The sequence below is a fragment of the Beta vulgaris genome, chromosome 9 (genome assembly GCF_026745355.1).
Source record: "Beta vulgaris subsp. vulgaris cultivar EL10 chromosome 9, EL10.2, whole genome shotgun sequence".
In the NCBI taxonomy this organism is placed as follows: Eukaryota; Viridiplantae; Streptophyta; class Magnoliopsida; order Caryophyllales; family Amaranthaceae; genus Beta; species Beta vulgaris.
In genome coordinates this window covers 37,761,938-37,906,116 of record NC_079210.1, presented here as the reverse complement: position 1 = coordinate 37,906,116, position 144,179 = coordinate 37,761,938, and the positions used below count along the sequence as shown (strand labels likewise).

At 35.7% G+C, this 144,179-nt stretch overlaps 8 protein-coding genes across 10 annotated transcripts; 1 reads left to right on the top strand and 7 right to left on the bottom strand.

The window, feature by feature from the left end:
- Positions 1-8,567: 8,567 nt before the first annotated feature.
- Positions 8,568-14,919, bottom strand: LOC104903681 (geranylgeranyl transferase type-2 subunit beta 1). Of its 3 annotated transcripts, none has more exons than XM_048636246.2 (10): positions 14,763-14,919; positions 12,550-12,646; positions 12,280-12,427; positions 11,536-11,652; positions 11,146-11,212; positions 10,912-11,060; positions 9,825-9,958; positions 9,460-9,558; positions 9,277-9,352; positions 8,568-8,969 (listed from the first exon to the last, which is right to left on the bottom strand). In XM_048636246.2, exons 2-10 carry the CDS (start codon positions 12,601-12,603, stop codon positions 8,875-8,877), a joined length of 939 nt encoding a protein of 312 aa, XP_048492203.1. In that variant the 5' UTR covers positions 12,604-12,646; positions 14,763-14,919; the 3' UTR covers positions 8,568-8,874. The 3 variants fall into 3 exon arrangements, with proteins under 3 accessions (XP_048492203.1, XP_048492204.1, XP_057247829.1); XM_048636247.2 differs by having other exon boundaries at positions 12,550-12,658; positions 14,763-14,898; XM_057391846.1 differs by lacking the exons at positions 8,568-8,969; positions 9,277-9,352 and having other exon boundaries at positions 9,478-9,618.
- Positions 14,920-30,503: 15,584 nt separating this feature from the next.
- On the bottom strand, positions 30,504-31,052 carry LOC125493645 (uncharacterized). Its single transcript, XM_048637122.1, has one exon. It carries the CDS (start codon positions 31,050-31,052, stop codon positions 30,504-30,506), a length of 549 nt encoding a protein of 182 aa, XP_048493079.1.
- A 31,373-nt stretch (positions 31,053-62,425) lies between these two features.
- LOC104896240 (uncharacterized) lies at positions 62,426-63,877 on the bottom strand. The gene has a single exon (XM_010682958.2). The coding sequence runs from the start codon at positions 63,875-63,877 to the stop codon at positions 62,426-62,428; it is 1,452 nt and encodes a 483-aa protein (XP_010681260.2).
- Positions 63,878-79,513: 15,636 nt separating this feature from the next.
- Positions 79,514-80,586, bottom strand: LOC130590075 (protein FAR1-RELATED SEQUENCE 9-like). The gene is made up of 2 exons (XM_057391975.1): positions 80,034-80,586; positions 79,514-79,671 (listed from the first exon to the last, which is right to left on the bottom strand). Exons 1-2 carry the CDS (start codon positions 80,580-80,582, stop codon positions 79,618-79,620), a joined length of 603 nt encoding a protein of 200 aa, XP_057247958.1. The 5' UTR covers positions 80,583-80,586; the 3' UTR covers positions 79,514-79,617.
- An 8,706-nt stretch (positions 80,587-89,292) lies between these two features.
- Positions 89,293-90,671, top strand: LOC125493643 (protein FAR1-RELATED SEQUENCE 5-like). The gene is made up of 2 exons (XM_057392251.1): positions 89,293-89,658; positions 90,033-90,671. The coding sequence occupies exons 1-2, from the start codon at positions 89,293-89,295 to the stop codon at positions 90,669-90,671; spliced, it is 1,005 nt and encodes a 334-aa protein (XP_057248234.1).
- A 2,884-nt stretch (positions 90,672-93,555) lies between these two features.
- On the bottom strand, positions 93,556-94,150 carry LOC125493451 (uncharacterized). The gene is made up of 3 exons (XM_048636833.2): positions 94,053-94,150; positions 93,802-93,973; positions 93,556-93,711 (listed from the first exon to the last, which is right to left on the bottom strand). The coding sequence occupies exons 1-3, from the start codon at positions 94,148-94,150 to the stop codon at positions 93,556-93,558; spliced, it is 426 nt and encodes a 141-aa protein (XP_048492790.2).
- An 8,509-nt stretch (positions 94,151-102,659) lies between these two features.
- On the bottom strand, positions 102,660-103,948 carry LOC130590215 (uncharacterized). The gene is made up of 3 exons (XM_057392250.1): positions 103,539-103,948; positions 103,150-103,496; positions 102,660-103,075 (listed from the first exon to the last, which is right to left on the bottom strand). Exons 1-3 carry the CDS (start codon positions 103,946-103,948, stop codon positions 102,660-102,662), a joined length of 1,173 nt encoding a protein of 390 aa, XP_057248233.1.
- Positions 103,949-104,808: 860 nt separating this feature from the next.
- On the bottom strand, positions 104,809-143,520 carry LOC104903680 (brefeldin A-inhibited guanine nucleotide-exchange protein 5). The gene is made up of 33 exons (XM_048635801.2): positions 143,089-143,520; positions 142,789-142,870; positions 140,661-140,907; positions 140,421-140,542; positions 140,280-140,338; positions 139,311-139,368; positions 138,037-138,121; positions 137,710-137,943; positions 137,485-137,543; positions 137,317-137,386; positions 137,173-137,241; positions 121,645-121,767; positions 121,496-121,549; positions 121,330-121,418; positions 121,129-121,225; positions 120,933-121,031; positions 119,551-119,733; positions 119,067-119,177; positions 118,797-118,981; positions 117,174-117,800; positions 115,623-116,040; positions 115,200-115,439; positions 114,958-115,081; positions 114,727-114,875; positions 112,563-112,913; positions 111,350-111,516; positions 111,071-111,282; positions 110,820-110,986; positions 109,770-109,886; positions 108,771-108,907; positions 107,441-107,774; positions 106,427-106,522; positions 104,809-105,339 (listed from the first exon to the last, which is right to left on the bottom strand). The coding sequence occupies exons 1-33, from the start codon at positions 143,195-143,197 to the stop codon at positions 105,274-105,276; spliced, it is 5,340 nt and encodes a 1,779-aa protein (XP_048491758.1). The 5' UTR covers positions 143,198-143,520; the 3' UTR covers positions 104,809-105,273.
- Positions 143,521-144,179: the final 659 nt, after the last annotated feature.

Sequence of the window (144,179 nt, the reverse complement as noted above, 5' to 3'; positions counted from 1 at the left end):
CATTTATCAAACCAAGAAGCAATGAATCGACGCGGGCGCGGCCTCCCAAGATCTCTTTAAGGGAAGTTATGAGTTTTTTGTTGACAAGGTTTTTTAAGGATATATGCCCTCCTAATCGCATTACGTTGATTTGAAGATAATTCATTATGTTTATTCTTTTTCCCAAGTCATGAGGAAGAAGTTCAACATCATAAACCGACTCTTCATTCTCTAATGGGCCAATGGCACACTATCGATATTTAAACCACCCAAATTCATATCATTTTCGTTAATTTGAGGAGAATCATAAGATGAAGATGCACTAGCATTAAATGATGGAGTACCACTATCTACTGGTGGCGTTGAAAAACATGAATTATCTTGAACATAAATTGTCGAAGATCGGGTTGTTTTTCCATTGCCGTAGATTTTTTTGATCTAGGTGTATCACTCATAGTTTCCTATATTAATTATTTAATACTACCTCCGTTCCTTTTTAATAATTACACTTTCACTTTTGACACTAATCACAAATTTCTCTTTGACTATTATTTGTGATTTATGGTTATGATAAAATATAGTCATGTGGGGGTCTTGTTTTATTCGTCTTGATATGTATTTTTAGAATATCGACATTTTATATTTTTGCAAATACAAAATTAGTTATATAAAGGCTCAAAGTGTGCATCGGCATGTGTGAAAAGTGTAAGTGTAACTATTAAAAAGGAACGGAGGTAGTACAAATCAACACATATGAACTAACTATTAAACTATATGAAAATTATAAATTAATTACCACTACCTAATATATACAAATTCACACATTCATAAAAAACCTCAACAACAAATTGACAAAGTGCATCAATCACAATTCACAGATTCGAAATTTCAAGCGTGTACGTAAATATCATAATTAATATCAACCAAATAAGATTTTAAATGTACAATATAGAAATCATGAAATAATAATGTAAAAGAATTAAAATTTAAACTCTTTTAATACCTGATAGCTGATGCGAAGGTCGGAGGAGAATTACAGAAGTGAGAATAGCGGTGCGAGCGTGCGACAGGGTGGTCGCTTGGTCGACGTGCGGGCGTGCGGCGCTGTGGTCGACGGACTCTGGCATCATCAACTCATGAAGCCTGAACTGGACTGCACTTTTGAATAGCATGCGATGTCTTAGATGAGTATTGGGAAAGGAAGGAGAGAGAAAGTGATAAGTTTTAAAAATTAAAAGATTTTTAATTTTTTAGGTTGATTTAATTAAAAATCTGATGGGAATTTGGAGTTGGGACACACTCTCATTAATAAAGTTAAAACTAAGTTTGCAAGTGGCAGACAATAATACATGAGTACATGACCCAAAGTTTCCTCCTCTTTTCTAGCGCTGAACGTTGCTTGCTTGCATCTAGTGCTGAATTTTTGTTTTTTTTTTTTTTACGAAAACTCTTAATTTGGCACGTGACTCCTCGTGCCCCATATTAGCTCCACCACTATATAGTTGTCTAAAGCTTGTTGCTTTGTACTGGTCTTAGAGTTAGGGGGTCAAACCTAGTTAGTTTGCATCCCCTTTAATTTGATAGGTTTTAGTTGTAAAATAGTGGTTTCATATATCAAATTAATCACTTGCTTAGCAAAAAAAAAAAAAAAACCATCATCACTCCCTCCAAAACAACACAACCTTTTAAAAGTCCACCAACAATACTTGAAAATTCATAAGCCTAAAAATTTGGGAAAAAAATCAAGAGTAAGATGGATGAATATTTCTTATTATCCATAATTATGGCTTTAAAGGTCACATCCGACCATAAAAACTTCAGATCTGAAACTTTTATGTATGAATTTGAGCTTTGAATTCTGAAATTTCATCTTCAATTGTGGTAGAGAAGAAAAGAACAGAGGGCAGCAGTGACTTGGTAGTGGTGATGGGCAGCAATTATGGAAGCAAGTGGGGTGGGAGTGGTGAGGAAAGGGGCAATGTGAAATGGCGATGGTTCCTGGGAGAGAGAGGAGGGAGAACATGGTAGAGGAATGGTGAGAAGAGGAAGATGAATGTTCTTTCCAAACAACATTTTTAATCAAAAGGTATACCTGATCAAAGTGACCCATCCCGAAAAATGTCCGGCCTTGGACAGGTTTTTGGGGCCTGATTTTTTTGGTTTCAGACGGATTCTGGGTAACTAAGAAAATGACTTGTGTGTCCAAAATTTGAACCGGTCCAATTTAGGCTCGAAAAAGCAAGCTTTGGGCGCAAAAATTTGGCCCAGTCCGACTAATTGATAAATTTTTTTTGGACGCAGCTCAGCCATTTTATCACCTCTATCAAAAGGTTTTCCTTTCCATTCTACTCGTTTCTCTTTATTAAACATTTTTCCCTACCTAAACTAAACGTCCATTATATAATAACCCACCTTAAAGTTTCTTTCTTCCATCTTTAGTCTCTCTCGCTCTCTTTCTCACACACTCAGCACACAATACATACACACTCTTGGACTTACTCCTTAATTCTATCTCAAAGTGAAATGAGTAAAAAAACCGAGGAATTAATACACAAGAAAATGAAAGGTGTTTGTTATACATTAAAAGAGTGGATGTAGCCCGTGGATTAAAAAATTATACTACAATTTGGAAGACAAGAAAAAAGAAAGAAAAAGGAAACGACTTTATCTAGTTTGTAATGTCACTCAAACTATACGATATTATTTTGACGTGGATAACTTTACCCCTCATTTATTCTAACACTCTCTTCTCCCTTCTCTCACTCCTCTCATCTCTCCCATAGGCAAATGCCAACTATCAAGCACCAATATATTGTGGTTGATCCATGTAATTTTTGAAATATCTGTCAAATATCCTAAAAAGTCATTATTAGTTCATTTAAAAATCATATGTCAAATCGAGGCAACTTTTGACCTTAAGTGGGTTTTTTTTTATTGGGGAAGAAAACTTAGAGAGACCTCCTTTAATTTGGGGGCCAACCTAAAACATCCTTTCAGATGATAAGAGAAAAATCAATATCATAAGGAGGGAAGGAGCACAAGAGAGTAGAACACGAATGACCTTTTTACGAGCCATGAAATCCGCGGCTTTATTAGCCTCCCCAAAGACATGATCACAATGGGAAGAAGAAAAACAAGCTATATCAATACCTGCATCAGAAATAATATTATTAATTTCCCACGGAGTACTCCACAAATCCTTGAGTGAATTGATAACTGCAAGGTTATCACCCTCAATAATAATGTTTCTAATATTCAAAGAAAGAGCCCCCTAATGCCTACACGAAGACCCCACACTTCAGTTTGCAGAATAGAGGTTAAGTGGGTTTCTTTTAGTTATATAGAAGCGTCTCTATAAAAGTAATAAATCACCCTTTGTTTAAAAGTAACCTATCTATCTATACTAATGTTCTAAAAGGCGTGTCTAACAACGTAATACACGCAACGTGACACCTCTCGTATTGTCCAATGTGTACATATCTCATATCAACTAAAAAAAATAAATTGGCTTGCAACAAGACTTAAACACGTGACATCTTGCTATTATACATGACACGATAACCATCTCAACCAACTTTTAATCATGCTTTAAACGTCCATATTATTATATTTGTACCTTATAAATGTTGAGTTTTATGTATTGCTTACTCCGTTCCACAATAAGTTAAACATAGAAAAAGGACACACATACCAAGGGGGATAGAGAAAAAAGTTGGGATCACCTTTTATGTATTACATAAAGTACTCGGTTTGTTTGCTCCCCATAAAAGAGGGAAATTCAACTTTTGCACCAAAATTTGAATTTTGGCATACTTTTTCAAACTTTTTCACTTTTTTATCTAAAGGAGACTTGTGGTCATTTCCCACCAATTCAAGTGTACAACTCTATATAAACAACTTTTAAGGATAAAAAATCTCTCATTTCCACATTTGTTCATACACCAGCACACACTTACACTTGATAATTTGTTTTTTCTCACGAGTGAACACACTCACTTGCACACAAAGGTCTTTTTTCAGAAAATTATACAGAAGCACACACAACACTGTAATTAAATTACTGCCACGAATTATGGTAGTCTAGAGCAGTTAGTTTTATCAAATGGAGTAGGGGAATTTTTTGACATTTGTGAAGAGGAGCTACTGCAACTTCAAGAAGAACATGAACACAATCTGGAAGGTGACATTGATGTTGATGAGCTTTTGTTTATGGAGTCCTACATGCATGAAGATGGTGATCCTGAGGATGATGGTGAGGTATGGTATTTTTCTGAATATGATGACATAGAAACTGAAATAGAAGATGGAAATACAGTTAATGAAACTAATTGCAACTTAGGCGAAAAAACATAATGTAGCAAACAATATCAGAAGAGAGGTCATTATTGACTTATTCATACAAGCAGGGTATGACCTTTCTTTACCAAGAGACTGTATAAAAGAGTATTGCATTTAAGTATGCAATTAGTAGAATAACAATGTTCAATATTTGAAGAATAGCTAAGCAACATAAATTAAGTAGGGTTGAGGTCAATGGTGCAAGCAAAAATGCTGACAACTGTGGGAGGAAGTTTATCATCAAGGAGGATGAAGAACTTAGACAAATTCCACTGAATCAAAGGACCACAATCAAAATCGGGTCCTTTGCTACAACTTTGGGAGTTAGCCCATCGAGTTAGCCCATCAACAGTTTATAGGTTTATAAAGAAGGGTATTTTGAGATGCCATACAAATTCCATCAAATCCAAACTGACTGATAAACACAAAACAACTAGATAAAAGTTTGTTCTCTCACACATAATCCCAAGAACAGCAAGAGAAAAACCAAGATTTGACATGCTTTACAATATGATACACATAGATTAAAAATGATTTTTCATGAGTAGGGTAACACAAGGGTTCTATTTGTTGTTAGAAGAGGAAGATCCATACAGAGCATGTCAGTCAAAGCACTTCACAACAAAGATTATGTTTATGGGGAGGGGGGTATTTCAAGACCAATTTTTGATGACAATGGCCTGTGTATTTATGATGGTAAAATAGGAATATACCCATTTATTGATGAAGTGACAGTACAAAGAAGAAGCCACACTAGAGAAAGGGAAACTTTAGAATTAAAAGCAAAGCAAAACATCACCAAGGAAACCATCAAGGACATGTTAATCAACACATTGTTGCCAACAATAAGGGCTAAGTGGCTAGCGTTTGGTTCCAAAACAATATGGATACAACAGGACAATGCAAGACCACACATAGCACCAACTAATCCACTATGGTTAGAAGCATCAAAATAGGATGGGTTTGACATACACCTAATCCAACAGCCAGCTCAGTCCCCATATCTTAAGATGCTAGACTTAGGGTTTTTTATTTTCCATTCAATCATACAACACCAAGCATTCCCAGAAATAGTTGTTGAATTGGTTCAAAGTGTGGTGGATGCGTATAACATGTATGATCCCAAGTTGATAAACTACACTTGGTTGCATCTAATGTATGTCATGGCTGAAATATTAAAGGTCAAGGGTGGGAACAATTACCAAAAACCCCACAAAGGCAAGAGAAAGATGTATAGACTTGGTCATTTTACCAACTTATGTGGAAGTTGTTGATGAGTTGTTAAATGACACAATGGCTTTCCTCAATCAAGACATAGTAGATGGGGCAAACCCTATGTGGGATGGATTGTTCCTTGGACCAGAGGAACAGTAGAAGGAAGGCACACCATATATGACTGAACACAGAACCAACCAAGTAACAAGATGGCATGAGGAATAGTAGAGTTTGTTGAGGGAATTTTTTGTAAAGAAAAAGCATTTTGTAAAAGGAACATATTTTGTATATGTAAATATGAATGGAATACTTTTTGAAAACAACGCAATCATTTGGTTTCTTTTGGTGATACATTGAAAAGGAACTATTTAAAAACAACATCATCAACAAGGTTGTCCTTAGGAAGTCCCAATCACCCATACAAAGAACGTAAATGACAAATCAAGTAGGCTCCAAAATCGAATAACAATTTCATATATGAGTGGCAATAGGGAGGTTAACAAGTAAGGTCTTGTACAAAATAAATGTCAAAAATGACCTAATTCATCATTGACGATATTAAACCTTTCAGGTCAGTGTTATCAATCATACAACAAGAATCTTCACACAATGTTAATTCCCCCCTAATGTTGCCTCTACAAATGTAATCAACTGGTATTCTGGGTGGCATACAAACTAAGCCAAAAATATGAAATTTGTGTTAAGAATGCACTGATTTTCACATCATTGAGGACCAACCCTTACAAAAACATGCATCACACCGTAAAAATGCATATACCATGATCTAAACATAGAACAACCCCCACATTAACAACATTACAACCTAAACATACATAGACCATGATCTAAACACAGAACATCCCCCACATTAACATCATCACAACCCAAACATGCATTTACCATGATCTAAACACATAACATCCACCACATTTACATCATCACAACCTAAACATGCATTTACCATGATCTAAACATAGAACAACCCCCACATTAACATCATCAAACCCTAATCATGCTTATACATTGATTTACAACAGAACAACCCCCACATTAACATCATCACAACCTAAACAAGATATATCATCACACATGATTATCACACTATGACAGATTCGTTTGACCCAAAATGCTTCCTATCCTGCTCAACGAGTCCTCACCCATCTAACCGCATCTGATGATGTACCTGTCTCAGATGGACAGTAACATGAAATCACAAGCAAACACACACATGTCTCAAACCATTATCACCTAACATCAAACCAACACCTAAACAATGAATTGAACTAATCCAATTAAACCCCATCATATTTGCAACCATGACAAACCCTAAACAATAGAAGCCATAACAATTTCCCAACATATAACAACACCCCACATGCTACATTCATCAATAAACACTATCAAAGGCAACAAATTTCCAACCCTATTCAACCCTAAACAATCTACCAACATATCAGCTAATCCATAATGAAAGTCAACATATTTTTACAACTAAAATACTTAAGCATAAAATGAAACCCTAATCAATTGATCCACATTCAAAATTCATACACAAGCATAATTAAAGCCAACATTTTTACAACCATAAAACACTAAAAAAAACCGAATAATCTACCAGCAATCGTAACCCACAGACACAAATCATCACAATTCATCATAAATATCAACATATCACATAGATTAAACATAATAAATTAAAATTAGACAAGAGTTTAGGAACATTTCACCAGAAATGGACAACATCATTTTTTTGGGGAACCCTTTTTTTTAGGGTTTCCCGTTGAAGAACTAGGTAGATTAGCTTCTTGGAAGACTGATCTATAGCAGCAACATCTCCCGAATCTACAACAACATCATCACTATCACCATCATCAACGTCTTTGAGGGGACTTTGAATCATCAAAGATGATTTTCTCCCTCACAAAAAACCCAGATCCAAAGGCTTCATCTTCAGAACTGATCGAAGCAAGTGAAGCTCTAGCGTTCTCAGCTTCGAAGTCGGTGCTTCAGACTTCCGTCGTACATAAGTCAAGTTCAAAGAAGAATTATAAGAAGAATCATTATGGTACCGACCCAATCCCATTTCAGATTCACCGAAAAGCAACTCGCATGTATCATCAAAGGCCATCTCATATCTATAAACCAGTGGTGGAAAAAAACCCAAATGCTACCAAAAATAGAGGCCCAAAAAATTAGGGTTTATATAAACAATTGAGAGTGAGTCGCAAAGTTCTTGAGAGAGAAAGAGAGAAATAAAGGAACTAGATCACTTGAGGAAGAATCGAGAAAGTGAGAGAGAATTAGAAATTGGGGTTCTTCAATTTCAGAGGGGAGAGAGAGAGGGGAAAAAGATCAGTTGAGAAAGAGGTGAAAATGTGAAAGGTCAATAAATATTAGGATTCCTTAGTAATTGAGGAGAGAGAGAGTGAGGAATAAGAACATGTGAAGAGAATCGAGAAAGTGATAGAAGATTTTTAAAAAAATCTGATAGGGGTTGGTGGAGTTGGGTTAAAAAGGGAGGGAAAGATTAGGGGAATTAATTGTTGTTAGGTGAGTAATTAATGAATGTTATGTGGATTGATGGGATAATTACATAATGGCACTATTATAATAGGAACTTCTTGTTTAGAACATATAGAAAAAGACATAAGGATCCTCAGGAATCAGTCATATGATAAAGACAACATTAGTCTTCCCTGATATGTCACCAAATAATTCAGGCAACTAGAAAGCAAGAGTATCCATCTGACACCTTCATCAGAGCTTCAAAGACACCAAGTGTCAGATCAGAACATCTTGTGATACTATGCAAGGCTATATAAGCCCATCCCAAAGGAAACAAATACAAGCATAGCAACTATGTCAAGAATAGATGAACTTTCACAATCAGATCATATCTGGAAAAAGAACAAAATCTCGAAGTCGTCAAAACGGAAATTGTTGTCGATGTACAGAAAGGAGGGCAGTATAGAAGAGGCAGACAAAAATTCATGGTAGAAGTTAGTAATATGATTCATGTCATAGAAAATCATAACTAATAAAAAAAGGTAAGAGTATTTATTTATGCAATAGGTCATATCTCATAAATGAAATTCGCCATCAAATTTCATTAGCTATAAATTAAATTCTTGTAGATCTATATCATGGCAGACATGTTTGAGCAACAAGGGGAACATCAGATATGGTGAGCATTGAGAAGCGAGCGTAGGGTTTCCTTACTACCCTTGCTGAACAGAGTATCTCTCTACACATTTCTCTCTTTTGCCTTCAATTATCATGGTTTACCATTATGATTCTAAGCTATATGATAATAAATGGAGCTCCAACATTATGAAGAATGGTTTACGAGCCGATTAGAATCCTGTTCACCACATCAACTGGCAATGCATAGGCAGGATCTACAGGTTTCACTCCCGGATACTGGAGAAGTGACAAACCTACATCAACGTCGACAAGTAAAGATCAGCCAAGGACAGATAAACAGCAAGAGAGCAATCCAGTCTTCCTTACAGCTAGTCTATTACTAAGTTCTATTCCCGGAGTTCTCTCACATTAAAAAAAGAAATCGCATGCTATGCAAACTCTCAAGTGTCCCCAGAAACACTGCCTCATGCTATGCTCATGATTTTTTAGCTTTATTATGAAAAGAGGGAACATGTGTTCTGAAAATAACTACAAATTTGCATCTTCCCTACAGTTTGTGAGGGGAAGGGGAAGAACTATGGCTCTAAACCAGCATGTTACCTGCAACTCCAAAGTACGTGTGAAAAACATCAACAGCATCATCTGGCCTATCTGAGATTCCTCCTGTCTCCAAGTCCTGCATGATACTCAGATATGAGCACAAAAAGTCATGAACAAGCAACAAAAACAAATATCGCAGAAACTGATATTTTTAGAAGGTGCAAAATCTAAATAAATAAAGACCTGGCAATTTAAGATGAATTGAACAAGCTTTTCTTTGTCAATCCAGTGAACTCTGTCGATCATAATCAAGCTAGATAGTACCCACCATGAGTAGCAAACCTAATGTCATAGGACAATGACATAGATCATTCAGAAGCATAGGTGCACCAAGTTAATCTCCTACATAAATTTAATAACACATCATACGTATAAGGATCTTAAGGTTGGGGGCACATATGTTTTTTTCTTAAAATAAATACAAGGATGATAAGCTATCCCAAATCTGGGACCTTATGTTTAAAGATACTGGGACCTGAAGACATATTTTGATTTTTCTAAAAGTTAAAAGAAAATTTGGAAATAATAAAATGACGAAGCTATCTCACATCTGGAAGCTTCTCCGGTCGACCATTTAGACCTCCTGATTTCACCTGGCGCTCAAACAGCCACCAACCAAGAAGGTCCTTGTCAACATGATGCATAGAACCCATTATAGCAAGAGCACCAACACAGCAAAAAACTGCAGCGATGTAAAAGAGAGCAAGAAAAAAGCATTAAAACCAGAAACTCGCAAAGCTCACAGAATGTCCGTTTATGGGGGTGATAGTATCACAAAAAGCAATATCTTTCATGCTTCTTTGATACCCAAACATCTTTAATATCAGTTCATGCTTTTTAAAATATTGATGTATATGATGAAAAGTAAATCATAAAACTCCCCTATCTGAGTGCTTTTCACCTCCCTCTAAAGCAGTTGTTAGTATGACGCTTGATTCATAGATGTCTATTACATACAACTAAAACTCCACGACTCCCTAGGATAAACAAAACCAGTAAGTCTTAGGTCATAACAAAATGATAAAACTATACTAATCGTGACTTCAGCCTGCTTATAATAAACCATCCTCAACTCAGTCAGAATAAAGATTATACAAAACCAAATAGCAGCAGCATGAACCATTCAACAACCCAGCGTTAATCACAGTGAGGTAGGGTATGAAAAGTCCTTGTATGCAACCTTACACTTACTGTCCAAAGACTATGAGAGGCTGTGCTCAAAAGACCCACAGAAAAACTCTTCTATTTTGGGGGTACAAACGAAAGTGTAATTTGTATAAGTGCAAGCTCACAAATTGGTGAGTTTCAAAAGTCTCGTGATTAACAATTAATCACTTAGTATGGAGTTACTGTGATTGATTCTGGGATAAGTAGATCGAGGTGAATGAAAGAAACAAAAGACACGACAACACCATTGGGATGCACTTATTCCCTGGGCCAAAATTTTGACATTGCACTTACCAGTGACGGACCAATGAAATAACAACAACTCTATATATGTATCCATAAGAATAGTTCAAGGCATGAACAATAGACATGATGAACGACAAAAGACCAACTTTATCTATGTAAGCAACATCAATAATATCATGTAACCTACTATCAATTTTAGTGTATCAAAGTGCACCAACATACTTTGTCCTGCATGCGATTCGCCACCAGGTGTGCATCCAAATCCACCATCTAGGTTTTTGCATCTTACAACGTAGTTCACAGCCTTCTCCACATCAATTTTGCCCAATTGATGTAACAATGACAGACAACACACTGCAATATATGAAAACCTAGGAAAATAAATAAGCCTGGGTAAGTTTCTCTTCGGTCAAAGAAAAAAGAAGTCTGCTACAAGCACAGGACATGCAAATACACCTGGTATCAACTTCTCCCCACATGTCTCCAGAAAAGGATCCATCCTCATTCTGCAGCCCCACAACATCTGAGTTACAAGGTTAAGGTCTCATGAACCAACAGGGGTGTTATTTTCTGCAAAATTGAGTTACATGACAAAAGAAATGAGGCAATTAATCTTAATAATGCCATCAAGATCAAATTAATCGCATACTTTAAAGAGAAGATACAACTATGAAAATGATCACAACAGTCAATACCTAGTCTCCTCCAAAATGTAAATAATAGGGTATGTAAGTCGTACATACAATTAGTATACCAGAACACACAGCAGATTCGTGGCTCACAACTTCTTCATATAGATTTAGCAAACATGAAACCTTTATCATAAGTACAAGTTGGAAAGGATACAATTTGTCACCTTAGTGACATCAAGAATATGTAGCTTATCAAATAGAGCTAAAACTTGAACAGCACTGAGCGTATAGAGTATATGTGGATCATGTCCAATATTACCGCCAAATCCACCTGCAAAAGCCAGTCATGGCAAAGCATATGTTACTATGTTAGTATGTTAGTATAAGCATTTGAGTGGACACGATAACTTTCTAGGAGCTTAGCAACGTACTACTAAACATGTTCTACAACAAGAGAACACTTCCTTCCAATCACCAAGATTTTGGCCATGGGGTTGGAGTAGAGGACGTAGTATGGAAACAAGGTAGCCAGAACAACAGTAACGATTGGGTTTCAACAAGACTGGAAAAAAAAAAAGGATCCCAGGATGCCCTGCTTTCTATTTATATCTATAAAAATGGTGTCTGCTTTGAGTCTAAACAACAATGAAGGACACTTTAAACTATCAACCTATCCAGGATAATGAAATCAGCTTAAAAACAACAGGAGTGAGTGTTGTCCTGCCTCTGTTGAGAAGTCCAAGAAGCATAAAGTCATGCTTCTTACTTGTGGACCAAAAGAGGCTTGCACTTCAAAATCTAATTTTCGTAACACTTCTAGATCAAGCAACTTTATTGAAGAAATATTCACCAACAATTTTCCATAATAGGAGCATATATAACAGATAAAGAAGAAATGGGATGAATTGAAAATCTTGGATCGCATAATTTCTAATACTCAGGAAAAAGTTCTACAAACCCGATTCATGTTGACACTGCATAACCCATGAAATAACTTCATCTTGATCCACGACGTGAAGTTTTCCCAAAAGATCCAGCGTCGTCAGTCCCCAGTAAGCACCATTCATCCTAAGGTGTTCCATGACCACTGATTCAAATGAGTCCTTCTGAAGACACATGAAGCAAAAGTGCACTCCAAAAATCAAACACAGGTCCCAAGACATATTAGAAAAGGCATAAAGGAAGATTTTAAAGTGTCAAACAATTAAAAAGACCATAGAGAACTAACCTTCTCGACAGATATGATATATCGAACGTGCTTCTCAGCTGCCAGCTCCACCATTTTGGCTGTAATTTCTTTCACCTCTTAACAGGCGAGAAGAAAGCTGAGACAAATTCTACAAAATATAAGGTGATGTAGTAAAATGGATAATGAATACCTAACTATAATTAATTAAATCATAACCAACTGCTTCTGTTAAACAAAAATGCAAGTTAAAGCTTGGCTATATGCACCAAGATTTCCTTTTTCCTTTTCTTTATTTTGGTTTCCTCCCTATAACAAGTTGGAAATCAAGCAACTTCAATGCCCTTTGTCACAACAATGCAAAAAAGCAATATCTGAAGGTGAGACCGATACCCATTATCAGGTCACTTTTCAACCTTAATTTCATTTCATTTTTTAAGTGAACATCTATCTCATAGAGGGAAACAAACAAGTTCAATTTTTGAAGCATCATAGTTACAATATTGGAACACAGTTCAGTTCTCCTTAGAGATCTAAATATACTCTTCTATCTTCAATTCTCCTTAGCAATTAAACAGTACACATCCCAAGTAATCAAGTACTAAAAAATCATTGGTGATGCTCAGTCACCTTCGCCTTATAACAATACTTCAAATTCAAGGAATTGCTGACATTGGAGAATTACGTATACACCTAATAACAAGCAAAGAGTTGATACAATCATAGATTAAGCTCACAACCCTTCTCCAAAGCACATATATATTGTAGTACTTGGTAAACTAAATTAAATAGATAGTCTCTGCATCAGAAACATAAACTACTTTCTGTCTTCAGAAAGTCCACCTTTCTTGAAATAATGATGTAACATTAAATTTCCCAAGATACTTCAACGAAACACTCAAACAAATACAATACTCAATTTTTTCACAATATCGATTCACTCGTTAAGTGGTGGATTCAATATTTTATGCTTGGTACTTGGTAGGCAGTGGCATATTCAAGAATTATGAGGTGGGGGTATGGATAAGATAAAATCAAATAAAATAAAGTACAAGCTAGAGTTAATTCACGACTAAAAATTCAACTCAAAATACAATGCCAATGTCAATTAATAATTCAAAATACAACTAATTCAAAGCAACGAAAATACATAAGTATCAATTGAATAAAAATAACAAGTGCATCTAACGACCTTTCACCGATTGAAAGCGATTAATTACATCATCATCACTAACTTGAAAAAAAAGATCCCTCTCACGGTAAGTGACTAAACAATCATTCAAAAGTTGATCCCCCATACTATTTGGCAATTTGCTTTTCACTATCATCAAAGAAAATACTCTTTCCACCTCTCTTTTAAAAAAGATTCTAAACTTTGGTTTTTCATCTTCCAAATCTAGTACTCCCTCCGTTTCATTTTAATCTACACACTTAAATTTTTTACGCATGCCAATGCAAAACTTTGATGACATATATTTTTAGTTTTGTATTTGTAAAAATTATAAAAAGTACATATTAATAAAATACATAATATGATGAATCTAACAAGATCCCACATGACTATAATTTCATCCGCGTACAAATCACAAATGATGGTCAAAGTGAAATTTGTGAATAGTGTAAAATGTCAAAGTGTGTAGATTAATATGAAACGGGGGAAGTATAAAGTAAACACATTATTAGATATTAATTCCAAAGTCCCTTATTTCAAATTACATTTCACAACATCTCATTCTGAATTCAAGTAATTTCGATTCACAACCTCTGTTTCAAGTTCACAATTTTTCTAATCTCTTCGAGTATTCTGAATTTACATATTTCACAACTGCCAGGCCCGTCCCTGAGCCAGGGCAAGAGGGGCGGCCGCCCTGGGCCCGGGGAAGACAGGTCATTCATTACTGATTTCCAGCCACAACACTTGAAAAATTAATCTCATGAAATTAAACAAGAACAAGTGAACACAAATGTGCGCATCTACAAATTGTAACATAAATTTTCTTATCATATACTTCCATGAAACAAAGATGATATGAGAAGTTAAACCAGAAACTCGAGTCATAAGTTTATAACATGTAAATTATCACTAAAAACATGAGATAGCATGTATGAGAAAGAAAAAATAAGTTGAATTCATGAAACAAATAGCATAAAACCAATCGCATGAATAATCACATGAAGTAGATCTCAAAAATCGCAATTCCACACCAAAATCCGCAACAAAACAAGTAGATTCATCTAAGGAACAAAACAAGAACCTGGAACGAGCTTCTGCAATTCGAGCTTTGCGTATCACATATGAGAGGTTCCAGATTCCAGAGGTTCTAAAGGAATTCTATTTAATTATGAGTTGGGCACGGGCACCGGCACCGTGAGCGTTTTTGGAGTGTTACTCGCATATAGGCTATATACCTATGTAGTTTAAGACTATATGCGAGTAAGGAACAGAAAAGGTAATGTATTAAATACCGTATAAAAATACAATGTATTTAGGGCGTTAGTAAAAAATTTAGGGCGTCAAATAGCAAAACTCCTTTTTTTTTATGCACAACATCCGAAAATGTAACATAAATTGACGAGTTTATCTCTATTATATAAGCAAAGTGATGAGCTACGGCGTCGTCTTGTAAAATTACTGTTCTACCCTTCACTTATTAAAAAATGTTAACCATAAATTATTCAATTCTTTCTTGATCTATATTTATGTGTAATAACTAATAAGGAAACTTAAGATTGTTTAATTTATAATAAGATATAATGTACACATAAAATATTTTCCAAAATAATATGCTTAAAAGAGATATTTTTGATTGAAAATGAAACTAATCTAACTAAAGCAATTTCAAATAATTAAAAAGTAAGAACTTATACATTAACATAAATTTATGCATATGAGACTAGTAATAGCGTATTGTACATCGATGATCTGTTAGAATTCTAAATATTATCATATAAATAGGATTATTATTCCTAGCCTGTTCTCTCCATCTTATTTTCAATTCAGTTACAATCAGTTGGATTCATGCTCCGTTTGGTAGTGTGTAAAATATTTTCCATGAAAATTAGTTTTCCTTTTCCTCTCATTTTCCGTTGTTTGCTAAACTAAGGGGTGCAATTCATGTAGGTGGTTATCTAATCCTTGAGGTTTTTTTGAAAAATTGTGAAGGAAAACCCATTGTGACGGGCTCCATGAGTTGGTTTGTTACTGAGTTTGGTGAATGAGGGTATTATAGAAAGACATCCCAATGATTCCCATTTGCTCCAGGTGAAGGTCAAATGGTTAGAGTCAAAAAGAGAGGCAGTATAAATCAGATTGATGCATAAAAGGATAATTTTGGTTCTAGAAATAGTTTTATGACTCTTATCTTATTTTTTACCTTACTTATCTAATCTTAGGCGGATATATAGAGTTGGTAGATGCAATCCTTAGGCGCGTATGCCTTTTAACATTGATGATAGTTATTAATTTGCAAACTTCTAAATTTTTGTCAATTTATTTTATCTGATTCTATTTTCCTCTACTGTTCTTATTAGTTTTTGTTTAGACTAGTGATAATCACTAGTGGAAAAAAGAAGAAGGGCTGCGTTGAAAAAGGCCTGTAGAGCTGTGCTTTTTGACAGCAGCCCTTTCAGTATCAGCCCTTCGCTTTTTAAGTAGGGCTGCGCTAGAAAAACGCAGCCCTTAAGCTAGAAGGGCTGCGCTAGTTAGGAAAAAGCGCAGCCCTTCTCGCTTAGAAGGGCTGCTATAGTTAGAAAAAATGGTTAGTCAATTTTTAACAATGTTAGAAAAATGGTTAGTAGATAATAGTAATAGTCAACAATGCTACTTCCTGTAACAATGTCAAACAAGTCAATTTTTATGTGCTTATGCTTATATTATAATTTAATCATATAATCTACAATATTTCAATTAATGATGTAAAGCAATATGATTAATTAGTAAGATTATCAATCACAAAAATAGGTAAATATGGCTAAAAAAAATAGTTTCTTGAATAAACAAAAAATTGTAATCATTTGTTGCTATCAGTTTAGAAGTGGATTTGGTCCTTTAAAGAATATGTGAGTTTGACTCGTTGGCTCGTTCCGCTTCCGAAAAGGTATCACAATAGGCAATCGGACTCCGTCGGCATGATTCGTGCAAATCATTTCAGCGTTTTTGTCGCAACATTTCTGGGAGTTTTTGAGAGGATTAGAGAGAAAGAGGAGAGGGAGGAGGGATGTGAGAGAAGGAGGAAAAGGAATAATGAGGGACGTGAGAGAGGAGAGAGAATGAGGGATAATATATATGAATCCCCGCTCAATATTTCAAAGCCCGCGGTTTCGAAATTTCAAAATTTTTCAGTAAAAGCGCAGCCCTACAGTGAGAAGGGCTGCGCTAGTTTTGAAAAAGCGCAGCCCTACAGTGAGAAGGGCTGCGCTAGTTAAAAAGCGCAGCTGACAGGCTAAAGTCGTATCACCTTATCAAAAGTAATCCTAAGTCCTCTAACAAATAGTAGTCAGGGAAGTAGGGTCGAATCCACAGAGAAACAGTGTTCTTTTCCTAATTGTCAGTCAAATCTAGAGTATAGGAACGAGTGTTTGTGAGTAATTATACTAAACTGGACTATAACTATATCAAGAATTATCAAAAATAAAAAGGTCTAGGGCCTACGTTCAACAATGATCAATATTTCGGGATGAAACACTAAAATCAACAATTAATAATGCAGTTAAACAGATTGATTCGCTTTCTCAAGTCTAAATCAAGCATAGAACGATATTAACAGGCTCTCGCAATTTATTAACACCAATTCTACCTATTGAAACTAGCCTTAATATCAAGTTTATACCTCTCGGCGCATAACCTAATATTGCAACACTATAACAATCAAATCTGGCCAAATTGGATTGAATAGACATAAAAACATTCAATAGGAATCAACATGCATTAACAAAAATCAATACTTTAATAAACATCCCTTCCTAATTGATCATGGATCCCCCTAAACCCTAGAAATAAACTATTCTCTCTCTAATTCTTCAATGTGGGACAATTATTTCTAACTCACATGTGGGTTTTACTCTTAACACTCCCCCTCACATGTGAGTGACCTTTAATCTTGCAATTTGGATAGGTCACAACATCCTCGTTGGGTTCTCTCCGGACTTCCAACATGAGGTCAACTGGGCCCCTTCTTGGGGCCATTACAATTCTGTTGGGCTTATTTTGCTCCAAACAGATCTTCAACACCTTCCATCTTGCATTTCATAACGGGCCAAGATCATCCGCTCTGATACCATGATAAACTTCATTGGGCCCACACACAAGCCCATGTTGGAGGAGAGAGTGACCACATACAAGGTTGATATTAAATAAGCAAACATGAATTAATACTAAAGGATTGAATAGGAATAAGAAGAGAAAAGAAATAATACCAATTGTAGAACCAATCTTGCAAAAATCAAAGCTTCTATTGAAAATTCAATGTAATTGGGGAAAAAGCAAAATTAGGGTTCTTCAATAATTGAGAGAAAAAGGAGTTCAAATCTTTAATGAATTAACGATGGAAAAAACAAAATAGAAAATAAGGTAGGAAATAATAATATTCCCTTGAGTCTTTATACCTTTCTATTTCCTAAAACAACTAGAAAAATAGAGTCTAATTCGTCAAAAGATAAAGCCTTATTCGACTAGGAAACCCAGAATAACCCGCGGCCGCGGGTTATCGGGCTGCAAAACAGCGTTAACTTGCAAAGACCATATCTCCCAAACTAGAAGTTGTATCGGGGCATGTAATATACCGTTGGAAAGCTCTTCAAGTCTAGTTTCCAACCCCACTGGAATCACTGAATTCCGATCTCTGGATAATAAGTTATGATCAAAAGAGTGCACATGACTCAATTTTCATACTTCTTTTAATACGTTTCCGCTATGTTTGAGTTGCAATCCGACTTGAAGATGCCCTTTGGACTTCTCATTTGAGTTAGCTCCTTCCTAGATGCTTCTCATGCTTAAGCTTGTCAATACTCCAATTGTGTTCTCAATACCTGAAAACTATCAAAAACACCGAAAACACAAACAAGAGTAATATCTTCTCAACTTAAGTAACTATATGCAATTATGGACTAAGAATGCAACTGAATCATCCTAAAATGCAACCTAAATGCATCATGAAATGCCTATATTAATATGACTCATCAGCAGCCCTTCACCATGGGAAGGGCTGCGCTTTTTTGAAAAAGCGCAGCCCTTCTTATTTGTAGGGCTGCGCTTTTTGTAAAAAGGCGCAGCCCTTCAACCATAGGGCTGCGCTTTTGATAAAAGCGCAGCCCTTATGTTTTTTTCCCCTAGTGAATACCTCCATACTCAAATGTGTTGTTTAAGTCTTTCTTATGTTGCAGATGTTATCACTTTATTTCGGTCCAGGTTAAATTTTTCCGCCTTTAGTCTTTCGATGGTTGTAACTTTTTTGAAATTTCTTTATTAATCATTTAATTGTGCATCTTTTCAATTTTTTTTTGGGTTTTCTGATTGACATAATAACTGATCAAGTACTTACCTCCTTATCTTAACGTCTCTTTCAAAAATTTCGGACCAAAAAATTGTTTATTTTTTGGTCTAGACCGAAAAATAAAACGTTCAAAAAACTTGAACTTAATCAGGGCCCTAATATGTAGGCTTGCCCTTGGGCCTCCAAAATCTCAGAAACGGGGCTGGCGACAGGTAGCGTACCGCGTCTGGAAAGCTCCGACTGGAGCTGGGCTGGCGACGCACGTCCGGCGGCTCGTTCGTCCTTCGTCGTTCCTCACTTTCCTTCGTTTGGCTGGGTACTGGGTAGTGGGTTCCTTCTCCTCCTTCGTAGTTCGTTCCTCACAGCGGGCGTCGGGTTAGGGTCTTCTCGTCGACTCCGCGGACAGCAGCTCGTGGCAGGGAGTTAGGGTTCCTCAAATTCTCTCCCTTCGTTTCTAGGCGTTATTAATATCTACTACCTCGTGTAGTATTAGTTTACTCGTGTTTTTTTTAATTTATCTATTCTTTTTTTATTTTGAAATTGGATCATTAACCCAAAACTAAAAAGAGAATAAGCCCAATAACGACTAGGTTAATTTCTTTCGATGACTAGTTTAATTCATTTAGTGACTATGTCTATTTTTATATTAAAATTAGACCGTCTCTTTTTAATAATTTTTTAACTTTCTATCACATAGACACTCAACTTTAACATAAAATAATAGTTTCTCTTTCCTTTGATGTCCCGCAATATTATTTCTGCTAAACTTTATGTAAAAAAATGGGTAAATTAATAGAGACCAGAGGGAGTAATGTTATATACTTCCATCTTCTTCCCTATCTCCGAGATATCGATTATGAGAATTATATTTTTAATTGATTATATAATATGCATCAGTTTTATTATGCTAAATAGTTAAATTGCATAGGTTAGAATAAAATTAATAGATCGTATGATCAATAAAAATTTGAATTAAACTAAGAATTATTTGTCTCTACATTAATAAAATAAATGACTATGGATAAACATACAATTAAATGAAGTATTGGATAATCATCTAATAAAAGTGATCATTATTTTAAAATTTAATTTAATTAGTTATGTGATACAAATATTGATAAATTATATATATGTGATATGAATAATTATTTATTACGGAGAGATATATAGATTTGAAATCAGTTGCTAACAAAATATTTAAATCACAAATTCTACCAATTATGTACATTATAATAATTCGTTAAAAAAATTATTAGACATGTATTTGTTTATTATATATAAAATTTACTCAGTAAAGAAAAATTAACAGATCATGGAATTGAGATTGATTACTTGCCGAATTTAAAATAAATCACATCATATTGCGGAAAAATTGATCATGGAGAAATATATCTATTTGAAATCAGTTCCCAAAAAGAATTTGTAAATCACAAATCTTGTCAACCTTGTATTCTATAATTAGGCTTTTTTTTTTTGAAGGGTAATTTGGCTAGTTTTTAATTTATTGAGAAAGATGAAATAAAGACATGTTGGAACTTTTTAACAATGTTAGAAAAATGGTTAGTAGATAATAGTAATAATCAACAATGCTACTTCCAGTAACAATGTCAAACAAGTCAATTTTTATGTGCTTATGCTTATATTATAATTTAATCATATAATCTACAATATTTCAATCAATAATGTAAAGCAATATGATTAATTAGTAAGATTATCAATCACAAAAATAGGTAAATATGGCTAAAAAAAATAGTTTCTTGAATAAACAAAAAATTGTAATCATTTGTTGCTATCAGTTTAGAAGTGGATTCGGTCCTTTAAAGAATATGTGAGTTTGACTCGTTGGCTCGTTCCGCTTCCGAAAAGGTATCACAATAGGCAATCGGACTCTGCGGCATGATTCGTGCAAATCATTTCAGCGTTTTTGTCGCAACATTTCTGAGAGTTTTTGAGAGGATTAGAGAGAAGGAGGAGAGAGAGGAGGGATGTGAGAGAGAAGGAGGAAAAGAATAATGAGGGACGTGAGAGAGGAGAGAGAATGGGATAATATATATGAATCCCCGCTCAATATTTCAAAGCCCGCGGTTTCGAAATTTCAAAATTTTTCAGGAAGGGCTGCGCTAGTTTTAAAAAAGCGCATCCCTACAGTGAGAAGGGCTGCGCTAGTTTTGAAAAAGCGCAGCCCTACAGTGAGAAGGGCTGCGCTAGTTAAAAAGCGCAGCCCTTCACCATGGGAAGGGCTGCGCTTTTTAAAAAAGCGCAACCCTTCTCAAGGTGAAGGGCTGCGCTTTTTTAACAAGCGCAGCCCTTCCAATTGAAGGGCTGCGCTTTTTTGAAAAAGCGCAGCCCTTCTTATTTGTAGGGCTGCGCTTTTTCAAAAAGGCGCAGCCCTTCAACCATAGGGCTGCGCTTTTGATAAAAGCGCAGCCCTTCAAGCGCAGCCTTTCTGTTTTTCTCCCCTAGTGAATACCTCCATACTCAAATGTGTTGTTTAAGTCTTTCTTATGTTGCAGATGTTATCACTTTATTTCGGTCCAGGTTAAATTTTTCCGCCTTTAGTCTTTCGATGGTTGTAACTTTATTTGAAATTTCTTTATTAATCATTTAATTGTGCATCTTTTCAATTTTTTTTTTTTGGTTTTTCTGATTGACATATTAACTGATCAAGTACTTACCTCCTTATCTTAACGTCTCTTTCAAAAATTTCGGACCAAAAAATTGTTTATTTTTTATTCTAGACCGAAAAATAAAACGTTCAAAAAAATTGAACTTAATCAGGGCCCTAATATGTAGGCTTGCCCTTGGGCCTCCAAAATCTCAGAAACGGGGCTGACAACTGCACAACATCAATTCCACTTCCACAATTTCTAATTTCAGTTCAAAATCTCAATTCACATCTAACTTTTTATTTCACGGAAGCGGGTGTTCTCAGGTCGGCTGAACTTGAGGCGGTAAGCCTTGCTCGCGAGAGATCTGATAGAGGTTAGAGACGACTTCCACAATTTCTAATCTCAATTCAATTTCACGACATCTCATTTCACTTTCACAATTTCTAATTTCAATTCAAAATCTCAATTCACATCGAACTTTAATTTCACCAACTTCTAATCATGTTCCAAACTCCATTCCAAAAAAAAAAAAAAAAAAAATTGAGTTATTAATTGATACTTGTGCTAGAATACTGAATACATACCTCCAACTGAAGAACTTCCGCGCGTGACCTGGCGACTGGCAACTGGCAACGTGAGAATTGAGTTTTTGGGCTTTCGGAATCGGGGTTTTTTTTCCAAAAGTGAAGGGGAGTGATGGAGGGACTAGGGAGGTGAAAAGAAGAATGTCAGATGTAGAACGGTTATGCATGAAAATTATACATATCACTAGAGTTGTCAATTTGGTTAATGAACTGATGGTTGAACTGAAACAACTTAAATTTCAATTGAATTAAATTGAATTGGGAGTAATTGTAACTGACATCAACTGAAAAATGATTAATTAAAATAGACTGGATCAACTGAACTGAATTGAATATGTAACTGAATTAACTGAATTGATTTAGACTGAAACTGAAACCCTGTACTCGAACCGAATTCACATGTTACACCAATTCACATACAAATTTGATCATGATAATTTTTTTTATTAATACTTGAATTTATTAATAACTGTAATCATTTGTTGCTATCAGTTTAGAAGTGGATTTGGTCCTTTAAAGAATATGTGAGTTTGATTCGTTGGCTCGTTCCGCTTCCGAAAAGGTATCACAATAGGCAATCGGACTCCGTCGGCATGATTCGTGCAAATCATTTCAGCGTTTTTGTCGCAACATTTCTGGGAGTTTGTGAGAGGATTAGAGAGAAGGAGGAGAGGGAGGAGGGATGTGAGAGAAGGGGGAAAAGGAATAATGAGGGACGTGAGAGAGGAGAGAGAATGAGGGATAATATATCTGAATCCCCGCTAAATATTTCAAAGCCCGCGGTATCGAAATTTCAAAATTTTTCAGGAAGGGCTGTGCTAGTTTTAAAAAAACCAGCCCTACAGTGAGAAGGGCTGCGCTAGTTTTGAAAAAGTGCAGCCCTACAGTGAGAAGGGCTGCGCTAGTTAAAAAGCGCAGCCCTTCACCATGGGAAGGGCTGCGCTTTTTAATTGAAGGGCTGCGCTTTTTAATTGAAGGGCTGCGCTTTTTTGAAAAAGCGCAACCCTTCTTATTTGTAGGGCTGCGCTTTTTCAAAAAGGCGCAGCCCTTCAACCATGGGGCTGCGCTTTTGATAAAAGCGCAGCCCTTCTGTTTTTTTCCCCTAGTGAATACCTCTATACTCAAATGTGTTGTTTAAGTCTTTCTTATGTTGCAGATGTTATCACTTTATTTCGGTCCAGGTTAAATTTTTCCGCCTTTAGTCTTTCGATGGTTGTAACTTTATTTGAAATTTCTTTATTAATCATTTAATTGTGCATCTTTTCAATTTTTTTTTTGGTTTTTCTGATTGACATATTAACTGATCATGTACTTACCTCCTTATCTTAACGTCTCTTTCAAAAATTTCGGACCAAAAAATTGTTTATTTTTTGGTCTAGACCGAAAAATAAAACGTTCAAAAAAATTGAACTTAATCAGGGCCCTAATATGTAGGCTCGCCCTTAGGGCTCCAAAATCTCATAAACGGGGCTGACAATTGCACAACATCAATTCCACTTCCACAATTTCTAATTTCAGTTCAAAATCTCAATTCACATCTAACTTTTTATTTCACGGAAGAGGGTGTTCTCAGGTCGGCTGAACTTGAGGCGGTAAGCCTTGCTCGCGAGAGATCTGATAGAGGTTAGAGACGACTTCCACAATTTCTAATCTCAATTCAATTTCACGACATCTCATTTCACTTTCACAATTTCTAATTTCAATTCAAAATCTCAATTCACATCTAACTTTAATTTCACCAACTTCTAATCATGCTCCAAACTCCATTCCCATAAAAAATAAAAAATTGAGTTATTAATTGATACTTGTGCTAGAATACTGAATACATACCTCCAACTGAAGAACTTCCGCGCGTGACCTGGCAACTGGCAACGTGAGAATTGAGTTTTTGGGCTTTCGGTATCGGGGTTTTTTTTCCAAACATGAAGGGGAGTGATGGAGGGACTAGGGAGGTGAAGAGAAGAATGTCAGATGTAGAACGGTTATGCATGAAAATTATACATATCACTAGAGTTGTCAATTTGGTTAATGAACTGATGGTTGAACTGAAACAACTTAAATTTCAATTGAATTAAATTGAATTGGGAGTAATTGTAACTGAAATCAACTGAAAAATGATTAATTAAAATAGACTGGATCAACTGAACTGAATTGAATATGTAACTGAATTAACTGAATTGATTTAGACTGAAACTGACACCCTGTACTCGAATCGAATTCACATGTTACACCAATTCACATACAAATTTGATCATGATAATTTTTTTATTAATACTTGAATTTATTAATAACTGTAATCATTTGTTGCTATCAGTATAACATTTCGTAATATGTGAGTAGGAAGTAATAAAAATCCAATGAGCTAGCTAGGCTCACTAGACAAGGTAAACACCAAAGTCCCTAGTATGCATACCCCTAACTTGATAACGTACCAATAAGGAAGACAAATGGCAAGAGTATTGATCAACATACTCCCAACTACTAAAATATATTGTTGAGACATTGTTAACTCAACATACATCCAAACTCGGAGAATACCGCTTACCGGCAACCCGACAATAAAACTCTATAAACCCTCGTAAGGGTGAGGAACTTCCTCCTTTCAAAATCTCAACTTGGTAACATAGAGGAACTTCCTCCTTCTAATATAAGTCTCATAAATAATCTCATAAACTCTTTCAATATAAATATTGAAAACAATATCATCAATCTCAATGTATAAACTTCACAAAACAATCTCGTTGTAAAAATAAATTTCTAAGCAATGTAAAATAATTTCTGAACTCATCTGTACAACGCAGTAAGAAATCTTACCTTAGTAGCAAACACAGTCAATGTATCTCAATCTCAAGTCAAAAAGGTTCCTCTACGAACCCGCAATCTACAATATAATAATATAGTATGAGTCACTTGACTATACTTTACATATAATTCTCCTAAATGACACAACCTAGTTAATGAAATTTAATTGATTTTACTTAAACGACTCAACTGAGTCGAAAGAACACAACCACATATAACCATACAACACTAACTCACTAATACTTTATCACTGATAACATCACCCAACAACACAATAAGCAAGTAACTTAGACAACTAATTAGATTAAAGGGCAAAATAATCAACCCTGATATAACATAACTAAACTATTGCCAAGACAATCATAACATAGCAAGATTATTCTATTCTTCAAGAAAAAAAATGAAATACACAAAGCTGCATAATAATGCCATTATAGTCTAAGTCCCAAATAAGCAAAACATACATTCTTGCCACAATACCTCGTCAAAGCAGCAAAACAAACTAGGTAGTTTGATTATATAACAAAAGAAATATCTTTGCTTGTTTCAATTATCTAAAACAAATGTTGCGTCATAACTACTCACAGGTATAGCACAATAAATATAATTCCATACTTATCTATAACATCAGACTAATACTTCAAATTAGCCAACTAACAAACAATCCTCACACAAATAATTTTAGAGTAACTCATAAGACTATTGTTTGGTGTAATTTAAACTCGAAAATATGATGAGCAAATCGAAATAAATATGAAGCACGAAACAATTATACAAATTTAGTTTAACATAAATTTCCCCTAATTCAATTTACTCAAGAACCCTAATTTAACAATACCCAAACTTTGAAATTGAAACTATAAGTTAGAACTTACTTGAACAACGAAATGAAATTACTCAAGAAAAGACTCAAAAGTCACCCCTTTGATCTGATTTTCGCCCCAAATGTTCACTAGATCAAGAGCTAAGTTTTCCTTCTTTGAAATACCCACAAACTCAAGTAATATAAAAGATAGATGAGAAGAAGGTTTGAATTGTGATAAAGTTGAACAAAATTTATAAAATCATGGTGTTGGATCAAGAATTAGAGGAAAAATAGATGGAGAATAAGGTGAATAAAGAAGAATGAAGAAATAAAAGGGGAAGGGCTACGGGGAAGCTTATTGAACCCTTTTTGCCTCTTTTTTTTCTTTTGTTTTTTTTTTCTTTTGCTTATTCTATCTTTATGATAGATTAGTTAAGTGAGTTGATTAACCTAGAAAATTTAGGATTTAGTTTTTTTAACCACTTCAAAGGTAAAGTCAAAGCTAGTAAAAGAAATATATATTTTTAATAAAAGACATTTGGAATTATTTTCTTAAAATAAATTAATGCAACTAATTACTAAACGGGTATAAAAATACGGGATGTTACAATCTACCGCCCCTTAAAATAAGTTTCGTCCCGAAACTTAAAGTATTACTCAAATGATTAAACTTATATTCTTGTTTTTGAAAACAGCTCACGAACTTTATCACAGGAATCATCGTAATATAACAAGTAGGGAGTGAAACATATCAAAGCAAAGCTTTATCAGAAAATTTTCAATCACATGTTACCATAACAACTTTCAACACTAATGCTGTAGCACATGCGAATGGTCATTAATGTATCGCCGCAACTGAGAAACATGGAACACGTTATGCGCACGATCAACGCCTGGGGACAACGCCAATCTATAAGCCACCTCTCTGTTCTCTCTAGAATCTCGTACGGGCCAATGAACTTAGGGCTCAACTTGCCCTTCTTCCCGAATCTCATCACTCCTTTCATAGGAGAAACTCTAAGCAATACCTTCTCTCCCACTTGAAACTCCTCATGGCGACGATGCTTATCACCATAGCTCTTCTGTCTATCTTGCGCCGCCTTCATTTTCTGCTGGATAAGCTTTACCTGCTCAACAGTCTCCTGAATCATCTCTGGACCAATCACAATCGACTCACCAATATCACTCCAACACAAAGGAGTACGACAACGCCTACCATACAAAGCTTTAAATGGTGCCATCTGAATGGTAGAATGATAGTTGTTATTATATGAGAACTCAATCAAATCAAGCTTATCCTCCCAAGATCCCTGGAACTCTAAGGCACTATCCCTCAACATATCCTCCAATGTTTGAATAGTGCGCTCCGTCTGACCATCTGTAGCAGAATGAAAAGTTGTGCTCATCTTCAACTTAGTCCCCAAAGCTTCCTGAAGCTTCTGCCAAAAGTTAGACAAGAATCTGCGATCCCTATCAGAAACAATATCACTCGGAACACCATGAAGTCTAATCACGTGCTCTCTATAAGCAGTAGCTAATCGTTCATACTTCCAAGTATCCTTCATGGGAAGGAAATGAGCAGACTTGGTAAGACGATCCATAATAACCCAAATCATATTATTCCCCTTTGGTGTCCTCGGAAGTCCATAAACGAAATCCATTGAAATCGAGTCCCATTTCCATGTAGGAACCTCTAAAGGCTGAATCATCCCCTGAGGCCTCTTGTGCTCACTCTTGACTTTTTGACAAGTCAAGCATCTCGAGACATACTTAGCAACATCCGTCTTCATATGAGGCCACCAAAAAGTTTGCTTGAGATCCTTGTACATCTTATCCCCTCCAAGATGAACTGAATATTGTGCTGAGTGAGCTTCTTCTAAGATCTTTTCCTTCAGCTCAGGAACATTAGGAACACACCATCTCCCCTTGAATCTCACGCTACCATCCTTAGCCACTATGAAATTGACAGGCTCATTAGCTTGCTTGTCCTTTAAAAATTGATCATGTACTTGTGCTTTCTTGATCTCATCATACAAAGTGGACTGAATCATAAGAGAGTTAAGCTGAGCTCCCAATTACACTATCTCCACATCAAGATTCTGAAACTCCTCTCGAAGATGATTCCTCGAACGCATGGTCTGCAAACAGTGAGAGGATTTCCTACTAAGTGCATCTGCAACAACATTGGCCTTACCTTCATGGTATTGAATCTCCATATCATAATCCTTTATCAGCTCTAACCAACTCCTCTGCCTCATGTTTAGCTCTCTTTGAGTGAAGATGTATTTTAGACTCTTATGGTCCGAAAATATCTTGAATGATGTGCCAAGTAGATAATGGCGCCAGATCTTAAGTGCAAAAACAACAGCTGCCAATTCTAGATCATGCGTCGGATAATTCAACTCATGGTTCTTCATTTGCCTAGAAGCGTAAGCAACAACATTTTTTATCCTGCATAAGCACACAACCAAGCCCATTCTTCGAAGCAACTGTGAACACTTCATACTCAAGGTTACCATCAGGTAAAGTCAACACAGGAGCTGTGATGAGACGCTCCTTCAAAATCTGGAACGCCTTCTCACAATCATCATCCCAACGATACCTACTATCCTTCCTCATCAATGCAGTCAATGGCCGAGCTATTTTCGAGAAGTCCTTCACAAACCTCCTATAATAACCTGCCAAGCCAAGGAAACTGCGAATCTTGGTCACACTCTTTGGAGTAGGCCACTCAGAAACAGCTTGAGTCTTTGATGGATCAACTGAGACACCCTCCCTAGAAATGATATGACCAAGAAAAGCAACTTTCTCCAGCTAGAATTCGCACTTGGAGAACTTAGCATACAACTTATTCTCCCTCAAACCTGCAAACAGTGCGAAGATGCTCTCATGCTCACTAGCATCCTTTGAATAAATCAGCATATCATCTATGAACACCACCACAAGCTTATCCAGGTACGGCCTGAAGACTTGATTCATCAAGTCCATGAACACTGCTGGAGCATTAGTCAACCCAAAGGGCTTAACAGTAAACTCATAGTGCTCATAGCGAGTTCTGAAAGTTGTCTTAGGAATATCATTCTCTGCAATACGAAGTTGATGGTATCCAGATCTCAGACCAATTTTCGAGAAAACTCCAGCTCCCACCAACTGATCAAACAAATCATCTATTCTTAGCAAGGGGTACTTGTTTTTCACAGTAACATTGTTGATCTCTCTGTAATCAATGCATAGACGAAGACTCCCATCCTTCTTCTTCACAAACAAAATAGGTGCACCCCTGGGGGATACACTAGGCCGAATGTAGCCCTTTTCGAGCAACTCTTCTAATTGAGCCTTAAGTTCTTTCATTTCAGCAGGCGCCATTCTATAAGGAGGCTTAGAAATAGGTCCAGTTCCAGGCATCAAGTCAACACTAAACTCAACATCACGTCTCAGAGGCATGCCAGGGATATCATTAGGAAAAACATCTACAAACTCATTAGCAATATGAACTCCTCAACACGTGGCTCTTCCTTACTAGTGTCGTAAACATGGCACAAGTACATAGGACAACCCTTCCTCAAATAGGATTTCAGAGTCAACGCAGAAATGATTTTCAAAGAAGACCCTCTACAAAACTCATGGACTTCACTAGGTACAACTACAGACACCTTTTATTTCTCACAATCTATCTTGGCTTTATGCCTACTAAGCCAATCCATCCCTAGAATTACATCAAAATCATGCAAGGAAAAGCTATCAAATCAGCTCTAGGGTAGTACTACCACACATAATAGGGACATCTGATACAAGTTATTACAAGTTATGATCACACCAGAAGGAATAGAGATATCTACATCACAAGTTCTAGAGTTCTCTAACCCTAACTTTTTTACAAGAGGTTCAGACACAAAAGAATGAGAAGCACCAGAATCAAATAGCACATAAACGGACATCGAATGAATAGAAAAGGTACCAGTGACCACTTTGCCCTTGGTGTTTGCCTCAGTCTGGCTCATCACATGAACCTACCCAGTGTTCCTCCTCACATCACCTCTATGCCTTTGAGTAGCATTTGCAGTCCCTCCATTGCGATTAGGTGCAGCATTCCCTGGTGTAGAAAGAGAGCAGGACGACTGTTGTTACCATTCTGGGGTCTCTTATCTACTTGAGCCCCGTTCCTCGAACTCATCTCAGGCCTGAAGTTCCTCGATCTAGGATTACTAAAACATTCATAAGCACGATGCCCTTTCCTTCCACAATGATTACACTCCACCAAATTACCATCACAATCCTTGCCAGGGTGGTTCTCACTACAACGTTTGCAATAGAAAATCCGATCAGTCCTCTGAATCTGACCTTGGGGCTGGCTACGGGAAGGAGTGGAGTTCTGGTTGTCCTTTGAATATTGCTGACTGGAACCTCCCTTGTTATAGTTACTACTAGAATCACGATTCCCAAAGTTTTGATTTTTATTGAAACCCCCTCTACCTTTGTTGTAACCAGTGAAACCAGATGTATCAACCTTTTCTGTCGCCTTAGTAGACCCTGCTGGAGTGGATTTCAACTTCTTTGCAGCTAGTCTCTTTTCCTCAATCCTCTCAGCATCACAAGCACGAGTGTACACCTCCTTCACTGTGGCATACTCACCAGCCCCCATCCTAGAATGAAGATCGGGGTCTAACTTCTCCTCGAATTTCACCGCTCTCCTGCTCATCAGGAACTAACCCCGGCCCTTAGCAAAATGAGCCAACTCCTGAAACTTCACATAGAACTCATGAACTGACATATCTCCCTGCACGAGATCATTAAACTTCGTCCTCTTCCTCATCCTCATATGGGCTTGGAAGAACTCATCACGGATCGCCTTCTTGAACTCAGTCCAACCAAACTCTCTCTCTTCCATGAGCTCTTCTCCTTCCTCATCCACAGTCACCTTAGTAGTCAGATCAAACTTGTTATGAGTCCACCAAATATCAACATCCTCAACCAGATAATAGGCAGCAGCATCAACCCTCATCTCATTCGGGACTTGGAGAGTGGTAAAAATTTTGTCAAATTCTCTAATCCAGTTCTCCATCTTGGTAGGGTCACCCTTACCATCAAAAGAAGAAGGTTTCTTCTGGTCAATTGCTTTAGAAATCACAGCGGTTTTTGAAATATCATTGTCAGCAACAGGAGTAACAAGAGTATTAAGAGCAGCAGCTTGAGCCTCATCAAGTTTCTCCATAGCATTAGTTAAGGCTCGAGTGGATTGAGCTATCTCACGCATCATACGATTTGAGCTTGAGTTTCTGGCACGCCCGTGTCAACGCATCATCTTAAAAGCACAACAAAAACAAAGATAAACCAAAAATGATTCACCCTTACCAAATGATTCTTAACAAGAGAAGGGAAGGAAAATAAAATAAAATAAATAAATCAAGCAAGAACATGAAAAGAGAAGTATATATCATCAGCTCATAATAGTATAATTCCTTATCTTCCCATATCACTTCCTCACAACGCTTTTCAATTTTAATAAGTTTATTTACCTATTCTTGATTAAAGTTGTCTTGAGGAAATCTTAGTAACCTAAAGCTCTGATACCAACTCTAACAACCCCGAATTTCCAATACTTCTAAAATCAATTTAAAATAAATAAACTCAGAAATCCAAAGGTGTTACGCCGCGATAATATTAATAGAGGTGGCCATTGGGCGGGTCCAACCGGACCCAGCCCGGACCACCCAAAAACCGGTTCAAAACCGGCCCGGAACCGTCCAAAACCCAGGGCTAGAGCGGGACGATTGGTGGAGGAAATGAACCGGCCCGGACCGCCCTGGAACCGCAGTTTGAACCGCCCGACCATTGAACCGTTAAAAAACCGCCTGTTTTCCTAAGGAGAGAGGGAGAGAGAGAAGAGGAAGCATTGAACCGTTGGTCTGGTCCTGAACCGACCCGTTCATTGAACCGCATTGTAACCGGTTCATGGTTGACAAATGCGAGCCCTGAACCTGAACCGGACCGGACCGATCAACTATCCGGTCCAGTCCAGGTTTATGGTTGACTGAATCGGCCCGGCCTCGGAACCAGCCCTGAACCGGCCCGGCCCGGACCGTGGCCGCCTCTAATTATTTATAATAACCGCAAGGCTAATGGTTCTAATTAAAACATTAAACAATAAGTTTTAACTAATTATTACAGACCAACTAAATAAAATGTAAATTAATTATTACAAGCTAGAACATAAATCTTATAGTCAAATAAATAAATAACAGCGGAAGTCTTTTAAAGTCCTATTAAATGAAAAGGGATCCAACGCACTCTTTAACCCAACTAGAGCTAACTATCTTCAAGTCCCTGCACATTAAACACTGTAATATCAGCCAAAGGCTGAGCATGATTTAATACTGAAATAAAACAAAACCATTCAATGTGCAGGTAAGATATATAGGAATATCTTACAAATTCATTTAAAAGCAATACAGATTATATATAAAATATATTAACTTTCTAACAACCTCAAATCCGATCTTTCTTTCTTTCTGAACTATTCTGTAAAAGTTTCAAGTATAACATTTCGTAATCTGTGAGTAGGAAGTAATAAAAATCCAATGAGCTAGCTAGACTCACTAGACAAGGTAAACACCAAAGTCCCTAGTATGCATACCCCTAACTTGATAACGTACCAAGAAGGAAGACAAATGGCAAGAGTATTGATCAACATACTCCCAACTACTAAAATATATTGTTGAGACACTGTTAACTCAACATACTTCCAAACTCGGAGAATACCGCTTACCGGCAACCCCACAATAAAACTCTATAAACCCTCGTAAGGGTGAGGAACTTCCTCATTTCAAAATCTCAACTTGGTGACATAGAGGAACTTCCTCCTTTTAATATAAGTCTCATAAATAATCTCATAAACTCTTTCAATATAAATATTGAAAACAATATCATCAATCTCAATGTATAAACTTCACAAAACAATCTCGTTGTAAAAATAAATTTCTAAGCAATGTAAAATAATTTCTGAACTCATCTGTACAACGCAGTAAGAAATCTACCTTAGTAGCAAACACAGTCAATGTATCTCAATCTCAAGTAAAAAAGGTTCCTCTATAAACCCGCAATCTACAATATAATAACATAGTATGAGTCACTTGACTATACTTTACATATAATTCTCCTAAATGACACAACCTAGTTAATGGAATTTAATTGATTTTACTTAAACGACTCAACTGAGTCGAAAGAACACAACCACATATAACCATACAACACTAACTCACTAATACTTTATCACTGATAACATCACCCAACAACACAATAAGCAAGTAACTTAGACAACTAATTAGATTAAAGGGCAAAATAATCAACCCTGATATAACATAACTAAACTACTGCCAAGACACTCATAACATAGCAAGATATTCTATTCTTCAAGAAAAAAAAAAATGAAATACACAAAGCTGCATAATAATGCCATTATAGTCTAAGTCCCAAATAAGCAAAACATACATTCTTGCCACAATACCTCGTCAAAGCAGCAAAACAAACTAGGTAGTTTGATTATATAACAAAAGAAATATCTTTGCTTGTTTCAATTAACTAAAACAAATGCTGCGTCATAACTACTCACAGGTATAGCACAATAAATATAAATCCATACTTATCTATAACATCAAACTAATACTTCAAATTAGCCAACTAACAAACAATCCTCACACAAATAATTTTAGAGTAACTCATAAGACTATTGTTTGGTGTAATTTAAACTCGAAAATATGATGATCAAATCGAAATAAATATGAAGCACGAAACAATTATACAAATTTAGTTTAACATAAATTTCCCCTAATTCAATTTACTCAAGAACCCTAATTTAACAATACCTAAACTTTGAAACTAAACTGAAATTCGAAATTGAAACTATAAGTTAGAACTTACTTGAACAGTGAATGAAATTACTCAAGAAAAGACTCAAAAGTCACCCCTTTGATCTGATTTTCGCCCTAAACATTCACTAGATCAAGAGCCAAGTTTTCCTTCTTTGAAATACCCACAAACTCAAGTAATATAAAAGATAGATGAGAAGAAGGTTTGAATTGTGATAAAGTTGAACAAAATTTATAAAATCATGGTGTTGGATCAAGAATTAGAGGAAAAATTGATGGAGAATAAGGTGAATAAAGAAGAATGAAGAAATAAAAGGGGAAGGGCTACGGGGAAGCTTACTAAACCCTTTTTGCCTCTTTTTTTCTTTTGTTTTTTTTTTCTTTTGCTTATTCTATCTTTATGATAGATTAGTTAGGTGACTTGATTAACCTAGGAAATCTAGGATTTAGTTTTTTTGACCACTTCAAAGGTAAAGTCAAAGCTAGTAAAAGAAATATATATTTTTAATAAAAGACATTTGGAATTATTTTCTTGAAATAAATTAATGCAACTAATTACTAAACGGGTATAAAAATACGGGGTGTTACAGAACTTAAGGAAGCTTAGGCTAGGCTCGTTATGGTCTCGAGTCGAGCTCGAATAGTTTACGAGCCACTCAGGCTCATTAACACCCCTTCACTCACTTACATCATCTAACATAAACTAATCGTCCTAAGTTGAGAGTCAACAGAAATATGAAGTTAGATGTACGTAATTTTTTGTTTATCTTATGAAGTAGATGAAACAAAAATTTAAGAACTTAAAGCAACATGTAAATCCAAGAACTTAGAAACGATTAACTTAAATGAAGCATTGTTATATTGAACTAATCTACCGAGTTACACTGTTTTACATTTGTTGCAACTGAATTAGATGCTTTCGTTTCCGAAATGAATTCAACTTAAAGATGATTAACTTAAGTAGAATATTGTTATTATCTTGAATTAGTTTATCGACTTGCATTGATACACTCATTCCAATAACATGTTTCAATTTAAGTAAATGTTTTGAGTTTCAATTACTTTACCGACTTATGTTGATACATTTATCTAATGTAACATCAATTTCTTTCAGTTTGGCTAAGATACATGAGTTTCAAATTGAATATAATTTGTTAATGATTAACTTAAATGGAGTATTATTATCTTGAATTAACTTATCGATTCACATAGATACCTTGAACTAATCTACTATTAACTTATTTTACGTCGATTTTATGTTTCCAATTTTCAAATGCATAGATATTAATGACTAGTATAGTTATATTAATCCATTGATCTAATATAGTAAGAACAAGACATTGATCTAATCGACTTTTAAATAAATGTCTAACTCGTCTTTCAATGAAGTTTATAAGAATTTATACCAATATGAGACGTTCTTTTTAACCAAACATGATGTAATTTGCATACAACTAAAAGTTTGAATATCGACTTATATAAAATTGTCTTATTCCGATGTGAAACTAAATAAGTCACTAACTAACTAATGGCTATGTTTAATGACTTTAATAATCAGTCTAATCATTAATTAGTGTGGGACTTATAAATTTTGATTGTTAATTGTTCGGTAGTTTGTGTTCACAAAGAAGTGAAGAACAAAAGTATGATATCTTAATTATCGAATTTCCAACCTCCAAAGTCAAAACTATAATCCAAATTTGATAAATCACTGATTGATCATATTCATTAATGATTAATCACTTTAAAGTTTAAATCTTTAATGTATATCAATATATGTATTAATGCAAGTTTTGACATGTTAATTGAGTTTAGCCTTAATTAGTCAATAATATATATGTATTAGCCAATAATATAAGTCAAGTCTTAGTTCAGTTTAGTTACTTTTCGCATTGGTAATATAAATTTGACATGTTAATTGTTATAAATTACGATTTTGTAACTTAATAAGTAATCTAAGTACTTACGTAGAGTACTATTATTATCATGAAATAAACTTAGGGTACTATTTAAGTAGATGGTTTGAGTTTCAATATGAATCTAACATAGAGATGATTAACTTAAATGGAGTATTGTTATATTAACCAATCTACCGAGTTATATCATTCTACATTTGTTGCAACTGAATTAGATGCTTTGGGTTTTGAAATGAATTCAACTTAAAGATGATTAACTTAAGTAGAGTATTGTTATACTTACATAAATGAGCTATTGCAACCCCTAAAAACCGTTGCAATAGACTCGAAAACCGTTGCAACAGAGCTATTGCAACGGTCAAACAATCGTTGTTGTTGCTGCCCTTGCATTAGCTCTAATGCAACGGTCTTGGACACCTAATGCAACGGCCAATTGCAACACTAAATAACCGTTGCAATAGTTTTAATGCAACACATGTTTATTGTCTAATGCAACACCTCTATGGTATCCCATGAACCGTTGCAATACATATGATGCAACACGTTTCATAGTCTAATGCAACACCTCTATGGTATCCTATGAACCGTTGCATTAGATATGATGCAACACATTTCAAAGTCTAAGGCAACGCCTCTATGGTATCCCATGAACCGTTGTAATTTTTTTTCCATATTGTGGCTACACGCCTGCTGCAACGACGGATCTACAAATATGTATATATCAACCTGTTAATTTGATGTTGATGCAAAGCCGAAATAATTCAAAAAAAATCCAAATAAACATAATGATAAAAATTTAGATTTCCAAAAGGACCCATAAATATATTCATGGTCATCCAATCGTTCGATAATTTCCAACACCAAGAACTTAATATAGTACTATCTATATCAAATCCCAAGAGAAGTTTAATCACCTAACATATTTACTTCCAACCTAATATATATGCACCAAAAAATATCTACTTCTAGCATAAATATATGTCCATTGAATAAGATCACTAGCTAGTCGCCTAATTAATTGCAAAACCATGCTCCACTTTTAAGCGAGATCCAATGCCCAAAAATTGTCATTCGTGCGACTGCAATTGTTCTTCATGTGATACATTTTATTCTCCTTGATGTACCTATAGAATTATACAAAGGTTTAATAAAGTACGACATATGATTCTAATAATATATATAGAGACAAGGGACTAATCATCATCACGGGATATTGAAGATCAGAAAAGATATAATGCATAAATCTTACATGATTTAACAAGTGTGTCTCGGAAGATAATTCTTGTTCACCATTCTGCTCAAGGATTTTTTGCCACTGTTCCCAAAAAGCGATCGAATTCTTGAACGATCTCATTTGTGGGTCCAATTGGCTGCCCATTGGAGTTAGAAATAAGAAAAGGGCGTTCTGTTTTTGTACGATCATGAACCTTAACCAATTTTGTTGGTCCTCGATGCTTCTTGGTTTTTGGAGCTACAAATACGAAGTTAGTGTAATCAAAACAAATATAAGAAAAAGGCATCAAATAGAAGGGAAAAAAATTACTAAAGTAGTTAGGGAAGATAGTTATTTGAGTGTGTGTGTATTATGACGGAACCAAGGTTAGAAGTAAGCTCTCAAGTATCGTTAGAGCTTCCTTATTTGAGTTTCCTTATGACTATTATAGTTAGTTGAATACACTTACTCTAAACGAACCAACTTATGCAGCAGCTCATAAGTCATATCTCACAGCATACGAACATATCAAAGTTCTTTCCTGATTTTCATGCACTGTACGCTTACTTTAAACGAATCAACTTGTTTGTTTGTAAATATCAAGTTGGCAACATGTCAACAAAATTCAGAATTAATTAATCGCCTCACCTCTCTACGTAGAAGCGAGTTGAGGGAGCTACAATACCTCTCTCAACATTTTCCACCCTTGCATCCCAACCAACCCCACCACACCCCTGCCCCTGTAACCCCACTAGCAGCATCCCCCCCCCACCCCCCCCACACCCCACCCCACCCCGCTGCATTCCCACCAGCAGCACCCCCCACCCCTCCCCAGCCAGTCCCCACCCTCCCCTGCCCCTGCTGTGTTCCCATCAGCAGCACCCCCTACTGGTGTGTTCCCACCAGCAGCATCCCCCGCTGTGTTCCCACAAGAAATGCATTAGAGAATTAGGTGATCATAAATTATGTTTTCCCCTTTTCTACTTAATCATTCCTTTGTTCAAGTTTCTTTGGAATAGGCAATGCAAATATAGGAAAATATGCTAGTTTTCCAGCTTGTAGTCAATCATATGTTGTTGTGGAATTAAGTACTTTTTGGTGCTTATGAAATGTTGTAGAACAATATTTCAGAAAATTCATTAGTTATCTCAATAAAAAGCTTTACAAAAACTCCTACACATAGAACCAGATAGCTTGCAGATTGTTTGAGAATAACCAAGAGGAAAAAGATCCTTACAAAAATTAGTTTACCAAAACAAAAATTTAGAAATGTCAGACAGAAACCTAAAAATAAATAACATGACACTCGAACGCGAATGAAAGTTTTGCATGAGAACAACTATAAACAGCTGCTCCAAAAAGTGAAATACACTAAGCTGCAAGTCAATCCACATTCCACATGCATCATACATTTCACCCTAAACAGTGCATACAAAAGTTAGACAAGCAAAATCTTAACTGCAGCCAGCAGGTGTCCAGCATATATTTCTTTTTGCTTGGGTTTGTGTCTATAAACAAAGACGCTGCAAAACATTAGATTAAATCACGAGCTCTGAAGTAGATTCTGCACACTCTCAAAATGTGTGATGCAAGAATGAGCACAATATATTCATCATGGAAATTCCCACTTATCCTTATTTGAGAGCACACATGTTCAAGAAATAATACATTTCCTACTTTCCTTGCACGTATTCAAAATATAATGTCCTAGTCGATTCCCTTAAACTCCATATCCAAGGATTTCTTTTAATACTATTTTCTCCACTTCACAACCAGTATTCTGTCCTTTAATTAATCTATTAGCTAAACAGAATGTTTCTGCATACAGTATGCCCACCCCACCCACCCACACCCCCGAAAGGAAAAGGAAAAAGGGGAAAGAAGCTGCAACGTTGACAAGATTGACTCTAACAACATGAGCCAGGAACCAACTTCGGACACACTATCCACAATCCCTCATGCATCAGTGTCCCGTAAAGGAAAAATCTGAAAGTACCTGCATCCGAGTGACAAGTACCCAGATCGGATTTGTAAGCAAAACATTCAAGGATCTGCAAACAAGAGCCTCTTACACATTAGTCTGAAATGATACAAAACAGTGATAATATCTATAAAAAACTGTGAACATAGCCATTGGACAACATATCTCATATAAAAGGAGAACATCAAAAACTACCAGACACATAGAACCAGATAGCTTGCAGATTGTTTGAGAATAACCAAGAGGAAAAAGATCAAAAACTACTCCTACATCTTGTTTTGGCCTTGTTTTTGGGTTGAATATGCAGATTGACTGTTATAATGATCCTAAATTGATGGAAAGGCTGATGGAGGCAAGGTATCCCTTCCAAGCATAGTGAAACCACAAGTTGCCTGTGGTGTATCAAGTGCTCACAGCATGGTAATGTACTATATTTATTACTCTTTATTTAGTAACTGCAGAAAGCTATCTTCAAAATATCAATGTTTGATAGGTTATGAAGAACCATTACATTCTTCACAAATTTTTACTGGAGTCTGACTTCATTCAATTACAAAAACATGCTTCAGTTAAGTCTCAAAATTCAACAGCAAACTGATGCAGATATAGTTTGAGTGGCCAAATTTAGACTAAAGGTATCAAGAGGTTTTAGAGTTAATATTGCAACTTATATATGTTTGACATGGTAGATTATATGATAATTTTAATTCACTGCTTAGAACTTATGTAAATCACATTGTTGTGATACTGCAAATAGCTAAGTAACTAAAAAGGTTAGTAAATAAATAGGTTGTTGTGCATTTACTGTTGCTTTCATTAGCTTGGAGTAGCAAACAACAAATATCCTCATATACAGACAAACTTACTACAATTTTTTAATAAGTGCATGTAATTTGTGAAGAAACCACATGTTAATGCCAATGATAATGGAACTTCATTCCCCAAAAATATATTTCGTAGTACATAGCAGCTTATGGTATCATGATACTTCAGTTCAGTGCCACCAATTGTGCATTACGGCGTGTTTACCTTTAAGCCAACGACCTACAAAACAGCAGCTTCAACTTTAGACCTCCTTATTCTTATTCTGCTTCTCCTGGCTAGCTACCTACCTACTGCAATTCATCGACTACTAGTAGAGCCAAATTAATGTAAACTTATATGTATTATGTTTAATTTAATTTGATTTCAAGTGGTAATTTACTTTAGTGTCTATATATGAACACCAACTTGAAAGAAAAAGGATCTCGTTTGTCAAAAGGTTATGGTCCTTCGAAAAAAGAAATACTAGATTATATACTGAAATCAAAAGAAACAGAAGAACAATATCTCAATCAAAGCAAAAAATTCAAGAATCAAAGAAAAAAGACCGTGGTCTACGTTCCCGGCGACGAGCAGATGCCGACGACGATGCAGACAAGATGGCGCGTCGAACGAGAAGTGAGAGGAGGATTTAGGGTCGGCGAGTCGGACGAAGCGGAGGAGGGTCGTCAACGTCACCACCGTCGGCTCGCGAAACTGATGCAGACGACGATGACGATGCAGAATTTTCATGTGTGGTGATAGCGAAATTGCAAAAGGGTTTAGCGAGGGTAATTTGGTTCCTAATTTCTACCAAGTAAACCGTTATTTTGAATATAATTATTTTTACAGAATTTATTATTATTAATAATGAATTGAAGCACCACGTTGCCATTAAAAAATAAAAAAAATAAAAAAACCTAATAATTTTAATGGCAAAGATAACACACATTAAGATAAGTGTTAACTGATATATTTTCAATACAAGCTAAGATAACAGCTCTTATGTCAAAATGTTAAATTTGTTTTTACATAGCAGTTGCTAAGATAAGAGTTAATTTAACCGTGTTATCTTTGCCCTTTTTTGTAATAGTGTTAGTGCTTTGACCCAAAATTTCATAGAAATGGAGGAATTGAATACTTAACTCAGAAATATAAGAAATCGTAGAAAATCACTTCAATAAAGAAACATCATTCAGGGGAAATAGTAACCCAGAAATCAATCAAATATAGGTAAAGATTAGAGTTTGATTCGTGAGTTACCTTGCCGCCGAACTGGCCGCTGAACTTGCCGCCGAACTTGCCACTGACCTCCACCCGCCTCACCACCTGCCATAATAAAAAAAGTTAGGGTAGACTGTAGAGTAGAAACTCGTTACTCATCAATCAAATGATCCACAAATCGAATTTCCATCATAACTAAAGAAACATCACCTGAAAACCGTTACGATCTCGCCGGAAGCAGCATCAAGTCACCGGAAAAAAAAGAGAGAGTTTGGCGGACCCAAGAGAATGTGAGATGAGCAGTTGAAGCCTTGTAGAGGTTTAAGAGAAGCCGACGAGCAATTAAACAGCCATCCTTTGTGCAATTGTTGCGACGACGGTTAGGAGAAGGCGACGAGCAGTACACCGGATTCCCCTTCCCGCGCAGTTATCCCGGCGAGGGATAAGAGAAGCCGACGAGTACGAGGAGTTCAGGACCGAATTAGGGATTGCCCTTGGTCTTTGATTGTGTGTGTTGTGGATGTGTGCGGGAGGGAAAAAAATAAAGTATTAGGGATAGGGAGGGACTGTAGGACATCAATAGTCAGCGCGGGTATGGGCCGTATGGCCACAAATTTTAGACTATAGTTATTGGATCGACCGTTACAATAGATTAAAATGATGTTGTAGTTAACCCTCTCTAATGCAATGGTTTACTTTAACCGTTGCAATAAGTCGTTGCAATAGCACTACCTGTTGCAATAGTCGTTGCAATAGCACTACCTGTTGCAATAGTCGTTGCAATAGCATTGTTCGTTGCAAAAAGGTGTTGCATTAGCACATGTCATTGCAATAGACCGTTGCTTTATGGTCAACTGTTGCATTAAACCGTTGCAATTGCTTCAAAATGTAGTAGATAATCTTGAATTAGGTTATCGACTTACATTGATACACTCATTTTAAAAACAACATGTTTCAATTTAAGTAAACGTTTTGAGTTTTAATTACTTTACCGACTTATATTGATACATTCATCTAATCTAATATCAATTGCAATTTCTTTTAGTTTGGCTAAGATACGTAAGTTTCAAATTGAATATAACTTGTTAACGATTAACTTAAATGGAGTATTGTTATCTTGATTTCACTTATCGATTCACATAGATATCTTGAGCTAATCCACTATTAACTTATTTTACGTCGATTATAGGCTTTCAATTTTCAAATGCATAAGGCTTAATGACTAGTATAGTTATATTAATCCATTGAACTAATACAATAAGAGTAAGACAATAATATAATAAGCTTTTTTGAAATGTCTAACTCGTCTTTCGAGGAAGTTTATAAGAATTTATATTGATATGAGACTTCATTTTTAACCAAATATGATATGATTTGCATACAACTAAAAGTTTGAATATTGACTTATATAAATTTGTCTTATTCAAAATTATTGAATATATCAGTAATAAAATACACATTTACCGATGTCACATTCTTACACGTTTTTATGAAGTACAACTATTTATTTCGAGGCAATTGTGGAAGTGCCGACTACACTTATTTGTTGCAATAATTTTTAACCGGGCCCGAAAACACTTGGCCAAAACCCGACATGAAGTTCAATTTTTTCCGAAAAAATACAAGAATGTGATTAACTTCTACCCGAACTGATGCGATTATTGCCGAACTTATGTGATTTTCGTCAATAACTGAAATAAACTGAATGAAACTGAAGATAACTGCAATATATTTTAACTGCTATGGATTCAACTGTTGGTTGGTTTAACTGTTTGAATAAAACTGGTTTAAACTGCAACTGGACTGAACTGAAAATGGAAAGGAAAAAAACTGACTAAACTGAACTGAAAAGTTTGTTAACTGAACTGCTAATTATTTTAACTGGTACAAACTGAACTGATATCAACTGAACTGTTTGGTTATAACCATAACTGAACTGTTGAACTGAATTGCCACCTCTACATATCACTATATCAAGTGAATTACTATATCTCTTGAACGAATAAATGATACTAATGTTTGACAATATGTTTTTAGTGTTTGGACTAAGTTAAATTGAAAAGTTGTGTTTGAGAAAGTATTATTTGAACTAGCTTTTGTGTTTGAATTGATATTTTGAAAAAGCTATAAGTATAAGCTTTTGAGGTATATGTATGTAGCATTCCAAAACTTTGGTTTGAAAACTTATAAAACATTAACTTTTTATTAAAATATCTGACCAAACCTTTAGGGTGTTATCGCAGTTGCATCTATTGTTAAAAATAAATGCAACGCTAATTACTAAAAATAAAAATTAATCTTACAAGTCAAAGTATCAAAATAAACCAAATTAAGTTGTCTAATTTAAACCAATCCAAAACTAAACAATCTTAAACAACAGCATTATAATATTTATTAAACTAGGTGAACTTAAAAATAGATTCGCTCATTCGTGAAACGTAGTCCCTTTCACCAACCTGCACAAATTAAATAGGAAAGGATTTTTCTCCATACTACCCTTGTGTTTTACGAAATTCTATGTTGTACCCGACGTTTTTAAAATTTCCACGTTGTACCCCTAAGATTTCTTAACGTTACCCACAATACCCTTATACACAATATCAAACAATAGATTTTGGGACTTTCTTACCTTGTGGGGATAGAGTAGGATGTTTTAGCCTTGTTAGTTTACCGGGGTTTGGGATATGATCTGATAAATTGAAAACTAAGTGAGGTTTGGAGTAGGATTTTCTATTAGTAAGGGTATTTTGTGTGACGTTTCGAAAGTTTAGGGGTACGATGTGGAAAGTTCAAAAAGGCTGGGTACAACGTAGAATTTCGAAAAACACAGGGGCACTACGTAGAAAATCCTGAAACGTAGTCCCTTTCACCAACCTGCACGAATTAAATAGGAAATTAACAAAGGAAAACAAATACACAAAAATTAGCGAAGCTAAGTAATTACAACTCATCCCGTAAAATAATAATAGCTATATTTTGAAAATAATTTTTATAGCATAATACAAACAAGTATAACATAACACAGACAAGTATATTATATGCTTAACCATCTCAATTATTTCAAGTTTATATGAGTCATACAACAACAAATTTAATTATTAAAAGGGAATTGAACGTCAGTAGGTCGGGACTAATCCCAGTAACCACCTACTTCAACATGGGTCATCACCCAAATAAATTAAGAGTAATGACCAACATCATCTTGCAGAACGTCCCTAGTGTGCATACCCCTCACTAATCTAATGGGTATCCGCAACGCTCACCAACAGTATTAGGAGGAAGATAATAACATAGTTGTAACTTGTAACAGAATAAAATTAAGTATTGTTCATCACCTATGGAAGATCCAAGTCCACAGGATAATTCCCTCAATAATATTTCCACTTTACGTGATTAATATATTTTAATAGCTATAACACATCAAGTATCATATTAAACACTATACATAGGTATAATACCCCCATATCCCCTCCTTATATAAACCAGGAGAAATTACGAGAGTTATTACGCAACGCATGATATTACGTAAGGCTAATCAGAGAATACATCGCAAGTCTTTTAAAAGAAACTGGAAATATTTTAATACAACTGAAATAAGAAAGTAGGTAAATGAGTTACAAACTCAAAAACTATCCCATAATAGTCCCATCTTCAAAACAAGTCAAACCTTGACCCCAATGGTCAAGTAAAGTCAAACATATAATTCAAAATAACTTAAATAAGAAAGTATTCATGTACTATAATTCCCATTCGGGTGCTTATGATTCCCATGCACATCAAAAACTTGTACCTGAAACTTCTTCTCTAAGCTCTGCCCGCCAAATGGGTCATCACAAGGTCGTTGAGGAAAAACAAACAACCAAAAGGAAACAAAGAAACACATACATCAGCAACGCTGAGTACATAACACTACTAAACTAATGCAAATAATGATGCATGCAATCCTCAAACAACTTCGGCTTGCTCTTCTTATCACACTACTTGCGACAAGCACATAACTGAACTTAGTAAATACTTTTTTTTATTATTATTTGGCAATGAACGGGCACCGTCCTCCTCTTGGAATCATACGGGCTACTAATCCTTGTGTAAGAGATCCCACACCTCTTACTAAATTTTCATGAACTTTAAATAACTTGACTGGAGAATTTTAAACTTGTTAGTAACGAAAGAGGGTGAGAGTGAGCCTCTAAACTCAACATCTCAGAGATAAAGAATACGAGTGACACCTAGTCCACTCAAAGATCTTGATAATTGGAATTCTATAAACTTGCTCGAAAAAAATAAAAGCATTAGCATCGTCATGCTAAACTATATGCAGGAGTGTAGTTCCACACTAACTCCCCCTTATACTCAATACTCATGGGGGATCCATCCCAATAGTTTTATTGCCAAAGCCCATTATGTGAGACATAATCACAATAATAGTACATCTAGAAAATAAATTAATATCTTATCTTTGTTTAGCAAGTGAATGCAACAAACACCATAAGTAACTCAATTCTAAATCCTTTGAGACCTTGCTCATCTTATTACTTTAATGACTCCTTGAGTCATTTCTTACTTTCTTAAGGATCCATGATCCAATCAATTGAGTCCTTGTTGAATGACTCAACTAGTTGTGAGACCTTGTTCAATAACTTTAAAACTTGTGAGACCTAGCTCAACAAAATATATAGCTTCTAATGAGGCATTGCTCAATAAAATATATAACTTCTAATGAGACCTTGCTCAATAACTTCTAGTGAGACCTTGCTCAATAAAGTATATAACTTCTAACGAGATCTTGCTCAATAAAATATAACTTCTAGTGAGACCTTGCTCAATAATGTATTCTCATGCAAGCCCTAACTTCAAGAAAAACTTTAATCATGCTCAAAAGCAATTATCACCAGTCACATGCTTTTCAAATATAGGAATAACTCAAAATAAAGTTACATTCCTAATCACCTGTCTAAGTTCTCAACATGTACTCAAACAATTATAGGCATAAGACTCTACTTACTCCTCATGCTGAATGAATAATCCTTTAAAACCACTACAATCAAAGGTCAAGGTGTATGTACGTTGATAACACACAAAAATCAACAATTAAAAGCTTCAATTGCTTCTACTATGCTTGAAACCTCAAGAACAAAGTACTATCAATTAGTACTTACGAACAACAATTCAAGGCTACTAATAAATAAAAATCAGCACTTTAAAACTAATAATAAAGCTGATTTTTTCTTAAAAAATCTTTAAAACTAATAATAAAGCTGATTTTTCCTAATTAGTTGTCCCCCGCCCCCTTTCTTTTCTCTCTAAACCCTAACCTCCCCTACCCCTTCTTCATCAGTTAGGGGCTGCCATGGATGTTTTCATCCATGGTAAGCCCCTCCTCCCCTTTTATTTTCAGTTTTTACTTTTTTTGAATAAATTAGTATCTTTATGGGATTTTTTTAGTCTCTATTGTGGAGATTTCCTTCTCCCTTATAGGAGTTGTGAGTAGGGTTTTTTTTTTGTTTTTAGGTAAGAGAAATTGTTCTCATTGGTTGAAGTTTGAGACTCAACATGAAGGTATTGGAATCTCAGATGCATTAAACATGGCTTGATCAAGAATGTTCTTCCCAAACTATGTCAGAATGATAGCACTAGTGGAAAAAATAACTTTTGGTACTTATCAAATGCTTTGGTTGAATAATCAAACTGAGCATTTGTGATAATTTTAGTAAAAAAAATTCACAAATGCTCGTGTTGGTTAATCAACCGGAGCATTTGATGTCAAATGCTCCGGTTCACTAATCAACACGAGCATTTGTGAATAAATGCTCCGGTTAGTCAACGGAGTACATGGATTGTTAAGCGCGAGTTTTTTTTTTGGTGAAATTTCCCCCTGTTAATTTAATCAAATATTAGTCGACCCTATATATCAGTTTCAGTCCCTACTCCCTCCCTCTCCTAAGTCGCCCGCTCTCTCACTCACTTAGCCGTCCCCCGTCCGTCTTCCCTCCCTCTCTTCCAAGTCCTTCGCTTTCTCGCCCACTTAGCCGTCCTCCATTGTCCACCGCTTCTGTTCCGTCGACATATTAGGGCTCAACTCCTTATGTTTGGTTGACATATTAGGGCTCAAGTCGACCTCTGTTTGGTCGACAAATTAGGGCTTCGTCGTCGACTTCTGTTCGGTCAATGCTTGTTGGCTTGTGAAATATGTTGCCAATTAGGTAAAATCGATAGATGGTAAACTAAAAATTTGATGCTAAGTTGTGATATTACCCCCTCCATCGTTCTCTCTCTTTCCCTCATCAAACTGCTTCTCTATCCCTCTTCTCTCTCGATCCGCTCCTTGGAATGCATGTCCAGGTAATTTCGTACAAACTTTATTGTTGTGATTTAGTTTTATTGCTGTATTTTTAGGTTCCTTTTTTTGGTTTCCTAGATTTGGGAATTTTTTAGGGTTTTCTTTGATTTCATCTAGGGTTTTGTTTGGGTCAACATCTTTATCTCTTACCTCGATTCTATTCCGGCAACCGCAACAAGCCAATGCTGTTCCAATGTTGCTGTTCTGGAGCATGCTAAAACACAGAAGTAATTGAGATCCTGCTGACGCTATTAGAGATGCGTTCTAATTGGAGTTTAATGATGAATGTAATGTGAGTTTTCAATAGTACTTTTTTATTTGGCTTCTATGTATCTTAATATTTTCTTACTTTGAATTTGTTGGATCCAAAAATAATATGAAGTTTTGGGGTTGTCTTTGCAATTGATTATTACTATTAAATTAAAGAACAAAAAAAAAATGATGATCCATGATTTTGAGTGGAAGATAATTTGAATGGGGGTACTAGGGAATTAAGTAGAGGTGAGGCCTTGACTGAGTGTGAACGGCAAAATCTCGAGGAGAAGTAGCAGGTCAGATTTTTTATCAAGATTTATGCTCCAATAAGAGGTAAATTTTTCATCTTTTAAGTACATGCATCTGCTTATGCTTTTCACACTTTCTGGACTATACTTTTCTTTTTTCCTTGAGGTTCGAATATATATATATATAATATATTATATATATATATATATATATATATATATATATATATATATATATATATATATATATATATATATATATATATATATATATTAGTGCAGATACAATCTGTTATAAGACTTCGACAAACCGTGCTTTACAAGTATTTAGGGTCTTAGGGATACTTACAATGAAGGTATTGAACAATCTCCAGTAGGTTGTCCTGAGTCTTATGGGTTCTAGAGTAATATTTAATAAATATGCTGCTTGGATGTTATGAAAATCTAGTACACAGCGCCTGCGCAGGTGCCTGCTTAATTTGGTAGGCACAATAAGTCTGGTGAGCATTAGTTTCCCCTGCTGATACTGTTAGTCTATGACTGAAGTTAGCATCAAGCCTGGCAGTAAAATTCCCATTGAGTTTGCATTTTTGAGTTATTGCACCCCTTGTGTCACTTCACTATGTTGGTTATTGTTTCTCTGTTTTCAATTTTAGGTATTTGAAAACCGAAAACATATGAAAATCACAAAAAAATAAAGTAGTTATTGGTATGAGTTTTCAAAATTATTAATTTCACTACTATAATTTCTAAAATCAAAAAGCCAAAACAAGAAATTGACTGTATTAAAATGACCCCTCAATGGTTATGGATATATGATGAACATTTCATGTCATTTGGAGTTTAGTTGAACAACGATCCAATATTAATCTCGGAACATAATCAAGCATACTCGCTTTTAGTGGCTACTGGTTGATTATTTTTACTGCCTATTTCTCTGCAAACCATGTACGATACGATATGTGCTTTTAGAATTTTCGTATTGTTTATTACTTTATTTTCTGACCTTATCTAAGGATTGTTGATTTTTTATTGTAATTTTATAGTGTATAACAGGTCGATCCTGATACGAAATGAAAATCGTTTGCGAAGTATTGGTGATAGGATAGCTGCTTGCAATTTACTTGCAAAATTGGATGCTTTTATGAATTGCTATGCTTATGAAGGTAAATTTAAGAAGCTTTACCATGTTTATATCCTGGATGTGACCATTACAGATTTGCAATATACAAAATCAGAATGTAAAGAATGACGGAGAGTTGGCTTAGGAATTCAAGCATAGTATGAACAACCCCCTTCCCGATAACTATATAAAAAAGGAAAACGAGAGAATGCACAGTGACTGACTAGTAGTTTAATATATATTTTTGCATTCATTAAGGCTCCGTTTGGTAGGGCGTAAAACGTTATCTCGGAAAACTGTTTTCCTCTATTTTCAGTTTTACATTGTTTGGTTGGCAAGAGAGTGTAAAACCATTTTCCCTTGGGGTAAAATTACTCTCCCAATGATGAAAACCATCTTCCTTCCAAAATGAAGGGAAAACTATTTTCCTTATCTCTCTTCTACACTCTTTTCACTACCTCCTTACTTTCCCTTTCATTTCACCATTTTTCTTACATCGAACCAAACAACGGAAAACTAATTTTGGAATTGTGTTTTCCATTGTAAATTGTTTTCCATGAAAATCATTTTACACTGAAAATGTTTTACGCCCTACCAAACGGAGCTTAAGTGTCCACTTATCGTTGTCAATCGTTATTATATATTGTCTATGTAATACAATATTCATGGATAAAGATTATAGGATGATAGATAGCCTGTCTTCGCTTTCCCTTTAATTTTATTTTTTCTTTTTCTCTGCAAATGTGGATCAAGATTCAAGATAAAGGGACGTGTGGGGGTGGAAATGGAAGTGTTTGGTAAGGCTTTCATATCTTTGTTGGAGTGTCAAACACGGCTACTTTCAGATAATTAGACGGTAGCCTGTTTGATTAACCTTTGCGATTGACGAAGAATAATAGTAATAGTTGCTTGCTAGATATGGCATTACTGCATTATAGCCTATTATTGCTGAAGATGCTCCTACAGATCTTGCGTTTGCTGAATGTATCTTATATCATGTGACATGATAAGTGCCAGGTCTTTTACTGATGGTTGAAGATCATTATGGCTGAAGATGCCCCTTTCAGAGTAACTTTGTTATAAAATAAGCGAATAAAGATGCATTTATATTTAAAGCGAGTAACTTTGTTTAATTCTTCCAGTTTGTAGTAATAAGTGCATAAACAAAAAGGCATCTTTACTCACTTTTGTAAGTTCTATTGACTATCAATCTAAGAATAATAGCAAACAATAATAGAATATCAAATAATAAAGCAGGAAAGAACACACCAGAAATTTTACGTGGAAACCCAAAAACTGGGAGAAAAACCACGAATCTGCACTAGGAATCGATGAATGTTTGATAGAGATTAAAAAAGCACTCAAGAGCTCTCTCTAAAGCTTTCTCTCTCTCAAACTATGTGTTTAAAGATGATGAATACATTAATGACGCAATTAGGGCACCTATTTATACCCCCACTAAGCAAAACCGGAAAAAAAACGCGTCCTCGATAGGTGCGGGCGCACCAGGCCTCAGGTGCGGGCGCACCTGAGTCTTCTGCCGTCAGCTTCGTCAGTTCTTTGTAAAACAGTCATAACTTCCTCGTTTCTCACCGGAATTGAGCATATGACCTATCGTTGGAAAGCTCTCGGAACAAGATATCACCTCCACTTTGAATCACCTCAAAATCATTTCTAGATTGAAAGATATGACCATTCAAAGTTAGCCTTATGTCCCAAATGACGTTTTCCTTCTACGCAACCTCATCTCCACACCCATACACCTCCATGAGCTTCATATCACGCCATATACCCAACAATCTCCCACTTGGAGATAGGTGTAAGTGAAGAAAACTTCATACCTTCATCATCCTCTCATTCATCATCCTACATACAACTCCCACTGCAAAAGCAATCTCTAGTCGTGTCCAAACCATGGCATACTTCAAGCATCCCATGACAACATCTCCTCTACACCAAGGAAACTAACATTGAAGTTTGCACCAACTCCAATTCAAAAGATATCAAAGTCTACACCGACTTTGATTCTTAATAACTAACCTCCAAATCATTGCACCATCACTCCATGAACCTACACACCCTCCTATCTCGGAGGTCGGATCACCTTAGAGAAAAGTACAACTAAATGAAGATCCCTTCCTCAACAACTAAGGAAAACAACCACTTTCCTCTCCAACCAAAGAAGCACATTGAAGTCTCATCAAACTTCAATAAAACAAATTACCACCTAAGCCAAAGAAGCTTCTCATTGTTCTAAAAGCAAACTCACATTGCTCCCACTAAAACAATACACCCTTTGTTCCACTTAGGATTTCCGGCACAACATGCTTGTGTGCCGTCCTTCACCTTGTGCACTTACCGGTCAATTTGCCACCGGGATACCGCTTCATCACGGTTCTAATCCCTTTGCCCACTATCGATAGTCTTCCGACCAAATGACACTTTACATGAAGTTCTCATCCCCATCTCGGATCCCTTCATTGTGCTCCCCATGGTGTAAAGTGTTCCAGTCCTTGTCCCACGAGCTATGATCATTGCTCCCTTGACAATTTTCCAAGAACCACCATCAAACACAACCTTGTAACCCGATGGGCTACCGATATCAAGCTTTTCTTCAACCTCGGGATAAACTTGACATTCTTCAACTCCAACGAGCCACCATGTGTGAGTTTCACACTCACATCACCTTTCCCCATGACTTCCACTGTCTTGCCATCCGCAAGATAGACCTTTTCAAGTTTTTCGGATTTGAAATTCCGAAACAGCTCCTTGCATGGTGAGGAATGATGAGAAGAACCTGAATCCAAGACCCATGATCCCGAGAACCCAACCAACTCTTCCTGATCATCCATGCTTACCATCAAAGCATCGGAATCGTACTCAGAAATCAAGTTAGTTGATGCATCTTCTTCATCATCACTTTCTTGAACCTTATTCTTCCCTTTCCCATTCACTTTCTTAGGACAATCTCTCTTTAAGTGTCCTTCATTACCACACCCCCAGCAAGTAACACTAGCTCTGCCTTTTGACTTACTCCGGTCCCCCTTTAACTCCGATTTTCCCTGAAAGTTCCTCCCTTTTCCCCTCCCTCTACCTTCTGCACTGTATGCTCCAGATGATTCTCCACTCTCCTTCCTTCGAATGCTCTCACTCAAAATCAGATCACGGACAACATCATAAACCAATTTCTCTTTACCAGAGGAATTACTAACAGCAGTTACAACAGTTTCTCAAGCAGTAGGTAAAGAGGACAACAAAATTAGGGCTTTCACTTCATCCTCAAAGGCAATATTAACCGAAGATAACTGACTTATTAATGAATTAATTTCATTAATATGTTCAGCAGCAGAACTACCATTATCATCTCTAAACCAAACAAACGGCGCATCAGATATACCTTATTCATTGCAGAGGGCTTTTCATACATATCTGACAGTGCTTTGATCCATCCAGCCGTTGTTTTGATATCCTTGATATTGAACGCCACAGTCCGAGCCAATGTCAAACGCACCACCGCTAGTGCCTGTCTGTCCAGTACTTTCCACTTAGCCTCCTCCATCTCAGCAGGCTTTTCAGACAAAGGTTGATACAGATTTTTCTGATATAAGATGTTTTCAATTTGCATCTTCCAATATCCAAAATCTGTCCCATCAAACTTCTCAATTCTAATCTTTGAATCCTCCATTGTTAATTATTCTAGATCTAGACAATAATCAAACCTAGCTCTTGATACCACTTGTAAGTCCTATTGACTATAAATCTAAGAATAATAGCAAACAATAATAGAATATCAAATAATAAAGCAGGAAAGAACACACCAGAAATTTTACGTGGAAACCCAAGAATTGGGAGAAAAACCACGAATCTGCACTACGAATCGATGAATGTTTGATAGAGATTACAAAAGCACTCAAGAGCTCTCTCTAAAGCTTTCTCTCTCTGAAACTATGTGTTTAAAGATGATGAATACATTAATGACGCAATTAGGGCACCTATTTATACCCCCACTAAGCAAAACCGGGAAAAAAACGCGTCCTCGATAGGTGCGGGTGCACCATCCCTTGGTGCGGGCGCACCAGGCCTCAGGTGCGGGCGAACCTGAGTCTTCTGCCGTCAGCTTCGTCAGTTCTTTGTAAAACAGTCATAACTTCCTCGTTTCTCACCGGAATTGAGCATATGACCTATCGTTGGAAAGCTCTCGGAACAAGCTATCACCTCCACTTTGAATCACCTCAAAATCATTTCTAGATTGAAAGATATGACCATTCAAAGTTAGCCTTATGTCCCAAATGACGTTTTCCTTCTACGCAACCTCATCTCCACACCCATACACCTCCATGAGCTTCATATCACGCCATATACCCAACAACTTTCACACTCATCTTCGAGCAAGTCCAAATAAGGCGACTTTCAAAACCTGTTATAGTAATGGTATATTCATCGATCATCTTGCTAGTCTATGATATTTGTCTTTCTTTATACATCATATTATAGATTAATATTAATATTGTGATGTATAAAATATTAGGTTGTTGGGTATGCTGTTGGAGGAGGACATATTTTACACATGATTTGCAATTTAATTCTTGCTATTGATAATGCCATTTTCGGACAGACTGGTCCAAAGGTTATTGGGATGTAAGTTAGCAAAAATCAGCTTGGATATGTAAAAATCAGTTTTCATCAGCAAGAAATTGTTCAGTTTAGTTCATAAAAAGATCTGATCTGTTACCTGCTTATACCTTTTTTTTTTCCTTCTTTTTTTTCTTTTTGTGTTGACTTCTCTACCTTTACTCTTGCAGGATGCCTCTAAGGGCTACTTGGAACTTTTGCTTCTAACTGCAGCTTCTGGTGATATTGGCAATGGTGGAGCAATTCAGAGGTTTGATTTGGTCTAACTGATGCATTCATGTTCTTTGCTTTCTCATCTGAATTGTCTAATATCTCATCATGATGTGTCCAAGCTTGTTGGTCAATTTCTCGAGTTATTAATTTATTATACTCTTCTCATGTCAATAAATGAGGTCGACCTTCCTTATTGAGAGATCGGGCTTGAGCGGGGCACAGGCCCGGTCCTGATCTTTTTGGGGCCCTAGGCAAAATAGTATATTGGGGCCCTTTACAAAATACAGTTTATAATTGAACAAAATAAAAAACATTTGATACTAGTTCTATGAAATAAATTTTTTAATCAAGCGAACGCAAATTTGCAAATGAATTTACCAAAAAAAATTATTCAAGCAACTTATACATGTTTTTTGCTTTTTTATTAACTCTTCAGCAAGTTTTTTCTTTTCCTCCTTTTTTCACTTCCATATAATTTTTTTTTAGGCAACATTGTGATTTGCAAATAAAATAAATCAAACACAGAAATTAAGAAATCCAAATGATAGAAATACAACAATTAGAATACTCAAATCATATTATAGACAAAAGAAAGGAATAACAACACTTTGAATTTGTCACTACGGCAGCAATCTTTCGGGAAGGCGGCAGGCGGTGCGGCATCGATAATCCGGCAACACGAACAGAGGCTTGGCAGCTGCAGGACAGGAAAGCAACCACTAAGTAATGAAGCGAATTGACGACTGTGATGGGCTCCGGCAGGCGGCAACCACCGATGACCTTCCGACCATCACTCAGTCAGGCGTGAATATCGAAATCAAAAATCAAAATTGAAACTCGAAACTCACTTCCAAATCAAAATCGAAAAAATTCCCAAAAACCTTACTCATATTCTCAATTTCGTAATATCTTAATAATTTCACTTGATTCATACTAAATCTTATGAGTATTGCATTATAGAATTTTCATTTCTTCCCTATCTAAATTGTAGAAAAAAAAAATTCTCGTTGTCATATTTAAGGAAAATTTAACAGCTAATTTTTTGGGAAATATGGAAAACTTCAATGAGTCTAATTGAGATTAGAGAAAATTTTGGAAATTAAAAGAAGATTTTAATGTGGATCTTGGAAAGAGAGAGAGAGAGGAGTGAAGAACTGAAGAGGAGGAGAAGACGAGGAGTTTGAGACTGAATTTGAACGCGCGTGACTTAATGCGTAGTGAAAATTGAGTTTTTTTTTCTATTTTAAAATTTAGAGGACTGGGCCCCTTTTAGCCTTGGGCCCTTGGCCTTTGCCCCTTCAAACATCCCCCAGGGCCGGGCCTGGCTGGGCACTTGCGAGTTGCGACTTGCATAGTCATTTCATTTGGCCTTCGTGCTAAATGTTTTGATTTAAGATAGATTTTTAGGAGAGGGAGATGTTGCGTACTTTGCTTTTAAATTTAGTTGGCAGACTTGATTCATTGTACTGGCTCACAAAAGGAGGTTTTGAACATATATATAATATTTTAACTCAAATCCTTTTGGCCTTAGTTACAACTTACAAGATGATGTTCATGCTGTTGTCTTTGATGTTTATGCCAAATTCTGAACAGGCATAACTTAGCTGAGGATCTACAGCTAATGCAAATGCAGCTAGGAACAATAAAAGAAACTAGCTACGAAATTAAACAAGTGCAAAAAGAAGGCAAGACACCAAGAAATGTTGACGCGGAAAACCCCAAGAAAAAGGGTAAAAACCGCGGGTGGAATTGAGTCCACCAATCCACTATGTGAGAGAGTTACAACTTATAGCTAGCAGCTAGCAGCTAGTACTAGATACACTTGTGAATACTGTAAATGTGGAAGAGAAAGTATAAATGTAAGAGCAATGTAAAGAATTGTTTTTCCCAGAATATTTTCCCTTCTATTTATACTAGTACATTTTTATAACGTTATTCCCCCCATTTGAACGTTGCATAACAAACTCCCTAAGAAGATGCCACAACTCCTAAAATCAAGGGAGATCTTCTCCTCTGCTAGCCAACTGCTCCATCCTACTTCTTCGGCATAACGTCACTACTTGACCAGGTCTTGGTCAATATCCAATGTTCTTCCAACCGGATTATTTTGCATACTTCGTATCTGCTTGCTGTAGCTGCTACCTGATGCTCTCTAACTGTGATAAACATTTTACCTGCAAGTTCCAGCTTAGGGAAAAATTTAGGACATAACAATTGCCCCTAACTTGTGATGCCAACCTAGGCGCAACTAAGTTAAAATCGCAAGTTACCAAACAAAATAAAACAGTGGTTAGCCAAAAAGATCATCTCATAATTAGGATAGACTCATGCTTACTTAGAATTTTTTATCTTTTCTCCTGAAAAAATAAAAACGCTTGAAGACAAATTTTTACTTAGAGGATAAACTCTGTAACCGCCTAAAAGATAACTTTCTTGGGAAAAGATAGAATTATCAGGTAATTGATTACTTATCAACAGCTAAAAGATAACTTTTCGTATAACATTAATTATCTATCCGTTAGCTTAGAGTGTCGTTGAGCTCTTAGTATTTAAGGACCCCTTTACCTCTCCCTGAGATCTTTCTTCATCCTAAGCCTTTGCGAATTTTCTCTTTTCAGGTAAATTCTCTCTCCTTTCTTTCGTTTGCTTTCTTAGAAATTTTTAGATCTTTCTTTCTCTCTGATGGGTAGAGCAATAGACAATATGGCCTCGTCTGTCACTGAGCGAGACATCGAGGTGCAGAAGGTGCTAGGGAATTTCCCTGAAAACGCCCAGATCATCCTCCCCATTCCCACATGCAGGCCTGAAACCTGCCCGGAGGATCACATCTGCTACTATGAGCACCCTTTCTACTTAGGTTACAACTATGAATTTTCTCCCCTTACTAGGTCTTTTATGGAGGTCCTTCACCTATCCCCTGGCCAGCTGATGCCAGCTTTTTAGAAAACCTGCTCGACCCTAGAGACTCTGACTAGAACCTGGCATAACCCATTTTCTCTAAACGAACTCTTAACTGCCTACAGCGTTAGGAAGTCAGGCAAGGGTTTTATAACTTTTAGGGCTAAAGCTCCCTTCCCCCATTGATAGAGGGTACAATTGCGTCTGATTCCATATGGAAGACTAGGTATTTTTTCGTAGTGAAAGATTCTCTTGGCGAAGCTGGGAGCCCTCTGGTTGGGGGTTGGTCTACCAAAGGTACCTATCCATTCAATTTGTTTTTATTCCTAAAAATGAATTAACTAGGTTCTTACCTTGTTTTCCTTGCAGGTCTTGGCCCCATTATTTCTCAGATACCTGAGCAAGCTGAGAGGTTACCCGAGCTGCTTACCTTCCCCGTTGAAGAACGCACCTTCACAGCTCCTGCTGAGGTTCTACCACTAGACTCAAAAGCTACTTCTCGCACCAACTCGATGTCTATAGGTAATCCTAGACTGCAAAGGCTTTTTCTAATTCATGATTTTAGACATTGGGCTAACGGGTTTTCTCTATACATGCAGTTCCAGCAAGATCTAGCAATTTGTCCGACGAGGATGCCATGGACAGGCTGAAAAACAGGAAGAGATCAGCTGCCTCTTCTGGACACTCTCAGGTTGAGAAGGTCCCTCGCAAGCATCTTTGCTCATCTGCCATCCCAGCTACAATCGACATCACAACTGACTCTCCTAAAGATGAGTTTCTCATGAGTTTTCCTGCAGACTTCCTGGCTGAAGAAGGCTTAGAAGGTGGGATTTGGCCTACAGCTGAAAAGCTCATGTTTCCAGCTGCACATAAAAGGTTGAAAGGACAGGACCCTGAGGTCGTTTTGAACCATGTTGTGTAGCTATCACTGCAGGTTAGAAATGACTTATGAACAGATTATACAACGAATATTACCGTTGCTGCTTATACTTACACTTTTTCTTTGTGTGCCAGCTTTCCCAGAACTGCTTAGCTGATAGGGACAGCTTCCGGACTGTTGCCACCCTTCAAGACAAGGCGGCTCGTCTGCAAAAAGACAATTTAAGCCACCAAGCTAAGCTGTAGAGGGAGAAACAGTCCCGGCTGGACGCTGAAAGCAAATTAGCTGCTGAGAAAAATTAATTGAAAAAGAGAGGCTGGAGAAAGATGAGAAGATAGCTGAAGCTGAGAAAGAAAACGAACGCCTGGCTGCAGCTGTCAAGGATGCTGAGGAGAGGGCTTTAGACATTCAAGCTGAAGCTAAAATTATTGAAACTGCCAAGCTGGCCTACCTGATAAAGTTCAAGAAGCTGGACGACAAGGGTGTCAATTTTTACATTGACAGATTTCTCAAGCTGGACTCCATGGCTGCATTGGAGGCTCTAGCTACAGGCAGCAAGGAAAATGACTCAGAGTAGTCCACAGCTGAATCTCCAACTACACTGGGTCAGCCAGAGGGCACTGCCCCGAGTGACAAAGATAAAGTTGTTGACGATGATGCCAGTGTAGCTTCTTAATTTCTTTAGCTATTTATCAACTTCCATTTTAGAACAATTTAATTTTAGTTGGCTTAAGTATTTTTACCATTGTCTACGGGGACAATATGTTTTTGTAAGAACATATTTAGTTTTTGGTATTTAATCGTTTGGACTTATGCTTTTGCCTTTTGATCTTAGCTGTTGAAACTTTGGTAAATACTTATGTTGCATGCATGCTTTTGCTCTTAGATATTTAAACAACTTATTTACCTGGCGTATGCGTTGTTTGTTTTTGGTTGGGCCCGTTTCCTTGGTGCTACGACCATCCAGCTAAGTTCTGGTGCTTCAACCCTTAGCTACTCAAGCTGGCGTTACGACCTTGTAGCTGAACTTTGCAGTTCCAGCTACTTACATGGGTGCTGCGACCCCTTGCGTTTACCTGCGCATGGGCAAAACTCAGGTGGGCGGCTGCTACGAGCAACAATCGTAAAATACTTAAGTTATCACAAATGTGAATGTTTTGCTTACCTGGTGGACCAATGCTTTGTGCAAAACAATGGTTGCCTTTCTTGAAGATTCTGGCGCCTATGGCCCGGTAGTAACCTGGCTGGTGCCCCAGGTTAGAAGTGATATAGCTTGAGATGAGAAGCGTTCCAGCTTCTAGGTACTGCCTTCCCATCCTTGGTAACTAGGCGATAAGCTCCTTTCCCAACTATCTGGTCAATCAGTTAAGGACCTTCCCAGCTTATTCCTAACTTACATGCGTTGATCTCTTTTGGTATTTTGAAAAACTTTCCTGAGAACCCAATCTCCTACCTTGAATACTTTGGCTTTGACATTCTTGTTGAAGCTGCGGCCACTATCTGCTACTGCACAGCCATCCGTATTAGTGCATTATCTCTTAATTCCTCGATGGAATCCAGGTCATATCTAAGCTCTTCATCATTGGTTTCAGGAGTCAGCAACCCATATCTAGCTGTAGGGATAGCTACTTCTGCAGGTAGCACCGCCTCGCACCCATACATAAGTGAGAAGGGAGTTCTTCCTGTAGCGCCTCTTGGTGTCGTTCTGTTTGCCCACAACACCTTAGGCAACTCTTCTGCCCATTTTCCTTTCTTAGCTTTTAGGCGCCTTTTAATGCCGTTGATGATTACTTTGTTGCTGGACTCAGCTTGTCCATTAGCCTGTGGGTATCTAGGTGTGGAGGTTACCAGATTGATGTTCCATTCATGACAAAACTGCCTTGTCTTGTCACTTATGAACTGCGATCCATTATCACAAACAATTTCGCTAGGTACCCCGAACCTGCAGATGATGTTAGTATGCAAAAAGGATATCACTTTTTTGTCTCTCACGTGCTGGAATGCCCCAGCTTCGATCCACTTGGAGAAGTAATCTGTGAGTGCTAGCATGAAAACTTTTTGCCCTGGGGCTACAGGTAGTTTCCCCCACAATGTCCATGCCCCACCTCATGAAAGGCCAGGGTGTCAAGGTGGGATGCAATACCTCAGCTGGCTGGTGAGACATACATGCATGCTTCTGGCAACTTTCGCATTTTTGCACATACCTCTTTGCATCAGCACGCATGGTTGGCCAATAATACCCATATGCCAGGATCTTGTTTGATAGGCTTCTTCTAGCTGCATGGGACCCACACTCGCCTTCGTGGAATTCTTTGAGTGTGAGCTCCCACTATTCTTTCTCCAAGCATCTTTGTAATAGGTCGTAGCTAGTGCAGGCTCTTTTAAACAAAGTACCTGAAATGACATGATATCTGGTGGCTTTCATTCGCAACTTCCTAGCTTCCAGCTTATCTTCTGGCAGGATACCCCTTTCTAGAAAATCGATTATTGGTTGGGTCCAGCTAGCGCTTTCTGTGCGACTGTTGTCTGGCTGCACCACGTTCACCTCCTTACTAATGGCTGGCCTAGCTAGATGAGCTATTGACACTGACTTGACATCGCATTTCCTAAGTGTTGATCCTAGGTTAGCTAGAGCGTCGGCCTTGGTATTATGGTCCCTTGGGATTTGCTTTATGCTGAACTCTTCAAACAGTTTAGCTTTATCTTTGACTAGCTCTAGGTAAGAGGCCATCTTCGAATCTTTAGCTGCGTATTCTCCTTTTACCTGGCTTACTATTAGCAACGAATCACTGAACACATGTAAACTGTTAGCTTTTAAATCATATGCTAGTATCATACCTGCAATTAAGGCTTCATATTCAGCCTCATTGTTGGTAGCTTTAAAATCACAGCAGATAGCGCGTACTATCATGTCCCATTGTGGCGACTTTAGTACTATACCTAGACCAGCTCCTCTGAAGTTTGAGGATCCGTCGACATACAGCTGCCAGGAGCCTGACTTACCTACTTTATTAATGTGGCGCACCTCTTCTTCAGCTGCAGCTGCTAGGTCAGGACTAAAGTCAGCCACAAAGTCAGCTAGGGCTTGTGATTTTATAGCTGTCCTGGGCAGATACCTAATGTCATGTGCACTTAGGGATATGGCCCACTTGGCCATTCTCCCTGAGCATTCAGGTTTTTGCAACACTGCTTTCATAGGGTAATTAGTTATAACATGAATAGGGTGAGACTCGAAATAGTGTCTTAACTTACGAGATGCCATATACAAAGCTAATACTAATTTTTCAAGTGACGTGTACCTGGTTTCAGCATCTAGCAAAGACTTGCTTACGTAGTAAACTGGGAGTTGTTGATTCTCTGCCTCCCTAGATAGTACTGCACTTACCGCTTTGCTGCTGACAGCTAAATACAGCTGGAGAGTCTCTCCTGCAGCTGGCTTTGATAGTAGGGGAGGTTGAGCTAGATAAGCCTTCAGATCTTGCAAAACAGGTGGCACTTGGCTGAGGACCGGGATATGAATCTATTCAGTGTAGCTCCTCTCCCGGTCAGCTTCTGGACCTCTTTCAGATTCCGTGGTGATTGAATATTTATTAGTGCCTGCACCTGGCCTGGATTGGCTTCTATTCCTCGCTGGGTGACTATATATCCCAGGAACTTGCCTGCCGGGACCCCGAAGGAGCATTTGCTAGGATTGAGCTTCATCCCATACTTCTTTGAACTTCGAAGATTTCCTGCAGATGGTCTACATGGTCTTCAGCTTTCTTTGTTTTGACCAACATGTCGTCTATATAGACTTCCATCGTGTCCCCCAGCTGCTTCTCGAACATCTTGTTGACTAGCCGCTGATAGGTGGCACCTGCATTCTTCAACCCAAAGGGCATCACCTTATAGCAATAGATGCCTCTCTCAATCATGAAGGCTGTCTTTTCTTGATCTGCAGGATCCATGAGTATCTGATTGTAACCTGAGTATGCATCCAAGAATGTTAGCCTTTCGTGCCCAACTGTAGCATCCACCAATGCATCGATATGTGGCAGCGGGAATGGATCTTTAGGGCACGCTTGTTGGGATCAGTGAAATCAATGCACACTCGCCATTTGCCATTCTTCTTTCCTATAACCACCACATTAGCTAGCCAGTCAGGATACTTGACTTCTCGAATCTTGCCAGCTTTCAGCAGTTTTTCCACTTCCTCATTGACTATCATATTTCTTTCTGGAGCAAACTTTCTTCTTTTCTGCTTTACGAGCTTCGAATTAGGATTAAAATTCAGCTTATGTGTAATGATATCAGGCTCAATGCCTACCATGTCTTCGTGGCTCCATGCGAAGCAGCTTATATTTTTCTTTAGGAACTCGATAATCCGTTGCTTCTCCTTAGCTGGTAGGAATGCCCCAATTTGAACGGTCTGCTCCGGCTTCGCTGGGTCCAACGCCACTTCATCTACATCTTGCTCTGCTAGCTTGGCTGGCGCCGGACCTTGCTGTAATTGCTAGATGGACTCCTTTTTTGCTTTTAGAGATATGCTATAACACTCCCTAGCCAGCTTGCGATCGCCCCTGATTTCTTGCACTCCCCACTTGGTAGGGAACTTGATAGTCTGATGATAAGTTAAGGGCATAGCTCGCATTTTGTGGATCCATGGTGTCCCCATTATGATATTATATGCTGAGGGACAATCTACCACATTGAACCTGGTTTGAAGGTTGACTCCTTTTGCATAGGTGGGCAACACGATCTCCCCGAGCGTTGTAGCTGGGTCGCTATTGAACCCGAACAGGACAGTTGCTTTCCTAAGGATATCAGCTTCCTGCAACCCCATGCTCTCAAGGGCGCTTTTGAAAATGATATTAGCTGAGCTGCCATTGTCTATTAAGACTCGCTTCATGAGGCAGTTGCTGACGGTGAGAGATACGACGAGGTTGTCATGATTGTCAGCTTCTTCATCCCCATCTTCTTCGTCGAAGCTGATGGTCATACTCCTGAGCTTTTTCTCTTCTGCGCTTCTCAGCGGGCTTGGTGCGGTTTTGGAGCCTTCTCAGGCGAATCTCTTAGCTGCAGAGTATGTTAGTCCACATATTATTGAACCTCCTGAGATAGAATTGCTTACCTTATCGTGTAGGGGCTCAGGTGGTGGATGTGGCTGCTGCTGGCTAGAGCCAGCTTTATCTTCTTGTTGCCCTTTCTTTCCCATCAGATGCTCGAGGTAGCCTTTTTTGAGCAGCCAAGCTACTTCCTTTTTGATGGCGTTGCAGCCTTCCGTCCGATGGCCATGGTCACTATGATAGCTGCACCATTTGATGGTATCCTTCTCGCTGTCTGGTTTGTCGCTCTTGCGTGGCCATCTAGCGGTTGTCCCCAGATTTTCGAGTGCGTTTACTACGCCTCCTGCGTCCACATTAAAGCAATAGGAAGCAATAGAAGGGTTGTCATTATTAGCAGTTTTACCTGTGGCCTTGCTGGCTACGTTGTTACTTTCGCGCTTTTGGTATGGCTGGTGGAGCCAATCACTTTTCTTTTGATTCTGGGATTTCCGATCATAGCTGGGCTCGCTTTCGTACCTAGACGCTTCGTCCTCTTCGACGCAGATTTCAGCCATAGCCCTGGCTCTAACCTCCTCGAATGTGCCACATGGGTACCTGGTTAATTCATAATACAATCTAGATTTATAGGTTAGTCCTCTCCTGAATGCTTCAATAGCGGTGGGAACATCCAGGTTCTTGACTGAGATCATCTCCTTGTTGAATCGATCCAGGTACTGCCTCACAGCTTCATTTGTCTTCTGGGTGATGCGATACAGGTCGCCGGTATGCTTCTCTAGAACCCTGCTACTAGAAAACTGCATATAGAACTTGTTAATCAAAGCAGCGAAATTTTGGATGCTACCTGATTTTAGGCTTATCAGCCACTGCAGAGCAGGCCCAGACAAGGTGGCCCCGAAGGATTTGCACATGGTAGCCTCCAGCAGATGCTCAGGAATGGACAGGGTCCACATCTTTTGCTTATATTGCGCTACATGATCATAGGGATCCGCAGCTCCATCATACAGCTTGTGAGGCTGGGTCACATTGATCTTCTTAGGAATCCGGGCCCTCGCAATCTCTTCCACGACGGGGGATTGAGCATAGCCATCGGGAGATTCTTCAGCCACAGGGGTTGGTGCTCTAGGCAACTTCGTCAGCATGCGAAGTATCTTCCTATTCTGAGATTCCAGGAGCGCCATCTTCTTAGCTGCGGGATCAGCTTCCTCTGCATCTTCGTCAGATCTGGCCTCCTCGTCCTCGCCTTCGCTGGCTTCCGAGTCTTCGAGGCTAAGGATCTTGGGGATTATACCACGAGCACGGGTTTTAGGTGTTTTGCTACTTTTGACAGACTCTAGCTCCTTCCTGAGGCTGTCAATGGTCTGCTGGGCTTCAGATTGAGTGCGGTGAAGGTCTTCTTGAGCCTTCAGCAAGGCTGCTTTCATCGCATCGGCAGAATCGTCAGCCATTTTTCAGAGTAGGGTTGAGGTATTTCTTTTTTAGGATTTTAATGAGAGTTTAGCTGTAGAGCCCCACGATGGGCGCCAAACTGTTTATGCCAAATTCTGAACAGGCAGAACTTAGCTGAGGATCTACAACTAATGCAAATGCAGCTAGGAACAATAAAAGAAACTAGCTACGAAATTAAACAAGTGCAAAAAGAAGGCAAGACACCAAGAAATGTTGACGCGGAAAACCCCAAGAAAAAGGGTAAAAACCGCGGGTGGAATTGAGTCCACCAATCCACTATGTGAGAGAGTTACAACTTATAGCTAGCAGCTAGCAGCTAGTACTAGATACACTTATGAATACTGTAAATGTGGAAGAGAAAGTATAAATGTAAGAGCAATGTAAAGACTTGTTTTTCCCAGAATATTTTCCCTTCTATTTATACTAGTACATTTTTATAACGTTATTCCCCCCATTTGAACGTTGCATAACAAACTCCCTAAGAAGATGCCACAACTCCTAAAATCAAGGGAGATCTTCTCCTCTGCTTGCCAACTGCTCCATCCTACTTCTTCGGCATAACGTCACTACTTGACTAGGTCTTGGTCAATATCCAATGTTCTTCCAACCAGATTATTTTGCATACTTCATATCTGCTTGTTGTAGCTGCTACCTGATGCTCTCTAGCTATGATAAACATTTTACCTGCAAGTTCCAGCTTAGAGAAAAATTTAGGACATAACATTTGACAAATGTGGATGTTGTTAATATATGGTGCACCACACGACTAGCGTCATAATATAATTTGTGGCGTGTTGTTGTCAATGCGTGCTTCTTAAAGGACTGGATTTTGTCCATGTGCATCTTTTATGTTATACGACCTTCATCCAAAGCTTCCTTGCATGCTTCAATTCCATAGTAATATTGTGTCCCCACTTCCAAGCAATTTTCTGCCATTTTTACTAGTTTTGTTGACTTGCTATTATGTGAATTTAAAAATTGATCACACTATACTTCTTGAGAGGATGCAAACTATAAAAAGTCAGATGTTTAAGCACATCCTACATAGTCCAGCATGGATTTTGGCTGAGAAATTTTTCAGAAGTATGGAACTAACATAATATGCAAATTCCTCAATTTTAGTGTCTGCTGGATGTCCATTTTTCTTCTCTTTTTCCTTTCCTTTATTTACAATAGTATGATTAGCTTAATGCAGAACACTTGAGTGCTTGTTGCTTACTTCAACTATAGTTGCACCTTATTGCAGTATTTGAATTGCATTGCAGGATGGTGCTGTAGTTTGGTGCATGGGATTCCAGAAAATTTTATGTCCCTATAACATTTAAGGAATATGTTCATATGGATATATTAGTTTACCTTAATAATAATTGTTATTTATTTGTACTATATCTTGTATTTATGAACAAAAATATTAGAAATGAAACTTTTATCTACATGTAAATGATTGTCCATCAATTTAAGATAAAAAAAGCAAAAAAGAAAAAAAAATTAAATTTTTTGGGGCTCAAATGCTCTGATTTTATCTTAAAAACCGGAGCATTTGTAAAAGTCTCAGATGCTCGGGCGAGGTCTGCTACGCGTCAAATACGGAGCATTTGTGGCCTAAAAAACCGGAGTATTTGAGGTTTTTTTCTACTAGTGTAGACTTCATCATCAATAGTTGTTTGATTCAGCAAATACAAGGGGGCTGCGTTGTATTGCTCGATCTGGTTCATTGTAGTTTTTTCAAAGACGAATTTGATTTAACCTTGTTTGATTGTATCTTATTTTTCTTCAATATCTATTGTAGATGTCGTTTGACCTTCAATTAATGAAATTTCTCCTTCGAAAAAAAAAGCTAATTTTTCCTTAAAAGGGCTTTAAACTAATTTTGAGTCATAAACTTGAGAAACTTTACTAGTAGGCAAAACCCACTATAAACTAGTACTTCAAACTTCATAAAAATTAATAATTATTAACTTAACTACTGCTGTAATTTGATTAATAAATGATAAAAAAGAAATTTACAAGTGGTTCAAAAACCATAGATATGAAAACACACCAACCGGTAGCCACCGCGAGTACCGCATGTACCACCACCGGCATGGCAGTGGGCAGGGCGACACTCGTCGTGCCCAGCCGCCACCATCACTGCCGGCATGACAGTGGCCCACACAACACTCGTCGAAGCCTGCTGGCGCCCCACCACCGCGTGGCCGGAAATAGCAAGGGAAGAGAGATAGACCGAAAAAAATAAGGAGAAAAATAAAGGAAGAAAATAAAAATCATAAAAAGATTAACCTTTTTGCTTCCCTTTGATATTTGAAAGATCCTCCTACAATTATCAAAAATAAAACTAGATTAAAAGTTTGAATTTTTGAAGAACTTACTTGAGGAAGAACTAGAGTTTGAGAGAGAAAAGGAAACCCATCTTACTCCTTTTTGAAGAAAGTGGCTACTAAATGATGGTAAAACTAGGCTTTCCTTTTTTATAGTGGTGGTCTTTTTGGTTAAAAGACTATAATACCCTTACTCATAAATTACCAAAATACATGTGATAATGAAATTGCCAAAATAATCTTCTCACTAATATTACTAAAAATACTTTCCTGAAAAGACTAAAATATTTCTTCGTGAAAATACTCAATTACTATTTTGTAAAATGACCAAAATATCATTTTGCTCTCAAATTCTGAAATTAAATAGCTTTATTAATTCAAAATGATTAAGACTATTTAATTAAATATCTTAAAATACGAGGGATTACAGTCTACCCCCCTTAAAAGAAGTTTCGTCTCAAAACTTAAATAAAAACCTCCTCTCTTATCCAAACTTTCAACTTTGAAAACTCATGAGCATTACGCCCTAATATAATTCTTTCTTAAGAAGTAGCCAAATAAGGCGCTACTAAGTAAAACAAGTAGCCAAATAATATAAATAAGACAAGTAGCCAAATAATACGCTACTGAATAAAATTTTTGCCTTGAATGTTTTGAATTATGAAATGCTTACTTCGCTTGAAAAGGTTTCCTTGAAAACTTTAAAATCGTCCATAAATGCAACAAATTCTTACTAATTTCTAGCAAAATGCGCGCACGCACTCTACCCCCCTTGAAGGAGTTACGTCCCGAAACTCAACTCGCTTAGTCGAAGAGTTCAGGATACTTCTTTCTCATCTCATCTTCAATCTCCCATGTAGCCTCTTCGATACGCTGGTTAGACCACAAAATCTTGAGTATCTTTATATCTTTATTTCTTGTCGTAATATCTCGTATCTAAGTAATACTAAGTGTGGGATTAATTATGAATTAAATCTTTTCAAACTAAGATTAACAAGAATTATAGATATTAGGAAGTATTATAAGCTATTTCAAGTTCCCTTTATTTAATCTAACTATTAGACAATAGAACAAGCACATACTTAAGCAAAAATAGAAATTACAAAAATGCCCCTATGAGTCTAGAACTCTATACCATCCTCTTCCTTCCTCCATTCTTTTTTCTCTGGCAAATTCTTTAAAAGTGTTCACACATGAAATCAAACACTTTAACTCTATACTACAGCGCTCATGTCAGAAATCTTCTTCATAAGTCAATAAAGCTTGCTACAATATCGCACAAAATCTAGAAGAAGCCCCAAATTTTGAATTTCTCAATCTTCCTCCATTAATGTATCTTGACCCAAGTTCAGATTTTTTCCAAAGGATAAACTGATCGACAGTAGGAGCATAGCTTCCAATAACTTCTATAAATACCGGTTTATAATTCCATCTAGCCTCAAGCAAAAAAATCAGATTTTTATTAGCCAAAAATACCACAAAATACCACTGCCTTGTTTCCTCTGTTTTTGGGCGAGCTCCACCGCACCACCACTGAACCACCCACGTCTGCCGCCGCTATCCCCAGCCACCGAGCACTCCGCGCCACCCAGTCGCGCCAGTCGAGCCACCTTTCTGTCTCACACTCGCTCTCCTTTCTTCCTCTCGCACAACCAACCGCATCACCCTTTTCTCTCAGCAACCCACCTGCGTCGAGCCTCCACCACGAAAGAAAACACCTTCGCGGCTCCGCCACCTCGACCCTCACCGAGTGCTGCATGCAGCCTCCATTTCTGGCGAAGCGCTTCTCGTCGCCTGGCCTTCCTCTGTTCCTTGCCGCAAGCTCGCAGGGTAATGAACGTATACCATATTTCTTTTCTCTTTCTTATTTCCTTTGGGCCATAAAATGGTACAATCCGACTTGTGTGGACCCGGTTCACACTAAAAATAGTGTGGACCAGGCCCACGCACGTGATCCGTTAAACCTTACTAACTTTTAATTACCAAAAATGCGCGATTTTCTCTCTCTTCAATACTTCCAAAATCCGCCACTTTCTCTCTCTTCAATGTTTCCAAAAACCATAGATTCTATCGCTATTAAAATTCTGCAAATTATTGTTTCTCTCCATTGAAATTATTTCTGCAAACTAAATTGATTCTTCAACAATTTCCTATTGAATTGAACAATTGCGAAAAATTCATGGAAAATTCAGGTTTAATTGATCAAATAGATCTCAATCAGAGTATTGAACCATATAGTATAGACAACCTATATCACTCGACGACGACGAACAACATTGAAGCAATCGACGACGAACATCATCACAATTCAATCCAAAATGAGCATCAACATTCACTGATAATAGATGTCAATAATACACCAACTGTTGAAGGTAACAACATCCAAATCAATAATTTCAATTCTTTCATTAAGCAAAAGAGTAACACTATAACTTTATGTAGGTAATGTGGTTCTGTTTCATGATGAGATAGAAAATCAATTTGGCGAGCAATATCCTACTTCATTTGTTTCAAGTGATGAATCTAATGCAGCTGTCATTCCAGGTAAGTACTTACACTATATATCAAAAATAGATACACTATATGATACAGAGATACACTATATCATACAGAGATACACTATATTCTATATGAACACAATAGGAAATATAGAAATTATTTACTTACATGCATTACAGAAACATACACTATCTTAAAAATAGATACACTATATCATAACTACGTACACTGTATCATAAACTACGTACACTATACCATATAGGAACATAATAGGAAATATAGAAAATATTTACTTAAACGCATTACAAAAACATACAGTATATCATTTAAACATACACTATATCACTTTAACATACACTATATCATTCTAACATACACTATATCATTTTATTATGTGAAAGTATTGGGTCAGACCGTCTGACCCAATACCTTCCGTTACGGGCTTAGCCATCAAAAAACGCGTGGGCTTTCTTTTTTTTTCATATTTGTTTTGTTGATCAGCAGTTTTGTTTATTTTTAGAAAAAACATATAACGGTTATTAGGTCATTATCTTTTTTCGAGTTTGAAACTGTTTTTTGGATTTCTACTTGATTCTCGCTAGTTTTAAAATTGATTCTTCTTCATTTCAAAGAAACCGATATTATTTACTGATTATTTCTAGAATTTTTCTGCTTCTCTGCTTCTCTGCTGTTGAAACTTAGCGTGTTTTTTTGTTCGTAAATCATTACGTTTGCATCGCAAATATGGTGAAGAGGATCAGAGATGATGATTCTAGGTATAATTTCGTTTGATTTTTGCTGCAATTTTTTTTTTGTTTTCAAAATTTGAGCGTTTTTGTTGTTGTAATTGTAATGTAGCCCGAAGTCGAAGAAGTGAAGAGTCTCGCATCTATAAAATTTTGGCACTGTCTACTGCTGGGAAGAAGAAAGAGAAAGATGGTGATTATGATCCAAGGTAGATTTCAAGTTCTTAGAGTAGTTTAGATATTTTTTTTTTATTTTTGAATGTTTTCAGTTTATCAGAGTATTTATTTCATGTTTTTAGGGTTTGTGTTTCAGTTTTTGTTGTTTTATACACATGTTTTCAGTTGTTGTTATTTTTCAGTTGATATTTATATTCTTTCAGTTGATTATAGTATTCTTTCAGTTGCTACTTGTATTCTTTCAGTTGATGATGTTTTCAGTTGATATTTATATTCCTTCAGTTGATTCTTGTATTGTTTCAGTTGATTCTAGTATTGTTTCAGTTGCTTCTTATATTCTTTCAGTTGATTTTGTTTTGTTTCATTTAGACATTTCTACTTTTCTTTTGGTGTTTTTCATTTGTTTTTCTTTACCTTTTTTAAAAAATAAAGATGTAACTGAAAAATGAAGTAGTGTAACTGAAAAATGAAGTAGTGTAACTGAAAAATGAAGTAGTGTAACTGAAACAATGTAAATTGTAACTGAATATTTTTAGTCTAATTGGAAAACAATGAAATAAAGAGTCATTATACTAAATGAAGTAGTAAGAAGACCAACTGAAAAATAAAGAAGTCTAGCTGACAACTAAATAAGTCTAACTGAAAACTAAATAAGTCTATCTGAAGCACTATATAGACTAGCTGACAAACGGAGAAGTCTATCTGAAAAACAAACAAGTCTATCTGAAGCACTATATAGACTAGCTGAAAAATGAACAAGTCTATCTGAAGCATTTATATACTAGCTGAAAAACGAACAAGTCTATCTGAAGCACTATATTGACTAGCTGAAAAACAAACATGTTTAACTGAAGCACTATATAGACTAGCTGATAAAAGAAACAAGTCTAACTGAAGCACTATATAGACTAGCTGAAAATAAACAAGTCTAACTGAAGCACTATATAGACTAGCTGAAAAATAGAATGAAATGAAAGAATAATTATACTAAATGAAATAATAAGGACTAGCTGATAAACAAACAAGTTTAAGTGAAGCACAATAAAGAAGTTACTTTGAAGGACTGTAGAGACTAGCTGAGAAACAAACAAGTCTAACTGAAGCACTATATAGACTATCTGAAAAACAAACAAGTCTAACTGAAGCACTATAGACTAGCTGAAAAATAAACAAGTCTAACTGAAGCACTATGTAGACTAGCTGAAAAACAAAGAAGTTACTTTGAAGGACTGTAAAGACTAACTGAAAAATAAACTAGTCTAACTGAAGCACAATTAATATAAGCTGAAATGCAAACAAGTCTAACTGAAGCACTATATAGACTACCTGAAATGCAAACAAGTCTAACTGAAGCACTATATAGACTACCTTAAAAATAATCAAGGCTATTCTTTCAGTTGATGGTGGTCTGCTTTTAGTTGATGTTGGTATTCTTTCAGTTGAACTTTATATTCTTTCAGTTGATCTTTGTATTTTTTCAGTTAGTTTTATTGTTTGATTAAACTTTCTTTCTTTCAGATGTGATAAATCATTGTCTAAGAAGAAAGGCAAATCTGATTTATCACCAATCAAGTTTTCATTTTCAAGATCTAATCCCGATCAACAGAAAGACACATTTGATAGATCGTATGTTTTTTTCATTATTCTCCTTTTATATTATATGATTGTGTTTTTTTATGTTTTAAAGTTATTTTTGTTCACTTTTGTTAGGAATTTCACTGAGCAAGAAATAAAGTCAATTAGTCTACAAGTATTGTCAGACTAAACCCATTTAAATGAAGTGGTTAGTAATTTCAGTGATGAGCAAAAAAGAGACATTAGGGATATTGGGTTTGGGAGTCTCTTAGATATTAGGATAAAGAAGTTTTGTCCTAATCTGAATTTGGAGGTGTTGTTGAATTACAATGCATCTGGAATGATGTTTTCAACAAAGAATGGTAAACTGATTTTTAATAAGTTTGCCATTAGTGATGTTTTGGGGTTACCTGTGTCAGATAGACCAGTAGAGGTTATAGATGATGACGCCTTTAGGAGGAAAGGTAATCAGATAGAGGCTGGAAGTGCCAGGAAGGATTGGCATAGGTTTCTTGGTATTTCTGATCCCAAGAAGGCATATATTGGTAGAAAAAATTGGGATGATTTGTTTAAGAAATATCAATCCGGGGAAGATTTCAAGAAGTTATTTGTTATCTTTTCGTTGTCCAAGCTTCTATGTCCTATAGCTGATTTAGGGCTGTGCTGAAATGTGCCAAGAGTTTAGAAGATGCATCTACAATTTCAAGTTATGACTGGTGTGGATATATATTGAGAAGTCTTTGTGCTGCTGTTTTGGACTGTCATCAGTCTATTATGATGAAGAAGAATGAGCTTGGACAGAAGAAAGTATCATTCAAGCTTCGGGGATGCGTTAGCGCTTTGACTCTTGCTGTTATTCACAACTTCAAGTGTCGTAATCTGGATTATTCAAATGTCAGTAAGCCATTTATCAGTTATTGGCAGGAAGAGAAGGATTTGAGTGATGTTGTGAAGCAGTTTGAGATCAACATGATTTTATTCTGCCGGTGAAGCGTGAAAAACAGAAGGTTGAGTTTAAAACTCCCAGTGTTAGTGTTGTTAGGAAGTCTGGTTCTCCTATAATTAAGGTGGTTGAGGGTCCATCACCTTCAACTAGGCAGCTTATTATGGATCTTCCTCATAGTTTGATGACTGATGAGGAAATAGATGCTCTTGATGTTCCTGTGAGTTTCATTTATCTTATGTTTTTATGTTTTTTTACTCTTGAACTCTAAGTGAAGACTCTTAACCTCTAACTGAAATAATGTCAGTTCTAGCTGAAGAGCAAATAAGTCTAACTGAAAAGTAAAGAAGTGTAACTTAGAAATAAAGAAGTCTAACTGAAACTATGTAACTGAAGAATACATAAGTCTAACTGAAAATTATATTAGTCTAACTGAAAACTAAATAAGTCTAACTTAGAAGTAAATAAGTCTAGCTGAAAACTAAATAAGTCTAACTGAAAATTAAAGAAGTCTAACTGAAGAGTACATAACTAACTGAAAACTAAAAAAGTCTAACTGAAGAGTACATAAGTCTAACTGAAGAGTACATAAGTCTAACTGAAAACTAAATAAGTCTAACTGAAAACTAAATAAGTCTATCTGGAAACTAAATTAGTGTAACTGAAAACTAAATAAGTTTATTTTTATTTCATTTAAGTTTTCATTTGATAGTTTGATTCTTTCAGATGGTCCTTATATTTTTGTTTATGTTGTTTCTGTGTCATCATCATATTGATTTGTTTGTTTATTTTATTTTGCTCTTTTAATTGAAGGAATATGTGAAGAACATGCACAAGTTGAAGAGGAATGCGCTTGCATTCTGTCAAGTGAATTTGGAGATTGCCCAGAATATTCGAGAGGAAGGGGAGAAGCTGCTCAAGACAGTATTTCTCTGGATGATAGTGAAGTATTTAACCCAGATTTTCTAGTCAAATTGACGACATATGCAAGCGTCATTTGGAAGCGAAAGACAGTGCAAACAAAGTTGATCCTACAATTTCACTATTGGTGAAGCGGCCTGTTGAATTGGAGTTTGGAAGAAATGAAAATGTTCCTGATTTGGATTCTGGTGTTCATGGAGTTGAAGAGAAAGAAGGAAGTAAGTTCCTTTCATTATATTATTTTCATTTTGTTGTTGTAGTTTTGTAATCTGGTTGGAATAAAAATTTTAGACTCTAACTGAAAGAAATGTTTAACTGAAGAAGTGAAATAGCTAACTTTGAGACTCTAACTGAAAGAATAAAAAGACCAACTGAAAACTTTGACAGTCTAACTGAAATAATATGAACACCAGCTGAAAATGAGATGAATACTAAATGAATTTTTTCACTTCACTTAAGTTTTCATTTGATTGCTGGATGTTTTAGTTTATTTTTTTTTTTCATCTGTTGGAAACATTGTTTCAGTTTTGTGTATTTAGTTTTTTTTTTATGTTTTGAATGAAGATAATGAAAAAGAAGGAGAGGAGGATGAGAAGAAGAGGAATGCTGATGATGATCAGCATAAAGATGATGATGATGATGATATGATGATGATGATGTGATGGTGAGTAAGGATCACCAGAATTATAATGAGACAAAGGATGATGATGCTGATGATAATGGTGATCCTGGTCTTCAAGGAGATGAAGACAAAGGAGGAGATAAGAATGCTGGTCTTCATGGAGATGGAGAGGAAGGTGGAAGTAAGTTCTTCTTATTGTATTGTTTCAGTTTGCTTAAATGAAAAAGTTAAATAGCTAACTGAAAGAATAAAAAGACCAACTGAAAAGTCTGATATTCTAACTGAAATAATATTAATACTAGCTGAATATCATATAAATACCAAATGAAACTTTTGGTATTTGTTTTTATTTAATCTGGTGGAAAAATTGTTTTAGTTTGTCAATGAATTTATTCATTTCTGATTTTTTGTGTTTTTCAGTTATTGTGTATTTTTTTTTTATTGTTTTTGTTTTTGAATGAAGATAATGAGAAAGAGCCAAAGGAAGATGATAATAAGAAGACTGGCAATGCTGATGATGATGGTGGTCTTCAAGGAGATAAAGAGGAAGGAGGAAATAAAGAGTTGGATGCTGGGGTTCATGCAGATGGAGAGAAAGGAGGAAGTAAGTTTCTTTATTTTATACCTAATTGAAAGAATTCAAAGACCAACTGAAAAATGTGATGCTCTAAAGGAAATAATATCTTATAAATAGCAACTGAAATACTGTTTTAGTTTGTAACAATATGAAAACGAACTGAAAAATAATAGGGCTAACTGAAGTATTATAAAGACTAGCTGAAAAAATAAACAGTCTAACTGAAGCACTATAAAGACTACCTGAACAATAAACAAGTCAAACTGAAAGAATATTCAGACCAACTGAAAACTTTGATACTCTAACTGAAATAGTATTAATACCAACTGAATATCATATAAATATCAAATGGAACTTTTTATATTTTTTTTATTGTTTTTTGTTTTTGAATTAAGATGTTGAGAAAGAACAACCAAAGGAAGATGATACAAAGAGGAGGAATGCTGATGATGATCAAGTTAAAGGGGCTAAGGATAAGGATAAGTGTAAGATTTCTACACACGTCCCTACTCGCACCGCTGCTGGTATTGATCTTGTTGATCTTCGTACTCCAACTCCTCCTCCTCTTGTTGTTGAAGCTGTTGAGAATGTATATAGCAGAAAGTCTTGGAGAGTTGATTCTTCTGCTAAAAGGAAAAACATTGTTGATTTCGATGGCCCTTCATTCCAACTATTAACTCCTAGTCCTGTTGTTGAGGATCTTGCAGACAGTGCAAAGAGTGGTGAGGGTGTTGGAAGTTCAATTCCAATCATCACTCCAGTAAATGTAAAATATCCTCGAGTAAGTATAGTTTTAGTTTCTGTTTTAATTTGTTTATTTTTCTGTTTCAGTTAGTGTATGTTTCTTGTCATTTAGTATATCTTTTATTTCAGTTAGTGTATGTTTGTTGTCAGTTAGTATTAGTTTATGTTTGAGTTAGTGTAAGTTTATGTCAGTTAGTGTTTGTTTCTTGTCAGTTAGTATTATTTTATGTTTCAGTAATGTATCTTTCTTGTCAGTTAGTAATAGTTTATTTTTCATTTGGTTTATGTTTCTTGTCAGTTAGTATCTGTTTCTATTTTCAGTTAGTGTATGTTTATCTTTCAGTTAGTATATCTGTCATTTTTTTTGATATTTTAATTGAATGCAGGGTGATGGCTCTTATTCTGATCAATCATCATACAAATCCTACAAACCTCAGAAACAATCAAAGTCAGAAATCCCTTCAACACCTGAATTATTGAAGGGGTGGACTATGACCCTACTTCAGAGAAAGTTGGGAAAGTTGTGAGAGTTAAGGAACCAGGTGATGATTATGACGATGAAGGTTTGGAGGACCTGATTGATAGGATTGCTGATCAAGGAGTTGTTCATCTTCTGACAAGGCTAAAAAAGAAGAGGATGAGAAGGAAGCTGGTGTTGTTTCATCTTCTACCCTGGATTGCATGCTGTTCCTGTCAACAACCATGGCATAATATTGTGTCGAAGTTTGCAACATTATAATAGATATTTGAGTGATCTGTCTCCTGACAGAGGTTGCTGGTTGATTATCTATTTTACAATGAGTATGAAGATGTTGCATATATGTCATTGGATACAGATTCTGAAGAAGTGAAGATGAAAAATGAAATTATGCAAAGTGAACTAACAAGTGATCTCATTGTGGATTTTGATAATCCTCATAGCAACTATGCGGTTCAGTTGTACAAATTCGACTTAATTAGCATGCCTCGTCAAGGTTGGCTCACAAGTGGAGTTATTGACGGATGCGCCTTCATGTTCAATAGGCAAGAAGAGGAATCACCTTCTGCAACAAGGAGATTCCTGGTTTAATATTATGCCTTTTGTAAGTGTTGTTATTGCTTAGTTTTATATGTTTGTTTTCATTTGGTCATAGTATTTTGTCAGTTGGTATCTTCTGTTTTTCAGTTTGTCATGTTATGTTTTTCAGTTGGTCATATTATTTTTCAGTCTAATAAAAGTAAATAAGTGTAACTGACAACTAAATAAGTCTAACTGAAAACTTAATAGTCTAGCTGAATAATAAATAATGGAACTGAAAAATAAAGAAGTCTAACTAAATAGTGAAATGGCTGAATTAAAAATTCTTCCACCAACTTAAAATTGACAACTAAATGAGTCTAACTGAAAACTAAATAAGTCTAACTGAAAACTAAATGAGTCTAACTGAAAAGTAAATTAGTCTAACTGAGAAGTAAATAAGTCTAACTGAAAACTTAATGAGTCTAACTGAAAACTTAATGAGTCTAACTGAAAACTTAATGAGTCTAACTGAAAACTTAGTAAGTCTAATTGGAAACTAAATAAGTCTAACTGAAAAGTAAATAAATCTAACTGACATTTTAAAAAAGTCTAACTAAAACTAAATTTATTCATTTTATCTTTGTTTTCAGTTTGTTTCATTAACGTTTCAGTTTGTCATAATACTATTTTCTTTTGTTGTAGAACTATATCAATTGGTTGTGTGCTGAGAAGGTAAAAAAGGTTCAGTTTGAGAGTGAGATTGCTGAAAATGAGATTATTTTGAAGAAGCTGGAGGGCACTAGTCAGTATGATCAGAAGTTGAAGGAAGGGAAGAAAACAAGAAAAAAGCTTATTACAAAAGATGATGATTTATTCAACAAGAAATGTAAGGAAGCTATTTCTTCATGGGTGAAATCATTTCCAGGGAATGATATTCGAGAAGCTGAACTGGTTAGTTGTATTATTGTTAACCATTTTTTTATTTGTTTGATTTCACTTAGTATTATTTTATGTTTTATTTATGTATGTTTGTTGTCAGTTAGTGTATCTTTCTTTCAGTTAGTGTATGTTACTTGTCAGTTAGTCCTAGTTTATGTTTTCAGTTAGTGTATGTTTTTAGTTCAGCTAGTGTTTTTAGTATTTCATTTTGTTTTTTGTTCTCTGTCAGGTAGACTTATTGCTTTTGCATCTTATGTTTATCTTCCAGATTTTTGTTCCTGTTCACAAGGATGATCATTATACTGTCTTGGTGCTGAACAAGAAAGCAAAAAGGATTGAAAATATTGACAATCGTACAGACATGAAGGACATTGATAGATATAAGCATGAGGAATTTAACGGTCTTACATACTTTGTACGTACCTTTTTATGAGCATTTGTATTTTTTTTTTGTTCCATTTTATTACTTGTTTTTTAATTGTTGTTTACTTTTGATCTTCAAATGCAGTGTCGTGCTTTTGATTCTTTTATGCAAGAGACTATGAGATGTCGTGATTTTGATCGTCTCCACCATTGGCAAACATCAACTCTTTACTTCCCTTGGAGAAGCAAGGACAACAATTTTGATTGTGGTGTCTATGCAATCAAAACCATGGAGCTGTATGACGGTCAAAATACTAACCATGTGCACTTGTTGACCTGAAAAGGGTATGATTACTATTATGTTTTTAGGAGTATTTTGCTTGTTACATTTCTGTTTTTGAAAGTTTTTTAATAGAAAAAGGTATGATAGCCAGTTAGTGAAGGACTTGAAAGACTAGCTGAAAAACAAAGATGTCTAACTGAAGCACTATAAAGACTAGCTGAGAAATAATGAAGTCTAACTGAAGCACTGTAAAGACTAGCTTAAAATAAACAAGTCTAACTGAAACACAATAAATACTAGCTGAAAAACAATCAAGTCTAACTGAAACACAATCATTACTAGCTGAAAGCATTATAAGGACTACCTGAAAAACAATGAAGCACTATAAAGACTAGTTGATGTTGTTGTTTTCAGTTAGTTTTATTTTGTAATTGTTACATTTTTGAAACTTTTTTAATAGTTTTGATTTTTTATTTTTTAGGCAGCCACCAAAAACCTTGAGCGGTGTAGGCTTGCTCTTCGTCTTGTGGACCATCCTTTAAACAAACTGAGAGAGAAAGTGAAGCATGACTGTTATGTTTGGTCTGCAAAGAAACCTGAACTGATGGCAAGACAGAAGATAAGGAAGGATAAAGAGGCTGTTCTAGATAAATTAGCATTTAATCGATCAAAGAAGACAAATAGAAAAGAAGCACACATTTTACGGCGAAGGAGGGATCATGAGGCGAAAGTAGAAGATGTGTTGAATAATAATTTTGGAGACAAAGTGAAAATAGAGCAACTGTTGAAATTTCATTATTCTTAGGTGCCAAACTTTTTTTTTATTATTATAATGTACAGTAGAAATAGCACACCATTAAATTTTGTAATGTACAGTAGAAATAGCACCCAACTCATTTTACATTTTATATCTGTGTTCTTTAATGAATTGTACATTTACACTTACTTTGAATGGAATACATTTGTGTAAATGAAGTTGTTTGAAAATTAATTGGAAAAATACAATCACCAACTGAAAAATGAAAAATCTAACTCATAATAATAAGTGTATGACATATATTTGTAAATATAAATTTTAAGTCTAACTGAACACTGTAAATAGTAGCTGAAAAACAAACAAGTCTAACTGAAGAGTTAATAAGTCTAACTGAAAAATAAACAAGTCTAACTGAAGCTCTAAAACACTAGCTGAAAAATAAAGAAGTCTACTGAAGCACAATTAATACTAGCTGAAAAATAAATAAGTCTGACTGAAGGAAATTAACACTAGCTGAAAAATACACAAGTCTAACTGAAGCGCAATTAATAAAGCTGAAAATCAAATAAGTCTAACTGAAGCAGAAAAATACACAAGTCTAACTGAAGCACAATTAATACAAGCTGAAAAATAAATAAGTCTAACTGAAGCATAATTAAGACTAGCTGAAAAATACACAAGTCTAACTGAAGCAGTATAAAGATAACTGAAAATAAATAAGTCTTAACTGAAGCAGAATTAACACTAGCTGAAAAATACACGTCTAACTGAAACTCAATTAATATAAGCTGAAAAGTAAACACGTCTAACTGAAGCACTAGAAACACTAGCTGAAAAAAAAACAAGTCTAACTGAAGGACAATAAATACTAATATTACTGAATTTCGAGTAGCTTAGAAATAAACAAGTGTAAATTTCAATACAATTACTGACTGGAATACAATTAAAACTAATATTATTTGAACACTATTCAACTTGAGGTACATTTGGGGTTTTTGTTCCATATTCGTTCGGATGCCTCTTTCTTCTTTACGCTTCTCAAAATGTCCTTTTACTCTCTTGTTTCCCTTTGGGGTCTTCCTTTTGTCTTTATCACCTCAGGATTTTCAACTGTTTGTCTTCGTAGTTCTTCGTCTTCGATTTCTTGTTGTTTTTGTTGATGCGTCTTGAAAACTTCTTTCACTGATTTGTATAATTCCTTCAACGACTTGTCACATAATGTTCTTGCATCCTCATTTGATTGACATATTGACACTAGGTTGTAGAAATTCTTGGTTATTGCATGTCTCCATGGTGTCCACAACTGTGCATTTTGGCTTTGGTCCTTGTCTGCTTTAATAAATGTTTCTTAGTCAATTATTTCATTTGACTAACTAAATTTTTCAGATAGCTTATAAATTCTTTCAGGTGGTGTGTTAATTGTTTCAGTTAGTTAAGTGTTAAACCCCACACCCCCCAAAACCCCCACCACTAATATCCCCCCTCCCACACAAAACAAAACCCCCAATTAATGTTCTGGTAGTAACATTAATGGATCAGTTAGTTATACTAATGTTTCAGCTGGAGCCTTTTTTTTTCAGTTCACTAATTAAATCTTTCAGGTGATCAGTTAATTGTTTCAGTTGGAGTCTTCAGTTTTTCAGTTAGTTGCTTTCATTTGTCAGTTAGTCATATTGATTTATTTCACTAACCTTGAACATTCTCCCATACTGCTGACTTTGCAAGTCTTGTCCATCTCTTAAGGATATATTTTGTGGTATTTGAAATATGCTGAACATGTGCATGACCCTTATTATGTGAAAGCAAAGCATCCCCGTCTCTGTGAAGCATTGACATGAGCACACTAATTCTGTTGTAGCCTCATCGTATGCTACTGTATGTGAATTGGTGAAATCTTCTTCTGGTGAGACTTCAAACAACTTCAGCTGTGAGTTTTCTGTTGCAAATGCTCGTAAAAATGATGCCATTGCCCACTCATACTCTGTTTCAAAGTCATTATACAGTGCTAGTGTGTATACATCAGCTGCATGTTTCAGAAGCTTTGATTTGGATTTGACGGCTTTGGGACGTTCAGTTCTGTTCCGGAAGTTGTCACTAGTTTCATTGCTTCTCCATCTTTTCACTGTTTGCTCAAATATATGATAGAATTCAAACAGGTTTGTTGTTGCTTTTGCATTGAATGATATTGCCTTATTTGTGACTTCACTTCTTTGTGATGATAAGATTCCAGCTGAAAACATATCCCTATTTAACGCGTGCACCACTTGTGTCTCTGATCATATACTTGCTCGAACCATTCCTTTTTCTCGTGTCCATACAATTCCATCATTTTCGCCCACAATTCTTCAAAGCCTGATTCATTTTGACACCCCATCAAACAGTTCTTGAACATGTTCTTGAAGTCTTCATTGGTCTTGAGGATCCGAAGTGGCTTACAAAGTTCTTCTCTATATGCCAAAGGCAAAGCCTATGTCTTGTATTTGGGAAAACCTGTTTTAAGATAGTACATATTATGCTAGAAATCACTTTCATTTGAATGCTTGTGAATCTAATTGAAAAGGTAAAGAAATAATATGAAGACCAACTGAAAAATTAAGAAGTCTAACTAAAAACAGTGTAAATGCTAACTGAAAATTTCATTAGACAAAAAGAAGTAATATGAAGCCCAAATGAAAACTAAATGAGTCTAACTGAAAACTAAATAAGTCTAACTGAAAATAAAATAAAGTTAACTGACAAACTAAATAAGTCTAACTGAAAACTAATAAGTCTACCTGAATAATCAATAAGTCTAACTGAAAAAGAAAGAAGTCTAACTGAAATAGTGGAAATAATGAGTGAACTAAACTAAAATAAGTCTAACTGAAAACTCAATGAGTCTAACTGACAACTAAATGAGTCTAACTGAAAACTAAATAAGTCTAACTAAAACTCAATGAGTCTAACTGAAAAGTAAATTAGTCTAACTGAGAAGTAAATTAGTCTAACTAAAAGTAAATAAGGCTAACTGAAAAATTAAGGTCTAAATGAAAACTAAATAGTCTAACTGAATTATAAATAAGTCTAACTAATAATAATTAACTCAAACTGAAGACTAAATAATTCTAACTGAAAACTAAATAATTCTAACTGAAAAATACCTTTTCAATTGCATTGCCCATTGCCTTATCTTGATCAGTGAAAATTGTCTTTGGCTCTTGTTGGCACATTGCTCTCTTGAATGTTTCTAGTAGCCATTCAAAGCTCTCTTCCTTTTCATTAGTTATGAAAGCACATGAAACATTGTTGTTTTCCAATGGCAATTTATGCCAACAAATGGTGCACATATCAGTCCATATTTGTTTGTCCTATATGTTGTGTCAAATATCATAACATCTCCATATGCTTTGAAGTCCTCCAACATCATTGAATCTCGCCAAAAGTAGCTGACAATGTTGTTATGTTCCCCAAATTTCAGCCTGTAGAAGAATGCAGGATCATCATCCGCTCTTTGCTGAAGTAAGTCCAACACGCTCTGCATATCCTTTCCTTCAACCAATCTTGTTCGTACTGTTATATATAGTTTAGATGGTCCCTTTTTGTGTGGCCCACTACTTCTTCTGATCCACCTCATGACACAAAAAGTTGTATGCATGCATTGGCTTTATGCCAGATTCAACCATTGTTTGTATTAGTTGTCCTTTTTGTTCAGTTATCTTCCTTTCTGATTTCAGATGATGTATTTCTTGTTGTATTACCAACTCATGTTGTGCTGCAACTCATGAGCTACTACAACAAAGTCTTACCAGGTTTTTCTTGCTTAAATCTGACCATGGCTTTGCATGCTGTTCTTGTTTCATTGACTACTCTTTCCTTTCTTTCCTTGGTTGGCTGCTCAACATCTGGTATCAACAGGTTTTCTTGTTGTGTGTCTTTTTCTTTTGGTTCTGTTATTTTGTTTGTTGATTTTGAGCCTCCTTCCTTTGAGCAAACCAAGTAGAATTCGTATATTGAATTATCAATTCTCCTCCTCCTTAGAGTTTGTTTCCTAATACTAAATCCTAATGCTCTTGAGTGTGCTTGATACAAGTTGTAACCATCTTTGTGATCTGTAACATGTCTCCCTATTAAACTGCTACTGATATTTTCGTCATTGATGTACTTGAGATATTCATGTTCAGCTGTTGAGTTCATTGACAAAAAATAAGGACACTAACTTAAAGAACAAAAGCACTAACTGAAAACTAAACAAGTGTAGCTGAAAATGATTGTAATAGTATCAAATGAAAGAATAATTATACTAAATGAAATAAATTAAGGACCAACTGAAAAGAAAATAAGTCTAACTGAAAACTAAATAAGTCTAACTGAAAACTGAATCAGTCTAACTGAAAACTAAATAGTCTAACTGAATAGTCTAACTGAAGAGTAAATAAGTCTAACTAAGAGCAAATAAGTCTAACTGAAGAGTTAAATAAGTCTAACTGAAAACTAAATAAGTCTAACTGAAAACTAAATTAGTCTAAACTGAATCAGTCTAACTGAAGAGTAATAAGTCTAACTGAAAGATAAATAAGTCTAACTGAAGCGTAAATAAGTCTAACTGAAGAGTTAATAAGTCTAACTGAAAACAAATACTTAACTGAACAACTTAATAAGTCTAACTGAATCAGTCTAACTGAAGAGTAAATAAGTCTAACTGAAGAGTAAATAAGTCTAACTGAAGCGTAAATAAGTCTAACTGAAGAGTTAATAAGTCTAACTGAAGAGTTAATAAGTCTAACTGAAAACTAAATTACTCTAACTGAACACTTAATAAGTCTAACTGAATCAGTCTAACTGAAGAGTAAATAAGTCTAACTGAAGAGTAAATAAGTCTAACTGAAGCGTAAATAAGTCTAACTGAAGAGTTAATAAGTCTAACTGAAGATTAATAAGTCTAACTGAAAACTAAATTACTCTAACTGAACACTTAATAAGTCTAACTGAATCAGTCTAACTGAAGAGTAAATAAGTCTAACTGAAAGAGTAAATAAGTCTAACTGAAGCGTAAAAGTCTAACTGAAGAGTTAATAAGTCCAACTAAAAATAAATTACTCTAACTGAAACTAATAAGTCTAACTGAAAACTAAATAAGTCTAACTGAAAACTAAATAAGTCAACTAAAAACTATATTAACTGAAAACTAAATACTCTAACTAACACTTAATAAGTCTAACTGAAACTAAATAAGTCTAACTGAAAAAAGAAGTTAATGAGTGAAAAATAGACTTTTGTTGCAATGTAAATGCTAATTTATACATACTAACTGATACAATCAAAATTCTAACTGAAAATGAGTAAATGCAATTGAAAATTAATTTTAGACATACACCTGTTGCTTTGTCTTGTTTTCCAGCTGATTCTTCATGTAATTTCTTTCTTTTTTTTCTGATGTGATATCTGTGTTACGGTTTTCATTGTTGAGTTCAATTTATTAATGTGAGTCTCTGTCAGTATTCTCATTGCTCAGATCAATTTGTAACAAATTTGCGATTTGTGAATTCGAATCTTCGGTTGACATTCTTGGTTGAACTAGATTTCAGTAGTGGAACTAGATTTGCAGTGAGAAAGTGGATCTGTTGGATATGTTCGGTTGTTTTTGTTCTTGAACAATGGCGGATGAAGCGGATGAAGGGGATGAAAGTGTTTTTTTTTGTTTTTTTTTTTATTTTTTCGGTCTTTAATAAGTCGCGCCCGTTGCTCGTCCGATGAGAGTGTTGTGTCGGACGAGTCCGACACAATACGTTCTCTTTTATTATACACTATATCACTTTCACATACACTATATCATTGTAACATACACTATATCATTTTAACATACACTATATCACTGTAACATACACTATATCATTTTAACATACACTATATCACTGTAACATACACTATATCATTTTAACATACACTATATCACTGTAGCATACACTATATCATTTTAACATACACTATATCATTCTAACATACACTATATCATTGTAACATACACTATATCATTTTAATATACACTATATCATTCTAACATACACTATATTATTCTAACATACACTATATCATTGTAACATACACTATATCATTCTAACATACACTATATCATTGTAACATACACTATATCATTGTAACATACACTATATCATTCTAACATACACTATATACACTATATCATTCTAACATACACTATATCATTCTAACATACACTATATCATTGTAACATACACTATATCATTCTAACATACACTATATCATTTTAACATACACTATATCATTCTAACATACACTATATCATTTTAACATACATTATATCACTTTGACATACACTATATCATTGTAACATACACTATATCAATAAATACACTATATCATTGTAACATACACTATATCATTGCAAAATACACTATATCATCTTAACATACACTATATCATTATAACATACACTATATCATTTTAACATACACTATATCATATACATATACACTATATCATTTTAACATACACTATATCATATACATATACACTATATCATTTTAACGTACACTATAGTGCATTACAGAAACATACAGTATATCAATAAATACACTATATCATTGCAAAATACACTATATAATATATACAGACACTATATATCAGTCTAAAAAACAATATATGAAATAGAACACAATAATTTATATATACATAACAGAAAAAAACATTAACCAACTTCATATATATATATATATATCATTCATCAATTAATTACAAAAGATTTGTCACTAATACTTTAAAGATTGTTCATCATCCAAAAAAGGACTTGTTTACATTAATAGTGCTCTTTTACTTACAGTGCCAGCCAAAAAAAACACAATAAAACCCCTAGCCCTAATCCCCTAACTAACTGTAATTAATGTTTTATTCTTCACCAAATAAAATTGGGAACCCATCACAGTAAGCCCACCACTCACCGCTAATGTGAGCCCAAAAATCAACAGCATCACCAAAAATTATGGACTTCAGAGCCCACGCCTTCATGGAGGTGTCCTCCCACTCGGGCCTCCAATGAACTGACTCCCTTAGTTCCACATCTTCCTCCATGCTTTACAAACATTCATGACATCTCCAGAATGCCAACATGAAACTTTAGAGAACACATGGAAGGCCATAATCTGTTCCATACCCAACAGTTCGTGGGCATCTTCTAAACCATACCTTGCAATTGTCCTCCACTCTCTACACACACTTTCCACACACTCTCTGTCCTTTGGGTCAGAAAGTTTGGGAAAAATATGGAAACGTAGAATCTCATGCATTGACAGGAGTGGGTGAAGTTGATCAAGTGAAGCCATATTTAACCTTCCAAAAAATACCAAAAATCAGCATAAAACAAATTTCAAACCTAAACTCATAGCAAATGTAAACTACACTACCCCCTGTTTTACCCTTTGTTTTACACCTTCTTTTAATTTTAACTTGTTGAGTTTAACTTCATCAATTCACAGCAAATGTAAACTATACTTGTTTACTAACAATTAATAACAATTCGCTAAATTGAAATAATTATCACAAAAACCTAAACTCTATGATAACACAAAAAAAATTCACATAAAATTTAACATAAAAAACAAAAAAATAGAATTATGAATGTACCTTGCTAAAGTAAGAAAATGAGTTCAAAAATCTCTTTAAAATGCCTTAAAAATCGCTTTCAAAATCGTCTTGCTTAGTATGGTGGGTTTCTTAGTGGAAATAGCTGAGAAGAAATGAAAGGGTGCCATTCTTTTTAAATGAAGTGACTGCAGCTCAGCAAATCATCAGAAGATTATGCGCGGTACCCAACACAAGTAATTATTACTTTTTGTTAATAAACCATAGCTTAACTACAGTTGGCTTAGTTTTATTTAACTATGGCCATACTAATAAAACATTACGTACATAAAGTTCTAAAATACCAAATGTTAAGTCACTATATTATATATTAAAACCTTACGTACACTATATCATACATAAATAAACTATATAAAATATAAATACACTATATCAGATACACTATAAGCTTCATACACTATATTAATAGATAGTTACATTATATTTAATACACTATATAATATATACATACACTATATAATATCCATATACACTATATCATTTTATTGAAATCATAGCCAAAAACACTATATAAAAATGCACATTATTGTAATATACATTATATCACATTTACATACACTATATCATTTTAATATACACTATATCATTTTAACATACACTATATCATTATAACATACACTATATCATTATAACATACACTAATATCATTATAACATACACTATATCACTTTAACATACACTATATCATATCAATATACACTATATCATTTTAACAATACACTATATCACTGTAACATACACTATATCATTTCAAGATACACTATATCACTTTAGCATACACTATATCACTTTAACATACACTATATTACTATAACATACACTATATCACTATAACATACACTATATCACTATAACATACACTATATCATTATAACATACACTATATCAGTATAACATACACTATATCACTTAAACATACACTATATCACTTTAACATACAATATATCACTGTAACATACACTATATCATTTTATTATACACTATATCATTTTAACATACACTATATCATTTCAAGATACACTATATCACTTTAGCATACAATATATCACTGTAACATACACTATATCATTTTATTATACACTATATCATTTTAACATACACTATATCACAAATTTTGTCCACCTTGATTATTTTAACATACACTATATCACTTTAACATACACTATATCATTTTAATATATAGTATATCATTTTAACAATACACTATATCACTGTAACATACACTATATCATTTTAAGATACACTATATCACTTTAGCATGCACTATATCACTTTAACATACAGTATATTATATTAACATACACTATATCATTTTAATATACACTATATCATTTTAACATACACTATATCATTATAACATACAGTATATCACTTTAACATACAGTATATCACTTTAACATACAGTATATTACTTTAACATACACTATATCACTTTAACATACACTATATCATAATTTGATACACTATATCATATATACATATACACTAGTACAGAAAAGGCGATTTGCGTCGGATGTGAGGCGCCGCAAATAGCCCAGACATGATCTGCGTCGTATGCAAAACGACGCAGAAATATTTGCTATTTGCGTCGCACCGTATACACAGTGCGACGCAAATTGGTCATTATGTGAAAAATAAAAAAACGCAGTACCAAAGCATGAATGCTTTAGTACTGCGTAGGAGGAAAAAAAAACCAGATCTCATCAAAAAACCAGATCCAACATACAACAAATGATATAATTAAACAAGACAAATCTCATATCAAAAAACCAGATCTAACCTACAACAAATGATGATAATTAAACAAGTGAACCTTGTGTTAAAAATTAAAAAACAAATATAAAATCTAAACAAAAAAATCTAAACAGGTGCGACTAAAAAGGAAGATTACATTGTAAAGAGAGAGAGAGACGACTTCGAAGAACCAGATCTAATATGTTTAAAAAATCAGATCTAATATACAACAAAACACGAAATTAAAAAACTAAACCTACAATATATACAAAACAAATTACATTGTAAAAACATTAAATAGGTGCGAGTAAAAAGGAAGATTGCAACGATTCGATGTATTCGAGGGAGACGACTTCGAAGAACCCATTCCAGATCTGAAAATTATAGAGTACATTCTAAATCAGAAAATCAATTTTTAATTTTCATTTGCATGAACTAAATTTTTAGTTTTCCAGATCTGAATATGAAAAACGAATTTTCAGATTTGAAAACTAAAAATAAAATCAGATATAAAAATAAAAAAACATATTAGATTTAAACATTGAAACAACTTCAAACCTGTCAAAAGCGAGAGACTTAGTGTGATTCGCCGGAAACTAGAAAAATCAGATGTAAGATGCGCATAGGTCGCCGGAAAATAGAAAATCAGATCTAAGACTTAGTGTAAGTCGTCCGTTTAGTTCGCTGAAATCGTTCGCTGAATTGTAGAGAATCCGCGTCCAGGAAGATGAGAATCCGCGTCCAGGAGAGGAGAATTTGAGAGTTTGAAGCGGCGGAGATGTTTGGAGAGAAGCGGTTGAGGAGAGAGAGAGAGAGGCGCTGAGAATGGTAGGAGCTGAGAATTGTAAAGAGAGAGAAAGAGGCGCGCTGATAGGAACTGAGAATTGTAAAGAGAGAGAAAGAGGCGCTGAGGCGTATGACTTATGAGGCGTTAGGGTTTATGAGATAAGAGGGTAGGTAGTGGGCCTCATGGCCTATGTGCGTCGCACACTCAATAGGTGCGATGCAAATTAGGTATTTGATTTGCGTCGCACAGACACGGAAACGACGCACATTTGGCTTTTGCAACGCATGTAAAGCAGGTGCGACGCAAATGGACCATGTTTTGTGTCGCACTCCTCCCACTTGCGACGCAAATCCCAACTGTGCGTCGTTTCCGTGTCTGTGCAACGCAAATCACTGAATATACAGTATAATAAAAGTGACAAAAATATCTTCATTATTTTATAACAGGTTCAATTGGCCAATCACTGAATAAACATGAAATTGGAGGAGTTTTACTTGGTCAAGTAAGATCAACATTGGATGATATACATGAACTATTCAGCATGCTGCTATAGTAGGATTCAGTGTTAGAAAATCCAAAAACAGGAAAAGAAAGGGACATCAGTTGTGCATCAAAAGTACTATGTCTGCTCTCAAGGGAAAAGAAATACCAAAATCAAAGAAAAACAGGTAGAGAATAATACAGATATAATAATACAAGACAACAAATCAAAGAAACAAAGGACACGAAGAGTTATGATCACAAGAACTGAATGTCCTGCACTGATTAGAGCAAGGATGAACACTGAAGGACATTATGAAATTGTGCAGCATGTTATAAAACACAATCATCCACTTACTAGAGAACCATTAAATTACCTTCATAGATCTGAGCGTCAGATGAGTGATCCAAAGAAACAAACCATACAAGTTATGCAAGAGTGTGGGCTGAGGCCGATAGATTCATTTCGATATATGAGTACAGAAGCATGTGGTGAAGATGTATTGGGTCATTCCATGAAGGACCACTTCAACTGCTGTTATAAACTCAAAATAAAACCAATTGAGGGACAGGATTCACAAAAAGTTGTTGATAACCTTTATGAGCAGATGCAAACAGAGAGTAACTTCTTCTTTAGAGTAAGATTGAATGATGAAGGAAAGGTTTGCTGCTTGTTTTGGAGAGACTCTATGATGCTTGAGGACTATACAATATTTGGAGATGTTATGGTTTTTGATACTACATATAGGACAAACAAGTAATATCTTATTTGTGCACCATTTGTGAATTAATAACCATTGGAAAAACACAATGTTTGCATGTGCATTTCTTGCAGATGAGACAATACCATCATTTGAATGGCTTTTTGAAACATTCAAGAAGTCAATGAAAGGTAAATGTCCAATAACTATATTCAGCGACCAAGACTGCAATTGCAGGAGCAATAAAAAAGGTACTCATGTTTATGTGACATTTGCACAACTTCTATTATGTACTATTGAAAGAGCAAAGACTAACTAAATAAACTCATTGACAGGCTTTCCCAACATCAAGACACAGGCTATGTATATGGCATTTGAGTCAAAATGCAAATCAACAATTTGGATTGATGAAAGCTGATAAGGAATTCAAGAACATTTTTCACAAGTGTCTCAGTGGTTGCATTACAATAACAGAATTTGAACAAACTTGGACCACAATGACAACAAAATACAAACTAGAAGATGATCGCTGGTTCAACAGATTGTATAGTTTGAAAGAAAAATGGTGTACAGCATTTAGCAAAGACTTCTTCTCTGCTGGAATACTATCTTCACAGAGAAGTGAAAGCGCAAACCATGCTATTGGGTTTAAGGCAAGCAAAACCACTAGCTTAAGTGACTTCTTTTCAATATTCCAACAGACAGTAATAAGGTGGAGAAGACAGGAAGAAAGGGATGATTTTGACTGTACAAAAGGAATACCAAAATCAGATCTCTGCATGAGTCCACTATTAAAACATGCTGCTTTAGTGTACACACATACTCTTTTCAGAGATTTTGAGGATGAATTCAAACATGCAATGGCAAGTGCAATTGAACTAGTTGGTACACAAGGGAACACTCTGACATACAGAGTTTTCCTCAATGGCATTGATGGTTCTTCTCAACAAGTCTCATTCAATTACCCAGAGTGACAATTGAGTGTGGATGCAGAAATTTTCAAGAATCAGGTTGGTTGTGCTTTCATGCCATAAGAGTTCTACACTTACATTCTGTCCAAAAAATTCCAGAGAAATACATATCATCAAGGTGGACAAGATTTGCAAAAAAAGAAGTTTGGGAGAAATTTGATAATCAATTGAGAGAAAAAGGAGAAATAAACAGCTTCACACCATGGAGGCTGCACATGATAAGGAGGTATGTAAACACGCTATACAATGTATCATTTTAATATACACTATATCATTTTATTATACACTATATCATTTTAACATACACTATATCATTCTAACATACACTATATCATTTTAACATACACTATATCATTTTAACATACACTATATCATATCAATATACACTATATCATTTTAACATACACTATATGATTTTAACATACACTATATCATTTTAATGTACACTATATCATTGTAACATACACTATATGATATCAACATACACTATATCACTATAAGATACACTATATCATTTTAACATACACTATATAATATAGAAATACAGTATATGTTTCTCTATATACTAACACATTAATTTCATAAGGTACTATAACCTCATATTAAAGAGCCACAGAATAGAACCAGCTAGAGCAGTGATAGAGGAAAGTTTCAAGAAAACAAATTCAAGAGTTGAAGAATTAATAAAGATAGAAGAAGCAAAAGCATCAGCAGAAAAAGCTAAAGCTCGTGAGAAAGCATTACAAGAAGCAGCTGCAGCATTACAAGCTAATGAGAGTCAAGATAACAACGCACAAGAATCACCAACCATACAAGTCTTGGATCCAGATAGAGCAGTCACAAAAGGAAGAGACAACAAGCGAATAAAGGGACACTATGATTTATACAAGAAGGCCTCAAAAAAAGGGAAAAAAAGACACAAGGAGTTTGGAAGTATAACTCCAAAAGAACATTTGTTCTAAAATACTTTACCAAGAGAACTATACAATGTTTTAAATCATTTGATATATTTATGAATTATACTGTAACATACACTATATCATTTTAACATACACTATATGATTATAACACACACTATATCATTTTAACATACACTATATCACTGTAACATACACTATATCATTTTACATACACTATAGTATTTATAAACACACTATATCACTTTAACATACACTATATCACGTAACATACACTATATCATTTTAATATACAATATATCATTTTAACATACACTATATGATTTAACATACACTATATCATATAAGATACACTATATCATTTAACACACTGTATCACTTTAACATACACTATATCATTTTAATATACACTATATCACTGTAACATACACTATATCATATCATTATACACTATATCATTCTAACATACACTATATCACTTTAACATACACTATATCATTATACATACACTATATCATTTTAATACACACTGTTCACTTTAACACACACTATATCATTTTAATATACACTATATCATTCTAACATACACTATATCATTCTAACATAGACAATATCATTTTAACATACACTATATCATTTTCACCTACAGTATCATATAGAATGATATGTATAGAATAACACTGTATATTAAAATATACACTATATCATGTAGAATAACACTATATCATTGAAAATCATACTATATCACTACAAACTACTGTTAGATTACTAACACTATTTCTAAAATCATTCAAGACTACATAATTACATTGTTTGTAAACCTATTATATCAGCATCAACCTAGTACTAGATTAGTAACATTGTTTGTAAAATTAGTGAAATACATCAATATAGTTTTACTTTCCTAATTTGACAGTTATCTTTTTCTTTGATGCCTTCTTCTTCTTTGCATCCTGAACTTGTTTCTTCTTCTTCTCCTGCTGCATTGCATTTCTCAAGTCCTGTTCTATCCTCTCACTCTCTTCAGCTTTCTTCTTCCTATTGTTTTCAATTAAAGCAACAATCTCTGATCTCTTTGATCTGAATGATATCACGTTTTCCACAAGCTGACTTCTATTCTTGTTCAGATCAGAAAAAATCATGCAACCACACAAAGAGACTCTTGCTGCTTTCCTAATATTCTCCAGAAAATAAATTAAATAAGTAAGAAACTATATATAAGAAAAAGATTAGATAACTCACTAAAAAATAATTATATTAAACTTACATCATTCAAATATGGGCATTCAAACTCTTCAGAGCCTTCAAAAAGTAGCATAAGGACAAGTATGTACACACCACGATCCAAATCATATGCACCTTTTTTCCAGCTTCCTTTCACTTCTGTCATACTCCATAAACCCATATCATCACCTTGAGATTGTGGGATTTTATAACATTGGAAAAGACTTGAAACTCCATTAGCAATGATTGAACTGAGAGTCTCCATCATTTTCTTGTATTTCTCATCATCATCCCAAATCTTATTATCAATATAGAAAACAGTCCTTTTCTTTGTGTCCAGCACAAATAGGACAAAATGATTACCTCCTTTCACCAAAACAGGGAAAAAAACCTACAAAATTAAAACAAGTATAAACTACACTATATCATATACAAACATACACTATATCTTTTTAATATACACTATATCTTTTTAATATACACTATATCATATCAATATACACTATATCATTTAAACATACACTATATCATTTAAACATACACTATATCATATCAATATACACTATATTTTAAAACATACACTATATCATATCAATATACACTATATCATTTTAACATACACCATATCATATCAATGTACACTATGTGATTTTAACATATACTATATCATAGCAACATACACTATATCATTTTGACATACACTATATCACTGTAACATACACTATATCATTGTAACATACACTATATCATAATTTCAAAAACAGAATTTGTCTCACCAATTCAACAGTAGCATCCAATTTTTTTATGTTATTCAAATCTTGAATTTGAAACTTCCAGCATGAGATCAAATCATCAATGCGTTTAGCATCATTTTCATCTTCAAACACATTGAATAATGCAGCCTGCAACATAAGAACTCATATTATGATGAATAATGCATGCAAAGATAAACAAATAAACAACATAAAAATATATTACAATAAAGTTCTTACACTCTGAGAAGAAGTAAAGTAAAACTTTTTTCGAGGACAGGGTTCATTAATATTCAACATTCTTGACCAATTATCTAAAACTGATTCAAACATCTCAGTCTCAGTACCAATCGTCCAAATCTCACTCCGAGGTATAGAGAAGAAGACTTCATCCAGCTTAAAGATCTCTTCACTGCAACAAGCAACACAAATTGTAAGAATATTTTCAAAAAAAAAACAATACATTAAACAAATTTCAGTCAATAATTTACCTCCCATCTAAAGGATGTTGATTTTCAGAACAGTAATCAACAGCCTCCCTTAAAAATATTGGAAGAACTTGCATCACATATTCAAAATCTTTCATCATCTTAGAAAGATGAGTGAATGGACCCCCAACTGCATTTCATCAGCCTTAGAGTTGACTTGGCTGGACCCCTAGACAAAACATTCTGGAAAGCAGTCCATGTATTTTCCTAAATAATTATATTTTCAGCTGCCTCATTAAAAACGCTATTCACAACATTGTTGATCACATCATTAGTTCTCGGAGTCACCTGAGTGACTACAAAGCTAGGGAATGCAATAGTAGAAGGATTAGACACTTCTTTCCAACCAGTTGGCAAATCCTTCACAACTTCTGCAATTGATACAATCTCATCAAAGTACTTCTGATAAATTGAACTTGACAAAATTTTGTCAAAGTCATCTTGGGTGGGATTTTCAGAAGGAGGATCGCCAACCATATGAGAGGCCTTCCAACTCTTCAACGGATCTATATGGCAATGAGAGACAGCATCCAAATCCCTCTTCCACAGCAACCACATAGCATGAAGCTCCTGTTAAAATCATAGCCAAAAACACTATATCAAAACGCACATTATTGTAACATACACTATATCATTTTAATATACATTATATCATTTCAACATACACTATATCATTTTAACATACACTATATCATTTTAACATACATTATATCACTTTAACATACACTATATCATTTTAACATACACTATACCATATCAATATACATTATATCATTTTAACATACACTATATCACTTAAACATACACTATATCATTGTAACATACACTATATCATTATAACATACACTATATCACTTAAAGATACACTATATCATTGTAAAATACACTATATCACTGTAACATACATTATATCATATCAATATACGCTATATCATTTTAACATACACTATATCACTTTAACATACACTATACCACTGTAACATACACTATACCACTGTAACATACACTATATCACTGTAACATACACTATATCATTTGAACATATACTATATCATTGTAACATACACTATATCATTGTAACATACACTATGCCATTTTAACATACACTATATGTTTTTAACATACACTATATCATTTTAACACACACTATATAATTTTAACATATACTATATCATATCAATATACACTATATCATTTAACATACACTATATGATATTAACATCCACTATATCATACCAATATACACTATATCATACCAATATACACTATATCACATATAACCAGGCTATATCAGTCAAAACTCTACTATATCAGAAAATTGAACTTACATCTCTAGCTTGAGCAGTTATTTCTTCATCAGTCTTACTTGGAAGTTCAAACTGAATATAAAGCTTGCCCTTCACCTTCCTCTTGGGCGCAGCCTTGTTTGTTGCATCACCACCACTAATTCCACCACTTCCTGTATCATCACTCAATACAGGACGTGGTATATACTGAACTTCAATTTTTCTTTGAACCGGTTTCATCCGGTTGAAATCAATTTGTCCATCTTCAGTGAAGTAACATGGCACTGATTGGATAAGTTTCATCGATCCAAACTTATCACAGAGTACTTCACGACGAACTCTCTTTGAAATTGACTCATTATCCCAAAGAGCCAACAGAGGGAGTTGAGTTGGAGGCACCCCATCACCAATTTGTAGGTGATGGAAGTAAATCAACGGCAACAATATTATACAACCACTATAATGCGCACGGCCAACTTTAGACCACATCGAGTTCTTGAACAGAACATTTGCATACATCAATCTACCCAAAATATATTTACACCAATTGTAATGAGGAATTTTCTGAACCTCATGTACAGCTAGAACAAGTCGCAAATCAAGCGTGTTATTTGCAACTGGAGCTAAAAAAGAGGAAAAGGCAAATAAAACATAAAGCTTTTTAAACACCTCCCCACCATCCACTAACTTCTTTAGCTCAGAATATACAGCACTCAAACCAATCTGACCTTTCTCCCGATCAACTTTAAAATACTCCCTCCAACTTGCTTTTAAATCAAAATGCGAATTATCCGCATTAGGTCCCCTAGAGACATCCAGCACATCCTGTCCTTCGACCATAGGGAACTGAAAGACATCATAAACATCATATTGGTTCACTTTGAACTCTTTCCCATAACCCACCTTAAACATCCCCGAACCACCATCGAACCTATCCACCAACCATGCACTCAAAGCATTGTTAGTCCTCGTAATCTTCAAATGCAACAAAGAACCAAAACCTATTTTAGTAACAGCTTTTTTCTGCTCAGAAGTAAAAGCTTCATTCAACTCACAAAGCCTTTTACCACAACAATTAGTTCTGAACGGGTTTAATGTATTTTCTTGAGCAACACTGGATATTTTCTTCTTCTTCATAGATAGCAAGGTTTGATTCAGACTTGAATCTCTTACCCTCTTCATGACTTTTGGTACTTCTCTTATTACTATCATTTTACCAAAATTAGTTCCTTCACTAACACCAGGATCACTTCTTCTATCCTACTCTCCAATGTGCTCTGCAATAAATAATTGTAACATACACTATATCATTATAACATACACTATACCATTTTAACATACACTATATCATTATGAAATACACTATATCATTTCAACATACACTATATCAGAGATAACATACACTATATCACTGAAACATACACTATATCATTGTAACATACACTATATCACTATAACATACACTATATCATATCAATATACACTATATCATATCAATATATACAATATCACTCAAACATACACTATATCATTGTAACATACACTATATCATTGTAACATACGCTATATTATTATAACATACAGTATATCACTTAAACATACACTATATCACTGAAACATACACTATATCACTATAACATACACTATATCATTGTAACATACACTATATCATTATAACATACACTATATCATTTTAACATACACTATATCATTTTGACATACACTATATCATATCAATATACACTATATCATATCAATAGATACTTAAACATACACTATATCACTGAAACATACACTATATCACTGAAACATACACTATATTACTATAACATACACTATATTGTTGTAACATACACTATATCATTTAAACATACACTATATCAATTAAACATACACTATATCATTGTAGCATACACTACATCACTTTAACATACACTATATCATTTTGACATACACTATATCACTTTAACATACACTATATCATTTTGACATACACTATATCATATCAATATACACTATATCATATCAATATACACTTAAACATACACTATATCACTGAAACATACACTATATCATTGTAGCATACACTACATCACTTTAACATACACTATATCATATCAATATACACTTAAACATACACTATATCACTGAAACATACACTATATCATTGTAGCATACACTACATCACTTTAACATACACTATATCATTTTGACATACACTATATCACTTTAACATACACTATATCATTTTGACATACACTATATCACTTTAACATACACTATATCACTTTAACATACACTATATCATTGTAGCATACACTATATCATTTTGACATACACTATATCATTTTGACATACACTATATCACTTTAACATACACTATATCATGAAAATACACTATAATGTCATATTTAACATACACTATATCATGAAAATACACTATAATGTCATGCTCCTATATCATATCATCACAGGTATCACACAACTACAAAATATTAATTTAAAAATAAACCTAAAAAAAGCATAACTCCAAAATCGAACAAAAATCAACAGAAATTTATCATCCAAACAATAAAAATCGCACAAAAAATCAACGATGAGTAATTGAACTACAAAACATCAAAACTACAAAAATTATAAGAAATTATAGTAAAAAATAAAATCAACAACATAATTACCATCAGTGTGAGAAGTTCCAGTAACCTCCGGAACTTTTGCACCATCACCATGACCAAGCGATGAACGCAAACCTCTACGTTTTGCAGCATTTCGGTTACCAATCGTCTTCTTTCCTATCGCTAAATTCAAATTTTACCAGAACTCAAACTGAAAAAATTATGGCAGAGAGAGATTACACAAAACTGAACTTTAAGAGAGAGAAAATGAAGAACTTAGGGCAAAAGTTAGTGGGAGGAGGTTATGACGAGAGAAAAGATGAAACAAGACAGTATCTGAACAAATCTGAGGAGAGAGAAAATATTAGAAGATATAAAAACCGAACGCGCCAAAAACTGAAAAGGCGATAAACTCACGTGATATGGATCGGGTGCACACTAAGTTAGTGTGCACCGGGTTCATATTAATTTTTTTAAAAATGGTAAGTACTTCCTAATTATTATATTAATATATTTGGGCTCAAGTAATATACAACTTCTAACTTGATTGTTGTTGGAAGTATTTACGTATAATTACAACTAGTTACTAGCTTACTACAATGTTAAAGGTAAGTATAATATAATCTAAGTAATATGACTTAGCTTAATTAATGGGCAAGTTGGGTGAAACAAGTTTAGCAAATATAATATCAAGTAGTCTTATCCTTTATTTTGTTAAGTCCATATTATCAACCTTAATTTATTAATATTTAAATATGACAAGTTTTATTATTTAAGTAATAAGACGGTACTTATAAAATTTAGTAAATAAACAAAGATACATAGTCCAACTATTAATTTGGTTAACGAGTCAACCTTATAACTATAATAATAACAAATGAGGAATGTTACAATATTAATCATCTCGTTATTAATTATTGGTTAGATTAAGGGAAAAAAAGGGATATTACAAGCCTCCCCCGACTATCAAAGTTACTAAGCAGGATTTGAGGTAACGTCTACTGCTAACACCCACATTCCCTTTCTAAATATATGTTTTATTACGATCTTTATATAATGTTTATGTCAAATATATGCTTTTATGGATTGCGAGATATGAAATACTTTTTATAAACATGATATTTCATGACGTTACGTAATTTATGATGAATTGCGAAAGATTAAAGAATATGATTTCCATGATGATTGTGAAGCATAATGTATAAATAAAAAGAAATGGAACATGTTAAACAAAAGTGAAAGATGGTTCTTGGCAGTACGATGTTATGTTGGTCGTGCACGTATCGTTCTATTCTATGGCGTAAACGCCACCTTCTAGTTAGGGGCAATTGTCCCTGGTGGCACCGCACTATGCATGGCTTTATGCCACGTTCTGGTTAGGGGCAATTGTCCCTGGTGGCTATTGCCCTATGATTATGATGATGACGATGATGATGATGGGAGACGTCCCTATATGTTATACTCGCCAAGATACCAATAAGATAATTATGATGATGATTATGATATAAAGATAATAATGAATTTATGTTTACATAAAATGTTTATGAAATGTTTTTACTCTATTATCTCTCCTTCCTGTTTGCAACTACAATGAATTGAAATGAATTTACGATGTTAGAGTAGTATGTTACTGGGCTTTGGCTCATGAAGTTTTGCTTTTCTGTTTTAGGTAATGACGGGGATGACAGAACGGCGTAGGAGTGAGGAATAATTACTACTTAAGTTATGCAGACTCTTATTATGTATTCAAAGCTTAAGAACATTAGGTTATGAACCTTAACTATGTTTCACCTAGTTATTTATGCATCTAAGTTAGTTATGAAGTTTAATATTTACAATGGTATGTTCTTTAACGAACTTATGTTGCCTTGTATTTTCCAAAAGGAAAGTACGGCAGTAACGCGCCGGCTAAGTTAAGTCTTCATTAAGAGTTAATTAATGAATTAACTATGCTTAGGAGTCGGGCCGTTACACTTGTACACCTCAGTTTAGAGTCCAAGATCTTCACTATTCTCTCTTTAAAAGAAAGCGTCTCATCCACTTCTATAATCTCGGGATCTAGTACGTGAGACTTATCGGGCAGATATCTCTTTAGGTTGGATACATGGAACACATTATGCACATTTCCCAAGTTATTTGGCAAATTCAAATGATAAGCTAATCTGCCAATTCTTTCAATATGTCATAGGACCTATAAACTTGGGCTAAGCTTTCCTTTTTGCCCAAAACATCACCCCTTTCATAGGTGACACCTTCAGTAAGACTTTCTCGCTACTTGATATTCACTATCTCTTCTATTCTGATCTGCATAGGCCTTTTGACGATCCTGGGCCGCCCTCATCTTCTCACGTATATCTTCACTTGATTCATTGTATCTTCAATCATTTGCGGTCCCAAAGTAGTCGTCTCGCTAATATCATTCCAGCACAATGGACAGCGACATTTTCGACCGTATAGAGCCTCGAAAGGAGCCATCTTAATGCTAGAATGGTACCTATTATTGTATGAGAATTCTATTAAAGCCAACATCTCATCCCAAGTCTTAGGGTAATCTAAGGCACACGCCCTCAACATATCCTCGAGAGTCTGAATGGTTCTTTCCGATTGACCATCAGTTGCTGGATGAAAAGTTGTACTCTTAAGCACATCGGTCCCAAAAGCTTTCTGTAATGCTCCCAAAAATGAGATAGAATCTTGAATCCCTATCAGACACAATAGTGGAAGGAACTCCATGATGCCTCACCACTTGGTCCACATATACTTTACCACACTGTTCCATCGACCAATTGTCATCGATATAAATTTTGCTACCTTAGTTAGTCTATCAAAAATCAACCACACTTTGGTGAATCCTTTCGCTGTCTTAGGGAGACCTACAACGAAATCCATTGCTATGCCATCCCACTTCCACTCAAGCACTGGTAACGGTTGAATCGTCCCTTGAGGTCTCTTGTGTTCGCTCTTCACCTTCTGGCAAATACCTAGCAACAAATTTAGCTACTTCTCTCTTCATATTGTTCCACCAGAACATTAGCTTCAAGTCCTTATACAATTTATCCCCTCCAGGGTGGATAGAATAAGTCGTGTTGTGCCCTTCTTTCATCACTTTTCTTTCAACTCGGTGCAACTGACGGTATGCACCACCTTCCATTGAATCGGACACTTCCATCATCATGAATGCTAAACTCCTTTGTCTTTTTCTCCTCGATCAGCTTCTTTATCTTTTCCATTTCCTCATTCCTTTATTGAGCCTTTAAAATTTCCTCATTCCTTGACTGATTAAATGGCATTTAAGCATGCTTCCACTCCACTACTCCAACAACTTCAATGTTGAGCTTCCTAAACTCGTCACAAATTCTCTGGAAGTACCAAAGTACTTAAACTATGGCTAGACTTACGACTTAACGCGTCGGCAACGACGTTTGCCTTTCCTTCATGGTATAAGATCTCAATCGTAGTCATTCACCAACTCTAACCATCTTCTTGTGCTCATATTCAAATCTTTCTGAGTATACAAATACCTCAGACTCTTGTGATCTGTATACAACTTCACCTTCACCCCATACAAGTTGTGTCGCCAAAATTTTAAAGCAATTACTATTGCGTCTAACTCTAGATCATGGGTTGGGTAATTCACTTCGTACGGTTTCAATTGCCTAGAAGCGTAGGCTATAACTTTCGATTTTGCATCAACACACACCCTAAACCATTTTTCGAAGCGTCACTATATACCTCCAACTCAGCATTTTCCTCTGGCAACGTCAAAATCGGAGCTGTAGTCAACAACTCCTTAAGCTTCTTAAAGGCTTTCTCACACTCCTCGGTCCATATGAACTTCGTATCCTTCTTCATAAGACTAGTCATTGGTTTAGCTACCCTCGAAAATCCTTCACAAAACGTCTATAGTAGCCAGCTAGACCCAAGAAACTCCTTATATCAGTAACATTCCTAGGTTAGGCCATTCGCTCACTGCGGTTATCTTCGACGGATCTACGGAAATTCCCTTCTTTGACACAATGTGGCCAAGAAAGCACTTCTTCCATCCAAAATTCACACTTCGAGAACTTTGCGTAAAGCTGATTCTCCCTTAGTGTAGATAATACAATCTCAAGTGCTCTTCATGCTCCTCCTTGTTCTTCGAGTAGATAAGGATATCATCGATGAATACGACTACAAATTTGTCCAAATACTCTCGAAACACTCTATTCATGAGGTCCATAAACATCGCTGGTGCATTGGTTAAACCAAATGGCATCAGGTGAACTCATAGTGACCATACCTCGTCCTAAAGGCAGTTTCTGTATGTCCTTCTCCCAATCTGCAATTGGTGATACCCTGACCTCAAGTCTATCTTTGAAAATATTCCAGCTCATCTTAATTGATCAAATAGGTCGTCAATCCTCGATAACGGATACTTATTCTTAATAGTCACCTTGTTGAGATCTCTATAATTGATACATAGCCTCAAGCTCCCATCCTTCTTCTTCACGAACAAAACAGGCGCTCCCCATGGGGAATAACTAGGTCTAATGTACCCTTTCTCGAGTAATTCCTCTAGTTGCTTATTGAGCTCCTTCATCTCTGCTGGAGCCATTCTATAGGGTGCTTTTGATATAGGGGCAGTTCCAGGAACTAAGTCTATGGTGAATTCTAACTCCCTTTGAGGTGGCATTCCGGTATATCTTCCGGAAATACGTCTGGAAACTCATTCACCACTTCACATGCTCTATCTTAAGCTTCTCTTCTTCCAACCTCTGCACACTACACAAGAATAACGGAGCTCCCTTCTGCACTTGCTTTACCAAACTTAAGGCTGAAATGATCTTAATTCTACCTTCTTGTGGTTTAGTCTTGAAAGTCACCTTTTTCCCATTCTTATTCCTCAATCTCACTTTTTGTTCTCCACAAAGAATCTCGGCTTTATACTCCTTAAGCCAATCCATTCCTAAAATGATCTCCAAGTCTTCCAATGGAAATTCTATGAGGTTGGTTTCAAAGTCTACATCCCCAATTCTCACAAGGACATTCTCATATACTCTTGAGCAAGTTACTACTTCCCCAGATAGTAACATAATAGGAATTTCAACATCCCTACGGTTTCTAAGCCATATTTTGAAACAACTAGCTTTGAAACAAATGAACGTTCAGCTCCTGAATCAAATAAAGCTTTAGCAAAAGTGGACTTAATAGAAACATTACCCGTAACTACATCCTTAGACGTCTCAGCTTCTCTAGCACTTATGACATTCAATCTTGCCACTGCAGGCACACTAGGGCCAGCTCCACTCGAAATAGCCTTGTTGTTTCCATTTCGCTTGTCTCCACGTTGATAGTTGTTGCCTCCTGAGTGGTTTCGATTGCCCTGACCAAACTGATTTCTGCTCTTGCCCTTGTTAGTCCTCAACTCAGGTTTCTTGGAGAAGCACTCATACTCTCGATGACTCAATTTGTGGCAGTAGTTACACTCCACTAGCTTTCCTTCGCAATCCTTCCCAGGATGATTGTAGGGGCACTTCTTGCAGAAATACACGTGTTCATCTCCTTTCCTTCCCTTATTAGGACCATTTTCACCCTTCTCTTATTGGTACTGGCCCCTATTCCTTTGGCCATTAGATTGTCCTCCGTGGTGAAAGTTATGTTGAGGCTTGAACTTCTTATCGTTCCTCTGAAAATTCTGACTAGGATTCTCCTCTCTCTTGTTGTTTGAGCTCTCAACTCCATCTTGTTTCAAATAGGAACCTAAATAAGCAGCTCTATTGTACACTTCCTCTAAGGTCCTGAAAATTGAACCTCCTAGCCTAAGCTTCACCTCAATACTAAATTCAGTCTCAAACCTAATAGCCTTTCTTTCCTCAGTAGGTACTAACTTTGGAGCAAACTTCATCAATCCTACAAACTTCTCATAGTACTGTTCCACAATCATGTCACCTTGTTTCAACTCTTCAAACTCAATGGCCTTTTGCCTCTTCAAGAAATTTGGATAAAAGTTCTCCTTCATAGCTCCTCCGAAAGCCTTCCAATCAAAGTCAGGCCTCGCCAACAACGTCTCCTTATGTTGCGACCACCAAAAATCGACTTCCACCTTGAGGTAATACGCAACTATAACTACCTTCCTCTTATTTGCACATTGGATAGCTTCTTTATTTGGAATTTTTTTTCCCTCTTTTTACCCTTTCACATTCCTATCATATGATCCACCATTATATTATTAATTCAATGTTACTCCCTTTCTCTCTCTCCTAATTTAACCCCTTTATTTATATATTTATCTTAACCCCTTTCTCTCTTCTACTTTACCCACCCCACACAAATAGATCCTCCTTGATATCTATAGAAACAATAACAAAGAAGATCTTTAGAAAATAGAGGGAATACATTTGTACTTGCATAATGCAAGAAATAACACTAACGGTTTCACAAATATTGCAAAAAACGTTATATTTTCAGAAAAAAAATCAAGTAACTTACATCCAATTTAAGTTTATGTGAGTCAAATTCAATTTTGGTAAATTGATTAATCTCATATAATTTATGTTTCACTAGGTATGCGAGGAGGAGAAAAGAATTTTTAAGAGAAGTTTTTTTTAGAGAAAATATGAAAAATGTGGTATTGAGGATATCAATATCTTCCTCTTGCCTAACTCCCCTCTTTTTCTTCTCCTTCTAACTGCACAAAGAAAATTTAATCTACTGTTTTGTTTTCCTTGATAAATGGTTTTCATGTAAAATCATTATACATTCAACCAAACGGAGCCTAAGTAAAACATATAAATAGTCTACCAGAAACCAAAAAAAAAACCAATAAATAGAAAGTTGTCAAAAGATATGGTATGCAGTAAGCAAGTTTAAAGATTCAAGTTTTCAGCCATGAACCAGATTGAATCATATAATGATTATAATCCCGCAACGGCTCATATAACAATGCCTCTATGCTTCACCAGGTAGAATACTACATGGCTCCTATAACAAAAATAAGCCCTATTAATACACTACTCGCTGTAATTTAGCTCTTCAACAAACTACCTCCTGCAACTAGTACTCCCGCATTAGACAATTACGACTATACATAACAGCCAAGCTTCTAATTCTTTAAAGTCTATGGAGGGCAAAAGGAAAATGACAATTAGCAGACCGAGAAACTCGAGATCTGTTACTGCCTAGAAGGCCAAGGGAATGCACAAACAGTGCAAGGCAAAAATGTCATTATCCAAAAATTGTAGCTGTGTTTATAGGGACGGTTGCGTATGGAGCAAATAAAACAATACAATACCCAAGCGCTCCACTGGAGACAGGATTCGAGCAACTTTGAGCAGTGTGCATTACTCACTGTGATAATAGCGAGCTAAGTTGCCTCTTGAAAAGTTCACCAAGTGCCCCACGAACATCCATCTGAAACAAGCAGAATAGTTAAGAGACCCCAAGCCAAAGTTCATCAAATCACTATGATAGGCATGTTACAATACCCTAATAGAAAAGGGAGGAAGCATTCGCACTTTATCCGGATGGCAACATGGAAGGGGAAGGAAGTGGAGGGGAAAGAAAGGGAGGCAAGTGAAGCTATAATTTCCTTCCATATCTCTATAATGTTGCAGAGATGGTGTTCATTAAGGAGGGAGGGAAAATGGGTCCCTCCCTCTCCCTTCCCTTCCTTCTCCAACCTCTTATCAAAGCAAGGTAACCAGTTCCCCTCCCTTTCCCTTTTCTCTCTTTCTCTTCATTTCCTTGTATCCAAACGAAGTGTCAGAGACTCACTGAACAAGTGAGTGACGATTATTTCTCTTGAATGCAAAACACTAATGATTTTTTATAGTTCATCACAGACTAGCATACAAAACCCAAGCTCAGTTTTTTTTGCACTGCAATAACTTCTCAGTTCTCACATGTGCAGTTATAAGCCTTTTACTATAGATCAAAAGTATTTTCTGCATATTTGTAATTCAAATAGACGGGATCCTCTTCATTTCCTTTAATAGATTGCCATTTACTATATCAAGGGTAAGGAATGCAGAAAGGGGCAATATGAAGTTCTTTTAGGACCTTTTTTGCTTTTCCCTACTTTAGGTGCCAAAATCTAGAGTTAAGAAATGGAAGAGAAGAAAGGGAGCAGATCCTGATTTCCATACAAGAGCGCATGTACAATTTCGTCAAGGCTATTGGATATCATGAAATCAATAAGGTGCCACGCATGCAAAGAAAGTAAGTCGACTGAGGATTCATTTGATAACCATTTTGTTTGTGGCATAAATTACATGAGGATTGTCTGGATTCTGGAAGCAACTTGTGAAGAGAGGTGGCTGAGCAGAAGAGCATTGGAGTTTGCATTATTGATTCACTACAGAATTACAAATGCATACACAGGCCACAGCCTACCATATTGGGAATCCTGTGAGTACTACATTCTTTATCCGCCTGCCTAAACAAATAAACATACTTCACATAGTTCTACAAAGAATCCAATACTAAGCAAGATAATCACCTGATCACAGCACACAAGCTTGGTAAGCAATGGGTAGAACTCTCGGAGATGCTTTCTGAATATCTGAGTATTCATTGAAGACATGCCTTTAATTACCTGCAACACAGAGAGAACTCTCATTTTGAGCTTATAGAACTTACGAGGGAATCACTTTGAAAGAGCTTTAAAAAAGGGGCCAATTCGGATTTTTTTAGCTTTTACTTTCACAAATAACATCTACTAGAAATGAAGTGCATCATTTCATCTTTAGGATGGCTTTGACACTAATCAACTCCCAAGATTGGCTGCGGACTCACCCAAAAGAAAGCTTGAAAAGTCTTACTGTGTTTCAAGTACATCTAAGCACAAAGGGGGTTAGTTTGGGAGAGACTCAACATAGAAAATTTCTTCTTTTACATAGCAATTAATTTTCAATATAAACAAATGTATTCATGAAGATGATGAAAAACTATGAAGCATGGATACAGGCACCAAAAGAAAAAGTACCTCCTATAAGTATAAGAAACATAGCCAAAAATACATCCACAATGCAGCAAAACTATTTACGGTTCGTATCAGCGTAGGGATGATAATGCAAATGTCCTACATGGCTACATCAAACACTTCAACAAAATAACATCTAATCGTCCGATAAATTACTAGTCAATCGCCTTTTTTTAAATGATTGCAAATTATTTGTTTGAAGGTAAACAATCGAGGAACTATAAGAAAAAAAAAGACAAAATTCAAAGGCATGTTGACATCTAATATGCGTTAAACATGGGAAAAGATCCTTTCAGCAAGTATGCCCTGCCAAAATCATATATCATGACTCTTCACACGCAAATATCCAGCATCATAGTGGGAAATTCACGGAGAGAATATTTGAGATTAATGTGTCATTTGGTTTAAGAACTTTCACCAGGTAGCAACTGCATTGAATGCATATCTAGCTGCATGAAAAACATTGTTCAAGGGAGGCTAGATGCGAAAATTACACATGATGCATTACACAATCAAACGTGATCCACCTACCCTCACAATTACAGGAGAACGCAACTCCAACACCCGATGAACTTCCATATCAGTAGTCTCTCCAACAGCAGACTGAAAATCAGATGCCTCTTTCAGCATATGCCCGCAAAACGACACCAGTTTTTCTTCTGCTACTCGACCAAGCTTCTCGTCTCCAGTAGAAGAGGCCCTTGTGATGAGGTCACCCTCAATCTGGGACACCTTAGAATACTGGATGTCACTCGCATCAAGATCGTTATCTTTGCTAGTATCAAGTTCTGAAGTGGTTTTCTGTAATATGTCCATGTATATACAAGTGCTTGCCAATTCCTGGCGTAGAAGATTTAATGGAGGCCTGCAGTGTCAATATGTGTTACTAGATGTACTTATCGTACAAGGAAAAGATGGAAAGGTAATAAGTACAAGAAAGGATGTACAATCAATTAATAAAGGTGTTATTCCCAAGCCATAGTAAGGCAATGGCAAAAGCAAGCAACAGTCCAAGATGAAAAGGAAATGAACGCCACTGGATCTTCATTTTTCTCTAGATTTCCATGATATGGAAGTAGAGGCACCACACACATTGATTAACAAATTAAACAGCACTATAAGAAAGAATCAGATGACTTCTTCCACAGAATCAGAGTACTTTTAGTTTTACAAGTCAGCTGCATCCCATAAAGGCTCCTGAAACTGTAATATACCCTTAATAAAGCTTAATATTTTGAACAGTTTAGATGGGACATCCTTTTCAGGGCCGTTTGGGAAAAGAGAGACGTGGAGTCTACAAGTTAGTTAAGCATGCCTGCTAATCATTTCAATCATTTTTAAGAGATGGTTGCAATTAACAGAGTGTCATACTGCTGATAATGATCCTTAAGCAAATAGAGGAGGTAGAAAGGTAAGATTGCCAATGTGCACAGCTGTTTCTCTGAATTCTAGAGCTGCACATGAACGAGAGGAACCAGCAAAATTTTGGTGATTGAATCAAATCAAAATTTTAATTTCATTTAGAGATTCTCAATTGCAGGAATAGAAAAGTAAGAGTAATGATCAGATCATTTTTCTTCAGTTTATGCACAAATTCATGACTGCACATGAGTTTGCAGAGAGTTTTACAAAGATAAAAGGCTTTGAGGCATAGATTAAGCATGACTAAAAGGTCAGAGCAATAGGAATTTGGGTGTCATGTTACGGAAACATCAGTTCACTCCAGCTCACCTGATCACAACTGCATACAGCATATTAGTGACAGAGTGAAAAATTCCAAAGCACAGATGGATATATGCCGCTCCTGAGAAGATATATAAGCAATACAATTCATGAGGAGCTTGTACCAAGAAGTGGTTACCTTTCCACAGGAATGTGGCGCATGCGCAATCGAAGGTTAGGGTATGAATTATACGAAGCAGCAAAATCCAAAATGGATAGCAAAGTTTCCATGATGGTGACCTTCTGCTGGGATTTCAATTTAGTCCAATACTTTTTCTGCACAAAAGTCAAAACAGAAGCTGTTCATAGACTACCAGAACAACATATGCATGATTGATGCATGTTTAAGTTTGACAAGATGTGTCCATCTCAGTATAATAGCTACAAAGATAATAACTGTCTCAAATATATGTGTGTGTATATGTGTGTGTGTGTGTGTGTGTGTGTGTGTGCGCGCGCGCGCGCGTGTGTAGATAATATGTCATCATATAAAAGCATTAGAAAAGACAACATTAAAAGTAGGCCGATTATTATTTCTTCATTTAGCACACCACATTTGCAACCTCATATAACCTAGCAATAGTTATTCATATGATCCAGGTAAAGCATAAAGCTTTGTATACAGATTGCACGATCTTAACACAGTGCTTAACAAATTCATTCTAAAGCTCTAGGTTTATAGCAATAACAATGGGCTATGTATGGCGGGACACTTGGCAGTTCTGGCCAAGCTATAGCAAGGCTCAAGGTGCACTAAAGCAAAAGAGATCATAGAGCCTAGGTGCAAATCGCAGGTGTGAGGCACGCGCCTCACTGAAGTGACGCTCAATTCTAGATATTAAAGACTTGTGTCATAGTGTGTACAAACAAGGATGCAGACAGTATATTCAGTGCAGCTACTGCAGTTTGGTGCACCTTTTTGCACACCTCTGCGCCTAGGCACGTCTTTAAAAACACTAATGTACAATGCCTTCACCAAAAACATCTAATCACAACACATAATAGTCTTTCCTACAGCCAACATGATCATTTCTTTTCCCTATAAGGAATAATTACAAGAGATTGGATATGTATACACAATCTATTAGCACTTATGGCCGTTCACATGAAGTTTATTAGAGAAAAATTTAATTAATACCTGAATACTATCTATTGCACCGAGAAGCAATAACTGAGTGATGCATTTACCCCTAATGGTTGTTAACAGCAGGCTTTCCACTTCGTCCTTTGAATCAAGCTCCTCAATTACGGGAAACTTGTGTTGAAACAAATTTAGGCCAAGCACAAAAGATAAGAGTTAGCAACTCTGAAATAGTAAAATAACCATGCAAAAATAATGAACCAACAGGCAACAAAATATGTAACATAAAAATAACAGCTATCAAGCAACCAAGCCACTGCATAGAAGCCCATTTTCACAAAAAGCATGATTTTTGTGAGCAGAACTTCATAAATATGGCATGCTAGTGGAGCTATGGATTATGTAATCAAATCAAGGCCATCTTCTACATTATACACAAAAGCAGCTTGGTGTTCCATACATGTGTTTGGAAATCCTACCACGACCTTTTTCATAGACCATTGTAATTTAATATCAAATTTTTTAACTGGTTACGGAAGTCATTATGCGTATTGACACTATTATCAGACACTTTATCTGCTTTGTTGCAACATAGGGGATACTGGGTATTATAAGAGATCGATGTGATAGCAGAGGGATAGAGAGAGATGGAAAAGGTGCTCATGTGATGATGAGAGAGAGTACCGATAGGCCAGAAAAGGCATGTTGCACCTATTTCAGAACATCCCAAATAAAAAAGTGGGGCAACTAAAAAAAGTACAGGAAGTATAAAAAAGCCTAAAACTTTCTCTCAGAAAAAGAGAAAGCATTAAATTTATATTTTAGTCAAATAAACGTTTAGAGCATCTAATTCATCAGAAAATAATAAGATACAGGGCTAAAGTATAATCAGAAATGGTGTTCCGAAACACTAGAATTGAGTGAAATATAGAGCTTCATCCAATTTGCCGATTCACAGTGCGATGGCTGTAAAGTACAATATGACACCACAACATGCCATTACCACAATTGCAGTTTCTTTAATGATGTGGACTCCTGAAAAGTGCATATTCTAGGGACTCCCAACAAACATCTAAATTCTCCAAAGATATTTGAGCTACATAATACCTCTGTTTGAGGGTGCACGGCGACATCAACTTCTTCATATTTTGCCTTGGAGGTGAAGCTTCTAAGAAAACGATTTTCCATCACATTACCCATTATTCTTTGACCTAAGCTCTGGTTCCTCTGCAAGTCCACAGAATCAGTGGGATTCTGAGATGCTGATGGTAATCCTGCACAGCAGACAATTTAGCTTTACCTTCTGGTTCTGTTAGGAAGTGACCATGTTGCTACCTACAAACAATTTGGTAACTGACCTTCAGATACTTCTGAATGCAAGCTATCACCATTTGTGTCACCTTCATTGCCATCAGATTGCCCGATATGCACAGACTGATGGCCAATAGAATTAATAGAAACACCATCACCAACATCAGGCTTAGAAGTCCCCAGTTGCTCGGGTGTATTTGAATGTTTAAAACCCAAATCATTCAGCAGTTCAAGTGGCTGTGTAGTGTATGAAGCATCTCTGTTGGCGAAGAAAATAATGTTAAAAGATGAATTAAATAAAAGAAAGGAGAAAGGCAGATACAAACCTTATGCTTTTTAACAAGGTATCCCAATCATTATCACTGAACTGATGTCCGCCAACTTCAATGAGATGAACAAGTGCACCAAGTGCTATAGACACCACTGATTGGTCAGTCTTCTTGGCGCAATCCAATAATAAACTGAGCAATGGTGGCAGCATAAAACATACCTCCTAAAATGAGAAAAATTGACAAATTTATTTAGGAAAACAGAGGAAGTATATGTTTTGACTGCATCATTCACCCAACGGACAGTTTTACTTCCAAGTGATAAGTTGGATCAATAGGGACCCTTGAGATAGATTTTTCTTTAACCATCGAGGTATTGTTTTAGCAATGTTTTTAGGTTCTCTAAAGCCTTCTGTTTCATTTTAGACAATATGACCCAGGGATAAATACGCAGACCACTTAAGCATTATCCATCTTTTATCCTCAACTGCTTTCTATTTGCCTCCATCACAGTAAACAATTATGCCCTCAATCACTATTAGAGATAATTAAGGGCATTGAAGCATAATTTGTGACAGAGAAGATCAATGAGCTTGAGAAATTACAAGCCTTGTATAATTTCCAAATAATAACAGGCTTCTTCAGCAAAAAAAAAAACATATTGGTGATTCACAGGAAAGGAATAGAAATGCATTATCCTCTCCAGCATATGTTACTTGTAATTCTTCCAGTTCAACATCATAACACTTATAGCAACCATGCTATCATCACATCTTCAACAAGAACAGACTTCTCCCCATTTTTCTCTTAAAAGAAGTACCAAATGTAGGCATAGTAATACATTCAAACAATTACCAAGCTGAGCGTGGGTCACTTGGTAGGAATTCCTTCTCATGACCTCAAGGTCAGGTTTTCGAATCCAACCAGGTGAGGGGTACTTGGAGGAGCATTCCCCTTACAACTCCCCCTCATTCCAATTATTTGGGCCTCTGGGTTGGGCCCTTTGTGAGGGCAGTCCAAAGGTATTCATCTTACCAGATGAAAAAAAAAATTACATTCTAACAATTTATTTTTGAGAAAGATATCATATATCCTAACATTTTAGAAAGCAATTATCCAAGACGTTTTTGAAGTAATGAATCCATGACAGAAACATATAGACGTCAATGACAAAACAACACTTGATAATTACAAAAAAGTCCATGCAAACAACGGATCAACAATCTTTTCACACGAGACAATTTAAGACAAAAGTAACGGCACTTCATACCTTGTAGAAAGTGTTGAAAAGGTTACACAGCAACTGGAGCGAGTGAATGCAGGTTTCATGGAGCCAATCATCATTAGAAGCTGTCTCTTTCCCAGCATGTCTTACATGATCAAAGATAGGAAAAAGAACTCGACGAAAGATACTTTCCCAAAACGATGGAGAGAACTTGCTACCCCTTTCATTCAACAAATCAAACAGAACTTCTAAGGCACAATTTCTGACCTCAGCTCTTGGGTCTGAAGTAAGGTCTGATAAACCGGCCAGCATCGGGAACCAGTAATGCTCAGTCACATCAAAAGTTTCATCTTCGTTTACATCAATAGGCTTCAAAGCACCACCAGGTACAAGACCCTGACATTCGAATAAAACCAAAGAGTCCTTTTAGCTAAAAGGAACGGGAGATATCAATGACTTGTGCCTATAGCATCACTTTCAAGAATACAATGAAACTAAAGTAGCAGCACAAACATATTGTACCACTGAAAAGTATTTGGAAAACAGGAAAAGTGACAGACTTGATCTACTTGAATAGGAGGAAATTATTTTACAAAATACTGCCCCACTTTTAAAGTGAAGCTCCTAGTTTAACTATATATAAAAACAAGAGTAACAGGATATAACAGGATAAATTAATCAATAGTAACAATATATACAGCAACTATGTACCAATGTCATAAAGTGATACTTTTCAACATTTAGAACAGTTGGTCACGAAAGACAAAGATGACAATCACTTTCAAACACAGGGTGTACAGGTCTACTATAACCAACCGAGAAAGCAATGTTCATGTATATATGAAAGTTGAAAAGCTAGATGCTTGACTTCAAATATTATACTTCCTCCGTTTTTACTTTACATGTTACACTTTCTATTTCAGGAAATTTCAAATTAGATGTACACTTCCATTCTGGTTAATAACTTCTCTCTATCTCTCCTATCACATGTTCACATGGGACCCTTTTGTTTTCTTTGTCTCTATCTCTCTCCTCTCCAAAAATTGCCTAGGAGTCAGTGATTTTGAAAGTGTAACATGTAAAAAAAAAAACGGAGGAAATATATATATATATATATATAGAGAGAGAGAGAGGCAAGATCACATGAGAATGCTTCTTACATGAGAAATGAGAATGAATCTCAACCACACGATTGGTTTAGAGTTACAACACTTATTCATTAGAGTTATATCCCTCTAAAAAATTTTGAATTCAAAAAAAAAAAAAAAATTTGAATTTTTTTTTTCAAATATTTTGTTTTTGGAGTTACATCACTTTTTCATTTGAGTTACATCACTTATTCATAAGAGTTATATCATGTAAAATTCATTCTCATTTCTCATATAAGTATACATTCTCATATGAACTCACTTCTACATATATATATATATATTATATATATATATATATATATATATATATATATATATATATATATATATATATATATATATATATATATATATATATATATATATATATAAAGCAATAAACCAAATGGTAGACTGTCAACAATATCATATTGCAAGTCAAAGTGAAATCATATGATGGGTAAGCCACACACATAAACTATGTTGCATAGAAACAGAAAGCGAAATTGGAAACACAGATATGAGGAAACATCTTATAAAGATTTTTTTTAAAAAAAAAATCAACAATATAGCTATTTCTTGAGAAAAAAATTAAATTACAATTCCTAGGTGGGGTGCTTTATGCTAAAAAATAGTCCTATAAATTCTTGATCAATAAAATTTAATCTTAGATACTAAAACAAAAGGTTGCAACAAAAAGAAAGATGTTAGAAGCAGATAAGTTCAAAGTTCCTAACTTTATCCAATAAGACCTGCATGCCAAATGTTTGCTAACATTACATCTGTATTATTAATGGCAAACTTATCCCTACTTGTGTCATATGCATCAATGCAACTCCCAACAGGTCAGTTAAATTGGAGCAGTATTCACTATTCAACCCATAGGCAAAAATCAATTAGTTTCTCATCTTAGAAAACATAGTGAATATCTATCTCATATTCACTAGAAGAAAAATACTAGCAAATGATGAGTTCAATGAAGATCGATAGAAACTAGCAGATAAGCTATAAAAGTCAGATACACGGTAATATAGCTACCAAAAGCATGAACGATTTTGATCGACTATAAAGAGCCAAACCTCTGCAAGTCGGTCTTCACAAATACGCAACAGTGCAATAGCCTTCAGACTTATGCGATGGGAACTTTTATTGTTGGCAAACCCAATAAGACAGTTAACACAGTCCATAAAGCAGTCCCCAACTACTTGATCAAAATGTTCCAAGATCACTGAAATTCACACAAGTGTCAGATAACATTGATTTTCATCTAACATGTCTAGTAAACACAGGAAAACAGCAGCTATGCTCACCCTGCTCCACATTTTCAAATGCACTTTCAACAATGGGTTCTGATTCATCATCCGCTGCAGCGGTAAAAATCATAAAAACACTTCGCCAGCCTGACTTTATGCTTCCCACCTTTGATTTAACCATCTGTTAAATGAGAAACACAATGTAAATTTTGATTGGATACAATGATAACTCAAAGTAAATGTCAACGCTGGGAGTGCAGTAAGAGCAGAGAGAACAATTGAAATGTCAACTCAGCAACCTGAACAATGCAATCAACAATAAGCCTTCTTGTGGATTCGCTTCTACTGTTTCGCATGAGGACAACAAATGGCTTCAAAATGTCATTCTGGAATGTAAAATTGGTGAGCTCCTCACGTTCTAAATACTTCATGCCGAGCTGTCTCAGGGAATCAATAGCATACATAGCCACCTTCTCATCATGATGACTACCAGCAGAAATAAAGTGATTGGCAAGGACAGACCATATTCTAGCCCACACCTGAAAAATAAAATCAAGACATCAATCTCACTCCTCCTCAGGCACATGTTCGTGAGTCAAGAAGCTTTCAGGCTCTTCGTGATGTATAACAGAGTTCTGATAAACAATTACAACTCAAACTACAAGGACACCTAATGAATCACTAAAGAAAAACCAAGAGCATAAATTCTGCAGAGGGAATACCATACGTATGCGGGCCATGTTGTAATAGCTTATTTCAACAAGTTTCTGTAGACTAAAAACACGCGCTGGCGTTTGTTTCAGTTCTTCCGCAGAAACACCACAAAGGGCTGTGAAAAACTCGACCACTGCACTGCTTGGCAACCTAACACTGTTCAGAAATACTTGTTCTGTAGGTTTCCCTGCCAACTCTCTAAGAGATTGAAGAAGTCCATCCCTGGAAATTTGATTTGATCCAAGCATCACAGTTGCGGCAATAGCAGGATTTGAGGTAATAAACTCTAGTCGAGAAATGCATTCCAGAACAGCATTCCATGTGTCTTCAAGAGAGTCGGTATCAGTTTCACATAAAGCTAATAAAGTCCGCAAGGCTTCAACATTTTTGCTGCGCATTTCCTTGGGCGCATGCAAGAAAGTGAACCTGTAGAAACAGATCAGCCAAACTAAAAGTATTACATGATGATATCATTCACGCCTAAAAGTCTCAGAAGAAATCCAAACAAATATAAAAACACAAATCTTTTGAAACAGGCAATTAAAAAAATCAACAAAATGTCAACTAAAACAAATACTTCCTCCATTTTTTATTACTTGCAAGTTGCAACATTAATGTACGGCACAATAATTTAGGAGAGGAGCGAGATAGAGAGAGATATAAAGGGATCTCATGTGCTAGGAGAGAGAAAGAGAATATATAACCAAAAATGTCAATGTAACAAGTAATATACAACTTCCTAAAAAGGAAAATATTGCAAGTAAAATAAACTGGAGGAAGTATATCTTAAAAGTCCTTCAGCCATCAACAAGAGTATCAGTTTACTTTATACACTATTATTTCTTGAAACAATTGGCCGCCACATTTTGTCTTAATGATATTATAACTCTTACCAAATAAACAGCAACTAAGATTATCAAATATTCACTTTTAATGATTCCGTTTCATATATTATAAAGCCTAACGGCGAGATATACAACTGAAAGCAATATTATCCCAGAAAATCAATAAACTAAGATAGAGGAATATCATGTAAAAGCGGACGACATCTAAAAGAAACACTGTCCCAGAAGATTCTTCAACTAAACTTTTTAATAAAATAATCTAAAAAGTATTCTCAGAGATTGATTTCAAGATCAAGAAGAAACAACTGAAAGTAACATTCTCATGTAAGTCGGCCTTTTTGAAGGAAGATTCTACCCTGCCAGATTATGAAGAGTATCGAGCCTTTCAAGGGAGAACGTCATGGTAACACCCGCTGTTTTGTCTAGAGTGGAGTGTCCAGCCATGAATTAATAATTTGGAGAATCATGTCAAAAATCTTCAAAGACTGATTTTGAAATTAAGAAGAAACAGCTGAAAGCAACGTCGCCCCAGCATGTAAAAAAACCACATTCTGGGGAATTTGCTCTAATATGTGAGGGACTACAGAATGTGCAGACAATTTACACATGCAGGGAAGAGAAGGAGAAGATCAGCAGCCAAATGACTGACATGCAATCAGTAAAAGTTCACATCTTTTAAGCGTAATTCCTACTCTCCTAGGCACTAGAAGTTACCTGACTAATGATGTTAAAAAGGCATATCGCATTGTATCCATTCCTAGAACATGCGTAATATGAATTCCAGATTTAAATCCCTCCATGCATGCCAGAACCCTTGACTTATTATCTCCTTCCTCCATGACAACCGAAAATGCAGCAAGGAAAGGCCATCCTACTGCTTCCACCATGGGCCTTATGTGCTCAACCTTCTGTGAGGTATAAAAAACCCCCCTTTCTGTACCCCTATTTCGGAATATGGCTTGTGTTTGCTTAACTATAGCATCAGTCTCCGATTTTACTTCTGTTGAAGACCTACTTCTAGGAAGAGCCAAATTAAGGATGCTGACCAGGCGTCCTCTTTCTTCAGTTTCTGGTTTCTGTCTGCTACTCTTACCGATGCTAGACAGATCATCTTTCATCTTAATTTCTTCTTTTACAATAGAATCATATATCTCCTCTAAGAGCTCCTGAGGTGCGGTCTCTTCTGCATCAGTCATAGTATTCATACGCACAAAATCAGCCTTTGACATTCTAGTTGACACCACAGGATTATGAGCATCCGTATTCAGCATTATGACGGCATAGGCAAGAACATAAGCTGTATCTGCATTCTTGAATAAAGCTGGATTATCTGCACAATAGCTGCAAGAGACAATACAAAGTCTGAGTAAACAACCAGCACTACTGAAATGCGTTTCAAAAGGTTGAATAAAAGCTCATGTCAGGAAAGAAACCACTAACACTCACGTATAAGTAATGACGGTGTGTAACCACATAATTAGCAGAAAGACCCATATGATACCCATTTGAGTTCATATGTTATACAACAGAAGAAAACCCCCTACTAAAACCAATCAAAGGAGATGCCTCTTCCCAAGCAAAGCTCTTCGCATAACATCCCTCCATCCACAAAAAGTAAACCCTTCTTTTCCAAAAGGAGCGGTAGCCTTAAGAAACGACGATTAAGTGATTAAAATAAAACAATGTTACTCTTTTAATAAAAGGATATTTTGTGACGGAAAACCAAAAAGTAATATTTTTTATGGAATAGAATAACTTGGAGGGAAAAATTGACATTCAAAAAGAGGTGGTACTATGAAGTATAGAAGTCCTATATATCCTTTCTTAATTCTTTTACTCCCTCCATTCCTGATCATTTGTCCAATCGACTCACTTCCTTGTTCTATATTAGTTGCCGCTTAGAATATCAATGCACCTCTACTTTTCATGTTATAATACCAATGCAACGTATATTCTTAATCTGATTAGCAATAAAATGACTAAAAAGTAACAACTACATAATCTGCGTGCACAACCTCGAAGACACTTATTAAGGGATGGAACAATTAGGAGGCTAAGAGGCCATTACAAGGTAATCTTTACTTAAAGGCTTGGGCTACTGCAGGCCTGCAGCAAATCAAGTATTCTACTTAGGTGTTCAACCCTGAGAAAGGAGACTAAGACCCCGAAACAAGTAAATGAAATTGTTTACAATATTCTCATGAAAAATGGAGCAGAAGATAAAGACAGGGAATTAAAAGTCAACTAGTTGGTCACTTCAATGAATTCAATCCACTTTCTCAAAAACAGAACATCAGAAATTCACAACTGAGTAAGAGTACAGCTGAAAATACCCACCGTTCAGCAAATTTTTCCATGATGCGGTCAATCTTTTGAGCTTCTCCAGGAAGTCTAAACCCACTAAGAAACTCTCTTATAGCAGCACCAAAAGTCATTCCAGAAAAATTTATGGAATCAACATAAGCATGCATAACAGACAAGGGGAACTCTTCATGTTGGCCTATGTAATCACCAATCATAGCCTACAAAACAGAGAGTCTTACAAAACATTAAAAAATTCCATACCAAGGACGGACAATAAGTTCAAAAGTACATACTAAACTTTACCTTGTTCAAATTGGATGTATTCTTCAAAAATTCCGCAACAGAAGCAGGTGTATTTTCCACCAGCTTATTAGATATTAGATACTCCACACCCTTGCTGGGCTGCCTATTGAACTGTAGCAGGAAAAAAAAAAGGCAGACATATGATAAATCCTACATCTCTAGCCCATTAATAATTACAACAAGACAAATTCTGGTAATGGTCTTTCATTTTCTATTTTTTTTTCTTTTGGGGGGGAGAAGGTATCTTTCCATTTTATGCAACAGTAAATCCCACAAGCAATACAAGCTTGCTTTTTTTTTTTTACATATTCTGCTCACTGAAAAACATTCTTGCCCTTATAAGATATTGGGAAAACCTAAACAAATGCGTAATATATGTGAATTTCATTGATATACAAACATGGAAAAAGAAGCCAAAGTCAGTTAGATATCCTAATTCCTAAGACAGAAACCTAGAGACGAATAATTAGTTCTCAGATCTTACCATAGCTACTGCTGCTTCAATTGTTGACTTATGAGCCTTTGCCTTCTCAAAATCACTAGAAACATCCTCTCTATTTTCTGGTTTGGTCATGCCAGAAAGCTCGTCATCAGTAGAAGTCTGCTTTTCTGATACTTTAAGTGACTTCTCCCAGTCAACCAATGATTTAACCACATTTACAAGGCACTGAAATGGAAGTAATTGTCAATGTGTGAAACTTATACATATTTACGAGGGAATGTCAAAATCTCAAAGTACTTGTTGCCAGCCTCAGAAAGTTGAAGTTGCTCTTTAAGCAATTCATGGGATAAAAACTACATGGTGAAACATGTGCAAGACATGGTTCCTAAACAAGCCTTAACAGTAAATATGATATTTGACTATTAAAAGCTATCCACCTAAAGCACCAACAAAATAATGTTATTTTATTAATGGCATAAAATAACAACTCATTGCTTATATCAAGACATCGAGTAGATAAGATATCATCATCTTTTAGGTATCAATACCACTCTTCACTCTTTTTAAGGTCTCATGTTTTACTTCAGACCTAATTCTACATGTTATTAGAAATAAATCGCTATATCCATTTCTTCAAGAGAATGCAATGATCTGATAGTTGTAAAAGGACAAGAGTTAAAAAGATAGTCGCAATAAACTAACTATTTATAAGCACATTAAGTTACACTTCATTTCTTAATTGTACAGTAACATTTAATCTGAAGCAGCCACATTGAACATTTAATCTTCCCCCATAGCTGTGGGAGTTTCATGAGAGGGACTATAAAATCCTTGGCAATGATTCAGCAAATAACTTGGGCTAGTCAATGATCTAAAAGAAGAACAGCACATAACTCAATGCTGGTTCAAACACATTCTAATTTCCATCTGGTCGAATAACAGAAAAACTCTAATCCCCAAAATCAAATTCTAGAGATCAATAGACGATACATGTTTGCTGCATAGCATTGAAATAGAAAAGAATGGATGTTCACACAAAGATGGAAGATAATTTACCCACATTTCAAATAGAGAACCCAGTTCACTAATTTTATCCAATTTTAGTAGAAGATTTCAGTATCTGATTTTATATCGAGTAGCATTTATAACAAACATAAGTATTCTATTTTTACTAGCATCTGATACAGCTGCCAATTTTGATACACAAAGAAAGTCAGTACTAAAGGAGCAGAGTAAATAATACGAAAAAAAGGAAAGACTGTCTACGCGTGATAATATTGGATAGTTTATTGATAAAAGTAAAGCTAAGCATATAAAGAACATAGCGAAACAAAGAAAATTAAAATCTGACAACAAATATGAAAACAAAAGGCACTACAAAGGTTGGATCGGCTAGAGACTAAACCAATTAGAAATCAGTTTACCTGAAGTGATGAACCCTTGATTGATACATTTTGAGAAGCAGCAACAGGATTTGGATCTGATGCTTGAGTCCCTTGAGCTATTTTTGACAAAGTTGTAACCTTACAAAATTGGGGGAGGGGGAATCAGGTTAAGGCGTGTGTGAAATGTTCACTAAAGACAAAATTTACAGACTAGGTCGTAGACTATGGCAGATACCATTCGTTCAAAGAGGTTTGGTGCGTCCAGGTCACAGTCATAATTGACAAATATGTCCACAAGCATCTGCGGATCCCTGCATACCTTCTCAAGCATCCTACAAAACTCTTCTTTGTGAAATTGGAGCCAATGCCAAAAAGAGAGTAATATATTGTGTGATAGATGAGATGCCATAGATAATTCACAAGTAGAAATTCTCACCTCAGTACACTAGACCTCTGACTAGGTGGACACTCTGCATTATCCAAGTACCTTAACACTATCAAGGGAAAGAAGATTCCAATCTCACCCTGGAAGGGATCAGCATCAGAATGAGGTTGAAGATCAAGGAATCAAAAACTTCAACATGAGGTATCAGTAACAGTACCTTAAGGCTCTCTCTAAATCGTAACAATAACACGGCAAATATTCCAGCTGCATGCTATCAAAACAAACAATAGACAACGTAAATATATTGAACAGCAATTTAATACTCACCAGATTGGCAAAGGGTCAGAAAAAGGCACATGGATGAACCTGGAAGATTACAGGGGATGGTGAGACACATGCCCGCAACAAAGTGTAGGAAAGATATGCTTTCACTGAGTCAATGAAATGGAAATTTTTAGTAAATGTATGGCTGACACCTTCCAGTAGGCCCTGCAACAAAAATTAATACTTAAAAACAGATAAATGAATATAAAGAAATGCACATATGTGTACAGATAGAAAAGTTATAACATAACAAGACTGAATGATGATTGCAGAGTTCCACTCCTCAAACCAACCACAACAAAAAACACCTAAGTTGACCATTAATGTCCTGTAGATACAGTCAATGACTCAACGTAAAATTATTATCACTAATGCAAACCAAACATGAAATTGAAATACACCCTTCTAAAAAGGTAACATATTGCTTCTGCAGAAATGACTTTAGATAGAATTTGGCAATTTAAGTCCATTTGCTGTAATTTTCCTTCACGTACATAAATTAATACAGTTCTAGCATGTTACTAGCAAATTTTTCAATCATCACTTATGTTGCCTCTCCCTTTCGCTTCTTCTGATTTGTTTCGGAGGTCCAAAGCCCCTCCAAAGGGAGTTTCATTGATGACCTAGCTCGTTGGCCATATATAAATCCCTTCAGGTTGTGTTTGGGGACATGGATTTCATTTCAATTCTAGAATTTCAATTCTAGAATTGTAAATCCCCACATTCAACTCCAAATGATTTGTTTGGGAAAAATTAGGAATTTCAAATGCATAATTTGAACATGTTTGTAATGGTATTGTTAATGGTGGGAGAGAGAAGAAGAGGGAGAGTGATGAGAGATGTTTGTAATGGTATTGTTAATGGTGGGAGAGAGAAGAAGGGGGAGAGTGATGAGAGAGGAGATAGAAATAAACTGACACTTATTTTGGATTTGAAATGACATATGTTTTGGTTGGATTTCAAATTCTCCAATTATGCCTTACTTCTTACGAGTCTTGGATTTGGGCCAAATACAATTCCAAATTATTAGATGATCCAAACAAGTGATTTGGCCCAATTCCAGAATTTCAAATGAAATTCCAGAATCCAAACAGGCCATCAATGGATTTCGAGGAAGGAGAAAGAAGCAAGGAAAAGCAGAAAAATAGTGAAGGCCAATAAATTGCTTGCATAACATTTTCGAGCGAGATCTACACTAATGACATGCTTTATGGAAGAAAGTCTTGAAAGGTTTTCACTTGAAAAATCTGTCGACTTCTTTCTTCACTGACATTTCAAAATTTGAAAGGACATATGTTACTTTGACACTTCAATATGTCTCATGGCTCATGTCGAACACTCGACGGTATGAAAAAGGTATGAAATCCTTGCCAAACACTTCAATTGTCTCGAGACGCATATCCATAATGTAAAAAGGAGGAAAAGAAAGGAGATGCTTATGTGATACTACCTCCATTTTCTAATAATTGTTCCATATTCTATTTTGAAAAGTTTTGAATTAATTGTACGATTTCCTTTTTGGGAAAGGTTTTCTCCTCACATGCACATTATTTAATATTCTCAACATACATTTATACAACTGCTCTAAATATGCGTGTCATTTCCTTTGGTTACAACTATTAGAAAACGGAGGAAGTATATGCTTGTAAATGTGCTTGATAATTTCAACAAAAATTAGTAAACAATTCAATCTAAGATGTGTATGTATGTTCTACATACAAAAAGTCATAAAAAATCACTTAATCAGGTATGCTTATCATGAAGTCATGTCCACACACCCATGTCAAAATTTAGGATAGTGTCCCTATGTCTGAAAATTTGAGCTCTAATGTGTCTGACATTGATATCTACCCATATCTGACAATAATTCCCGACTCCGAACATCGATTAGGGGATCATCAAGGATATTGGATATGTAATAGCTGACAACAAATTAGAAACTAATTTGGAAGTTCAGTTTACTGCCTTTGTCTTTCACTAATGGAATCTCCACTGATCTCAACTGGCTAGGAGCAAAACTGCACAGCACCTATACCTCTATGAACCCCTACCATGACATTCGGATTTTTGTTGGTCTAGGGCGGATTTGGTAGGAATAGGGAGAATAAGATATCAGGCTACATGCATCTGTAGCAATCTTTTGCTGTGTCCATTGAAGAAGAATAATGAACTCTACTAAAAAGGTCCTCATAAAATGGTTATCATGGGAATCGCCGGTGTACTTAGCCTCAAGTTAAAGAAGTAAGACCGGGGGTCTCCCTTATGAAGATTATTTAGTCGCAGACAATTTGTAATAACACTCGCTGGTCAATTCTAGAGCACTTTATTCAGTTGTTTTCTCTTCTCTTCAGTAATTTGTTGTCACCTAAAAAGTGAATAGTGTATGATGAGAAACTAAATCGTTCTCCTAAATATCATAAATTCTCCTCGCAAGAACAGCCAAAACATGGGTCTATTTATATACTCCCTCCTTTTTTTGATTGGGAGTTTTTTATGTTTTCTCATTGATAATGAAAGTTTTTGATATAAACATAACCCGGTACTTTTGGTAACTTAATTGGCGTAACATTATGAGATTTTCCGTTAGCCTACCGTTAGTTTACAAAAAGACCCAATTATTAGCATCCACTCCATCTTCTCTGTCCTCCTTCAGCTTCTCCATCACCCCGTTTTTCCAGATTTTTCCCCCACCCCATTTATCTTAATGAAACTTAGTATTTAGGTTTACAAATTCACCATTTCGATTTCGGTTCACAAATTTCCAGCACAATCAATTGCAAGAAGATGTGCAAAAAACTAGTTCAAATTCAAATTGAAGAAGATGAACCAGCAACAATCGACTAAGAATTTAAATTCGAATCAGTGTATGCAGAGATTTCTTCTTGAAAGAAGAATTTCAGATGAAGATGTGAATTCCAAGCCTTGTCGAACAATCAGGAAGTGTCGCTTGCGCATCAGATACCATGTCCAACTCAAAGTATAGAGATCTTTAGATTAAGAAGAAAAATGAATTGAGAATTTCAGAGAACTCCATAGCTGAGCTTGAAGCTCACAGCTTAAAGAGAAAGTTGTCTTGTATATTGCCTGAGTGTTATTATTACAAGGGTGAAGGGAGAACTACTGAGATATTCCTGTTTTTACAGAGACTCCATTTGATTTCTAGGGATATTTTTTTGTGGGTACCGAAGTCTCAGCTTGTTATTAGGGGATGAATTTTTTGTAGGTACTGAATCTGGAAGAAAAATATATATTAAAGGGTAAGTTTTTGAATTTATCAGTTGGATTAACGGATTTACTTCACTAAGCCTATGTTTAGTTCACCTGAAATATTCTGATCTGAACTTATTTTTTCTGATGTGATCTGAACTGATCTGATTTACAAGATCTTATCTTTTATAAAATATATTATTACTATTGTATTATTACTTTTAATTCATTATTATGCAATACATTATAAAATCTTATGTATAGTATTACTATTATTATCATTTTATTTCTATTACAACTTTTACACAACTTTTGTTATTAATAATTATTATTATTATTATTATTATCATTATTATAATAACAACAACAATAATTATAATCATAATAATTATAATTATTACTAAAAATAATTATCTATCCTAAGTCATTAATTTATAAGAGCACTTATACAATGTTTCACACTTTCCCTTAAAAAAAAGGTTCACACTTGAGAAGTCGGCAGACTCAACTCTTTTTTTTCATATAAAATAAAATAAGATATACAAACAACTATGACTTGCGCAAGAAAGAAAGAAATAGCGTGCAACTTCAAATAGCTAGAGAGATTTGGAATTCGGTAGGAAGAGGTATACCGAATCTAAATTTATAATTTGTATCTCGCACTTAGCTAATTTTGAAATGTAATCCGAACTTAGTAGTTTCGTTGTCATGAATTTGAGCTATCATATTTTATATATTTCTTATTTTTACGTCAATCTTATGTTCTTAACACGTGGCTTTTAATTTTCTATTGTTTAATAACAACTGAATAACTTAAAATAATAATAACAATGACATTTATAATGATAACAACAAGAATAATAATAATTACCAATATTAATAATTAATATGTACAACAACAACAATAATAATCCTTTTGAACAAATGTACTAGTAAATAATAATACTCCCTTTGTATTTTTTTAATCTTTCTCACTTAGAATCTTGACACTATTCACAATTAGAGAGAATCTTTTAGATTTTCTCAATATATAAGAAAAAATATAGTCATGTGGGGTCTTGTTTGATTCGTCTCAATGAATACTTTATTAACATTCAATTATTATAATTTTTACTACGGTTTTTTCACCAAATACCCTTGACAAATAAATTTATTCACCAAATACCCCAGCTTTTTTTCAAAATTCACCAGATACCCCTAACTTTTTAAAAAATTCAGCAGATACTCCAAATTTTAAAAAAAATGACAAATAATGCCCTTAATGACTAACGGCGGTTAACTCCGTTAGTCATTAGTGTTAATTAACCTTAAAAAACCCTATAAAACCTAACTAACCTAACCCCCTCTCTCTCCCCTAACCCACCACCCCCCCCCAACAACCCCGCCCCACCACCCAGCCCCCCTCCCCCTCCCCTCCCCCTCGCCGGCAACCCATCTCCCTCGCCGGCAACCCCCTCCCCCTCGCGCCGCCTTTCCAGCAGCCCCCTCCCCCTCCCTCACTCTCGTCGCGCCTCCCCTCCCCATCCTTCCTTCGCGCTCCTCTTTTCGGCAGCCCCCTCCCCCTCCTTCCTTCCTTCGCGCTCCACTTTCCGGCAGCCCCCTCCCCGTCCCTCACTCTCGTCGCGCGCGCCTCCCCTCCCCCTCCCTCACTCTCATCGCAGCAGAAAAAACAACAGCGCGAAGGAAGGAAGGAGGGGGAGGGGAAGCGCGACGAGAGTGAGGGAGGGGGCTTCCCGGAAGGCGGCGCGAGGGGGAGGGGGTTGCCGGCGAGGGGGAGGGGAGGGGGTGGGGCTAGGTTGGGTGGTGGGTCTAGGGTTTGGGGATTGGGGTTGGGTTAGGAAGAGTTAATTAGGGATTAATTAGGGCTAATTAGGTTGATTTAGGGCTAATTAAGTTGACTTAGAGCTAATTAAGGGCGCGTTCTATTCAACTTATTAGACCTGAACTTATTGGAACTTATCTGAACTGAACTTATTGAACCTGAACTGAACTTATTGGAACTTATTAAGGGTGCGTTCTGTTCAACTTAAAAAATTAAGTTTCAGGTCCAATAAGTTCATATAAGTTCAGATAAGTTCAGATAAGTTGCAATAAGGTCTAATAAGTGCAATAAGTTCCAATAAGGTCTAATAAGGTCCAATAAGTTCCAATCAGGTAAAATAAGTTCCAATCAGGTGCAATAAGTTCCAATCAGGTCTAATAAGGTCCAATCAGGTCTAATAAGGTCCAATAAGGTCCAAATAGTCAATGTTTAATAAACATTTGTATTATTGTCCACTATTTTGTTATTCATAATTTCATATCACTATTAGCGGATTATATTATTATTAGAATTTTAATTAAAGTACCACAATGATTATATAGTATTATACTTGTATTAGTGTATATTATTTTATTATTTATTTGTATTATGTCTATTATTTTATTATTTATTTGTATTATGTCTATTATTTTACGGTTTTTTCACCATATACCCCTGACAAATTTTTTTTTGCACCATATACCCTTTCGACTTTTCAAATTCATCATATACCCCTCACATTTCGAAAAATACATCAACTTACCCTTTTGACTAACGGTGTTAGACTTCCGTTAGTCATTAACCCCTAATCCCCTCTAACCCTAATTAACTAGCCTAAATTAAATCCTAATCCTAACCCCAATCTAATACACTTTAACTAACCTACTGCCACATAACTCTCCACTGCCACATCACCCTCCCCCTTACCCCCCACTGCCACATCACCCTCCCCCTTACCCCCACTGCCACATCACCCCCACTCCTTACCCCACTGCCACATCACCCCCTCCACCCCACCCCACCCAACCCCACACCCACCCCCACCCATCCCCACCACTGCAGTCCCCCACCCCACCACCCCCGAAGCCCGCGAAACCCTTCCGCCACCTGCATCGCCACACCCCCCTCCTCTTCCGCCACCCACAACACCGTACACGCAGCACAAACTCGCGAAAAATCCGGCAGCCGCAAGTTAACTTGCACAGCACTGCAAAATCCGGCAGCCCCTCCCCCTTCCGCCGCCCATAGTAACGCAACCTCCTCCCCCTTCCGACACCTCGCATCACCGAAAAAACCTTCTGCCACCCCTAAAGTCTCCCTCACCTCCCTCGCAAACTCGCGCAACCCCCCCTCCCCCTGCAAAATCGCGCAACCCCCTCCCCCTGTGAAGTTATCTTCTTTCAACTGGTGGCTACAGGACGAAATCTGGTTTTAATCGAGGATGTGCGAGGATAATTGTCGGAGTTTTTCAGGGAGGTGCGAGGTTTTAGGGGTGTTGCGAGGGTGGTGCGAAGGGTTCCGGGGTGGTGCGAGAGTTTGCGCGAGTTTGTGCTACCGGATTTTGCGGCTACTGTGCGACTTTAAGCTGCGGGTGGCGGAGGAGGGGGAGGGGGTGCTGCGTGGTTGGGGATGGCGGAAAGGGGGAGGGGGTGTTGCGTGGGTCAGGTGGTGGTCAAGGGTGGTGGGCCTGGGCATGGGTAGTGGGGTGGGTTAGGCTGGTGGTGGGCTTTTAGGGTTAGGTTTTTTTACTAATAGTTATGTTTAGGGTTAGTATTAGTGTTAGGGTTAGGTTTAGGGTAGTTAATTAGGATTAAATGGGGGTTTAGGTGTTAATGACTAACGGAGTTTAACGCCGTTAGTCATTAAGGGTAGTTTGATGTATTTTTTGAAAAGTGAAGAGTATATGGTGAATTTCAAAAGTCGAAAGGGTATACGGTGCAAAAAAAAATTTGTCAGAGGTATATGGTAAAAAAACCGATTATTTTATTATTCATATTACTATTAGCTGATTATGTTATTATTAGAATTTTTTTATTAAAGTACCACAATGTATAGTATTATACTTGTATTATTGTCTTTATTTGATTATTCATATTGCTATTGAATAATATTATAATCATGGTCAAATAATTAAGGTTAACAATAACAATAATAATAATTATTATTATTATTATAATTACAATATTTTGCAATTCGTCTTTAAATAACTAGAGATAACATGTTTTCGTTACTAATAACTATGAAAGATATAAATGTTATCAATCAGGTTAACAATAATAATAATAATAATAATAATAATAATAATAATAATAATAATAATAATGTTTTTGTCTAATAAGGTCAAATAAGTTTCAATCAGGTTCAATAAGGTCTAATAAGTTTCAATCAGGTCCAATAAGGTCTAATAAGTTTCAATCAGGGTCAATAAGTTCCAATAAGGTCCAATAAGGTCAATCAGGTTCAATCAGGTCCAATAAGTTCCAATAAGTTCCAATCAGGTCCAATAAGTTGAATCAGGTCCAATCAGGTTTAATAAGTTCAGTTCAGGTTCAATAAGTTCAGTTCAGATAAGTTCCAATAAGTTCAGGTCTAATAAGTTGAATAGAACGCACCCTAAACCTGATTGGACCTGATTCAACTTATTGGACCTGATTGAACCTGATTGGAACTTATTGGACCTGATTGAACCTGATTGACCTTATTGGACCTTATTGGAACTTATTGACCCTGATTGAACTTATTAGATCTTATTGGACCTAATTGAAACTTATTAGACCTTATTGAACCTGATTGAAACTTATTTGACCTTATTAGACAAAAACATTGACCATGAATAACATAAATATTACCACTAACGTAAATACTACCCGTCAAAATTTTTTATGGAATAATAATAATTTTATAAAATACTAGTAGTTACTAATCTAAGATGAGCAAAAGAAAGATACTTCAGGAATGATAGAAGCAATCAATTGATAACATTTATATCTTTCATAGTTATTAGTAACGAAAACATGTTATCTCTAGTTATTTAAAGACGAATTGCAAAATATTATAATTATAATAATTATTATTATTATTGTTAACCTTAATTATTTGACCAGGATTATAATATTATTCAATAGCAATATGAATAATCAAATAATAGACAATAATACAAATATAATACTATACATTGTGGTTCTTTAATAAAAAATTCTAATAATAACATAATCAGCTAATAGTAATATGAATAATAAAATAATAGACATAATATAAATAAATAATAAAATAATAGACATACAAATAAATAATAAAATAATAGACACTAATACAAGTATAATACTATATAATCATTGTGGTACTTTAATTAAAATTCTAATAATAACATAATCCGCTAATAGTGATATGAAATTATGAATCACAAAATAATGGACAATAATACAAATGTTTATTAAACATTGACTATTTGGACCTTATTGGACCTTATTAGACCTGATTGGAACTTATTGGACCTTATTGGAACTTATTGCACCTGATTGGAACTTATTGGACCTTATTAGACCTTATTGGAACTTATTGAACTTATTAGACCTTATTGTAACTTATCTGAACTTATCTGAACTTATTGGACCTGAAACTGAATTTTTTAAGTTGAACATAACGCACCCTAAGTTGACTTATGGCAAACTTGTAAATATAGGCTAACGGAGCACTAACGTCCGTTAATAGTAAGGGTATCTGGTGAATTGTTTTGAAAGTTAGGGGTATTTGGTGAATTTTGAAAAAAATTGGGGTATTTGGTGAAATGAATTTATTTGTCAGGGGTATTTGGTGAAAAAACCGTTTTTACTAATATGTAATGAAAGATATTTAATATTAATAATGAGTTTTTAAGTATAAGCATGATCTGAAATGAACTGATCTGAACTTATTTTTTCTGATCTGATGTGATTAGATCTAAAATAAGCAAAAATAAGGTAAGCTGAACATAGCCTAAGTCCACGGATTTCATTAAGAAAGTATGGGGTAATTTTGTGTAAAAATTACTAAAATTTAAACTAAAGAAACTTTGGTTACCAATGAGAAAACTTAAGAACTGGGAATTTCTTCTTATTTATTGAGACATATGACCCTGTTTCATTTTGGTAGGTTGATGTGCATCTCTCTTACTTTTACTCTCTTTAACTCTACTTTTTTCTTGAGTTTTCGCTTAGTGATACTTTCCCACTCTCCACCTTTTGCACTTTCTCCTTTGTACGTGTTCGAAAGCAAAAGTATAAAAGAAAAAACGGTGGTGTGTGTGTGTGTGTGTGTGTATATATATATATATATATATATATATATATATATATGTATGTATGTATGTATGTATATATATGTATGTATGTATGTATGTATGTATATATATATATATATATATATATAGAAAGAGAGAGAGAGTAAATGTCACGTGAGAAACTCTTTAGTGCTTATATGAGAACATGCGAGCAATGAAATGTACTTCCTCCTTATCAAATTAAATGCAACAGTTTCTAAAGATGGTTGTTTCAAATTAATTGCAACATTTCATTCTTTCTATTTATGGTAAAGAATTTGTGTGTGAAATTACTCAAATACCCTTACTAAAACTAATTAACCTTTTTCATGTTCTCCTAATTTCGACTTAAAATCTTATGCAGTTTGCCTAAGTTAATGATTCCCACCATATTTCCCATCTCACTCCTAACCTTTTAACTACCAACCAACATTTATGATCAAATTGAAACTGATCATAAATGTTCATCAAAAACCCCCCCAACCCACAACCCTAATTTCTTCACCTTTCCTCAGCCGATTCTCAATCTTCCTCTTCTCTCTCCTCATCCTCTTCTCTCTGCATCTTCTTCTTTCTCTTACACTTCTTCTCTCTCATCATCTTCTCATCAAAATTCATCAATGGTAAACACCCAACCACTCACAACTTTTGCTGCGAAATCACAAGAGGAGATGATAATTTGCAAAGATCTTGCAAATTCAATTTCCGAACGGATCTCCTTATGCATGAAAGTTTTTTTTACTCCGACGAAGCTGAGAATTGTCTTAGCAAAAATCAATAAAGGCGTTAGAGAAGGTCATGAAAACTGCAGAGAAACAGGAGGAAAAGAAATTGGCGCAGAAGAAGGCGTTAGAGAAGGTCATGAAAACTGCAGAGAAAGAGAAGGCGACGAACCTAACTCTCAGGAAGAGAGAGAAAAAATTAGAGCTAACCCCATCAACAGACCGTCGATAGTGTACGCACTAGTGGCGGTGAGTTTTAATAAACGAGTTACACCTCAAAGAAAGGGGAAAGAGAAGATGCATGAGGTTAAGATGGAGGTTGACAATGAATAGGAAGAAAAACAGGGGGTTTCTTTTGAGGTGATGTGTGGGTGGAAAACTGGATTTGCAGAAGGGGGGACATACCATGATTTGTTCATGTAGGATGATGACGGGACCATGCGTCGTTTTAAAATTTATGAGGACTATAAGGAGGACTTCTATGATGGTTGTCCGACATCCCTTTGAGTCCCTTTCATGAAGGGGAGGATTTGGATCCAAGAGAGCATGCATTTCTATTGTTGCACAAAGAAACTCAAAAGAGTTCCTGAGATTTTGTTATCTTCTCTATTCTCATTTAATGCAATATGTGATTTGATTTTTTGTTGGCCTCTGATGATTTATGTCGATTCTTCAAACAGAAAATTGTGATGATCATGTGTTGTGTCTTGTGCTGCTTTTAATGCCGTACTATGTTATAAGTCCCCTGTGATGATTTCAGTAATTCTATTTGTTGCTTGGTTTATATTTAGTTTCATGTTTGGTTTATGTCGGAAGAAGTTGAAATTTATGTTGGTTGGTTGGCTACTTGGTTGCTTAAAAGAGTTCCCAAATTTGGTTTAATATTTGGTTTATGTTGGAACAAAATGGAATTTTTGTTGGTTGGTTAGTTGCTTGTTTGGTTCCCTTAATTTGGTTTCATGGTTGGTTTATGTTGGAAGAAGTTGGAACACTGTTGCCCTAAAAATTGTCCCTTTGTTTGTTAGTTGGATGCTTGGTTAGAAAGAGTCTCTTTACATCTCAATGAACATTTTATGAGAGATAATAGTCACAACTAATGCAAATGATGAGACTCAAAATATCACATAACCCATGTTCTGGGCGTCCAAGTTTGAATGTACTTTGTGTTTCAAACTTGTTGAGGAATCAAGCATGGGTTATGTGCTGATGATTATGTTAAACCCTGATACATTAAATAAGTCAATGATGTTAAGTTATCATTTTAATGTTTTGTCTGTCATATAGAACTGGGGTGGAGAGTTCCCATTATCTAATCTCATTTGTAAACAAAATTAATTACACATAACAAGGAAACTTAACTACCATTATCTTCATAACATGCATTACATTACATGACTGCATCAACACTTACATATTTACATAAAAGACACATAACCAAAACTTCTTAACGTTCCTTCTACACAAAAAAATTATCTACCCACAAAAAATGTCATCATGTTTCTCCTCATACTTACTCTGGTTAGGTGTAGCAGACATCATTAGTTGCATCAATATAAAAATAAAATTACATTGGTAAGTTAACAATGCCAAAAAAATGTCATATACCACCCTGACCTAATCTGCATCCACTTCCTCCCCTTCATTGAAGTACTCCATATTAGAAAATATAGGAATCTCCCTTTCATTAAGGTACTTAACTGCCTCATCAAGTAGGGATTGTTCAACCTCGATATTCTCTGTCAATTTCTCAATTCTCTGTAAATATGCTTTTTCATAATGAGGATTTTTGTAATTGTTACTCCCTTTGTCTTTCAAAATCTCAAACTGTAACCATGAAAACTTAATCTTTTGTGTGTCATAGAAATCATAAGCATCTTAAACTCTTGTTATAAGCTCATCTACATTATGTGGAAATGATATATTTTGAATTGATTGATCAGAGGACTGGGGTGGTTGATTTTTCCAGTTGTATGTTAAACCCATTCTATATCGTAGCTTCTTTGAATTCCATATCATCATTTGATATGTGTGGTCTAGCATTATCTTACTGTAATTAAATGTTTTTTGGTAAATAAGCAGGCTGATTTTACATAATGCTAGGTATGACACTGTGAATTAGCATTCTTCTTATGACTTCTTTTGTGACTGACTCAACCGGCTTTGTTTCAATAGTCACTGCTTCTCTGTTGTAACTTCTTCCCTTTGCTCTTACATAATGAACAAAAGGGGATAATCCATACTTGCCATTAGGGGTGTTAACGAGCCGAACCGAGACCGAACCTGACTAGGCTCGGCTCGAAAACATATATTATTAGGCTCGGCTCGAGCTCGAAGCTCGTCGAGCCCAAAATATCAGGCTCGGCTCGAGCTCGAACCCAAAAATTATAGCTCAGCTCGAGCTCGAGCTCGAAAAGCTCAAAAAGCTCGAAATTCACTTTCAACCAAAGTTAGTATCATAAGCCCAAACATTTGATAATTCAAGGGCCCATTCTCTAAACAGTTGTTGTTAGCAAAGGCCAAACAAATAGCTGCTGTAGGAAGATACTAGTTGAAGGATTTGCTTTTATAGAGTGTGAAAGCATTTTCCTCACCTTCACCAGTCGATGTGGGATGCATATTGCATCTGTGATCTGCCACATAATCTTCTTTTACCATAGTTGAACTTTGCTACTTGCCTACTTCCTTTTCTATTTCTTATGCAGTTTACTCTTTCTTTTTCTATTTTCTTTTTTTTTCTTTTTCTATTTTCATTTCTAATATTTCTTTCCTTTTTATTTTTTCTGATTTTTATCCATTTTTTTAAAAAAAAAACTTAAAGACTACTACATATTCATTTATTTTTATGTGCTCTAAGCATTTAACAAGTGATTTTTCAATCATACATTTCTAACAATTAATTTATTTGCTCTCAAATAAATCCGATTACTCGACTACATTCACTTTTTATATACTAAATTTGGCTAAGTACAAAAATTATTATGTAGTATTTGAACTACTTGTTATTCTCTTTGTATACTATCTAATTATCAACTCCTTATACTTTTTTAGTTAATAAATAAGTAATTAAGAAATTAATAGGCAAAGTTGTGTGTTTGAGGTATTATAGTTAAATTTCCCCATTTTTTGAATAACGTAAAAGTGCTACATATGTCAAAAAGATAGATGGTGTGTGATGAAAAAATAATATAATGAAATCTAATAGCTGGCATGAATAATATATATAAACTTTGAGCTTAACTTGGTTCTCATTATCGATATGTGCGTTATAAAATTATTGTTTGATATCTCATTATACTCAATATGTTCTTATTAGATGGTTTGTTCAAGACCCTCAAAATTAATATAGTGGATCCACCTCAACCCCTAGTTGTCCCAAACCATGAAGCGAAAAAGTATACAAGTGGGAATTTGGCAGGCTATATCTACTTTGTTATTCAAATAAAAAATCACAACTTTGAAAATATTATGACTACTAACATGACAGCTTTTAACCATGATTATAAAATAATTTTTTTTATCTTATATTAAACATTAATGAAATATTTTTAGTAACAAAAAAAATTATCGAGCCTGTTTGCGAGCTTTCGAGCCGAGCTTAAGGTAGCTCAGGCTCGGCTTGTTAAGTTCTCGAGCCGATCCGAACTCGAGTCGAGCCCTCTCGAGCCGAGCTTTAACCGAGCCGAGCTCGAACAGTTGCCATCATGGATTTCAATTCCAATTTAATCATAAATTGGCCTCCCAATAACACCCATGAACATTATTTTTATCCTAAACCTCATAGATTGACAACACCTATATGGGTCATCCTCAAAAGGTAAGAGATAAAATCTCCTCATTTTGGGGTTTAAGTAGAACCATTTCTCATCAATATGCATCACATTTTGCATGTCATGAAAAATTGCTTCTGTAGTTGGTATAGGAGGATATATATGGCCTAATAACCAACTTCATTCTTGTCAATTTGTGTGCCTCTGTCACTTTTGGGTGGGTACTTGACGTGTGACCTTAATTTACCTTTTTTCAACAATCTTAAAACAGTGGAATGTGGTATTTTCGCTGCTCTTGCAAAGCTCCTAATTGTTCTAATGCAGGGGCACAGATTGTAAAAAAATCATCACTATAGTGCTTAGCTTTCCTCCCACATCTACTGCATAACATCTATTGCATGACCTTTACTTCTTTGTTTCATTGCATCTTTGTAGATTCGATTTATAGTGCTCTTATGCACACCTACTTCCCTTGCAAGTTTGCTTTGAAACCCCCATTTCATTACTCCCACATTCTCATTTAGAAGTAGGTTATCCACAATTAGTCTCCTTTGTGCTAGTGTTAGATTTGATTTGTGCCTTGTAATTATTGCATTAATTTGTGCTTCTTCCTTTGCTATTTCCTCTTCCTCATCTTTTATTACTTCTTGTAGCTCAAAATCTTCCCACTTGAGAAGAAGTCTGGTCATCAAGTCCTCCATCCTCCATGCTGCAACTTCCCCAAATCTGTTGTGCAAACTGATTTTTTTTTTTTTGGTTTGTTTTGGCTTAATCGCAAAACTGATTTAACTATGGTGCTTTGTGTGCAAGTGCCATGTGTAAATGGTGGTGTTTTTTAAAAAAAAAACAATGGAACAGTTAAAGGTAGGAGAAGAAGAGGAGAGAAAGGAAATTTGTAATGTATGGTGGCTGAATATTTTTTGGGTACTTTAAATTTTGGCTCCAAAAATCTGTAATTTTGGAGCCAAAAAGTACTTCCACATGCGGTCCCCACAACCCCCCCCCCCCTTAAAAATGCCGCCAGTTTTGGTTTTTTTTTATTTTTTGGCCCCACTTTCTCTCTCCTTATTAATCTACCCACATGCTAAACTTTTGCATTAATCTTACCTTAAGAAAATTTGCCTAGGAGTCTGTGTCAAGAGAATTGTTGCATTTAATAAGATACTAAGGAAGTAATTCATTTTGATAAAAATTAAGATAGTATATGGTAATCCTTAACTTGAAAATGTAATCCTTTTAGAAGGTTGCCTCTCCTAAGGGGAAATGGTTACTTTTAACCAAAATGGATTACTTATTGTTCAAAAGGAATACTCCTTAGTGTCGTCAAGTTCTCATATAAGAACTTTACAACCTTAACCCTTCGGATTGAAATGTGCCACCTTATTTTCTAATCCCCCGTCTCCCACCCCTTCTAAATCACGATACCGTACATGTAGATTAGTACAATGGTACATTTGTGGACTAGTATAAGTGTATAACAAACCTAGATAGCAAATTGCATTCCCATACCCATTTTGCATACTTTGGATTAGGTAACCGTAACACTAGATTGAATAAAGGTCAAAGCAAATCAATACTTCATATAGAGCACCACTAATCAAGAAAGTTTGAAGCCAATAACAGCCACTAGTGCAGTATTGCAAAAGGTCAATCAAAATAGTTTCTATATTAGATGGCTAGCTAAAAACTTTCCAACAACCTGACCCTATCTATCAGCCAGTGATTTACAGAGAGAGTGATTACGAAATATAAGTACAAATGAAAGTTGAGGATTACCTGCAGAAGCTCAAGGGATAAAATACGTGTCTTTGTTGCAATTTCATCATTGTCTTCCTTCATACCCATCTGCAAACAATTATAGAATTAGCAAACAATTGGGATCATGCAACAATTTTAACAGTATATTTGTAGAAAACAAACCTTGCAAAGGGTGCGGAATAGCAGGAGGGCGTCGCGATGCCCAATACTCATGCTCTCAAGATCCATCCCACTTTTTGCATAAACACAATGACGATAGATTTCCATCATAATACATAAACAAAGTATATAAACACAACTTTAATAGAAACATAGATCAGAACTGCATACTGTTTTGTCTTATTTCCATCTTCAAGATGCACTGCCTTGTCAAGCATGGCCTCCAGACCCTGCAAAACCAATGCAACTCCAATTAACGTCCAGAAAGTGTGAGAAATGACAAAGATAAACTCTGATAAGTTCTTCAGAGGAGAGTATAGGGGGAAAAAAGAAGTGAGATAAGAAGCTACAACAAACAACAGCAGTGGTTAATGCAATGGTTTTTACAGTAAGCACCTTTATATCAGCACCACCAGCAAGATTTTGGAGTTCCTCTAAAGATGCAATAGACGCGTCTTTCACCGGATCATGAGAAAGTGCATCTCCTAGGGTCATCTCTTTCTCATTTTGGTCATATGCAGAGCTGGCTTCTTCGCTTGTTTTTGAACTACTAGTAGATTTATCTGATGTAGGCCTATCAGAACCACTTGGACTATGATCTTGAATCTCCTTTGAGACATAAATGATACTCTGAAATGAAGTTAAGCAAAGATAACAATCGTGATTGGACATTTTCTTTGAGAAGAAAATAAGAACAGCAGATAAATGACATATATCCCATACCGGATCAGACTCCATTCTACGAAATATGATGCTGATCATTTGCGTCAACATTGCCTTTGATGTTGCTTGATTTACAGGGCTCTTGCTGGCACCACAGTAGTTTCATGCCACAAGACAATTAAAAGTCAATATAAGACCGTATGCATGATCCAAATTTGTAGCCTACAGCTGCTAAGGGTCAGAAGCAGTGAAACCAAATTTAATAACTTCAGTGGGAGACAGGCCTAATATTATTTCCACTAAAATCTTGTGGGACTGTATGACTATACCACCCAAATCCACAATGTTACTTTATTTCAACTTTTATTAGGAAGGCCAAAGTTCCAAAGCGGGTGAAAGCTTTTGTTTGGACTGCTATGGGGAAACAGAATACATGTGAAAATTAACAGATTAGGGCTTGTGTGATTTACGCATTGCTCATGAGATCATCTTTTGCATCGTCAGTCGGTGCCATGGTGATGTTTCTGTAACAATGACTGTTCAATTTGGTAGGGTCTTCACTGGGTAGCTCCACTTACTGGCTGTTCTGGGTCATTATGAATTCAATATATGAACATAAGGGCATAAAATGCAGCCTGCTCCCAATAATATTTTGTGGGTGCTTTTGGTTGGCAGGAATGATAGGATTTCTCGTGGAGGGGTCTCAAGCTTATAGGACGTCATCACTCGTGTGTCTTGAGTCATTTCACGCCTTAGTATAAAACCCGAAAACGAGTAGGTCTCGGCTTGCATCACACAAGTGGTTCCAAGCCTACCCCAAGCTGATAAGCTCTCATGAGTTCGGCCTCCGGACTTCTTTTCATTTTATAATGCAACAACCATTGCCGTCTTGTTTTTTTAGGTTTCTTTGAGTGGTCCAATGGTGTATTTAGCTTCTTTTTGTGCTCATGGTCACGGGATGTTCTCTGGCATGCCTATTTACTGTAATGTAAGATTTGGGTTCTTTATCTTTTTCCCAGATTTCTGGTGGCCTTCTGTCCCCTTCCATTGTAATTTTCTGTTTCCTTTGAAGTGAAATTTCTTTTTTTATCATAAAAAGAAGAAGACTGCGCCACCCAGCAGTAGTGAGCAAGCCACGGGGATGACCTCCCTGGCTAGATGGCTACTAATTCTAGACCTTGGATTCACATAATCAACTCATAAAGCATTGCTACAAGTTAACTAATCGATTTCTTGCTAAGCAAAAAAAATACTGCTACAGGAGTTCGATCTATTTTCTCTCTCGCTAATTAAAATATATATATACATAAAATATCAATAAGTGATAGTATTACCTGTTCAGAGCAATATTGTAACATACTCTAATAACTCCCAACAAAGATTCCCCATGCACTGCATTTTAAGCATGTATCAGCGGACTAGGACAGATCTTCAAGAGAGAAAAATAAAATAGATTTTTGCAAAGCGTCCTTGGAAATAAAAGAATGGCGCCAAATGACCAAGACATAGTCATAACATAAAACATAAAGCTGAACCTTTCATGATATTCGTATAAACAAATTGGATAAAAAAAAAAAACAAAGGTCAATGTCCCCTGAATTAAGTTGATGCATCCGACACCTTATCATTCTATACTTATAAATAAGAGACAGAGGAGGTGGGAATATTAAGAATTAAGACACACAATTTAAACTCTACCTAAGAGGCTATGGCCCTTACGTAGCAAATTCTTCAATGAACGCGATTCAGGTGGTCGGCCAGTGCCTCTCCTAAAGTGGCCTTAGGTGCACACCTACCTGCGCCCGGGACTTCCAAGGCGGTTTTTGTTATGCCTAAGGTCGCCTAGAACCTGGGTGCGGTTCTCAAAACTAATGAAACAAGTAGCACGATTTTCTGACCTGTAGTGTGAAACTGTTTAAACAACAATAGTCAACTCCACCACAACCCTTAGGCCTGAAAAGACAACTTATTGGATAAATGGAACAACACAAAACCTTAATCAATTTTTTCCTGAAGTAATATATGAGACAAAGTTAATTATTTTGCGACTCTTTGGATTTTTACAAACAATGTCTTTCTGTCGAGTGCCATTTGACAGATATCCAAATAAAACAGGAAAACTTTAAAGCATTAATTCTTTGTTTATCTTGTGAGTATCCCTACTCTCATGCCTATACATTTGTCCATCTCGATAATGTCATTCTTTTGTTTTATGCAGCAGAACTACAGAGAATATGTTGTCACAGATTCAAGCTAATCAAATAATAGGAAGATAGGAAGTCATAGAGGGGCCTATCTGATACCTCTGAATTTCGCAGATGCTACTGCTGTCAGGAGCACTTTCAATACTTGCAAAACAGTACTGCAAACACAGACTAAGTCATGATATTGCACACAATTTAGAATTAGTTCATCAACACATATAATTTGCACATTTTACATGCCTGTCCAAGGAAGAATTATCAACACAACCGCAAACTATGTTAAGAATGTCAGCAAACAGGGGAGCATTTTTTCCACCGTCTATACCAGGATCACCCTCCAAATGGTCATAAGCAATGAGTTTCTGCACCAAAATGAATTAAGTAAAAAAATTGGCAAATGAAAACCAATACTAAGGGATATTGCTCAAACCAGAACCAAAAGAACTTTTTTCCAAGCAGTTGAACTTGGAGGATACATACATGAAGACAATCCAATGCCAGTTCTACAATTTTTATATTTTTCGTCTCAAAAGCAAGTCGAAGTGGGTTTAGAACAAGCTCTGCTTCAGCTCCATTTAAAGTCTGTCCTGCATTGCATAAGGCTGTTGCAATAGATATATTCATCCGTGCCAAAGCCCCAGCTTGTTCTGCCCCCTCAGAGGTATGTCCTTGAGATACATCATCCTTCACCTTTTCGTTGTCAACACCCTCATCAGAACTAGGTACACTGCACAGTGATGAACAGAAGATGTACACAACAATGATTAACAGTGTAGTTGAGTACTAAAGAAAGCGTCCAACCTAATTGAATTTCTGCAGGGAGTTAATTCCTAAAAAACAATACCATGAAAAGACTATTTACTTCATCCTAGACGGTTATGCAACAATGTTTGCAAGTGTCTTCTCCTCCATCCCCAATCTCAAACAGGAAATTAAAGAGACCGAAAATTATCAATTGCCACAAAAGAATAACAAAAACCCGTTGAGCTCAAAGGTTTAGATAGAAAAAAAAATCTCTTTCCAAGTCTGAGATGAAAAGCAATAGTTTGCTTGACAACTAGACAGCCTTTCATCTTCTTAGATCTTCAGCTTTAAGATATAGTTATAAATATCATTTCAATGGAAAAGTGCATCACAAGCTTGAACAAAGTATGATCTATTAAGTACAATCAGTTTGTGAAAGAACCAAATGTGCACATCTATGCAATAATGCCTGAGATTGGTGGACAAGAAAAGGGTACAAAGAGACATTGTGATACGCGAGGTTGCCTCTCTTTGTGGCATCAACTAATACCTTCAGATTTTTGGGTGTTTGAAAAGCATGGGGGGTCTAAAAATTTGAAGACATGGGGAGTGACAGATCCAATGCAGTATAAACGGTTACTAATAGTCTAATACAGTGAGAGGAATAGAGAGAAATTAAATTCACTTGTTATCATTTCCTTGTCTAACACTCTTATCAAACAATATGTTTTACTTCCACACAGAGGGTGATTTACTCAAAAAAAGGAATAGCTAGCTTGCACTTTACCAGAGAACTCTGTATCATTTCCTCATTCATAATGAATCAATCAAACACTACTACATACCTTTCCGAAACTATTTTGCAAAATGGCTTTTACTCTCACTCCCATAAGGCATTCAATTTCTATGAGACCTCAGCTTTCCCCACAGCACCAAGATTACACAATGTCAGTGTATGGCTGTATGGAAAAAAGCTAGCAAAGCTCTCAAGTTCCACTAGTGAACTACATTCCTATCTATGATCACACATATAAAATCAATAGCATCCCCTATGGGGGTTATATTATGTTACCTGGACTCTTATACCCATGTCTGACACGGATACGTGTCCAAGTATCTGAATTGGCTAATCGATGAAAATTTTCAATGATATTGGCCCAAAATGAAGTGTCCAAGTGTCAAGGATCTGACACGGGTACTTGAGGTTAATTGAAGAGTCCATGTAACTTAGGTTATATCCTGATCTTAAATGTAACATCTAAGCAAATCAAGAAAGATAAATTCGCCTTCCCACCAATCACACGTTCCAAAGTAAAGTTCTCCAGCAAGACCCCATTTTCCCTACAATCCTCAACTTAAAATCCAAGGGTATGGCTCAAAGGAAAAAGCTAGCAGTAGAACTCATAAGCTCCATTAGTAAGCCACATTATTTCACGTATCTATGATCACACATACGACATCAATAGCATTCCTTGTGCCAGTAATAACCTAACCTAGAGTGCATCAAACACTTAACCAATTTAAGGAAGAAAAGCTCGCTTTCCCAACAATCACACTTTTCTAAGTACAGTTTTCCAACCAGACCTCAGGTAAGATCATAATTCAAGGGGAAGGCTCAATGGAAAAAAGCTAGCAGTAGATCTCTTAAGTTTCACTAGTGAACACATTACTTCTCCAATCCACGATCACACATATAACATTGATAGCATATCCTAATCTTGCGCGCATCAACATCAAACATCTAACCAATTCAATAAAAATTAAAGTTTGCTTCCTCCCAACAATCATACTTTCGAATTCACCACTATAACTAAAATCTTTCGAAGATCAAACAGAATCACAAAAATCCCACAATAGATCTAACCTCTCCTGGGCTTCTGCCGCTACTAGTGCAGCTTGAGGCTTCTCCTCCACATAGGTTTGCTGATTTCCCTCTTTAACACCATCTACAAAAACACATTAAACCCGATAATCATACCAATGGAACAACAAAATCAACAAAAACTCAACAGCAACAAAGTCTTAGTATAGTCCCACAATAATTCGGGGTCGGCTAACATGAACCGTCATTAGAAATCGTCTCCATTACAAACAAAAGAAAAGAAGTAATGAAAAATCAACAAAAACCCAACAAAAGAAATTAAAAAAATTAAGTTATACCAACCTAGATAAGATTGAATTGCAGATTGAAGTGAAGTAAGCTTTTTCGCGGAACATTCCTTAAGCATCGACTCGAATGCCCGAGTGACAAACCCACCCGCAGCACCCGCCATTTTTACGGGTGGGGCCCAATTCGAAGATGGGTTTGATTGATCTAATCTAAGTTTAAGTTTTTCTCCTTGTTAAATTCAATGTACCAGAAAAAAAAATGAGAAAAGGGGTAAACCCAGTTGAGATCAAGTGATCAAAGAGTTGAAATTGGAAGATCCGGAAAATAAGATTCGTGGATTTTGGAATACAATGTCAGGTAGGTAGTCGCCGGTTACGTCGAGCGACGTGATGGAGAGAAGAAAGTCGGATTTTTGAGGATTCAAAGAATGAAACGGAGGAGAGAGAAAGATGGAAGAGGGGTAACAGGGCTTAATTTTAATTTTTAGATTTACTTGCAGAGCAACGTAGCACACATTACATAACGATAACGGTAGTGAGGGTGAAAAGTGACGCGAATTGCTATCTCGATTTGAAGCTGACACGAAATTAGTGGTGAAAATGATTTATTTATCTTAGTAAGGGGGCGTTTAGTCGCGTAGGGGTAAGGAAAAGGAATCCAGAAAGGGTTACAAAGAGAAAGCAAAGGAATGACCCTGATTTTATCTGCCTGTTTGGTTCCAACTCTGAAAGGAAATGGTATACTCCCTGATTTTCTTTGTGATTGTTTGGTTTTTTTAAGAAAGGTAATCAACAGTTTATTAGATTATAGTTGTTTTGACCTATGATTGTACTCATTCAACCTATTTTAGAATATAAAGTTCAAAATACTATTTGAACAGTACCATTTTGAAATTTGCTTATGGTCAAATTTGTTTACATTGCCACTTCATTTCACGAAAAGTTCAAAACACCATTTTTAGCAATTTTAATACCAATTAAAACCACAACAAAATACTTGTCTAAAACACAAAACATGTCTACAAATAAACATAATAAAGTTTTAATGTACTTCAAATACAATTACTAGTCCAAAATAACATTTCTTAGCCATGCTAAAACACCACAAAATACTTGTCCAAAACACATATTGGTCTACAAACAACC

Excerpts from the sequence above, each read along its gene's own strand:
- LOC104903680 (XM_048635801.2), bottom strand. The coding sequence starts at position 143,197 with ATGGCGGGTGCTGCGGGTGGGTTTGTCACTCGGGCATTCGAGTCGATG. Across the intron at positions 119,178-119,550 it reads TTGAAGCAGCAGTAGCTATG|TTCAATAGGCAGCCCAGCAA; the intron begins GTAAGATCTGAG and ends TTCCTGCTACAG. Across the intron at positions 111,283-111,349 it reads ACCTTGTTAAAAAGCATAAG|AGATGCTTCATACACTACAC; the intron begins GTTTGTATCTGC and ends CTTCGCCAACAG.
- LOC104903681 (XM_048636246.2), bottom strand. The coding sequence starts at position 12,603 with ATGGTGGAGCTGGCAGCTGAGAAGCACGTTCGATATATCATATCTGTC. Across the intron at positions 11,653-12,279 it reads GCAGTGTCAACATGAATCGG|GTGGATTTGGCGGTAATATT; the intron begins GTTTGTAGAACT and ends TGGCTTTTGCAG. Across the intron at positions 9,559-9,824 it reads GACCGGAGAAGCTTCCAGAT|GTTTGCTACTCATGGTGGGT; the intron begins GTGAGATAGCTT and ends CTATGACATTAG.
- LOC125493451 (XM_048636833.2), bottom strand. The coding sequence starts at position 94,150 with ATGATGAAAGATTTTGAATATGTGATGCAAGTTCTTCCAATATTTTTA. Across the intron at positions 93,974-94,052 it reads CAACATCCTTTAGATGGGAG|TGAAGAGATCTTTAAGCTGG; the intron begins GTAAATTATTGA and ends TGCTTGTTGCAG. Across the intron at positions 93,712-93,801 it reads ACTTTACTTCTTCTCAGAGT|GCTGCATTATTCAATGTGTT; the intron begins GTAAGAACTTTA and ends CTTATGTTGCAG.
- LOC125493643 (XM_057392251.1), top strand. The coding sequence starts at position 89,293 with ATGAACACTGAAGGACATTATGAAATTGTGCAGCATGTTATAAAACAC. Across the intron at positions 89,659-90,032 it reads GATTGAATGATGAAGGAAAG|GCTTTCCCAACATCAAGACA; the intron begins GTTTGCTGCTTG and ends ACTCATTGACAG.
- LOC130590075 (XM_057391975.1), bottom strand. The coding sequence starts at position 80,582 with ATGTTTTCAGCTGGAATCTTATCATCACAAAGAAGTGAAGTCACAAAT. Across the intron at positions 79,672-80,033 it reads AGTATGGGAGAATGTTCAAG|ACAAGGACCAAAGCCAAAAT; the intron begins GTTAGTGAAATA and ends TTATTAAAGCAG.
- LOC130590215 (XM_057392250.1), bottom strand. The coding sequence starts at position 103,948 with ATGAAGGAGAACTTTTATCCAAATTTCTTGAAGAGGCAAAAGGCCATT. Across the intron at positions 103,497-103,538 it reads GGCCAAAGGAATAGGGGCCA|GAAAGGAGATGAACACGTGT; the intron begins GTACCAATAAGA and ends TAATAAGGGAAG. Across the intron at positions 103,076-103,149 it reads GTCTAAGGATGTAGTTACGG|CTAGTTGTTTCAAAATATGG; the intron begins GTAATGTTTCTA and ends TTTGTTTCAAAG.
- LOC104896240 (XM_010682958.2), bottom strand. The coding sequence starts at position 63,877 with ATGGCTGACGATTCTGCCGATGCGATGAAAGCAGCCTTGCTGAAGGCT.
- LOC125493645 (XM_048637122.1), bottom strand. The coding sequence starts at position 31,052 with ATGCGTGAGATAGCTCAATCCACTCGAGCCTTAACTAATGCTATGGAG.